We start from the raw sequence: 140,701 nt of genomic DNA on the forward strand, positions 1-140,701 counted from the left end.
GGGGTTAGGGTTTGGTACAGGGTTAGGGTTAAGTGTTAGGTTTAGGGTTGAAGATTAGGATTAGGGTTAGGCTTAAAGATTAGCGTGAGAGATAACACTAGGGTTAAGGTTAAGAGTTAGGGTTTAGGGTTAGGGTTAGGGTTAGGTTTAGTTTTAGGGTTAGAGTTATGTGCTATGGTCTGTGTTACAGGTTAGGGTTAGGTTTACTGGTCATGGTTAGGGTTACGTTTAGGGGGTAGCATTAGGGTTCGGTTTAGGGTTAAGGGATAGGATTAGAGTTAAGTGTTGGGATTAGGGTTAGGGTTTAGTGTTAGGGTTAGCATTAATGATTAGGGTTAGGGTTAGGGTTAAATGCTTGGGTGCGGGTAATGGTTAGGGTCAGGTTTTAGGTTCACGGATAGGGTTAGTGTTAAGGGTTACGGGTAGGTTTAGGGTTAAGGGTTAGTGTTAGCATTAGGGCTTAAGGTTAGGATTAGGCGGTAGGTTAGATTTAGGGTTAGATCTAGGCGTTAGGGTAAGGGCTAGCGTTAGGGTTAAGAGATAGGGTTAGGTTTAATGCTTAGGATTAGGGTTAGGGTTTGGGGTTAAAGTAAGTGTTAGGGGTTAGGTTTAAGGATCCAAGGTTAGGGTTATTTTTAGCTGTAGTGTTAGGGTTAGGGATAAGGGATCCCATTAGCATTAAGGGTCTTCCTTACTGTAGGGTTAAGGGTTAGGCTTAGAGTTAAAGGTTAAGGTTAGGGTCAGTGTTAAGATTTAGGGTGAGGGTTAACGGTTAGGGTAAGGGTTAAGTGTTAGGGTTAGGGATTAGTGATTAGGGTTTTTGGTTAGTGTTAGGGTTAGCGGTTAGGAGTTAGTGTTTTATGAAGGGGTATGGTTAGAATTAGGATTGGGCTTAGAGTTAGGGTGAGGTATAGGGGTTAGGTTTAGGGGTTAGTTTTAGGGTAAAAGGATAGGATTAGGGTTACGGGTTGGGCTTAGGTTTAGGGTTAAAGTTTCCTGCTGGAGTTAGTGATAGGGTTCAGGGTTAGCTTTAGGGGTTCTGGTTAGGGTTAGGTGTTAGGTTAGTGTCAGGGTTAGGTCTAGTCGTGAGGGTAAGGTTTAGGGTTAGCTTTAAGAGCTAGGGTTAGGTTTAATGGTTAGGATTAGGATTAGGGTTAAGGGTTAGGGTAAGGCTTAGGGGTTAGGGTGAAGGGTTAGGGTCAAGGGTTAGGGTTTTTGTGAGGCATAGCGTTGGGGTTAGAAGTAAGGGTTACTGTCAGTGTTAGGGTTGTAGGTAGGGTTCCGGTTAGGGTTAGCGGTTTAGAATTAGGGTTAGGGATTAGGTGTCACAGTGATGACTAGGAGATAGGGTTAGAATTATGGGATAGGGGTTGTTCTCAGGAAATGGGTTATGCATTAACGTTAGGATAAGAGGTTAAAGTTAGGCGCATGGTGAGGTTTACGTGTTAAGGGGAGAAATAGGAACAGGGTTGGGTGTTATGTTCAGGGTTAGGGTTATCTGTTAAAGGTATTGTTTATGCTTAGCGCATGGGCCCTGTCTGCATTAGGCGGGCGGGGGGAGTTTAGGGGGCTGGGATTGTACCCGGGAACCCACTCTATCATACTCTGGGTATGGGCCCGTGGGTTTCATGCAGGACACAGTGGTAGAGCCTCCTTTCACGCATGGCATGGGAGGATTGCAGGCTTTCTAAACTCTAAGAAAGCAAGAAGTCTGATAATTAGATTTAGGGGTAGGATTCTGGTTAGGGTTAAGGATGAAGTTTAGTGTTAGGGTGAGGGCTTAGGGTTAGGGATTAGGGTTAGGGTTAAAGGTTACTCTTAGGTTTAACGGTTACACTTTGGTTTAGGGTTGAGGTTTACGGTTAGGGTTAAGATGAGGGGTTAGTGTTTGGTACAGGGTTAGGATTAAGTGTTAGGTTTAGGGTTGAAGATTAGGATTAGGGTTAGGATTAAAGGTTAGCGAGAGAGTTAACGCTTAGTGTTAAGGTTAAGAGTTAGGGATTAGGGTTAGGGTTAGGGTTAGTTTTAGGGTTAGAGTTATGTGCTATGGTTTGTGTTAAAGGTTAGGGTTAGGTTTACTGGTCATGGTTAGGGTTACGTTTAGGAGTTAGCATTAGGGTTAGGGTTAGGGTTAGGGTTAAGGGATAGGATTAGGGTTAAGTGTTGGGCTTCGGGTTAGGGGTAACTCTTAAGGTTAGCATTAAGGATTAGGGTTAGGGTCAGGGATAAATGCTTCGGTGCGGGTAATGTTTAGGGTCAGGGTTTAGGTTCACGTATAGGGTTAGTGTTAAGGGTTACGGGTAGGTTTAGGGTTCAGGGTTAGTGTTAGCATTAGGGCTTAAGGTTAGGATTAGGCGGTAGGTTAGATTTAGGGTTAGATGTAGGCGTTAGGGTAAGGGCTAGCGTTAGGGTTAAGAGATAGGGTTAGGTTTAATGCTTAGGATTAGGGTTAGGGTTTGGGGTTAAAGTAAGTGTTAGGGGTTAGGTTTAAGGATCCAAGGTTAGGGTTATTTTTAGCTGTAGTGTTAGGGCTAGGGATAAGGGATCCCATTAGCATTAAGGGTCTTCCTTACTGTAGGGTTAAGGGTTAGGCTTATAGTTAAAGGTTAAGGTTAGGGTCAGTGTTAAGATTTAGGGTGAGGGTTAACGGTCAGGGTAAAGGTTAAGCGTTAGGGTTAGGGATTAGTGATTAGGGTTTTTGGTTAGTGTTATGGTTAGCGGTTAGGAGTTAGTGTTTTATGAAGGGGTATGGTTAGAATTAGGATTGGGGTTAGAGTTAGGGTGAGGTATAGGGGTTAGGTTTAGGGGTTAGTTTTAGGGTAAAAGGATAGGATTAGGGTTACGGGTTGGGCTTAGGTTTAGGGTTAAAGTTTACTGCTAGGGTTAGGGATAGGGTTCAGGGTTAGCTTTAGGGGTTCTTGTTAGGGTTAGGTGTTAGGTTAGTGTCAGGGTTAGGTCTAGTCGTGAGGGTAAGGTTTAGGGTTAGCTTTAAGAGCTAGGGTTAGGTTTAATGTTTAGGATTAGGATTAGGGTTAAGGGTTAGGGTAAGGCTTAGGGGTTAGGGTGAAGGGTTAGGGTCAAGGGTTAGGGTTTTTGTGACGCATAGCATTGGGGTTAGAAGTAAGGGTTACTGTCAGTGTTAGGGTTGTAGGTAGGGTTACGGTTAGGGTTAGCGGTTTAGAATTAGGGTTAGGGATTAGGTGTCACAGTGATGACTAGGAGATAGGGTTAGAATTATGGGATAGGGGTTGTTCTCAGGAAATGGGTTATGCATTAACGTTAGGATAAGAGGTTAAAGTTAGGCGCACGGTGAGGTTTACGTGTTAAGGGGAGAAATAGGAACAGGGTTGGGTGTTATGTTCAGGGTTAGGGTTATCTGTTAAAGGTATTGTTTATGCTTAGTGCACGGGCCCTGTCTGCATTAGGCGGGCGGGGGGAGTTTAGGGGGCTGGGATTGTACCCGGGAACCCACTCTATCATACTCTGGGTATGGGCCCGTGGGTTTCATGCAGGACACAGTGGTAGAGCCTCCTTTCACGCATGGCATGGGAGGATTGCAGGCTTTCTAAACTCTAAGAAAGCAAGAAGGCTGAGAATTAGATTTAGGGTTAGGATTCTGGTTAGGGTTAAGGATGAAGTTTAGTGTTAGGGTGAGGGCTTAGGGTTAGGGAATAGGGTTAGGGTTAAAGGTTACTCTTAGGTTTAACGGTTACACTTTGGTTTACGGTTGAGTTTTACGGTTAGGGTTAAGATGAGGGGTTAGGTTTTGGGACAGGGTTAGGGTTAAGTGTTAAGTTTAGGGTTGAAGATTAAGATTAGGGTTAGGATTAAAGGTTAGCGTGAGAGTTAACGCTTAGGGTTAAGGTTAAGAGGTAGGGTTTAGGGTTAGGGTTAGGGTTAGGGTTAGTTTTAGGGTTAGAGTTATGTGCTATGGTTTTTGTTAGAGGTTAGGGTTAGGTTTACTGGTCACGGTTAGGGTTACGTTTAGGGGGTAGCATTAGGGTTAGGGTTAGGGTTAAGGGATAGGATTAGGGTTAAGTGTTGGGCTTAGGGTTAGGGTTTAGTGTTAGGGTTAGCATTCAGGATTATGGTTAGGGTCAGGGTTAAATCCTTGGGTGCGGGTAATGGTTAGGGTCAGGGTTAAGGTTCACGGATAGGTTTAGTGTTAAGGGTTACGGGTAGGTTTAGGGTTCAGGGTTAGTTTTACCATTAGGTCTTAAGGTTAGGATTAGGCGGTAGGTTACATTTAGGGTTAGATCTAGGCGTTAGGGTAAGGGCTAGCATTAGGGTTAAGAGATAGGGTTAGGTTTAATGCTTAGGATTAGGGTTTGGGTTTGGGGTTAAAGTAAGTGTTAGGGGTTAGGTTTAAGGATCCAAGGTTAGGGTTATTTTTAGCTGTAGTGTTACGGTTAGGGATAAGGGATCCCATTAGCATTAAGGGTGTTCCTTACTGTAGGGTTAAGGGTTAGGCTTAGAGTTAAAGGTTAAGGTTAGGGTCAGTGTTAAGATTTAGGGTGAGGGTTAACGGTTAGGGTAAAGGTTAAGCGTTAGGGTTAGGGATTAGTGATTAGGGTTTTTGGTTAGTGTTAGGGTTAGCGGTTAGGAGTTAGTGTTTTATGAAGGGGTATGGTTAGAATTAGGATTGGGGTTAGAGTTAGGGTGAGGTATAGGGGTTAGGTTTAGGGGTTAGTTTTAGGGTAAAAGGATAGGATTAGGGTTACGGGTTGGGCTTAGGTTTAGGGTTAAAGTTTACTGCTAGGGTTAGGGATAGGGTTCAGGGTTAGCTTTAGGGGTTCTGGTTAGGGTTAGGTGTTAGGTTAGTGTCAGGGTTAGGTCTAGTCGTGAGGGTAAGGTTTAGGGTTAGCTTTAAGAGCTAGGGTTAGGTTTAATGGTTAGGATTAGGATTAGGGTTAAGGGTTAGGGTAAGGCTTAGGGGTTAGGGTGAAGGGTTAGGTTCAAGGGTTAGGGTTTTTGTTAGGCATAGCGTTGGGGTTAGAAGTAAGGGTTACTGTCAGTGTTAGGGTTGTAGGTAGGGTTACGGTTAGGGTTAGCGGTTTAGAATTAGGGTTAGGGATTAGGTGTCACAGTGATGACTAGGAGATAGGGTTAGAATTATGGGATAGGGGTTGTTCTCAGGAAATGGGTTATGCATTAACGTTAGGATAAGAGGTTAAAGTTAGGCGCACGGTGAGGTTTACGTGTTAAGGGGAGAAATAGGAACAGGGTTGGGTGTTATGTTCAGGGTTAGGGTTATCTGTTAAAGGTATTGTTTATGCTTAGCGCACGGGCCCTGTCTGCATTAGGCGGGCGGGGGGAGTTTAGGGGGCTGGGATTGTACCCGGGAACCCACTCTATCATACTCTGGGTATGGGCCCGTGGGTTTCATGCAGGACGCAGTGGTAGAACCTCCTTTCACGCATGGCATGGGAGGATTGCAGGCTTTCTAAACTCTAAGAAAGCAAGAAGTCTGAGAATTAGATTTAGGGTTAAGATTCTGGTTAGGGTTAAGGATGAAGTTTAGTGTTAGGGTGAGGGCTTAGGGTTAGGGAATAGGGTTAGGGTTAAAGGTTACTCTTAGGTTTAACGGCTACACTTTGGTTTAGGGTTGAGGTTTACGGTTAGGGTTAAGATGAGGGGTTAGGAGTGAGAATGGCCTTTATCAAAAAAACCCAAAACAACACATGTTGGCGTGGGTGTGGAGAGACAGGAACACTAATACACTGCTGGTGGGACTGCAAACTAGTGCAACCCCTGTGGAAAGCATTATGGAAGTATCTTAAACAGATTTCAGTAGACCTGCCATTTGACCCAGCAATCCCATTATTGGGCATATACCCAAAGGAAAAAAGGTCATTCTGTAACAAAGGCACGTGTACCCAAATGTTTATAGCAGCACAATTCACAATAGCAAAGATGTGGAAACAACCCAAATGCCCATCAATACATGATTGGATTAGTAAGCTGTGGTATATGTATACCATGGAATATTACTCAGCTATAAGGAATGATGAAGATACGACATCTCTATGGTTCTCCTGGAGAGAGTTGGAACCCATTATATTAAGTGAAGTAGCCCAAGATTGGAAAAACAAGCATCACATGTACTCACCAGAAAATTGGTTTCCCTGATCATCACCTAAATACAAATCTGGGAATGACACCAATTGGACATCAGACTGAGGTGGGGGGTGCGGGAGGGGATGGGGGTATGCCTACACAATGAGTGCATTGCGCACCGTTTGGGGAGTGGTAACACTTGAAGGTGCTGACTCGGGAAAGGGGGGGTGGGGAAAAAAAATATGAAACTATTGTTTTTAACTTGCACTGTTCACTTAATAATTTATCATGAATATTTCCCATATTATTTCATATTATTGTACAAGAAATAATGTATACATTATGAGGACATACTGTATCTAACAAGATATACTGTTAGACTCTTTGATTCTGTAAAATTAAATTGAAAAAAAAACACATTACTATCAAAAATGCAAATTAAAATGGATGGATTTTTACCTATCAAATTGGCAAAAAAAAAAAATAAAAAAAAAATAATAAAAAAAAAAAGATGAAGGGTTAGGGTTTGGTACAGGGTTAGGGTTAAGTGTTAGGTTTAGGGTTGAAGATTAGGATTAGGGTTAGGATTAAAGGTTAGCGTGAGAGTTAACGCTTAGGGTTAAGGTTAAGAGTTAGGGTTTAGGGTTAGGGTTAGGTTTAGGGCTAGTTTTAGGGTTAGAGTTATGTGCTATGGTTTGTGTTAGAGGTTAGGGTTAGGTTTACTGGTCACGGTTAGGGTTACGTTTAGGGGGTAGCATTAGGGTTAGGGTTAGGGTTAAGGGATAGGATTAGGGTTAAGTGTTGGGCTTAGGGTTAGGGTTTAGTGTTAGGTTGATCATTAAGGATTAGGGTTAGAATCAGGGTTAAATGCTGGGGTGCGGGTAATGGTTAGGGTCAGGGTTAAGGTTCACGGATAGGGTTAGTGTTAAGGGTTACGGGTAGGTTTAGGGTTCAGGGTTAGTGTTAGCATTAGGGCTTAAGGTTAGGATTAGGCGGTAGGTTAGATTTAGGGTTAGATCTAGGCGTTAGGGTAAGGGCTAGCGTTAGGGTTAAGAGATACGGTTAGGTTTAATGCTTAGGATTAGGGTTAGGGTTTGGGGTTAAAGTAAGTGTTAGGGGTTAGGTGTAAGGATCCAAGGTTAGGGTTATTTTTAGCTGTAGTGTTAGGGTTAGGGATAAGGGATCCCATTAGCATTAAGGGTCTTCCTTACTGTAGGGTTAAGGGTTAGGCTTAGAGTTAAAGGTTAAGGTTAGGTCAGGGTTAAGATTTAGGGTGCGGGTTAACGGTTAAGGTAAAGGTTAAGCGTTAGGGTTAGGGATTAGTGATTAGGGTTTTTGGTTAGTGTTAGGGTTAGCGGTTAGGAGTTAGTGTTTTATGAAGGGTATTGTTAGAATTAGGATTGGGGTTAGAGTTAGGGTGAGGTATAGGGTTTAGGTTTAGGGGTTAGTTTTAGGGTAAAAGGATAGGATTAGGGTTACGGGTTGGGCTTAGGTTTAGGGTTAAAGTTTACTGCTGGGGTTAGGGATAGGGTTCAGGGTTAGCTTTAGGGGTTCTGGCTAGGGTTAGGTGTTAGGTTAGTGTCAGGGTTAGGTCTAGTCGTGAGGGTAAGGTTTAGGGTTAGCTTTAAGAGCTAGGGTTAGGTTTAATGGTTAGGATTAGGATTAGGGTTAAGGGTTAGGGTAAGGCTTAGGGGTTAGGGTGAAGGGTTAGGGTGAAGGGTTAGGGTTTTTGTTAGGCATAGCGTTGGGGTTAGAAGTAAGGGTTACTGTCAGTGTTAGGGTTGTAGGTAGGGTTACGGTTAGGGTTAGCGGTTTAGAATTAGGGTTAGGGATTAGGTGTCACAGTGATGACTAGGAGATAGGGTTAGAATTATGGGATAGGGGTTGTTCTCAGGAAATGGGTTATGCATTAACGTTAGGATAAGAGGTTAAAGTTAGGCACACGGTGAGGTTTACGTGTTAAGGGGAGAAATAGAAACAGGGTTGGGTGTTATGTTCAGGGTTAGGGTTATCTGTTAAAGGTATTGTTTATGCTTAGCGCACGGGCCCTGTCTGCATTAGGCGGGCGGGGGGAGTTTAGGGGCCTGGGATTGTACCCGGGAACCCACTCTATCATACTCTGGGTATGGGCCCGTGGGTTTCATGCAGGACACAGTGTTAGAGCCTCCTTTCACGCATGGCATGGGAGGATTGCAGGCTTTCTAAACTCTAAGAAAGCAAAAGTCTGAGAATTAGATTTAGGGTTAGGATTATGGTTAGGGTTAAGGATGAAGTTTAGTGTTAGGGTGAGGGCTTAGGGTTAGGGAATAGGGTTAGGGTTAAAGGTTACTCTTAGGTTTAACGGTTACACTTTGGTTTAGGTTTGAGGTTTACGGTTAGGGTTAAGATGAGGGGTTAGGGTTTGGTACAGTGGTAGGGTTAAGTGTTAGGTTTAGGGTTGAAGATTAGGATTAGGGTTAGGATTAAAGGTTAGCGTGAGAGTTAACCCTTAGGGTTAAGGTTAAGAGTTAGGCTTTAGGGTTAGGGTTAGGGTTAGGATTAGTTTTAGGGTTAGAGTTATGTGCAATGGTTTGTGTTAGAGGTTAGGGTTAGGTTTACTGGTCACGGTTAGGGTTACGTTTAGGGGGTAGCATTAGGGTTAAGGTTAGGGTTAAGGGATAGGATTAGGGATAAGTGTTGGGCTTAGGGTTAGGGTTTAGTGTTAGGGTTAGCATTAAGGATTAGGGTTAGGGTCAGGGTTAAATGCTTGGGTGCGGGTAATGGTTAGGGTCAGGGTTAAGGTTCACGGATAGGGTTAGTGTTAAGGGTTACGGGTAGGTTTAGGGTTCAGGGTTAGTGTTAGCATTAGGGCTTAAGGTTAGGATTAGGCGGTAGGTTAGATTTAGGGTAAGATCTAGGCGTTAGGGTAAGGGCGAGCGTTAGGGTTAAGAGATAGGGTTAGGTTTAATGCTTAGGATTAGGGTTAGGGTTTGGGGTTAAAGTAAGTGTTAGGGGTTAGGTTTAAGGATCCAAGGTTAGGGTTATTTTTAGCTGTAGTGTTAGGGTTAGGGATAAGGGATCCCATTAGCATTAAGGGTCTTCCTTACTGTAGGGTTAAGGGTTAGGCTTAGAGTTAAAGGTTAAGGTTAGGGTCAGTGTTAAGATTTAGGGTGAGGGTTAACGGTCAGGGTAAAGGTTAAGCGTTAGGGTTAGGGATTAGTGATTAGGGTTTTTGGTTATTGTTAGGGTTAGCGGTTAGGAGTTAGTTTTTTATGAAGGGGTACGGTTAGATTTAGGATTGGGGTTAGAGTTAGGGTGAGGTATAGGGGTTAGGTTTAGGGGTTAGTTTTAGGGTAAAAGGATAGGATTAGTGTTACGGGTTGGGCTTAGGTTTAGGGTTAAAGTTTACTGCTAGGGTTAGGGATAGGGTTCAGGGTTAGCTTTAAGGTTTCTGGTTAGGGTTAGGTGTTAGGTTAGTGTCAGGGTTAGGTCTAGTCGTGAGGGTAAGGTTTAGGGTTAGCTTTAAGAGCTAGGGTTAGATTTAATGGTTAGGATTAGGATTAGGGTTAAGGGTTATGGTAAGGCTTAGGGGTTAGGGTGAAGGGTTAGGTTCAAGGGTTAGGGATTTTGTTAGGCATAGCGTTGGGGTTAGAAGTAAGGGTTACTGTCAGTGTTAGGGTTGTAGGTAGGGTTACGGTTAGGGTTAGCGTTTTAGAATTAGGGTTAGGGATTAGGTGTCACAGTGATGACTAGGAGATAGGGTTAGAATTATGGGATAGGGGTTGTTCTCAGGAAATGGGTTATGCATTAACGTTAGGATAAGAGGTTAAAGTTAGGCGCACGGTGAGGTTTACGTGTTAAGGGGAGAAATAGGAACAGGGTTGGGTGTTATGTTCAGGGTTAGGGTTATCTGTTAAAGGTATTGTTTATGCTTAGTGCACGGGCCCTGTCTGCATTAGGCGGGCGGGGGGAGTTTAGGGGGCTGGGATTGTACCCGGGAACCCACTCTATCATACTCTGGGTATGGGCCCGTGGGTTTCATGCAGGACACAGTGGTAGAGCCTCCTTTCACGCATGGCATGGGAGGATTGCAGGCTTTCTAAACTCTAAGAAAGCAAGAAGGCTGAGAATTAGATTTAGGGTTAGGATTCTGGTTAGGGTTAAGGATGAAGTTTAGTGTTAGGGTGAGGGCTTAGGGTTAGGGAATAGGGTTAGGGTTAAAGGTTACTCTTAGGTTTAACGGTTACACTTTGGTTTACGGTTGAGTTTTACGGTTAGGGTTAAGATGAGGGGTTAGGTTTTGGGACAGGGTTAGGGTTAAGTGTTAAGTTTAGGGTTGAAGATTAAGATTAGGGTTAGGATTAAAGGTTAGCGTGAGAGTTAACGCTTAGGGTTAAGGTTAAGAGGTAGGGTTTAGGGTTAGGGTTAGGGTTAGGGTTAGTTTTAGGGTTAGAGTTATGTGCTATGGTTTTTGTTAGAGGTTAGGGTTAGGTTTACTGGTCATGGTTAGGGTTACGTTTAGGGGGTAGCATTAGGGTTAGGGTTAGGGTTAAGGGATAGGATTAGGGTTAAGTGTTGGGCTTAGGGTTAGGGTTTAGTGTTAGGGTTAGCATTCAGGATTATGGTTAGGGTCAGGGTTAAATCCTTGGGTGCGGGTAATGGTTAGGGTCAGGGTTAAGGTTCACGGATAGGGTTAGTGTTAAGGGTTACGGGTAGGTTTAGGGTTCAGGGTTAGTTTTACCATTAGGTCTTAAGGTTAGGATTAGGCGGTAGGTTACATTTAGGGTTAGATCTAGGCGTTAGGGTAAGGGCTAGCATTAGGGTTAAGAGATAGGGTTAGGTTTAATGCTTAGGATTAGGGTTTGGGTTTGGGGTTAAAGTAAGTGTTAGGGGTTAGGTTAAAGGATCCAAGGTTAGGGTTATTTTTAGCTGTAGTGTTAGGGTTAGGGATAAGGGATCCCATTAGCATTAAGGGTGTTCCTTACTGTAGGGTTAAGGGTTAGGCTTAGAGTTAAAGGTTAAGGTTAGGGTCAGTGTTAAGATTTAGGGTGAGGGTTAACGGTTAGGGTAAAGGTTAAGCGTTAGGGTTAGGGATTAGTGATTAGGGTTTTTGGTTAGTGTTAGGGTTAGCGGTTAGGAGTTAGTGTTTTATGAAGGGGTATGGTTAGAATTAGGATTGGGGTTAGAGTTAGGGTGAGGTATAGGGGTTAGGTTTAGGGGTTAGTTTTAGGGTAAAAGGATAGGATTAGGGTTACAGGTTGGGCTTAGGTTTAGGGTTAAAGTTTACTGCTAGGGTTAGGGATAGGGTTCAGGGTTAGTTTTAGGGGTTCTGGTTAGGGTTAGGTGTTAGGTTAGTGTCAGGGTTAGGTCTAGTCATGAGGGTAAGGTTTAGGGTTAGTTTTAAGAGCTAGGGTTAGGTTTAATGGTTAGGATTAGGATTAGGGTTAAGGGTTAGGGTAAGGCTTAGGGGTTAGGGTGAAGGGTTAGGGTCAAGGGTTAGTGTTTTTGTTAGGCATAGCGTTGGGGTTAGAAGTAAGGGTTACTGTCAGTGTTAGGGTTGTAGGTAGGGTTACGGTTAGGGTTAGCGGTTTAGAATTAGGGTTAGGGATTAGGTGTCACAGTGATGACTAGGAGATAGGGTTACAATTATGGGATAGGGGTTGTTCTCAGGAAATGGGTTATGCATTAACGTTAGGATAAGAGGTTAAAGTTAGGCGCACGGTTAGGTTTACGTGTTAAGGGGAGAAATAGGAACAGGGTTGGGTGTTATGTTCAGGGTTAGGGTTATCTGTTAAAGGTATTGTTTATGCTTAGCGCACGGGCCCTGTCTGCATTAGGCGGGCGGGGGGAGTTTAGGGGGCTGGGATTGTACCCGGGAACCCACTCTATCATACTCTGGGTATGGGCCCGTGGGTTTCATGCAGGACGCAGTGGTAGAACCTCCTTTCACGCATGGCATGGGAGGATTGCAGGCTTTCTAAACTCTAAGAAAGCAAGAAGTCTGAGAATTAGATTTAGGGTTAAGATTCTGGTTAGGGTTAAGGATGAAGTTTAGTGTTAGGGTGAGGGCTTAGGGTTAGGGAATAGGGTTAGGGTTAAAGGTTACTCTTAGGTTTAACGGCTACACTTTGGTTTAGGGTTGAGGTTTACGGTTAGGGTTAAGATGAGGGGTTAGGAGTGAGAATGGCCTTTATCAAAAAAACCCAAAACAACACATGTTGGCGTGGGTGTGGAGAGACAGGAACACTAATACACTGCTGGTGGGACTGCAAACTAGTGCAACCCCTGTGGAAAGCATTATGGAAGTATCTTAAACAGATTTCAGTAGACCTGCCATTTGACCCAGCAATCCCATTATTGGGCATATACCCAAAGGAAAAAAGGTCATTCTGTAACAAAGGCACGTGTACCCAAATGTTTATAGCAGCACAATTCACAATAGCAAAGATGTGGAAACAACCCAAATGCCCATCAATACATGATTGGATTAGTAAGCTGTGGTATATGTATACCATGGAATATTACTCAGCTATAAGGAATGATGAAGATACGACATCTCTATGGTTCTCCTGGAGAGAGTTGGAACCCATTATATTAAGTGAAGTAGCCCAAGATTGGAAAAACAAGCATCACATGTACTCACCAGAAAATTGGTTTCCCTGATCATCACCTAAATACAAATCTGGGAATGACACCAATTGGACATCAGACTGAGGTGGGGGGTGCGGGAGGGGATGGGGGTATGCCTACACAATGAGTGCATTGCGCACCGTTTGGGGAGTGGTAACACTTGAAGGTGCTGACTCGGGAAAGGGGGGGTGGGGAAAAAAAATATGAAACTATTGTTTTTAACTTGCACTGTTCACTTAATAATTTATCATGAATATTTCCCATATTATTTCATATTATTGTACAAGAAATAATGTATACATTATGAGGACATACTGTATCTAACAAGATATACTGTTAGACTCTTTGATTCTGTAAAATTAAATTGAAAAAAAAACACATTACTATCAAAAATGCAAATTAAAATGGATGGATTTTTACCTATCAAATTGGCAAAAAAAAAAAAATAAAAAAAAATAATAAAAAAAAAAGATGAAGGGTTAGGGTTTGGTACAGGGTTAGGGTTAAGTGTTAGGTTTAGGGTTGAAGATTAGGATTAGGGTTAGGATTAAAGGTTAGCGTGAGAGTTAACGCTTAGGGTTAAGGTTAAGAGTTAGGGTTTAGGGTTAGGGTTAGGTTTAGGGCTAGTTTTAGGGTTAGAGTTATGTGCTATGGTTTGTGTTAGAGGTTAGGGTTAGGTTTACTGGTCACGGTTAGGGTTACGTTTAGGGGGTAGCATTAGGGTTAGGGTTAGGGTTAAGGGATAGGATTAGGGTTAAGTGTTGGGCTTAGGGTTAGGGTTTAGTGTTAGGTTTATCATTAAGGATTAGGGTTAGAATCAGGGTTAAATGCTGGGGTGCGGGTAATGGTTAGGGTCAGGGTTAAGGTTCACGGATAGGGTTAGTGTTAAGGGTTACGGGTAGGTTTAGGGTTCAGGGTTAGTGTTAGCATTAGGGCTTAAGGTTAGGATTAGGCGGTAGGTTAGATTTAGGGTTAGATCTAGGCGTTAGGGTAAGGGCTAGCGTTAGGGTTAAGAGATACGGTTAGGTTTAATGCTTAGGATTAGGGTTAGGGTTTGGGGTTAAAGTAAGTGTTAGGGGTTAGGTGTAAGGATCCAAGGTTAGGGTTATTTTTAGCTGTAGTGTTAGGGTTAGGGATAAGGGATCCCATTAGCATTAAGGGTCTTCCTTACTGTAGGGTTAAGGGTTAGGCTTAGAGTTAAAGGTTAAGGTTAGGTCAGGGTTAAGATTTAGGGTGCGGGTTAACGGTTAAGGTAAAGGTTAAGCGTTAGGGTTAGGGATTAGTGATTAGGGTTTTTGGTTAGTGTTAGGGTTAGCGGTTAGGAGTTAGTGTTTTATGAAGGGTATTGTTAGAATTAGGATTGGGGTTAGAGTTAGGGTGAGGTATAGGGTTTAGGTTTAGGGGTTAGTTTTAGGGTAAAAGGATAGGATTAGGGTTACGGGTTGGGCTTAGGTTTAGGGTTAAAGTTTACTGCTGGGGTTAGGGATAGGGTTCAGGGTTAGCTTTAGGGGTTCTGGTTAGGGTTAGGTGTTAGGTTAGTGTCAGGGTTAGGTCTAGTCGTGAGGGTAAGGTTTAGGGTTAGCTTTAAGAGCTAGGGTTAGGTTTAATGTTTAGGATTAGGATTAGGGTTAAGGGTTAGGGTAAGGCTTAGGGGTTAGGGTGAAGGGTTAGGGTCAAGGGTTAGGGTTTTTGTTAGGCATAGCGTTGGGGTTAGAAGTAAGGGTTACTGTCAGTGTTAGGGTTGTAGGTAGGGTTACGGTTAGGGTTAGCGGTTTAGAATTAGGGTTAGGGATTAGGTGTCACAGTGATGACTAGGAGATAGGGTTAGAATTATGGGATAGGGGTTGTTCTCAGGAAATGGGTTATGCATTAACGTTAGGATAAGAGGTTAAAGTTAGGCACACGGTGAGGTTTACGTGTTAAGGGGAGAAATAGAAACAGGGTTGGGTGTTATGTTCAGGGTTAGGGTTATCTGTTAAAGGTATTGTTTATGCTTAGCGCACGGGCCCTGTCTGCATTAGGCGGGCGGGGGGAGTTTAGGGGCCTGGGATTGTACCCGGGAACCCACTCTATCATACTCTGGGTATGGGCCCGTGGGTTTCATGCAGGACACAGTGTTAGAGCCTCCTTTCACGCATGGCATGGGAGGATTGCAGGCTTTCTAAACTCTAAGAAAGCAAAAGTCTGAGAATTAGATTTAGGGTTAGGATTATGGTTAGGGTTAAGGATGAAGTTTAGTGTTAGGGTGAGGGCTTAGGGTTAGGGAATAGGGTTAGGGTTAAAGGTTACTCTTAGGTTTAACGGTTACACTTTGGTTTAGGTTTGAGGTTTACGGTTAGGGTTAAGATGAGGGGTTAGGGTTTGGTACAGTGGTAGGGTTAAGTGTTAGGTTTAGGGTTGAAGATTAGGATTAGGGTTAGGATTAAAGGTTAGCGTGAGAGTTAACCCTTAGGGTTAAGGTTAAGAGTTAGGCTTTAGGGTTAGGGTTAGGGTTAGGATTAGTTTTAGGGTTAGAGTTATGTGCAATGGTTTGTGTTAGAGGTTAGGGTTAGGTTTACTGGTCACGGTTAGGGTTACGTTTAGGGGGTAGCATTAGGGTTAAGGTTAGGGTTAAGGGATAGGATTAGGGATAAGTGTTGGGCTTAGGGTTAGGGTTTAGTGTTAGGGTTAGCATTAAGGATTAGGGTTAGGGTCAGGGTTAAATGCTTGGGTGCGGGTAATGGTTAGGGTCAGGGTTAAGGTTCACGGATAGGGTTAGTGTTAAGGGTTACGGGTAGGTTTAGGGTTCAGGGTTAGTGTTAGCATTAGGGCTTAAGGTTAGGATTAGGCGGTAGGTTAGATTTAGGGTAAGATCTAGGCGTTAGGGTAAGGGCGAGCGTTAGGGTTAAGAGATAGGGTTAGGTTTAATGCTTAGGATTAGGGTTAGGGTTTGGGGTTAAAGTAAGTGTTAGGGGTTAGGTTTAAGGATCCAAGGTTAGGGTTATTTTTAGCTGTAGTGTTAGGGTTAGGGATAAGGGATCCCATTAGCATTAAGGGTCTTCCTTAATGTAGGGTTAAGGGTTAGGCTTAGAGTTAAAGGTTAAGGTTAGGGTCAGTGTTAAGATTTAGGGTGAGGGTTAACGGTCAGGGTAAAGGTTAAGCGTTAGGGTTAGGGATTAGTGATTAGGGTTTTTGGTTATTGTTAGGGTTAGCGGTTAGGAGTTAGTTTTTTATGAAGGGGTACGGTTAGATTTAGGATTGGGGTTAGAGTTAGGGTGAGGTATAGGGGTTAGGTTTAGGGGTTAGTTTTAGGGTAAAAGGATAGGATTAGGGTTACGGGTTGGGCTTAGGTTTAGGGTTAAAGTTTACTGCTAGGGTTAGGGATAGGGTTCAGGGTTAGCTTTAAGGTTTCTGGTTAGGGTTAGGTGTTAGGTTAGTGTCAGGGTTAGGTCTAGTCGTGAGGGTAAGGTTTAGGGTTAGCTTTAAGAGCTAGGGTTAGATTTAATGGTTAGGATTAGGATTAGGGTTAAGGGTTATGGTAAGGCTTAGGGGTTAGGGTGAAGGGTTAGGTTCAAGGGTTAGGGATTTTGTTAGGCATAGCGTTGGGGTTAGAAGTAAGGGTTACTGTCAGTGTTAGGGTTGTAGGTAGGGTTACGGTTAGGGTTAGCGGTTTAGAATTAGGGTTAGGGATTAGGTGTCACAGTGATGACTAGGAGATAGGGTTAGAATTATGGGATAGGGGTTGTTCTCAGGAAATGGGTTATGCATTAACGTTAGGATAAGAGGTTAAAGTTAGGCGCAAGGTGAGGTTTACGTGTTAAGGGGAGAAATAGGAACAGGGTTGGGTGTTATGTTCAGGGTTAGGGTTATCTGTTAAAGGTATTGTTTATGCTTAGTGCACGGGCCCTGTCTGCATTAGGCGGGCGGGGGGAGTTTAGGGGGCTGGGATTGTACCCGGGAACCCACTCTATCATACTCTGGGTATGGGCCCGTGTGTTTCATGCAGGACACAGTGGTAGAGCCTCCTTTCACGCATGGCATGGGAGGATTGCAGGCTTTCTAAACTCTAAGAAAGCAAGAAGGCTGAGAATTAGATTTAGGGTTAGGATTCTGTTTAGGGTTAAGGATGAAGTTTAGTGTTAGGGTGAGGGCTTAGGGTTAGGGAATAGGGTTAGGGTTAAAGGTTACTCTTAGGTTTAACGGTTACACTTTGGTTTACGGTTGAGTTTTACGGTTAGGGTTAAGATGAGGGGTTAGGTTTTGGGACAGGGTTAGGGTTAAGTGTTAAGTTTAGGGTTGAAGATTAAGATTAGGGTTAGGATTAAAGGTTAGCGTGAGAGTTAACGCTTAGGGTTAAGGTTAAGAGGTAGGGTTTAGGGTTAGGGTTAGGGTTAGGGTTAGTTTTAGGGTTAGAGTTATGTGCTATGGTTTTTGTTAGAGGTTAGGGTTAGGTTTACTGGTCATGGTTAGGGTTACGTTTAGGGGGTAGCATTAGGGTTAGGGTTAGGGTTAAGGGATAGGATTAGGGTTAAGTGTTGGGCTTAGGGTTAGGGTTTAGTGTTAGGGTTAGCATTCAGGATTATGGTTAGGGTCAGGGTTAAATCCTTGGGTGCGGGTAATGGTTAGGGTCAGGGTTAAGGTTCACGGATAGGGTTAGTGTTAAGGGTTACGGGTAGGTTTAGGGTTCAGGGTTAGTTTTACCATTAGGTCTTAAGGTTAGGATTAGGCGGTAGGTTACATTTAGGGTTAGATCTAGGCGTTAGGGTAAGGGCTAGCATTAGGGTTAAGAGATAGGGTTAGGTTTAATGCTTAGGATTAGGGTTTGGGTTTGGGGTTAAAGTAAGTGTTAGGGGTTAGGTTTAAGGATCCAAGGTTAGGGTTATTTTTAGCTGTAGTGTTACGGTTAGGGATAAGGGATCCCATTAGCATTAAGGGTGTTCCTTACTGTAGGGTTAAGGGTTAGGCTTAGAGTTAAAGGTTAAGGTTAGGGTCAGTGTTAAGATTTAGGGTGAGGGTTAACGGTTAGGGTAAAGGTTAAGCGTTAGGGTTAGGGATTAGTGATTAGGGTTTTTGGTTAGTGTTAGGGTTAGCGGTTAGGAGTTAGTGTTTTATGAAGGGGTATGGTTAGAATTAGGATTGGGGTTAGAGTTAGGGTGAGGTATAGGGGTTAGGTTTAGGGGTTAGTTTTAGGGTAAAAGGATAGGATTAGGGTTACAGGTTGGGCTTAGGTTTAGGGTTAAAGTTTACTGCTAGGGTTAGGGATAGGGTTCAGGGTTAGTTTTAGGGGTTCTGGTTAGGGTTAGGTGTTAGGTTAGTGTCAGGGTTAGGTCTAGTCATGAGGGTAAGGTTTAGGGTTAGTTTTAAGAGCTAGGGTTAGGTTTAATGGTTAGGATTAGGATTAGGGTTAAGGGTTAGGGTAAGGCTTAGGGGTTAGGGTGAAGGGTTAGGGTCAAGGGTTAGTGTTTTTGTTAGGCATAGCGTTGGGGTTAGAAGTAAGGGTTACTGTCAGTGTTAGGGTTGTAGGTAGGGTTACGGTTAGGGTTAGCGGTTTAGAATTAGGGTTAGGGATTAGGTGTCACAGTGATGACTAGGAGATAGGGTTACAATTATGGGATAGGGGTTGTTCTCAGGAAATGAGTTATGCATTAACGTTAGGATAAGAGGTTAAAGTTAGGCGCACGGTTAGGTTTACGTGTTAAGGGGAGAAATAGGAACAGGGTTGGGTGTTATGTTCAGGGTTAGGGTTATCTGTTAAAGGTATTGTTTATGCTTAGCGCACGGGCCCTGTCTGCATTAGGCGGGCGGGGGGAGTTTAGGGGGCTGGGATTGTACCCGGGAACCCACTCTATCATACTCTGGGTATGGGCCCGTGGGTTTCATGCAGGACGCAGTGGTAGAACCTCCTTTCACGCATGGCATGGGAGGATTGCAGGCTTTCTAAACTCTAAGAAAGCAAGAAGTCTGAGAATTAGATTTAGGGTTAAGATTCTGGTTAGGGTTAAGGATGAAGTTTAGTGTTAGGGTGAGGGCTTAGGGTTAGGGAATAGGGTTAGGGTTAAAGGTTACTCTTAGGTTTAACGGCTACACTTTGGTTTAGGGTTGAGGTTTACGGTTAGGGTTAAGATGAGGGGTTAGGAGTGAGAATGGCCTTTATCAAAAAAACCCAAAACAACACATGTTGGCGTGGGTGTGGAGAGACAGGAACACTAATACACTGCTGGTGGGACTGCAAACTAGTGCAACCCCTGTGGAAAGCATTATGGAAGTATCTTAAACAGATTTCAGTAGACCTGCCATTTGACCCAGCAATCCCATTATTGGGCATATACCCAAAGGAAAAAAGGTCATTCTGTAACAAAGGCACGTGTACCCAAATGTTTATAGCAGCACAATTCACAATAGCAAAGATGTGGAAACAACCCAAATGCCCATCAATACATGATTGGATTAGTAAGCTGTGGTATATGTATACCATGGAATATTACTCAGCTATAAGGAATGATGAAGATACGACATCTCTATGGTTCTCCTGGAGAGAGTTGGAACCCATTATATTAAGTGAAGTAGCCCAAGATTGGAAAAACAAGCATCACATGTACTCACCAGAAAATTGGTTTCCCTGATCATCACCTAAATACAAATCTGGGAATGACACCAATTGGACATCAGACTGAGGTGGGGGGTGCGGGAGGGGATGGGGGTATGCCTACACAATGAGTGCATTGCGCACCGTTTGGGGAGTGGTAACACTTGAAGGTGCTGACTCGGGAAAGGGGGGGTGGGGAAAAAAAATATGAAACTATTGTTTTTAACTTGCACTGTTCACTTAATAATTTATCATGAATATTTCCCATATTATTTCATATTATTGTACAAGAAATAATGTATACATTATGAGGACATACTGTATCTAACAAGATATACTGTTAGACTCTTTGATTCTGTAAAATTAAATTGAAAAAAAAACACATTACTATCAAAAATGCAAATTAAAATGGATGGATTTTTACCTATCAAATTGGCAAAAAAAAAAAAATAAAAAAAAAAATAATAAAAAAAAAAAGATGAAGGGTTAGGGTTTGGTACAGGGTTAGGGTTAAGTGTTAGGTTTAGGGTTGAAGATTAGGATTAGGGTTAGGATTAAAGGTTAGCGTGAGAGTTAACGCTTAGGGTTAAGGTTAAGAGTTAGGGTTTAGGGTTAGGGTTAGGTTTAGGGCTAGTTTTAGGGTTAGAGTTATGTGCTATGGTTTGTGTTAGAGGTTAGGGTTAGGTTTACTGGTCACGGTTAGGGTTACGTTTAGGGGGTAGCATTAGGGTTAGGGTTAGGGTTAAGGGATAGGATTAGGGTTAAGTGTTGGGCTTAGGGTTAGGGTTTAGTGTTAGGTTTATCATTAAGGATTAGGGTTAGAATCAGGGTTAAATGCTGGGGTGCGGGTAATGGTTAGGGTCAGGGTTAAGGTTCACGGATAGGGTTAGTGTTAAGGGTTACGGGTAGGTTTAGGGTTCAGGGTTAGTGTTAGCATTAGGGCTTAAGGTTAGGATTAGGCGGTAGGTTAGATTTAGGGTTAGATCTAGGCGTTAGGGTAAGGGCTAGCGTTAGGGTTAAGAGATACGGTTAGGTTTAATGCTTAGGATTAGGGTTAGGGTTTGGGGTTAAAGTAAGTGTTAGGGGTTAGGTGTAAGGATCCAAGGTTAGGGTTATTTTTAGCTGTAGTGTTAGGGTTAGGGATAAGGGATCCCATTAGCATTAAGGGTCTTCCTTACTGTAGGGTTAAGGGTTAGGCTTAGAGTTAAAGGTTAAGGTTAGGTCAGGGTTAAGATTTAGGGTGCGGGTTAACGGTTAAGGTAAAGGTTAAGCGTTAGGGTTAGGGATTAGTGATTAGGGTTTTTGGTTAGTGTTAGGGTTAGCGGTTAGGAGTTAGTGTTTTATGAAGGGTATTGTTAGAATTAGGATTGGGGTTAGAGTTAGGGTGAGGTATAGGGTTTAGGTTTAGGGGTTAGTTTTAGGGTAAAAGGATAGGATTAGGGTTACGGGTTGGGCTTAGGTTTAGGGTTAAAGTTTACTGCTGGGGTTAGGGATAGGGTTCAGGGTTAGCTTTAGGGGTTCTGGTTAGGGTTAGGTGTTAGGTTAGTGTCAGGGTTAGGTCTAGTCGTGAGGGTAAGGTTTAGGGTTAGCTTTAAGAGCTAGGGTTAGGTTTAATGTTTAGGATTAGGATTAGGGTTAAGGGTTAGGGTAAGGCTTAGGGGTTAGGGTGAAGGGTTAGGGTCAAGGGTTAGGGTTTTTGTTAGGCATAGCGTTGGGGTTAGAAGTAAGGGTTACTGTCAGTGTTAGGGTTGTAGGTAGGGTTACGGTTAGGGTTAGCGGTTTAGAATTAGGGTTAGGGATTAGGTGTCACAGTGATGACTAGGAGATAGGGTTAGAATTATGGGATAGGGGTTGTTCTCAGGAAATGGGTTATGCATTAACGTTAGGATAAGAGGTTAAAGTTAGGCACACGGTGAGGTTTACGTGTTAAGGGGAGAAATAGAAACAGGGTTGGGTGTTATGTTCAGGGTTAGGGTTATCTGTTAAAGGTATTGTTTATGCTTAGCGCACGGGCCCTGTCTGCATTAGGCGGGCGGGGGGAGTTTAGGGGCCTGGGATTGTACCCGGGAACCCACTCTATCATACTCTGGGTATGGGCCCGTGGGTTTCATGCAGGACACAGTGTTAGAGCCTCCTTTCACGCATGGCATGGGAGGATTGCAGGCTTTCTAAACTCTAAGAAAGCAAAAGTCTGAGAATTAGATTTAGGGTTAGGATTATGGTTAGGGTTAAGGATGAAGTTTAGTGTTAGGGTGAGGGCTTAGGGTTAGGGAATAGGGTTAGGGTTAAAGGTTACTCTTAGGTTTAACGGTTACACTTTGGTTTAGGTTTGAGGTTTACGGTTAGGGTTAAGATGAGGGGTTAGGGTTTGGTACAGTGGTAGGGTTAAGTGTTAGGTTTAGGGTTGAAGATTAGGATTAGGGTTAGGATTAAAGGTTAGCGTGAGAGTTAACCCTTAGGGTTAAGGTTAAGAGTTAGGCTTTAGGGTTAGGGTTAGGGTTAGGATTAGTTTTAGGGTTAGAGTTATGTGCAATGGTTTGTGTTAGAGGTTAGGGTTAGGTTTACTGGTCACGGTTAGGGTTACGTTTAGGGGGTAGCATTAGGGTTAAGGTTAGGGTTAAGGGATAGGATTAGGGATAAGTGTTGGGCTTAGGGTTAGGGTTTAGTGTTAGGGTTAGCATTAAGGATTAGGGTTAGGGTCAGGGTTAAATGCTTGGGTGCGGGTAATGGTTAGGGTCAGGGTTAAGGTTCACGGATAGGGTTAGTGTTAAGGGTTACGGGTAGGTTTAGGGTTCAGGGTTAGTGTTAGCATTAGGGCTTAAGGTTAGGATTAGGCGGTAGGTTAGATTTAGGGTAAGATCTAGGCGTTAGGGTAAGGGCGAGCGTTAGGGTTAAGAGATAGGGTTAGGTTTAATGCTTAGGATTAGGGTTAGGGTTTGGGGTTAAAGTAAGTGTTAGGGGTTAGGTTTAAGGATCCAAGGTTAGGGTTATTTTTAGCTGTAGTGTTAGGGTTAGGGATAAGGGATCCCATTAGCATTAAGGGTCTTCCTTACTGTAGGGTTAAGGGTTAGGCTTAGAGTTAAAGGTTAAGGTTAGGGTCAGTGTTAAGATTTAGGGTGAGGGTTAACGGTCAGGGTAAAGGTTAAGCGTTAGGGTTAGGGATTAGTGATTAGGGTTTTTGGTTATTGTTAGGGTTAGCGGTTAGGAGTTAGTTTTTTATGAAGGGGTACGGTTAGATTTAGGATTGGGGTTAGAGTTAGGGTGAGGTATAGGGGTTAGGTTTAGGGGTTAGTTTTAGGGTAAAAGGATAGGATTAGTGTTACGGGTTGGGCTTAGGTTTAGGGTTAAAGTTTACTGCTAGGGTTAGGGATAGGGTTCAGGGTTAGCTTTAAGGTTTCTGGTTAGGGTTAGGTGTTAGGTTAGTGTCAGGGTTAGGTCTAGTCGTGAGGGTAAGGTTTAGGGTTAGCTTTAAGAGCTAGGGTTAGATTTAATGGTTAGGATTAGGATTAGGGTTAAGGGTTATGGTAAGGCTTAGGGGTTAGGGTGAAGGGTTAGGTTCAAGGGTTAGGGATTTTGTTAGGCATAGCGTTGGGGTTAGAAGTAAGGGTTACTGTCAGTGTTAGGGTTGTAGGTAGGGTTACGGTTAGGGTTAGCGGTTTAGAATTAGGGTTAGGGATTAGGTGTCACAGTGATGACTAGGAGATAGGGTTAGAATTATGGGATAGGGGTTGTTCTCAGGAAATGGGTTATGCATTAACGTTAGGATAAGAGGTTAAAGTTAGGCGCACGGTGAGGTTTACGTGTTAAGGGGAGAAATAGGAACAGGGTTGGGTGTTATGTTCAGGGTTGGGGTTATCTGTTAAAGGTATTGTTTATGCTTAGCGCATGGGCCCTGTCTGCATTAGGCGGGCGGGGGGAGTTTAGGGGGCTGGCATTGTACCCGGGAACCCACTCTATCATACTCTGGGTATGGGCCCGTGGGTTTCATGCAGGACACAGTGGTAGAGCCTCCTTTCACGCATGTTATGGGAGGATTGCAGGCTTTCTAAACTCTAAGAAAGCAAGAAGTCTGAGAATTAGATTTAGGGTTAGGATTCTGGTTAGGGTTAAGGATGAAGTTTAGTGTTAGGGTGAAGGCTTAGGGTTAGGGAATAGGGTTAGGGTTAAAGGTTACTCTTAGGTTTAAGGGTTACACTTTGGTTTAGGGTTCAGGTTTACGGTTAGGGTTAAGATGAGGGGTTAGGGTTTGGTACAGGGTTAGGGTTAAGTGTTAGGTTTAGGGTTGAAGATTAGGATTAGGGTTAGGATTAAAGGTTAGCGTGAGAGTTAACGCTTAGGGTTAAGGTTAAGAGTTAGGGTTTAGGGTTAGTTTTAGGGTTAGAGTTATGTGCTATGGTTTGTGTTAGAGGTTAGGGTTAGGTTTACTGGTCACGGTTACGGTTACGTTTAGGGGGTAGCATTAGGGTTAGGGTTAGGGTTAGGGTTAAGGGATAGGATTAGGGTTAAGTGTTGGGCTTAGGGTTAGGGTTTAGTGTTAAGGTTACCATTAAGGATTAGGGTTAGGGTCAGGGTTAAATGCTTGGGTGCGGGTAATGTTTAGGGTCAGGGTTTAGGTTCACGGATAGGGTTAGTGTTAAGGGTTACGGGTAGGTTTAGGGTTCAGGGTTAGTGTTAGCATAAGGGCTTAAGGTTAGGATTAGGCGGTAGGTTAGATTTAGGGTTAGATCTAGGCGTTACGGTAAGGGCTAGCGTTAGGGTTAAGAGATAGGGTTAGGTTTAATGCTTAGGATTAAGGTTAGGGTTTGGGTTTAAAGTAAGGGTTAGGGGTTAGGCTTAAGGATCCAAGGTTAGGGTTATTTTTAGCTGTAGTGTTAGGGTTAGGGATAAGGGATCCCATTAGCATTAAGGGTCTTCCTTACTGTAGGCTTAAGGGTTAGGCTTAGAGTTAAAGGTTAAGGTTAGTGTCAGGGTTAAGATTTAGTGTGAGGGTTAACGGTTAGGGTAAAGGTTAAGCATTAGGTTTAGGGATTAGTGATTAGGGTTTTTGGTTAGGGTTAGGGTTAGGGTTAGTGTTAGGGTTAGCGGTTAGGAGTTAGTGTTTTATGAAGGGGTATGGTTAGAATTAGGATTGGGGTTAGAGTTAGGGTGAGGTATAGGGGTTATGTTTCGGGGTTAGTTTTAGGGTAAAAGGATAGGATTAGGGTTACGGGTTGGGCTTAGGTTTAGGGTTAAAGTTTACTGCTTGGGTTAGGGATAGGGTTCAGGGTTAGCTTTAGGGGTTCTGGTTAGGGTTAGGTGTTAGGTTAGTGTCAGGGTTAGGTCTAGTCGTGAGGGTAAGGTTTAGGGTTAGCTTTAAGAGCTAGGGTTAGGTTTAATGGTTAGGATTAGGATTAGGGTTAAGGGTTAGGGTAAGGCTTAGGGGTTAGGGTGAAGGGTTAGGGTGAAGGGTTAGGGTTTTTGTTAGGCATAGCGTTGGGGTTAGAAGTAAGGGTTACTGTCAGTGTAAGGGCTGTAGGTAGGGTTACGGTTAGGGTTAGCGGTTTAGAATTAGGGTTAGGGATTAGGTGTCACAGTGATGACTAGGAGATAGGGTTAGAATTATGGGATAGGGGTTGTTCTCAGGAAATGGGTTATGCATTAACGTTAGGATAAGAGGTTAAAGTTAGGCGCACGGTGAGGTTTACGTGTTTTTTTTTTTATTATTTTTTTATTATATATATATTTTTTTTCAATTTAGTTTTACAGAATCAAAGAGTCTAACAGTATATCTTGTTAGATACAGTATGTCCTCATAATGTATACATTATTTCTTTTACAATGATATGAAATAATATGGGAAATATTCATGATAAATTATTAAGTGAACAGTGCAAGTTAAAAACAATAGTTTCATATTTTTTTCCCCACTCCCCCTTTCCCGAGTCAGCACCTTCAAGTGTTACCACTCCCCAAACGGTGTGCAATGCACTCATTGTGTAGGCATACCCCCATCCCCTCCCCCACCCCCCACCTCAGTCTGATGTCCAATTGGTGTCATTCCCAGATTTGTATTTAGGTGATGATCAGGGAAACCAATTTTTTGGTGAGTACATGTGATGCTTGTTTTTCTATTCGTGGGATACTTCACTTAATATAATGGGTTCCAACTCTCTCCAGGAGAACCATAGAGATGTCGTATCTTCATCATTCCTTATAGCTGAGTAATATTCCATGGTATACATATACCACAGCTTACTAATCCAATCATGTATTGATGGGCATTTGGGTTGTTTCCACATCTTTGCTATTGTGAATTGTGCTGCTATAAACATTTGGGTACACGTGCCTTTGTTATAGAATGACCTTTTTTCCTTTGGGTATATGCCCAGTAATGGGATTGCTGGGTCAAATGGCCGGTCTACTTGAATCTGTTAAAGATACCTCCATAATGCTTTCCACAGGGGTTGGACTAGTTTGCAGTCCCACCAGCAGTGTGTTAGAGTTCCTGTCTCTCCACACCCACGCCAACATGTGTTGTTTTGGGTTTTTTTGATAAAGGCCATTCTCACTGGGGTTAAGTGATATCTCATTGTGGTTTTGATTTGCATTTCCCTGATGATTAGAGATGTTGAACACTTTTTCATATGTTTGTTAGCCATTTTTATATCTTCTTTTGAAAAATTTCTATTCATGTCCTTTGCCCACTTTTTGATAGGGTTGCTTGATTTTTTCTTGCTGATTTTCCTGAGTTCTAAATAGATTCTTGTTATCAGTCCTTTATCTGATGTGTAGTATGCAAAAATTTTTTCCCATTCTGTAGGTGATCTGTTTATTCTCTGGACTGTTTCTTTGGCTGTGCAGAAGCTTTTTAGTTTAATCATGTCCCATTCATTTATTTTTGTTGCTGCTGTGATTGCCTTGGGGGTCTTCTTCATAAATTCTTTGCCTAGGCCAATGTCTGTAAGAGTCTTTCCTACATTTTCTTCTAGAATTCTGATTGTATCACGCCTAAGGTTTAAGTCTGTTATCCACCGTGATTTGATTTTTGTGAGAGGTGAAAGCTGTGGGTCCTGTTTCATTCTTCTGCAAGTGGCTAACCAATTCTCCCAGCACCATTTGTTGAATAGGGATTCTTGTCCCCGGAGTATATTCTTTCCCGCTTTGTCAAAAATTAGGTGACTATATGAGGATGGTTCTATATTTGGATTTTCTGTTGTGTTCCACTGGTCTGTGTCCCTGCACTTGTGCCAATACCAGGCTGTTTTAAGAACCACGGCCTTATAATATAGTTTGAGGTCTGGCAAATTAATACCTCCCATTTTGTTTTTATTGCTTAAAATTGCTTTTGCTATACGGGGTCTTCTTTGATTCCATACAAATTGTATAATTATTTTCTCTATGTCTGTAAAGAATGTTGTTGGTAATTTAATAGGGATTGCATTGAATTTGTAGATCACTTTGGGTAATATAGACATTTTAACAATGTTGATTCTTCCGATCCACGAGCATGGTATATTTTTCCATCTATTTGCAAGTTCTGCTATTTCTTTTCTCAGTGTTTCATAGTTTTCCTTATAGAGGTCCTTTACCTCTTTAGTTAGATATATACCTAGATATTTTATTTTCTTTGTTGCTATTTTGAAGGGTATTGAGTCTTTAATTTGGTTTTCCGATTGACTGTTATTGGCATATATAAATGCCTCTGATTTGTGTATATTAATTTTGTAGCCTGAGACTTTGCTGTATTCGTTAATCAATTCCAGGAGTCTCTTGGTTGAATCCTGGGGGTTTTCCAGATATAACATCATATCATCAGCAAAAAGTGAGAGTTTGATCTCTTCCTTCCCTATTTGGACTCCCTTGATTTTGCTCTCGTGCCTGATAGCTCTCGCAAGGACTTCCAATACTATGTTGAAAAGTAATGGAGACAATGGGCAGCCCTGTCTGGTTCCAGTTCTAAGTGGGAGTGCTTTCAGTTTTTCCCCATTCAGTATGATGTTGGCTGTGGGTTTGTCATATATGGCTTGTATCATTTTTAGGTAGGTTCCATCAATGCCTATTTTGTTAAGCGTTTTTATCATAAAAGGGTGTTGAATTTTGTCAAATGCTTTTTCTGCATCTAATGAGAGTATCATATGATTTTTGTTTTTGCTTCTATTTATGTGGTGAATTACATTTATAGATTTACGTATGTTGAACCACCCCTGCATCTCGGGGATGAAGCCCACTTGGTCGTGGTGGATTACTTTTTTGATAAGTACTTGGATTCGATTTGCTAGTATTTTATTGAAAATTTTTGCATCTATATTCATGAGGGAAATTGGTCTGTAGTTCTCTATTTTTGTTGAGTCCTTTCCAGGCTTTGGTATTAATGTTATATTGGCTTGGTAGAACGTGTTGGGGAGAACTCCATCCTTCTCAATATTGGAGAATAGTTTATGTAGGATGGGCACCAGTTCTTCTTTGTATGTATGGTAAAATTCAGGTGTGAACCCATCTGGACCAGGGCTTTTCTTTTTGGGAAGGTTTTTTATTGCTGTTTCGATTTCAGTTCTTGATATTGGTCTGTTCAGGTACTCTGTTTCTTCCTGGTTGAGCCTGGGAAGACTATGTGTCTCTAAAAATTTGTCCATTTCCTCCACGTTCTCCAGTTTGTGTGCATAAAGATTTTTGTAGAATTCATAGATGATATCTTGTATCTCTGTAGCATCGGTTGTGATTTCTCCTTTCATGTTCCTAATGGAGGTTATTAGAGATTTTACTTTTGTGCTCTTGGTTAGTCTAGCCAGAGGTGTGTCTATTTTGTTTATCTTTTCAAAGAACCAACTTTTTGTTTTATTAATTTCCCTTATAGTTTCTTTGTTGTCTTTTTCATTTAGTTCTGATTTGATCTTAGTAATTTCTCGCCTTCTGCTGGGTTTGGAATCGTTCTGTTCTTCTTTCTCCAGCTCTTTGAGTCTATTCGTTAGGTTGTCTATTTGCATGTTTTCTGTCTTTTTGATATAGGCATTTATGGATATGAATTTTCCTCTCAGGACTGCTTTAGCTGCATGCCATAGATTTTGATAAGTTGTATCTCCATTGTCATTTAATTCAAAGAAATTTTTGATTTCCATCTTGATTTCTTCTTTTATAGAATAATTATTCAGGAGAAGGTTATTTAGCTTCCATGACTTTGAGTAAGAGTGAGGGTTTCTGTTTGTGATCATTGTTACTTTTATTCCGCTGTGATCTGAGAAGATGCATGGTATAATTTCTATTTTTTTGAATTTTTGAAGACATGATTTATGTCCTAGGACATGGTCAATCTTAGAGAATGTCCTGTGAGCTGATGAGAAGAATGTATATTCTGTGGACTTTGGGTAGAATGTCCTATAGATGTCAGCCATGCCCATTTGTTCTAGCATTCTATTTAGGTCCATTATGTCTTTGTTTATTTTCTGTTTAGAGGATCTGTCCTGTACTGTCAGTGGGGTGTTAAAGTCTCCAGCTATTACAGTATTATTATCTATCATCTGGTTCAGATCTAGTAGGGTTTGCTTTATGAATCTAGGTGCACCTAGGTTGGGTGCATATATATTGAGTATAGTCATGGCTTCTTGTTGAATTGTGCCCTTGACCAGTATGTAGTAGCCATTTTTGTCTTTTATTATTTTTGTTGGTTTGAAAGCTAAGTTATTGGAAATTAAGATTGCCACACCAGCTTTCTTTTCGTTACCGTTTGCTTGAAATACCGATTTCCATCCTTTTACTTTCAGTCTAAATGCATCTTTGCTCGTTAGGTGGGTTTCTTGGAGACAGCAGATACTTGGCTTGTGCTTTTTTATCCATTGGGACAGTCTATGTCTCTTGAGCGGGGAATTCAAGCCATTCACATTTATTGAGAAAACTGATAAGTGAGACGGTTTTTTGTTCAGCTTGTTGGGTAGAACTTCATTGCAATGTTTTCTCTCCTGAGCCATTGTGGTATCTGGAATTTGATCTTTAGCTCTTGAGTAGTTTTACATTCGTGGATCTTTCTTGTGCTGGTCCGTGTGTAACTCTCTTTTGAGTACTTCTTGCAGGGCTGGTCTTGTCTTGGTGAATTCCCTCAACCTTTGTTTATCTGAGAATGTCTTGATTTCTCCTTCGTATAGAAAACTTAGCTTAGCTGGGTACAAGATTCTAGGCTGGGCATTATTCTGTTTCAGAAGCGTGAAAATGGGGCCCCAAGCTCTTCTTGCTTGTAAGGTTTCAGCTGAGAAATCTGGCGTAATTCTGATGGGTTTTCCTTTGTAAGTTACCTGTTTCTTTCTCCTTACAGCTCGGAGAAGGGACTCTTTAGTGGATATTTTGGTCAGCCTGATGACTACGTGGCGTGGTGTTTTCCTATTTGCTATGAATCTCCCAGGGGTCCTTTGAGCTTCTTGAATCTGTATGTCTAGAGTATTGGCAAGGCCTGGAAAATTTTCCTCGATTATGTCTTCAAATAGCTTGTCCAACCCTTGCTTATTGTCTTCTTCACCCTCAGGGATGCCAATAAGTCTCAAGTTAGGTTTCTTCACATAATCCCACATTTCTTGAAGACTCAGATCATTTCTCTTACTTTTTTGATCTATCTCTGTGACTGACTTATTTAGTTGAAAGGAGTTATCTTCAATTTCTGAAATTCTTTCCTCTGTTTGATCTACCCTGCTTTTGAGACTTTCCACAGTGTTTTGTAGCTCTCTGAGTGAATTCTTCATTTCTAGGAGTTCGGTTTGGTTTTTCTTCAATATTTCAATTTCTTTAGTGAATTTTTCCTCCAAATCCTGAATTTTTTTTGCATTTTCCTTGTGTTGTCTGTCCATTGATTCTTGTATATTATTTAGCTTGTTTATGATCCATAATTGGAATTCTTCCTGTGACATGTTGGTGTTTTGAGTCTGGTTTGTGTCAAATGGTTGAGAGCCGGTATTTCTCTTTGGGGGTGAGCTTTCTGTTTGATTCTTTGTGCTTCCTGTGTTTTTTCGCTGGGCCCTTCCCATCTAGATTAATCGTTGGATCTTTACTTATAGATTTAGTCTGGTTAACAGCACTCTCTGTGCTCTATTCTTAGGCTGTGGAGTAGTCTAGGTATATTGCTTCCTTTGGCAAGAGGGGAAGACTGTTGTGAATTGTTTAGAAATTTTTCTATTTCAGTTGGGGGACTGCTTCTGATGGGTCCAATCCTAGAGGATTGGAGTGATCCAAGACTGCTTTGGTGAGTTAGGACACTGTGTTGTAGTCTTTCAGAGGGCAGGCAGGGTCCACACTAGTAGTGGGCCAAAATTCTCTTTGTTTGTTTGTTTCCCTTTGGTTCTTCCTCTATAGGGGTGGTTTCTGTCTCTATCTGCAGGAAAAATACTAGTTGTGGGGAGTGGATGGTGCCCTCGCTCGCTCAGCGCCCCATTTGCCGCAACTCCCACAGGCAAAAGTCTGCCTTGGCCCAATGTCCCCAGGGACCAGGCTCCACACTCTCGCTTCTGGAGAAGTAGTCAATGTTTAGACGTGGGTGGGGACCCTATATAAGGTCTGTGGACCTGGGGAGGGGGCCGTCCAGGGAGCCTCTTGGCACCCTATTGCTCCGCAGTGACTTGGCTGTGGGCCCCAAGATGGCTATTGCGCGCCCGTAGATCGCCGGCGTTGGGAGTGACTACTCAGGTTCCGGTATGTACCAGAGCCAGGGGCCTGGCCCGTTCCCAAGCTCAGCGTGGTTTCCCAGTTAGAAGGCAAAAAGAGAGAAGAAATAAGGAAAAAGAAAAAAGAAAAGAAAAGAAAAAAAAAAGAAGTGAAAAGAAAGAACAGAAGGAGAAGAAAAGGAAAGAGAAAAGAAAAGGAGAAGAGAAGAGGAAAAAAAGAAAAAAAAAATAAAAATAAAATAAAAAAATAAAAAATAAAAAATAAAAAAAAAAATAAAAAAAAAAACAAAGACAAAAACAAAAACTAAACTAACAAATAACACAAAGAGACCTAACCCAGAAACAGCGAAAACACAAACACAAAAGAACAAAAACAGAGCTACACAACACCACAACGCATCACTAAACGAAGGGATACACAATTCTGAAGTATACAGTTCAGCGGCTCAATGATCGTGTTTTTGCGCCTTAGCGCAGCTCCGCCCCTTCACGCCCGCTCCATTGGTTCCGGAGCGGCAACTCAGTGTTTATTTTACGTCTTAGCGCAGCTCCGCCCCTTCACGCCGGCTCCGTTGGTTCCGGAGCGGCAACTCAGTGTTTATTTTAAGTCTTAGCGCAGCTCCGCCCCTTCACACCGGCTCCGTTGGTTCCGGAGCGGCAACTCAGTGTTTATTTTAAGTCTTAGCGCAGCTCCGCCCCTTCACGCCGAGTGCCGCCGGCGGAGATGGCGCGGGCCCAGAGACCAGCGGGGGCCGCCGGGGAGAGAGAGCTGCTGGGCACCTTATGGCTCCCGAGCGGTTCCGACTTTGTTTTCAAGATGGCGCCCGCAGCGCTCCGGGGTCGGAGGGGGACCGGCTCCCCGGCAGGCAGAGACCAGGGACCGCCGCTGCCGGGGGGTTTGGCGGGCAAAGCCGCCGGGGGCCACCGGCTGAAGAACCACCGACAAAAGTAGCGCAGAGGTACAGCGCAATTCGCTGATCGGGGATTGATCGTGCCCCTCCCCCCGGCACAGGTCCGTCCCTTCTCGCTAAGGACTGTCTCAGCCGAGACTTCCCAGGTTCCAAGCTATTCTCCCGAAAAAGCCTCCTGTCTGCAATGCCCTACGTCTCGCTCGGAGATTCTGCTCTGGCTTGCGAGGGGGTCTCCAAGCAATTGAGGGTGGAGGTCAGTGAGGAGCGCAAGCCGCTTTTCCTAAAGACTGCCCCCGCCCCACCTGGGGGCGGGCGCAGCCGCCTGCGCTCCACTGGCTACTGTCTGTTCCGCGCCTTCCACAGAGTTCCGCGATCTTAATTTCTGTTCACCTCAGACCTCACTTGCTCTGTTTGTCCCACGCTGATTCTCCGTGGATTCACACCGCTGTTCCTGTGTGGGAGCGGTCCTCTAGCGTTGTGGCAGGTCCGGATCCACGGTTCGTCGCGGGAGCGCAGATCCAAGCAGTCACCGCCACTCCGCCATCTTCTGAATCCGGTGTACGTGTTAAGGGGAGAAATAGGAACAGGGTTGGGTGTTATCTTCAGGGTTAGGGTTATCTGTTAAAGTATGTTTATGCTTAGCGCACGGGCCCTGTCTGCATTAGGCGGGCGGGGGGAGTTTAGGGGGCTGGGATTGTACCCGGGAACCCACTCTATCATACTCTGGGTATGGGCCCGTGGGTTTCATGCAGGACACAGTGGTAGAGCCTCCTTTCACGCATGTTATGGGAGGAATGCAGGCTTTCTAAACTCTAAGAAAGCAAGAAGTCTGAGAATTAGATTTAGGGTTAGGATTCTGGTTAGGGTTCAGGATGAAGTTTAGTGTTAGCGTGAGGGCTTAGGGTTAGGGATTAGGGTTAGTGTTAAAGGTTACTCTTAGGTTTAACGGTTACACTTTGGTTTAGGGTTGAGGTTTACGGTTAGGGTTAAGATGAGGGGTTAGGATTTGGTACAGGCTTACGGTTAAGTGTTAGGTTCAGGGTTGAAGATTAGGATTAGGGTTAGGATTAAAGGTTAGCGTGAGAGTTAACGCTTAGGGTTAAGGTTAAGCGTTAGGGTTTAGGGTTAGGGTTAGGGTTAGTTTTAGGGTTAGAGTTTTGTGCTATGGTTTGTGTTAGAGGTTAGGGTTAGGTTTACTGGTCATGGTTAGGGTAACGTTTAGGGGTTAGCATTAGTTTTAGGGTTAGGGTTAAGGGATAGGATTAGGGTTAAGTGTTGGGCTTAGTTTTAGGGCTTAGTGTTAGGGTTATCATTAAGGATTAGGTTAAGGTTAGGGTCAGTGTTAAGATTTAGGGTGAGGGTTAACGGTTAGGATAAGGTTAAGCGTTAGGGTTAGGGATTAGTGATTAGGGTTTTTGGTTAGTGTTAGGGTTAGCGGTTAGGAGTTAGTGTTTTATGAAGGGGTATGGTTAGAATTAGGATTGGGGTTAGAGTTAGGGTGAGGTATAGGGGTTAGGTTTAGGGGTTAGTTTTAGGGTAAAAGGATAGGATTAGGGTTACGGGTTGGGCTTAGGTTTAGGGTTAAAGTTTACTGCTAGGGTTAGGGATAGGGTTCAGGGTTAGCTTTAGGGGTTCTGGTTAGGGTTAGGTGTTAGGTTAGTGTCAGGGTTAGGTCTAGTCGTGAGGGTAAGGTTTAGGGTTAGCTTTAAGAGCTAGGGTTAGGTTTAATGGTTAGGATTAGGATTAGGGTTAAGGGTTAGGGTAAGGCTTAGGGGTTAGGGTGAAGGGTTAGGGTCAAGGTTTAGAGTTTTTGTTAGGCATAGCGTTGGGGTTAGAAGTAAGGGCTACTGTCAGTGTTAGGGTTGTAGGTAGGGTTACGGTTAGGGTTAGCGGTTTAGAATTAGGGTTAGGGATTAGGTGTCACAGTGATGACTAGGAGATAGGGTTAGAATTATGGGATAGGGGTTTTTCTCAGGAAATGGGTTATGCATTAACGTTAGGATAAGAGGTTAAAGTTAGGCGCACGGCGAGGTTGACGTGTTAAGGGGAGAAATAGCAACAGGGTTGGGTGTTATGTTCAGGGTTAGGGTTATCTATTAAAGGTATTGTTTATGCTTAGCGCACGGGCCCTGTCTGCATTAGGCGGGCGGGGGGAGTTTAGGGGGCTGGGATTGTACCCGGGAACCCACTCTATCATACTCTGGGTATGGGCCCGTGGGTTTCATGCAGGACACAGTGGTAGAGCCTCCTTTCACGCATGGCATGGGAGGATTGCAGGCTTTCTAAACTCTAAGAAAGCAAGAAGTCTGAGAATTAGATTTAGGGTTAGGATTCTGGTTAGGGTTAAGGATGAAGTTTAGTGTTAGGGTGAGGGCTTAGGGTTAGGGAATAGGGTTAGGGTTAAAGGTTACTCTTAGGTTTAACGGTTACACTTTGGTTTAGGGTTGAGGTTTACGGTTAGGGTTAAGATGAAGGGTTAGGGTTTGGTACAGGGTTAGGGTTAAGTGTTAGGTTTAGGGTTGAAGATTAGGATTAGGGTTAGGATTAAAGGTTAGCGTGAGTGTTAACGCTTAGGGTTAAGGTGAAGAGTTAGGGTTTAGGGTTAGGGTTAGGGTTAGGGTTAAGGTATAGGATTAGGGTTAAGTGTTGGGCTTAGGGTTCGGGTTTAGTGTTAAGGTTAGCATCAGGGATTAGGGTTAGGGTCAGGGTTAAATGCTTGGGTGCGGGTAATGGTTAGGGTCAGGGTTTAGGTTCACGGATAGGGTTAGTGTTAAGGGTTACGGGTAGGTTTAGGGTTCAGGGTTAGTGTTAGCATTAGGGCTTAAGGTTAGGATTAGGCGGTAGGTTAGATTTAGGGTTAGATCTAGGCGTTAGGGTAAGGGCTAGCGTTAGTGTTAAGAGATAGGGTTAGGTTTAATGCTTAGGATTAGGGTTAGGGTTTGGGGTTAAAGTAAGTGTTAGGGGTTAGGTTTAAGGATCCTAGGTTAGGGTTATTTTTAGCTGTAGTGTTAGGGTTAGGGATAAGGGATCCCATTAGCATTAAGGGTCTTCCTTACTGTAGGGTTAAGGGTTAGGCTTAGAGTTAAAGGTTAAGGTTAGGGTCAGTGTTAAGATTTAGGGTGAGGGTTAACGGTCAGGGTAAAGGTTAAGCGTTAGGGTTAGGGATTAGTGATTAGGGTTTTTCGTTAGTGTTAGGGTTAGCGGTTAGGAGTTAGTGTTTTATGAAGGGGTAGGTTTAGAATTGGGATTGGGGTTAGAGTTAGGGTGAGGTATAGGGGTTAGGTTTAGGGGTTAGTTTTAGGGTAAAAGGATAGGAGTAGGGTTACGGGTTGGGCTTAGATTTAGGGTTCAAGTTTACTGCTGGGGTTAGGGATAGGGTTCAGGGTTAGCTTTAGGGGTTCTGGTTAGGCTTATGTGTTAGGTTAGTGTCAGGGTTAGGTCTAGTCGTGAGGGTAAGGTTTAGGTTTAGCTTTAAGATCTAGGGTTAGGTTTAATGGTTAGGATTAGGATTAGGGTTAAGGGTTAGGGTAAGGCTTAGGGGTTAGGGTGAAGGGTTAGGGTCAAGGGTTAGGGTTTTTGTTAGGCATAGCGTTGGGGTTAGAAATAAGGGTTACTGTCAGTGTTAGGGTTGTAGGTAGGGTTACGGTTAGGGTTAGCGGTTTAGAATTAGGGTTGGGGATTAGGTGTCACAGTGATGACTAGGAGATAGGGTTAGAATTATGGAATAGGGGTTGTTCTCAGGAAATGGGTTATGCATTAACGTTAGGATAAGAGGTTAAAGTTAGGCGCACGGTGAGGTTTACGTGTTAAGGGGAGAAATAGGAACAGGGTTGGGTGTTATGTTCAGGGTTAGGGTTATCTGTTAAAGGTATTGTTTATGCTTAGCGCACAGGCCCTGCCTGCATTAGGCGGGCGGGGGGAGTTTAGGGGGCTGGGATTGTACCCGGGAACCCACTCTATCATACTCTGGGTATGGGCCCGTGGGTTTCATGCAGGACACAGTGGTAGAGCCTCCTTTCACGCATGGCATGGGAGGATTGCAGGCTTTCTAAACTCTAAGAAAGCAAGAAGTCTGAGAATTAGATTTAGGGTTAGGATTATGGTTAGGGTTAAGGATGAAGTTTAGTGTTAGGGTCAGGGCTTAGGGTTAGGGATTAGGGTTAGGGTTAAAGGTTACTCTTAGGTTTAACGGTTACACTTTGGTTTAGGGTTGAGGTTTACGGTTAGGGTTAAGATGAGGGGTTAGGGTTTGGTACAGGGTTAGGGTTAAGTGTTAGGTTTAGGGTTGAAGAAAAGGATTAGGGTTAGGATTAAAGGTTAGCGTGAGAGTTAACGCTTAGTGTTAAGGTTAAGAGTTAGGGTTTAGGGTTAGGGTAAGGTTTAGGGTTAGTTTTAGGGTTAGAGTTATGTGCAATGGTTTGTGTTAGAGGTTAGGGTTAGGTTTACTGGTCACGGTTAGGGTTACGTTTAAGGGGGTAGCATTAGGGTTAGGGTTAGGGTTAAGGGATAGGATTAGGGTTAAGTGTTGGGCTTAGGGTTAGGGTTTAGTGTTAGGTTTATCATTAAGGATTAGGGTTAGAATCAGGGTTAAATGCTTGGGTGCGTGTAATGGTTAGGTTCAGGGTTAAGGTTCACGGATAGGGTTAGTGTTAAGGGTTACGGGTAGGTTTAGGGTTCAGGATTAGAGTTAGCATTGGGGCTTAAGGTTAAGATTAGGCTGTAGGTTAGATTTAGTGTTAGATCTAGCCATTAGGGTAAGGGCTAGCGTTAGGGTTAAGAGATAGGGTTAGGTTTAATGCTTAGGATTAGGGTTAGGGTTTGGGGTTAAAGTAAGTGTTAGGGGTTAGGTTTAAGGATCCAAGGTTAGTGTTATTTTTAGCTGTAGTGTTAGGGTTAGGGATAAGGGATCCCATTAGCATTAAGGGTCTTCCTTACTGTAGGCTTAAGGGTTAGGCTTAGAGTTAAAGGTTAAGGTTAGGGTCAGTGTTAAGATTTAGGGTGAGGGTTAACGGTCAGGCTAAAGGTTAAGCGTTAGGGTTAGGGATTAGTGATTAGGGTTTTTGGTTAGTGTTAGGGTTAGCGGTTAGGAGTTAGTGTTTTATGAAGGGGTATGGTTAGAATTAGGATTGGGGTTAGAGTTAGGGTGAGGTAGAGGGGTTAGGTTTAGGGGTTAGTTTTAGGGTAAAAGGATAGGATTAGGGTTACGGGTTGGGCTTAGGTTTAGGGTTAAAGTTTACTGCTAGGGTTAGGGATAGGGTTCAGGGTTAGCTTTAGGGGTTCTGGTTAGGGATAGGTGTTAGGGTAGTGTCAGGGTTAGGTCTAGTCGTGAGGGTAAGGTTTAGGGTTAGCTTTAAGAGCTAGGGTTAGGTTTAATGGTTAGGATTAGGATTAGGGTTAAGGGTTAGGGTAAGGCTTAGGGGTTAGGGTGAAGGGTTAGGGTCAAGGGTTAGGGTTTTTGTTAGGCATAGCGTTGGGGTTAGAAGTAAGGGTTACTGTCAGTGTTAGGGTTGTAGGTAGGGTTACGGTTAGGGTTAGCGGTTTAGAATTAGGGTTAGGGATTAGGTGTCACAGTGATGACTAGGAGATAGGGTTAGAATTATGGGATGGGGTTGTTCTCAGGAAATGGGTTATGCATTAACGTTAGGATAAGAGGTTAAAGTTAGGCGCACGGTGAGGTTTACGTGTTAAGGGGAGAAATAGGAACAGGGTTGGGTGTTATGTTCAGGGTTAGGGTTATCTGTTAAAGGTATTGTTTATGCTTAGCGCATGGGCCCTGTCTTCATTAGGCGGGCGGGGGGAGTTTAGGGGGCTGGCATTGTACCCGGGAACCCACTCTATCATACTCTGGGTATGGGCCCGTGGGTTTCATGCAGGACACAGTGGTAGAGCCTCCTTTCACGCATGTTATGGGAGGATTGCAGGCTTTCTAAACTCTAAGAAAGCAAGAAGTCTGAGAATTAGATTTAGGGTTAGGATTATGGTTAGGGTTAAGGATGAAGTTTAGTGTTAGGGTGAGGGCTTAGGGTTAGGGAATAGGGTTAGGGTTAAAGGTTACTCTTAGGTTTAACGGTTACACTTTGGTTTAGGGTTGAGGTTTACGGTTAGGGTTAAGATGAGGGGTTAGGGTTTGGTACAGGGTTAGGGTTAAGTGTTAGGTTTAGGGTTGAAGATTAGGATTAGGGTTAGGATTAAAGGTTAGCGTGAGAGTTAACGCTTAGGGTTAAGGTTAAGAGTTAGGGTTTAGGGTTTGGGTTAGGGTTAGTTTTAGGGTTAGAGTTATGTGCTATGGTTTGTGTTAGAGGTTAGGGTTAGGTTTACTGGTCATGGTTAGGGTTACGTTTAGGGGGTAGCATTAGGGTTTTTTTTTTTTTTTTTTTTTTTTTTTGTTGAGACAGAGTCTCACTTTGTTGCCCAGGCTAGAGTGAGTGCCGTGGCTTCAGCTTAGCTCACAGCAACCTCAGACTCCTCGGCTTAAGCGATCCTACTGCCTCAGCCTCCCGAGTAGCTGGGACTACAGGCATGCGCCACTATGCCCGGCTAATTTTTTCTATATAGAATTTTAGTTGTCCCTATAATGTCTTTCTATTTTTAGTAGAGACGGGGTCTCGCTCAGGCTGGTCTCGAACTCCTGACCTTGAGCAATCCACACGCCTAGGCCTCCCAGAGTGCTAGTATTACAGGCGTGAGCCACCGCACCCGGCCAACATTAGGGTTAGAGTTAGGGTTAAGGGATAGGATTAGAGATAAGTGTTGGGCTTAGGGTAAGGGTTTAGTGTTAGGGTTAGCATTAAGGATTAGGGTTAGGGTCAGGGTTAAATGCTTGGGTGCGGGTAATGGTTAGGGTCAGGGTTAAGGTTCACGGATAGGGTTAGTGTTAAGGGTTACGGGTAGGTTTAGGGTTCAGGGTTAGGGTTAGCGTTTGTTTTAGGGTTAGAGTTAAGTGCTATGGTTTGTGTTAGATGTTAGGGTTAGGTTTCCTGGTCACGGTTAGGGTTACGTTTGGAGGGGTAGCATTAGGGTTAGGGTTAGGGTTAAGGGATAGGATTAGGGATAAGTGTTGGGCTTAGGGTTAGGGTTTAGTGTTAGGGTTAGCATTAAGGATTAGGGTTAGGGTCAGGGTTAATTGCTTGGGTGCGGGTAATGGTTAGGGTCAGGGTTAAGGTTCACGGATAGGGTTAGTGTTAAGGGTTACGGGTAGGTTTAGGATTCCGGGTTAGTGTTAGCATTAGGGCTTAAGGTTAGGATTAGGCGGTAGGTTAGATTTAGGGTTAGATCTAGGCGTTAGGGTAAGGGCTAGCGTTAGGGTTAAGAGATAGGGTTAGGTTTAATGCTTAGGATTAGGGTTAGGGTTTGGGGTTAAAGTAAGTGTTAGGGGTCAGGTTTAAGGATCCAAGGTTAGGGTTATTTTTAGCTGTAGTGTTAGGGTTCGGGATAAGGGATCCCATTAGCATTAAGGGTCTTCCTTACTGTAGGGTTAAGGGTTAGGCTTAGAGTTAAAGGTTAAGGTTAGGGTCAGTGTTAAGATTTAGGGTGAGGGTTAACGGTTAGGGTAAAGTTTAAGCGTTAGGGTTAGGGATTAGTGATTAGGGTTTGTGGTTAGTGTTAGGGTTAGCGGTTAGGAGTTAGTGTTTTATGAAGGGGTATGGTTAGAATTAGGATTGGGGTTAGAGTTAGGGTGAGGTAGAGGGGTTAGGTTTAGGGGTTAGTTTTAGGGTAAAAGGATAGGATTAGGGTTAAGGGTTGGGCTTAGGTTTAGGGTTAAAGTTTACTGCTGTGGTTAGGGATAGGGTTCAGGGTTAGCTTTAGGGGTTCTGGTTAGGGTTAGGTGTTAGGTTAGTGTCAGGGTTAGGTCTAGTCGTGAGGGTAAGGTTTAGGGTTAGCTTTAAGAGCTAGGGTTAGGTTTAATGGTTAGGATTAGGATTAGGGTTAAGGGTTAGGGTAAGGCGTAGGGGTTAGGGTGAAGGGATAGGGTCAAGGGTTAGGGTTTTTGTTAGGCATAGCGTTGGGGTTAGAAGTAAGGGTTACTGTCAGTGTTACGGTTGTAGGTAGGGTTACGGTTAGCGTTAGCGGTTTAGAATTAGGGTTAGGGATTAGGTGTCACAGTGATGACTACGAGATAGGGTTAGAATTAAGGGATAGGGGTTGTTCTCAGGAAATGGGTTATGCATTAACGTTAGGATAAGAGGTTAAAGTTAGGCGCACGGTGAGGTTTACGTGTTAAGGGGAGAAATAGGATCAGGGTTGGGTGTTATGTTCAGGGTTAGGGTTATCTGTTAAAGGTATTGTTTATGCTTAGCGCACGGGCCCTGTCTGCATTAGGCGGGTGGGAGGAGTTTAGGGGGCTGGGATTGTACCCGGGAACCCACTCTATCATACTCTGGGTATGGGCCCGTGGGTTTCATGCAGGACACAGTGGTAGAGCCTCCTTTCACGCATGGCATGGGAGGATTGCAGGCTTTCTAAACTCTAAGAAAGCAAAAGTCTGAGAATTAGATTTAGGGTTAGGATTCTGGTTAGGGTTAAGGATGAAGTTTAGTGTTAGGGTGAGGGCTTAGGGTTAGGGAATAGGGTTAGGGTTAAAGTTTATTCTTAGGTTTAACTGTTACACTTTGGTTTAGGGTTTAGGTTTACGGTCAGGGTTAAGATGAGGAGTTAGGGTTTGGTACAGGGTTAGGGTTAAGTGTTAGGTTTAGGGTTGAAGATTAGGATTAGGGTTAGGATTAAAGGTTAGCGTGAGAGTTAATGCTTAGGGTTTAGGTTAAGAGTTAGGGTTTAGGGTTAGGGTTAGGGTTAGGGTTAGTTTTAGGGTTAGAGTTATGTGCTATGGTTTGTGTTAGAGGTTAGGGTTAGGTTTACTGGTCACGGATAGGGTTACGTTTAGGGGGTATCATTCGGGTTAGGGTTAGGGTTAAGGGATAGGATTAGGGATAAGTGTTGGGCTTAGGGTTAGGGTTTAGTGTTAGGGTTAGCATTAAGGATTAGGGTTAGGGTCAGGGTTAATTGCTTGGGTGCGGGTAATGGTTAGGGTCAGGGTTAAGGTTCACGGATAGGGTTAGTGTTAAGGGTTACGGGTAGGTTTAGGATTCAGGATTAGTGTTAACATTAGGGCTTAAGGTTAGGATTAGGCAGTAGGTTAGATTTAAGGTTAGATCTAGGCGTTAGGGTAAGGGCTAGTGTTAGGGTTAAGAGATAGGGTTAGGTTTAATGCTTAGGATTAGGGTTAGGGTTTGGGGTTAAAGTAAGTGTTAGGGGTCAGGTTTAAGGATCAAAGGTTAGGGTTATTTTTAGCTGTAGTGTTAGGGTTAGGGATAAGGGATCCCATTAGCATTAAGGGTCTTCCTTACTGTAGGGTTAAGGGTTAGGCTTAGAGTTAAAGGTTAAGGTTAGGGTCAGTGTTAAGATTTAGGGTGAGGGTTAACGGTCAGGGTAAAGGTTAAGCGTTAGGGTTAGGGATTAGTGATTAGGGTTTTTGGTTAGTGTTAGGGTTAGCGGTTAGGAGTTAGTGTTTTATGAAGGGGTATGGTTAGAATTGGGATTGGGGTTAGAGTTAGGGTGAGGTATAGGGGTTAGGTTTAGGGGTTAGTTTTAGGGTAAAAGGATAGGAGTAGGGTTACGGGTTGGGCTTAGGTTTAGGGTTAAAGTTTACTGCTGGAGTTAGGGATAGGGTTCAGGGTTAGCTTTAGGGGTTCTGGTTAGGGTTAGGTGTTAGGTTAGTGTCAGGGTTAGGTCTAGTCGTGAGGGTAAGGTTTAGGGTTAGCTTTAAGAGCTAGGGTTAGGTTTAATGGTTAGGATTAGGATTAGGGTTAAGGGTTAGGGTAAGGCTTAGGGGTTAGGGTGAAGGGTTAGGGTCAAGGGTTAGGGTTTTTGTTAGGCATAGCGTTGGGGTTAGAAGTAAGGGTTACTGTCAGTGTTAGGGTTGTAGGTCGGGTTACGGTTAGGGTTAGCGGTTTAGAATTAGGGTTAGGGATTAGGTGTCACAGTGATGACTAGGAGATAGGGTTAGAATTATGGGATAGGGGTTGTTCTCAGGAAATGGGTTATGCATTAACGTTAGGATAAGAGGTTAAAGTTCGGCGCACGGTGAGGTTTACGTGTTAAGGGGAGAAATAGCAACAGGGTTGGGTGTTATGTTCAGGGTTAGGGTTATCTGTTAAAGGTATTGTTTATGCTTAGCGCACGGGCCCTGTCTGCATTAGGCGGGCGGGGGGAGTTTAGGGGGCTGGGATTGTACCCGGGAACCCACTCTATCATACTCTGGGTATGGGCCCGTGGGTTTCATGCAGGACACAGTGGTAGAGCCTCCTTTCACGCATGGCATGGGAGGATTGCAGGCTTTCTAAACTCTAAGAAAGCAAGAAGTCTGAGAATTAGATTTAGGGTTAGGATTCTGGTTAGGGTTAAGGATGAAGTTTAGTGTTAGGGTGAGGGCTTAGGGTTAGGGATTAGAGTTAGGGTTAAAGGTTACTCTTAGGTTTAACGGTTACACTTTGGTTTAAGGTTGAGGTTTACGGTTAGGGTTAAGATGAGGGGTTAGTGTTTGGTACAGGGTTAGGGTTAAGTTTTAGGTTTAGGGTTGAAGATTAGGATTAGGGTTAGGATTAAAGGTTAGCGTGAGAGTTAACGCTTAGGGTTAAGGTTAAGGGTTAGGGTTTAGGGTTAGGATTAGGGTTAGTTTTAGGGTTAGAGTTATGTGCTATGGTTTGTGTTTGAGGTTAGGGTTAGGTTTACTGGTCACGGTTAGGGTTATGTTTAGGGGTTAGCATTAGGGTTATGGTTAGGGTTAGGGTTAAGGGATAGGATTAGGTTTAAGTGTTGGGCTTAGGGTTAGGGTTTAGTGTTAAGGTTAGCATTAAGGATTAGGGTTAGGGTCAGGGTTAAATGCTTGGGTGCGGGTAATGGTTAGGGTCAGGGTTTAGGTTCACGGATAGGGTTAGTGTTAAGGGTTACGGGTAGGTTTAGTGTTCAGGGTTAGTGTTAGCATTAGGGCTTAAGGTTAGGATTAGGCGGTAGGTTAGATTTAGGGTTAGATCTAGGCGTTAGGGTAAGGGCTAGCGTTAGGGTTAAGAGATAGGGTTAGGTTTAATGCTTAGGATTAGGGTTAGGGTTTGGGGTTAAAGTAAGTGTTAGGGGATAGGTTTAAGGATCCAAGGTTAGGGTTATTTTTAGCTGTAGTGTTAGGGTTAGGGATAAGGGATCCCATTAGCATTAAGGGTCTTCCTTACTGTAGGGTTAAGGATTAGGCTTAGAGTTAAAGGTTAAGGTTAGGGTCAGTGTTAAGATTTAGGGTGAGGGTTAACGGTCAGGGTAAAGGTTAAGCGTTAGGGTTAGGGATTAGTGATTAGGGTTTTTGGTTAGTGTTAGGGTTAGCGGTTAGGAGTTAGTGTTTTATGAAGGGGTATGGTTAGAATTAGGATTGGGGTTAGAGTTAGGGTGAGGTATAGGAGTTAGGTTTAGGGGTTAGTTTTAGGGTAAAAGGATAGGATTAGGGTTACGGGTTGGGCTTAGGTTTAGGGTTAAAGTTTACTGCTAGGGTTAGGGATAGGGTTCAGGGTTAGCTTTAGGGGTTCTGGTTAGGGTTAGGTGTTAGGTTAGTGTCAGGGTTAGGTCTAGTCGTGAGGGTAAGGTTTAGGGTTAGCTTTAAGAGCTAGGGTTAGGTTTAATGGTTAGGATTAGGATTAGGATTAAGGGTTAGGGTAAGGCTTAGGGGTTAGGGTGAAGGGTTAGGGTCAAGGGTTAGGGTTTTTGTTAGGCATAGCATTGGGGTTAGATGTAAGGGTTACTGTCAGTGTTAGGGTTGTAGGTAGGGTTACGGTTAGGGTTAGCGGTTTAGAATTAGGGTTAGGGATTAGGTGTCACAGGGATGACTAGGAGATAGGGTTAGAATTATGGGATAGGGGTTGTTCTCAGGAAATGGGTTATGCATTAACGTTAGGATAAGAGGATAAAGTTCGGCGCACGGTGAGGTTTACGTGTTAACGGGAGAAATAGCAACAGGGTTGGGTGTTATGTTCAGGGTTAGGGTTATCTGTTAAAGGTATTGTTTATGCTTAGCGCACGGGCCCTGTCTGCATTAGGCGGGCGGGGGGAGTTTAGGGGGCTGGGATTGTACCCGGGAACCCACTCTATCATACTCTGGGTATGGGCCCGTGGGTTTCATGCAGGACACAGTGGTAGAGCCTCCTTTCACGCATGGCATGGGAGGATTGCAGGCTTTCTAAACTCTAAGAAAGCAAGAAGTCTGAGAATTAGATTTAGGGTTAGGATTATGGTTAGGGTTAAGGATGAAGTTTAGTGTTAGGGTGAGGGCTTAGGGTTAGGGATTAGGGTTAGGGTTAAAGGTTACTCTTAGGTTTAACGGTTACACTTTGGTTTAGGGTTGAGGTTTACGGTTAGGGTTAAGATGAGGGGTTAAGTTTTGGTACAGGGTTAGGGTTGAGTGTTAGCTTTAGGGTTGAAGATTAGGATTAGGGTTAGGATTAAAGGTTAGCATGAGAGTTAACGCTTAGGGTTAAGGTTAAGAGTTAGGGTTTAGGGTTAGGGTTAGGGTTAGGGTTAGTTTTAGGGTTAGAGTTATGTGCTATGTTTTGTGTTAGAGGTTAGGGTTAGGTTTACTGGTCACGGTTAGGGTTACGTTTAGGGGGTAGTATTAGGGTTAGGGTTAGGGTTAAGGGATAGGATTAGGGATAAGTGTTGGGCTTAGGGTTAGGGTTTAGTGTTAGGGTTAGCATTAAGGATTAGGGTTAGTGTCAGGGTTAAATGCTTGGGTGCGTGTAACGGTTAGGGTCAGGGTTAAGGTTCACGGATAGGGTTAGTGTTAAGGGTTACGGGTAGGTTTAGGGTTCAGGGTTAGTGTTAGCATTAGGGCTTAAGATTAGGATTAGGCGGTAGGTTAGATTTAAGGTTAGATCTAGGTGTTAGGGTAAGGGCTAGCGTTAGGGTTAAGAGATAGTGTTACGTTTAATGCTTAGGATTAGGGTTAGGGTTTGGGGTTAAAGTAAGTGTTAGGGGTTAGGTTTAAGGATCCAAGGTTAGGGTTATTTTTAGCTGTAGTGTTAGGGTTAGGGATAAGGGATCCCATTAGCATTAAGGGTCTTCCTTACTGTAGGGTTAATGGTTAGGCTTAGAGTTAAAGGTTAAAGTTAGGGTCAGTGTTAAGATTTAGGGTGAGGGTTAACGGTTAGGGTAAAGGTTAAGCGTTAGGGTTAGGGATTAGTGATTAGGGATTTTGGTTAGTGTTAGGGTTAGCGGGTAGGAGTTAGTGTTTTATGAAGGGGTATCTTTAGAATTAGGATTGGGGTTAGAGTTAGGGTGAGGTATAGGGATTAGGTTTAGGGGTTAGTTTTAGGGTAAAAGGATAGGATTAGGGTTACGGGTTGGGCTTAGGTTTAGGGTTAAAGTTTACTGCTAGGGTTAGGGATAGGGTTCAGGGTTAGTTTTAGGGGTTCTGGTTAGGGTTAGGTGTTAGGTTAGTGTCAGGGTTAGGTCTAGTCGTGAGGGTAAGGTTTAGGGTTAGCTTTAAGAGCTAGGTTTAGGTTTAATGGTTAGGATTAGGATTAGGGTTAAGGGTTAGGGTAAGGCTTAGGGGTTAGGGTGATGGGTTAGGGTCAAGGATTAGGGTTTTTGTTAGGCATAGCTTTGGGGTTAGAAGTAAGGGTTACTGTCAGTGTTAGGGTTGTAGGTAGGGTTACGGTTAGGGTTAGCGGTTTAGAATTAGGGTTAGGGATTAGGTGTCACAGTGATGACTAGGAGATAGGGTTAGAATTGTGGGATAGGGGTTGTTCTCAGGAAAGGGGTAATGCATTAACGTTAGGATAAGAGGTTAAAGTTAGGCGCACGGTGAGGTTTACGTGTTAAGGGGAGAAATAGGAACAGGGTTGGGTGTTATGTTCAGGGTTAGGGTTATCTGCTAAAGGTATTGTTTATGCTTAGCGCACGGGCCCTGTCTGCATTAGGCGGGCGGGGGGAGTTTAGGGGGCTGGGATTGTACCCGGGAACCCACTCTATCATACTCTGGGTATGGGCCCGTGGGTTTCATGCAGGACACAGTGGTAGAGCCTCCTTTCACGCATGGCATGGGAGGATTGCAGGCTTTCTAAACTCTAAGAAAGCAAGAAGTCTGAGAATTAGATTTAGGGTTAGGATTCTGGTTAGGGTTAAGGATGAAATTTAGTGTTAGGGTGAGGGCTTAGGGTTAGGGATTAGGGTTAGGGTTAAAGGTTACTCTTAGGTTTAAGGGTTACACTTTGGATTAGGGTTGAGGTTTACGGTTAGGGTTAAGATGAGGGGTTAGGGTTTGGTACAGGGTTAGGGTTAAGTGTTAGGTTTAGGGTTGAAGATTAGGATTAGGGTTAGGATTAAAGGTTAGCGTGAGAGTTAATGCTTAGGGTTAAGGTTAAGAATTAGGGTTTAGGGTTAGGGTTAGGGTTAGTTTTAGGGTTAGAGTTAAGTTCTATGGTTTGTGTTAGAGGTTAGGTTTAGGTTTACTGGTGACGGTTAGGGTTACGTTTAGGGGGTAGCATTAGGGTTAGGGTTAGGGTTAAGGGATAGGGCTAGGGAAAAGTGTTGGGCTTAGGGTTAGGGTTTAGTGTTAGGGTTAGCATTAAGGATTAGGGTAGGGTCAGGGTTAAATGCTTGGGTGCGTGTAATGGTTAGGGTCAGGGTTAAGGTTCACGGATAGGGTTAGTGTTAAGGGTTACGGGTAGGTTTAGGGTTCAGGGTTAGTGTTAGCATTAGGGCTTAAGGTTACGATTAGGCGGTAGGTTAGATGTAGGGTTAGATCTAGGCGTTAGGGTAAGGGCTAGCGTTAGGGTTAAGAGATAGGGTTAGGTTTAATGCTTAGGATTAGGGTTAGGGTTTGGGGTTAAAGTAAGTGTTAGGGGTTAGGTTTAAGGATCCAAGGTTAGGGTTATTTTTAGCTGTAGTGTTAGGGTTAGGGATAAGGGATCCCATTAGCATTAAGGGTCTTCCTTACTGTAGGGTTAAGGGTTAGGCTTAGAGTTAAAGGTTAAGGTTAGGGTCAGTGTTAAGATTTAGGGTGAGGGTTAACGGTTAGGGTAAAGGTTAAGCGTTAGGGTTAGGGATTAGTGATTAGGGTTTTTGGTTAGTGTTAGGGTTAGCGGTTAGGAGTTAGTGTTTTATGAAGGGGTATGGTTAGAATTAGGATTGGTATTAATGTTATATTGGCTTGGTAGAACGTGTTGGGGAGAACTCCATCCTTCTCAATATTGGAGAATAGTTTATGTAGGATGGGCACCAGTTCTTCTTTGTATGTATGGTAAAATTCAGGTGTGAACCCATCTGGACCAGGGCTTTTCTTTTTGGGAAGGTTTTTTATTGCTGTTTCGATTTCAGTTCTTGATATTGGTCTGTTCAGGTACTCTATTTCTTCCTGGTTGAGCCTGGGAAGACTATGTGTCTCTAAAAATTTGTCCATTTCCTCCACGTTCTCCAGTTTGTGTGCATAAAGATTTTTGTAGAATTCATAGATGATATCTTGTATCTCTGTAGCATCGGTTGTGATTTCTCCTTTCATGTTCCTAATGGAGGTTATTAGAGATTTTACTTTTGTGCTCTTGGTTAGTCTAGCCAGAGGTGTGTCTATTTTGTTTATCTTTTCAAAGAACCAACTTTTTGTTTTATTAATTTCCCTTATAGTTTCTTTGTTGTCCTTTTCATTTAGTTCTGATTTGATCTTAGTAATTTCTCGCCTTCTGCTGGGTTTGGGATCGTTCTGTTCTTCTTTCTCCAGCTCTTTGAGTCTATTCGTTAGGTTGTCTATTTGCATGTTTTCTGTCTTTTTGATATAGGCATTTATGGATATGAATTTTCCTCTCAGGACTGCTTTAGCTGCATGCCATAGATTTTGATAAGTTGTATCTCCATTGTCATTTAATTCAAAGAAATTTTTGATTTCCATCTTGATTTCTTCTTTTATAGAATAATTATTCAGCAGAAGGTTATTTAGCTTCCATGACTTTGAGTAAGAGTGAGGGTTTCTGTTTGTGATCATTGTTACTTTTATTCCGCTGTGATCTGAGAAGATGCATGGTATAATTTCTATTTTTTTGAATTTTTGAAGACATGATTTATGTCCTAGGACATGGTCAATCTTAGAGAATGTCCCGTGAGCTGATGAGAAGAATGTATATTCTGTGGACTTTGGGTAGAATGTCCTATAGATGTCAGCCATGCCCATTTGTTCTAGCATTCTATTTAGGTCCATTATGTCTTTGTTTATTTTCTGTTTAGAGGATCTGTCCTGTACTGTCAGTGGGGTGTTAAAGTCTCCAGCTATTACAGTATTATTATCTATCATCTGGTTCAGATCTAGTAGGGTTTGCTTTATGAATCTAGGTGCACCTAGGTTGGGTGCATATATATTGAGTATAGTCATGGCTTCTTGTTGAATTGTGCCCTTGACCAGTATGTAGTAGCCATTTTTGTCTTTTATTATTTTTGTTGGTTTGAAAGCTAAGTTATTGGAAATTAAGATTGCCACACCAGCTTTCTTTTCGTTACCGTTTGCTTGAAATACCGATTTCCATCCTTTTACTTTCAGTCTAAATGCATCTTTGCTCGTTAGGTGGGTTTCTTGGAGACAGCAGATACTTGGCTTGTGCTTTTTTATCCATTGGGCCAGTCTATGTCTCTTGAGCGGGGAATTCAAGCCATTCACATTTATTGAGAAAACCGATAAGTGAGACGGTTTTTTGTTCAGCTTGTTGGGTAGAACTTCATTGCAATGTTTTCTAATCATCAGGGAAATGCAAATCAAAACCACAATGAGATATCACTTAACCCCAGTGAGAATGGCCTTTATCAAAAAAACCCAAAACAACACATGTTGGCGTGGGTGTGGAGAGACAGGAACACTAATACACTGCTGGTGGGACTGCAAACTAGTGCAACCCCTGTGGAAAGCATTATGGAGGTATCTTAAACAGATTCAAGTAGACCTGCCATTTGACCCAGCAATCCCATTACTGGGCATATACCCAAAGGAAAAAAGGTCATTCTGTTACAAAGGCACGTGTACCCAAATGTTTATAGCAGCACAATTCACAATAGCAAAGATGTGGAAACAACCCAAATGCCCATCAATACATGATTGGATTAGTAAACTGTGGTATATGTATACCATGGAATATTACTCAGCTATAAGGAATGATGAAGATACGACATCTCTATGGTTCTCCTGGAGAGAGTTGGAACCCATTATATTAAGTGAAGTATCCCACGAATGGAAAAACAAGCATCACATGTACTCACCAGAAAATTGGTTTCCCTGATCATCACCTAAATACAAATCTGGGAATGACACCAATTGGACATCAGACTGAGGTGGGGGTGGGGGAGGGGATGGGGGTATGCCTACACAATGAGTGCATTGCACACCTTTTGGGGAGTGGTAACACTTGAAGGTGCTGACTCGGGAAAGGGGGGGTGGGGAAAAAAATATGAAACTATTGTTTTTAACTTGCACTGTTCACTTAATAATTTATCATGAATATTTCCCATATTATTTCAAAAAAAAAAAAAAGAATTAGGATTGGGGTTAGAGTTAGGGTGAGGTATAGGGGTTAGGTTTAGGGGTTAGTTTTAGGGTAAAAGGATAGGATTAGGGTTACGGGTTGGGCTTAGGTTTAGGGTTAAAGTTTACTGCTAGGGTTAGGGATAGGGTTCAGGGTTAGCTTTAGGGGTTCTGGTTAGGGTTAGGTGTTAGGTTAGTGTCAGGGTTAGGTCTAGTCGTGAGGGTAAGGTTTAGGGTTAGCTTTAAGAGCTAGGGTTAGGTTTAATGGTTAGGATTAGGATTAGGGTTAAGGGTTAGGGTAAGGCTTAGGGGTTAGGGTGAAGGGTTAGGGTCAAGGGTTAGGGTTTTTGTTAGGCATAGCGTTGGGGTTAGAAGTAAGGGTTACTGTCAGTGTTAGGGTTGTAGGTAGGGTTACGGTTAGGGTTAGCGGTTTAGAATTAGGGTTAGGGATTAGGTGTCACAGTGATGACTAGGAGATAGGGTTAGAATTATGGGATAGGGGTTGTTCTCAGGAAATGGGTTATGCATTAACGTTAGGATAAGAGGTTAAAGTTAGGCGCACGGTGAGGTTTACGTGTTAAGGGGAGAAATAGGAACAGGGTTGGGTGTTATGTTCAGGGTTAGGGTTATCTGTTAAAGGTATTGTTTATGCTTAGCGCACGGGCCCTGCCTGCATTAGGCGGGCAGGGGGAGTTTAGGGGGCTGGGATTGTACCCGGGAACCCACTCTATCATACTCTGGGTATGGGCCCGTGGGTTTCATGCAGGACACAGTGGTAGAGCCTCCTTTCACGCATGGCACGGGAGGATTGCAGGCTTTCTAAACTCTAAGAAAGCAAGAAGTCTGAGAATTAGATTTAGGGTTAGGATTCTGGTTAGGGTTAAGGATGAAGTTTAGTGTTAGGGTGAGGGCTTAGGGTTAGGGATTAGGGTTAGGGTTAAAGGTTACTCTTAGGTTTAACGGTTACACTTTGGTTTAGGGTTGAGGTTTACGGTTAGGGTTAAGATGAGGGGTTAGGGTTTGGTACAGGGTTAGGGTTAAGTGTTAGGTTTAGGGTTGAAGATAAGGATTAGTGTTAGGATTAAAGGTTAGCGTGAGAGTTAACGCTTAGGGTTATGGTTAAGAGTTAGGGTTTAGGGTTAGGTTTAGGGTTAGGGTTAGTTTTAGGGTTAGAGTTATGTGCTATGGTTTGTGTTAGAGGTTAGGGTTAGGTTTACTGGTCACGGTTAGAGTAACGTTTAGGGGGTAGCATTAGGGTTAGGGTTAGTGTTAAGGGATAGGATTAGGGTTAAGTGCTGGGCTTAGGGTTAGGGTTTAGTGTTAGGTTTATCATTAAGGATTAGGGTTAGAAGCAGTGTTAAATGCTTGGGTGCCGGTAATGGTTAGGGTCAGGGTTAAGGTTCACAGATAGGGTTAGTGTCAAGTGTTACGGGTAGGTTTAGGGTTCAGGGTTAGTGTTAGCATTAGGGCTTAAGGTTAGGATTAGGCGGGAGTTTAGATTTAGGGTTAGATCTAGGCGTTAGGGTAAGGGCTAGCGTTAGGGTTAAGAGATAAGGTTAGGTTTAATGCTTAGGATTAGGGTTAGGGATAGGGTTAGGGATAAGGGATACCATGAGCATTAAGGGTCTTCCTTACTGTAGGGTTAAGGGTTAGGCTTAGAGTTAAAGGTTAAGGTTAGGGTCAGTGTTAAGATTTAGGGTGAGGGTTAACGGTTAGGGTAAAGGTTAAGCGTTAGGGTTAGGGATTAGTGATTAGGGTTTTTGGTTAGTGTTAGGGTTAGCAGTTAGGAGTTAGCGTTTTATGAAGGGGTATGGTTAGAATTAGGATTGGGGTTAGAGTTAGGGTGAGGTATAGGGGTTAGGTTTAGGGGTTAGTTTTAGGGTCAAAGGATAGGATTAGGGTTACGGGTTGGGCTTAGGTTTAGGGTTAAAGTTTACTGCTAGGGTTAGGGATAGGGTTCAGGGTTAGCTTTAGGGGTTCTGGTTAGGGTTAGGTGTTAGGTTAGTGTCAGGGTTAGGTCTAGTCGTGAGGGTAAGGTTTAGGGTTAGCTTTAAGAGCTAGGATTAGGTATAATGGTTAGGATTAGGATTAGGGTTAAGGGTTAGGGTAAGGCTTAGGGGTTAGGGTGAAGGGTTAGGGTCAAGGGTTAGGGTTTTTGTTAGGCATAGCGTTGGGGTTAGAAGTAAGGGTTACTGTCAGTGTTAGGGTTGTAGGTAGGGTTACGGTTAGGGTTAGCGGTTTAGAATTAGGGTTAGGGATTAGGTGTCACAGTGATGACTAGGAGATAGGGTTAGAATTATGGGATAGGGGTTGTTCTCAGGAAATGGGTTATGCATTAACGTTAGGATAAGAGGTTAAAGTTAGGCGCACGGTGAGGTTTACGTGTTAAGGGGAGAAATAGGAACAGGGTTGGGTGTTATGTTCAGGGTTAGGGTTATCTGTTAAAGGTATTGTTTATGCTTAGCGCACGGGCTCTGTCTGCATTAGGCGGGCGGGGGGAGTTTAGGGGGCTGGGATTGTACCCGGGAACCCACTCTATCATACTCTGGGTGTGGGCCCGTGGGTTTCATGCAGAACACAGTGGTAGAGCCTCCTTTCACGCATGGCATGGGAGGATTGCAGGCTCTCTAAACTCTAAGAAAGCAAGAAGTCTGAGAATTAGATTTAGGGTTAGGATTATGGTTAGGGTTAAGGATGAAGTTTAGTGTTAAGGTGAGGGCTTAGGGTTAGGGATTAGGGTTAGGGTTAAAGGTTACTCTTAGGTTTAACGGTTACACTTTGGTTTAGGGTTGAGGTTTACGGTTAGGGTTAAGATGAGGGGTTAGGGTTTGGTACAGGGTTAGGGTTAAGTGTTAGGTTTAGGGTGGAAGATTAGGATTAGGGTTAGGATTAAAGGTTAGCGTGAGAGTTAACGCTTAGGGTTAAGGTTAAGTGTTAGGGTTTAGGGTTAGGTTTAGGGTTAGGGTTAGTTTTAGGGTTAGAGTTATGTGCTATGGTTTGTGTTAGAGGTTAGGGTTAGGTTTACTGGTCACGGTTAGGGTTACGTTTAGGGGGTATCATTAGGGTTAGGGTTAGGGTGAAGGGATAGGATTAGGGTTAAGTGTTGGGCTTAGGGTTAGGGTTTAGTGTTAGGTTTATCATTAAGGATTAGGGTTAGAAGCAGGGTTAAATGCTTGGGTGCGGGTAATGGTTAGGGTCAGGGTTAAGGTTCACGGATAGGGTTAGTGTTAAGGGTTACGGGTAGGTTTAGGGTTCAGGTTAGTGTTAGCATTAGGGCTTAAGGTTAGGATTAGGCGGTAGGTTAGATGTAGGGTTAGATCTAGGCATTAGGGTAAGGGCTAGCGTTAGGGTTAAGAGATAGGGTTAGGTTTAATGCTTAGGATTAGGGTTAGGGTTTGGGGTTAAAGTAAGTGTTAGGGGTTAGGTTTAAGGATCCAAGGTTAGGGTTATTTTTAGCTGTAGTGTTAGGGTTAGGGATAAGGGATCCCATTAGCATTAAGGGTCTTCCTTACTGTAGGGTTAAGGGTTAGGCTTAGAGTTAAAGGTTAAGGTTAGGGTCAGTGTTAAGATTTAGGGTGAGGGTTAACGGTTAGGGTAAAGGATAAGCGTTAGGGTTAGGGATTAGTGATTAGGGTTTTTGGTTAGTGTTAGGGTTATCGGTTAGGAGTTAGTGTTTTATGAAGGGGTATGGTTAGAATTAGGATTGGGGTTAGAGTTAGGGTGAGGTATGGGGCTTAGGTTTAGGGGTTAGTTTTAGGGTAAAAGGATAGGATTAAGGTTACGGGTTGGGCTTAGGTTTAGGGTTAAAGTTTACTGCTAGGGTTAGGGATAGGGTTCAGGGTTAGCTTTAGGGGTTCTGGTTAGGGTTAGGTGTTAGGTTAGTGTCAGGGTTAGGTCTAGTCGTGAGGGTAAGGTTTAGGGTTAGCTTTAAGAGCTAGGGTTAGGTTTAATGGTTAGGATTAGGATTAGGGTTAAGGGTTAGGGTAAGGCTTAGGGGTTAGGGTGAAGGGTTAGGGTGAAGGGTTAGGGTTTTTGTTAGGCATAGCGTTGGGGTTAGAAGTAAGGGTTACTGTCAGTGTTAGGGTTGTAGGTAGGGTTACGGTTAGGGTTAGCGGTTTAGAATTAGGGTTAGGGATTAGGTGTCACAGTGATGACTAGGAGATAGGGTTAGAATTATGGGATAGGGGTTGTTCTCAGGAAATGGGTTATGCATTAACGTTAGGATAAGAGGTTAAAGTTAGGCGCACGGTGAGGTTTACGTGTTAAGGGGAGAAATAGGAACAGGGTTGGGTGTTATGTTCAGGGTTAGGGTTATCTGTTAAAGGTATTGTTTATGCTTAGAGCACGGGCCCTGTCTGCATTAGGCGGGCGGGGGGAGTTTAGGGGGCTGGGATTGTACCCGGGAACCCACTCTATCATACTCTGGGTATGGGCCCGTGGGTTTCATGCAGGACACAGTGGTAGAGCCTCCTTTCACGCATGGCATGGGAGGATTGCAGGCTTTCTAACTCTAAGAAAGCAAGAAGTCTGAGAATTAGATTTAGGGTTAAAATTATGGTTAGGGTTAAGGATGAAATTTAGTGTTAGGGTGAGGGCTTAGGGTTAGGGATTAGGGTTAGGGTTAAAGGTTACTCTTAGGTTTAACGGTTACACTTTGGTTTAGGGTTGAGGTTTACGGTTAGGGTTAAGATGAGGGGTTAGGGTTTTGTACAGGGTTAGGGTTAAGTGTTAGGTTTAGGGTTGAAGACTAGGATTAGTGTTAGGATTAAAGGTTAGCGTGAGAGTTAACGCTTAGGGTTAAGGTTAAGAGTTAGGGTTTAGGGTTAGTGTTAGCGTTAGTGTTAGTTTTAGGGTTAGAGTTGTGTGATATGGTTTGTGTTAGAGGTTAGGGTTAGGTTTACTGGTCACGGTTAGGGTTACGTTTAGGAGTTAGCATTAGGGTTAGGGTTAGGGTTAAGGGATAGGATTAGGGTTAAGTGTTGGGCTTAGGGTTAGGGTTTAGTGTTAAGGTTATCATTAAGGATTAGGGTTAGGGTTAAAGGTTACTCTTAGGTTTAACGTTTACACTTTGGTTTAGGGTTGAGGTTTACGGTTAGGGTTAAGATGAGGGGTTAGGGTTTGGTACAGGGTTAGGGTTAAGTGTTAGGTTTAGGGTGGAAGATTAGGATTAGGGTTAGGATTAAAGGTTAGCGTGAGAGTTAACGCTTAGGGTTAAGGTTAAGTGTTAGGGTTTATGGTTAGGGTTAGGGTTAGGGTTAGTTTTAGGGTTAGAGTTATGTGCTATGGTTTGTGTTAGAGGTTAGGGTTAGGTTTACTGGTCACGGTTAGGGTTACGTTTAGGGGGTATCATTAGGGTTAGGGTTAGGGTTAAGGGATAGGATTAGGGTTAAGTGTTGGGCTTAGGGTTAGGGTTTAGTGTTAGGTTTATCATTAAGGATTAGGGTTAGAAGCAGGGTTAAATGCTTGGGTGCGGGTAATGGTTAGGGTCAGGGTTAAGGTTCACGGATAGGGTTAGTGTTAAGGGTTACGGGTAGGTTTAGGGTTCAGGGTTAGTGTTAGCATTAGGGCTTAAGGTTAGGATTAGGCGGTAGGTTAGATGTACGGTTAGATCTAGGCATTAGGGTAAGGGCTAGCGTTAGGGTTAAGAGATAGGGTTAGGTTTAATGCTTAGGATTAGGGTTAGGGTTTGGGGTTAAAGTAAGTGTTAGGGGTTAGGTTTAAGGATCCAAGGTTAGGGTTATTTTTAGCTGTAGTGTTAGGGTTCGGGATAAGGGATCCCATTAGCATTAAGGGTCTTCCTTACTGTAGGGTTAAGGGTTAGTCTTAGAGTTAAAGGTTAAGGTTAGGGTCAGTGTTAAGATTTAGGGTGAGGGTTAACGGTTAGGGTAAATGATAAGCGTTAGGGTTAGGGATTAGTGATTAGGGTTTTTGGTTAGTGTTAGGGTTATCGGTTAGGATTTAGTGTTTTATGAAGGGGTATGGTTAGAATTAGGATTGGGGTTAGAGTTAGGGTGAGGTATAGGGCTTAGGTTTAGGGGTTAGTTTTAGGGTAAAAGGATAGGATTAAGGTTACGGGTTGGACTTAGGTTTAGGGTTAAAGTTTACTGCTAGGGTTAGGGATAGGGTTCAGGGTTAGCTTTAGGGGTTCTGGTTAGGGTTAGGTGTTAGGTTAGTGTCAGGGTTAGGTCTAGTCGTGAGGGTAAGGTTTAGGGTTAGCTTTAAGAGCTAGGGTTAGGTTTAATGGTTAGGATTAGGATTAGGGTTAAGGGTTAGGGTAAGGCTTAGGGGTTAGGGTGAAGGGTTAGGGTGAAGGGTTAGGGTTTTTGTTAGGCATAGCGTTGGGGTTAGAAGTAAGGGTTACTGTCAGTGTTAGGGTTGTAGGTAGGGTTACGGATAGGATTAGCGGTTTAGAATTAGGGTTAGGGATTAGGTGTCACAGTGATGACTAGGAGATAGGGTTAGAATTATGGGATAGGGGTTGTTCTCAGGAAATGGGTTATGCATTAACGTTAGGATAAGAGGTTAAAGTTAGGCGCACGGTGAGGTTTACGTGTTAAGGGGAGAAATAGGAACAGGGTTGGGTGTTATGTTCAGGGTTAGGGTTATCTGTTAAAGGTATTGTTTATGCTTAGCGCACGGGCCCTGTCTGCATTAGGCGGGCGGGGGGAGTTTAGGGGGCTGGGATTGTACCCAGGAACCCACTCTATCATACTCTGGGTATGGGCCCGTGGGTTTCATGCAGGACACAGTGGTAGAGCCTCCTTTCACGCATGGCATGGGAGGATTGCAGGCTTTCTAAACTCTAAGGAAGCAAGAAGTCTGAGAATTAGATTTAGGGTTAGGATTCTGGTTAGGGTTAAGGATGAAGTTTAGTGTTAGGGTGAGGGCTTAGGGTTAGGGATTAGGGTTAGGGTTAAAGGTTACTCTTAGGTTTAACGGTTACACTTTGGTTTAGGGTTGAGGTTTACGGTTAGGGTTAAGATGAGGGGTTAGGGTTTGGTACAGGGTTAGGGTTAAGTGTTAGGTTTAGGGTTGAAGACTAGGATTAGTGTTAGGATTAAAGGTTAGCGTGAGAGTTAACGCTTAGGGTTAAGGTTAAGAGTTAGGGTTTAGGGTTAGTGTTAGCGTTAGTGTTAGTTTTAGGGTTAGAGTTGTGTGATATGGTTTGTGTTAGAGGTTAGGGTTAGGTTTACTGGTCACGGTTAGGGTTACGTTTAGGGGTTAGCATTAGGGTTAGGGTTAGGGTTAAGGGATAGGATTAGGGTTAAGTGTTGGGCTTAGGGTTAGGGTTTAGTGTTAAGGTTATCATTAAGGATTAGGGTTAGGGTCAGGGTTAAATGCTTGGGTGCGGGTAATGGTTAGGGTCAGGGTTTAGGTTCACGGATAGGGTTAGTGTTAAGGGTTACGGGTAGGTTTAGGGTTCAGGGTTAGTGTTAGCATTAGGGCTTAAGGTTAGGATTAGGCGGTAGGTTAGATTTAGGGTTAGATCTAGGCGTTAGGGTAAGGGCTAGCGTTAGGGTTAAGAGATAGGGTTAGGTTTAATGCTTAGGATTAGGGTTAGGGTTTGGGGTTAAAGTAAGTGTTAGGGGTTAGGTTTAAGGATCCAAGGTTAGGGTTATTTTTAGCTGTAGTGTTAGGCTTAGGGATAAGGGATCCCATTAGCATTAAGGGTCTTCCTTACTGTAGGGTTAAGGTTTAGGCTTAGAGTTAAAGGTTAAGGTTAGGGTCAGGGTTAAGATTTAGGGTGAGGGTTAACGGTTAGGGTAAAGGTTAAGCGTTAGGGTTAGGGATTAGTGATTAGGGTTTTTGGTTAGTGTTAGGGTTAGCGGTTAGGAGTTAGTGTTTTATGAAGGGGTATGGTTAGAATTAGGATTGGTATTAATGTTATATTGGCTTGGTAGAACGTGTTGGGGAGAACTCCATCCTTCTCAATATTGGAGAATAGTTTATGTAGGATGGGCACCAGTTCTTCTTTGTATGTATGGTAAAATTCAGGTGTGAACCCATCTGGACCAGGGCTTTTCTTTTTGGGAAGGTTTTTTATTGCTGTTTCGATTTCAGTTCTTGATATTGGTCTGTTCAGGTACTCTATTTCTTCCTGGTTGAGCCTGGGAAGACTATGTGTCTCTAAAAATTTGTCCATTTCCTCCACGTTCTCCAGTTTGTGTGCATAAAGATTTTTGTAGAATTCATAGATGATATCTTGTATCTCTGTAGCATCGGTTGTGATTTCTCCTTTCATGTTCCTAATGGAGGTTATTAGAGATTTTACTTTTGTGCTCTTGGTTAGTCTAGCCAGAGGTGTGTCTATTTTGTTTATCTTTTCAAAGAACCAACTTTTTGTTTTATTAATTTCCCTTATAGTTTCTTTGTTGTCCTTTTCATTTAGTTCTGATTTGATCTTAGTAATTTCTCGCCTTCTGCTGGGTTTGGGATCGTTCTGTTCTTCTTTCTCCAGCTCTTTGAGTCTATTCGTTAGGTTGTCTATTTGCATGTTTTCTGTCTTTTTGATATAGGCATTTATGGATATGAATTTTCCTCTCAGGACTGCTTTAGCTGCATGCCATAGATTTTGATAAGTTGTATCTCCATTGTCATTTAATTCAAAGAAATTTTTGATTTCCATCTTGATTTCTTCTTTTATAGAATAATTATTCAGCAGAAGGTTATTTAGCTTCCATGACTTTGAGTAAGAGTGAGGGTTTCTGTTTGTGATCATTGTTACTTTTATTCCGCTGTGATCTGAGAAGATGCATGGTATAATTTCTATTTTTTTGAATTTTTGAAGACATGATTTATGTCCTAGGACATGGTCAATCTTAGAGAATGTCCCGTGAGCTGATGAGAAGAATGTATATTCTGTGGACTTTGGGTAGAATGTCCTATAGATGTCAGCCATGCCCATTTGTTCTAGCATTCTATTTAGGTCCATTATGTCTTTGTTTATTTTCTGTTTAGAGGATCTGTCCTGTACTGTCAGTGGGGTGTTAAAGTCTCCAGCTATTACAGTATTATTATCTATCATCTGGTTCAGATCTAGTAGGGTTTGCTTTATGAATCTAGGTGCACCTAGGTTGGGTGCATATATATTGAGTATAGTCATGGCTTCTTGTTGAATTGTGCCCTTGACCAGTATGTAGTAGCCATTTTTGTCTTTTATTATTTTTGTTGGTTTGAAAGCTAAGTTATTGGAAATTAAGATTGCCACACCAGCTTTCTTTTCGTTACCGTTTGCTTGAAATACCGATTTCCATCCTTTTACTTTCAGTCTAAATGCATCTTTGCTCGTTAGGTGGGTTTCTTGGAGACAGCAGATACTTGGCTTGTGCTTTTTTATCCATTGGGCCAGTCTATGTCTCTTGAGCGGGGAATTCAAGCCATTCACATTTATTGAGAAAACTGATAAGTGAGACGGTTTTTTGTTCAGCTTGTTGGGTAGAACTTCATTGCAATGTTTTCTAATCATCAGGGAAATGCAAATCAAAACCACAATGAGATATCACTTAACCCCAGTGAGAATGGCCTTTATCAAAAAAACCCAAAACAACACATGTTGGCGTGGGTGTGGAGAGACAGGAACACTAATACACTGCTGGTGGGACTGCAAACTAGTGCAACCCCTGTGGAAAGCATTATGGAGGTATCTTAAACAGATTCAAGTAGACCTGCCATTTGACCCAGCAATCCCATTGCTGGGCATATACCCAAAGGAAAAAAGGTCATTCTGTTACAAAGGCACGTGTACCCAAATGTTTATAGCAGCACAATTCACAATAGCAAAGATGTGGAAACAACCCAAATGCCCATCAATACATGATTGGATTAGTAAACTGTGGTATATGTATACCATGGAATATTACTCAGCTATAAGGAATGATGAAGATACGACATCTCTATGGTTCTCCTGGAGAGAGTTGGAACCCATTATATTAAGTGAAGTATCCCACGAATGGAAAAACAAGCATCACATGTACTCACCAGAAAATTGGTTTCCCTGATCATCACCTAAATACAAATCTGGGAATGACACCAATTGGACATCAGACTGAGGTGTGGGTGGGGGAGGGGATGGGGGTATGCCTACACAATGAGTGCATTGCACACCTTTTGGGGAGTGGTAACACTTGAAGGTGCTGACTCGGGAAAGGGGGGGTGGGGAAAAAAATATGAAACTATTGTTTTTAACTTGCACTGTTCACTTAATAATTTATCATGAATATTTCCCATATTATTTCAAAAAAAAAAAAAAAAGAATTAGGATTGGGGTTAGAGTTAGGGTGAGGTATAGGGGTTAGGTTTAGGGGTTAGTTTTAGGGTAAAAGGATAGGATTAGGGTTACGGGTTGGGCTTAGGTTTAGGGTTAAAGTTTACTGCTAGGGTTAGGGATAGGGTTCAGGGTTAGCTTTAGGGGTTCTGGTTAGGGTTAGGTGTTAGGTTAGTGTCAGGGTTAGGTCTAGTCGTGAGGGTAAGGTTTAGGGTTAGCTTTAAGAGCTAGGGTTAGGTTTAATGGTTAGGATTAGGATTAGGGTTAAGGGTTAGGGTAAGGCTTAGGGGTTAGGGTGAAGGGTTAGGGTCAAGGGTTAGGGTTCTTGTTAGGCATAGCGTTGGGGTTAGAAGTAAGGGTTACTGTCAGTGTTAGGGTTGTAGGTAGGGTTACGGTTAGGGTTAGCGGTTTAGAATTAGGGTTAGGGATTAGGTGTCACAGTGATGACTAGGAGATAGGGTTAGATTTATGGGATAGGGGTTGTTCTCAGGAAAAGGATTATGCATTAACGTTAGGGTAAGAGGTTAAAGTTAGGCGCACGGTGAGGTTTACGTGTTAAGGGGAGAAATAGGAACAGGGTTGGGTGTTATGTTCAGGGTTAGGGTTATCTGTTAAAGGTATTGTTTATGCTTAGCGCACGGGCTCTGTCTGCATTAGGCGGGCAGGGGGAGTTTAGGGGGCTGGGATTGTACCCGGGAACCCATTCTATCATACTCTGGGTATGGGCCCGTGGGTTTCATGCAGGACACAGTGGTAGAGCCTCCTTTCACGCATGGCACGGGAGGATTGCAGGCTTTCTAAACTCTAAGAAAACAAGAAGTCTGAGAATTAGATTTAGGGTTAGGATTCTGGTTAGGGTTAAGGATGAAGTTTAGTGTTAGGGTGAGGGCTTAGGGTTAGGGATTAGGGTTAGGGTTAAAGGTTACTCTTAGGTTAAACGGTTACACTTTGGTTTAGGGTTGAGGTTTACGGTTAGGGTTAAGATGAGGGGTTAGGGTTTGGTACAGGGTTAGGGTTAAGTGTTAGGTTTAGGGTTGAAGATTAGGATTAGGGTTAGGATTAAAGGTTAGCGTGAGAGTTAACGCTTAGGGTTAAGGTTAAGAGTTAGGGTTTAGGGTTAGGGTTAGGGTTAGGGTTAGTTTTAGGGTTAGAGTTATGTGCTATGTTTTGTGTTAGAGGTTAGGGTTAGGTTTACTGGTCACGGTTAGGGTTACGTTTAGGGGGTAGCATTAGGGTTAGGGTTAGGGTTAAGGGATAGGATTAGGGTTAAGTGTTGGGCTTAGGGTTAGGGTTTAGTGTTAGGTTTATCATTAAGGATTAGGGTTAGAATCAGGGTTAAATGCTTGAGTGCGGGTAATGGTTAGGGTCAGGGTTAAGGTTCACGGATAGGGTTAGTGTTAAGGGTTACGGGTAGGTTTAGGGTTCAGGGTTAGTGTTAGCGTTAGGGCTTAAGGTTAGGATTAGGCGGTAGGTTAGATTTAGGGTTAGATCTAGGCGTTAGGGTAAGGGCTAGCGTTAGGGTTAAGAGATAGGGTTACGTTTAATGCTTAGGATTAGGGTTAGGGTTTGGGGTTAAAGTAAGTGTTAGGGGTTAGGTTTAAGGATCCAAGGTTAGGGTTATTTTTAGCTGTAGTGTTAGGGTTAGGGAAAAGGGATCCCATTAGCATTAAGGGTCTTCCTTACTGTAGGGTTAAGGTTTAGGCTTAGAGTTAAAGGTTAAGGTTAGGGTCAGTGTTAAGATTTAGGGTGAGGGTTAACGGTTAGGGTAAAGGATAAGCGTTAGGGTTAGGGATTAGTGATTAGGGTTTTTGGTTAGTGTTAGGGTTAGCGGTTAGGAGTTAGTGTTTTATGAAGGGGTATGGTTAGAATTAGGATTGGGGTTAGAGTTAGGGTGAGGTATAGGGCTTAGGTTTAGGGGTTAGTTTTAGGGTAAAAGGATAGGATTAAGGTTACGGGTTGGGCTTAGGTTTAGGGTTAAAGTTTACTGCTAGGGTTAGGGATAGGGTTCAGGGTTAGCTTTAGGGGTTCTGGTTAGGGTTAGGTGTTAGGTTAGTGTCAGGGTTAGGTCGAGTCGTGAGGGTAAGGTTTAGGGTTAGCTTTAAGAGCTAGGGTTAGGTTTAATGGTTAGGATTAGGATTAGGGTTAAGGGTTAGGGTAAGGCTTAGGGGTTAGGGTGAAGGGTTAGGGTGAAGGGTTAGGGTTTTTGTTAGGCATAGCGTTGGGGTTAGAAGTAAGGGTTACTGTCAGTGTTAGGGTTGTAGGTAGGGTTACGGATAGGGTTAGCGGTTTAGAATTAGGGTTAGGGATTAGGTGTCACAGTGATGACTAGGAGATAGGGTTAGAATTATGGGATAGGGGTTGTTCTCAGGAAATGGGTTATGAATTAACGTTAGGATAAGAGGTTAAAGTTAGGCGCACGGTGAGGTTTACGTGTTAAGGGGAGAAATAGGAACAGGGTTGGGTGTTATGTTCAGGGTTAGGGTTATCTGTTAAAGGTATTGTTTATGCTTAGCGCACGGGCCCTGTCTGCATTAGGCGGGCGGGGGGAGTTTAGGGGGCTGGGATTGTACCCGGGAACCCACTCTATCATACTCTGGGTATGGGCCCGTGGGTTTCATGCAGGACACAGTGGTAGAGCCTCTTTTCACGCATGGCATGGGAGGATTGCAGGCTTTCTAAACTCTAAGGAAGCAAGAAGTCTGAGAATTAGATTTAGGGTTAGGATTATGGTTAGGGTTAAGGATGAAGTTTAGTGTTAGGGTGAGGGCTTAGGGTTAGGGATTAGGGTTAGGGTTAAAGGTTACTCTTAGGTTTAACGGTTACACTTTGGTTTAGGGTTGAGGTTTACGGTTAGGGTTAAGATGAGGGGTTAGGGTTTGGTACAGGGTTAGGGTTAAGTGTTAGGTTTAGGGTTGAAGACTAGGATTAGTGTTAGGATTAAAGGTTAGCGTGAGAGTTAACGCTTAGGGTTAAGGTTAAGGGTTAGGGTTTAGGGTTAGTGTTAGCGTTAGTGTTAGTTTTAGGGTTAGAGTTGTGTGATATGGTTTGTGTTAGAGGTTAGGGTTAGGTTTACTGGTCACGGTTAGGGTTACGTTTAGGGGTTAGCATTAGGGTTAGGGTTAGGGTTAAGGGATAGGATTAGGGTTCAGTGTTGGGCTTAGGGTTAGGGTTTAGTGTTAAGGTTATCATTAAGGATTAGGGTTAGGGTCAGGGTTAAATGCTTGGGTGCGGGTAATGGTTAGGGTCAGGGTTTAGGTTCACGGATAGGGTTAGTGTTAAGGGTTACGGGTAGGTTTAGGGTTCAGGGTTAGTGTTAGCATTAGGGCTTAAGGTTAGGATTAGGCGGTAGGTTAGATTTAGGGTTAGATCTAGGCGTTAGGGTAAGGGCTAGCGTTAGGGTTAAGAGATAGGGTTAGGTTTAATGCTTAGGATTAGGGTTAGGGTTTGGGGTTAAAGTAAGTGTTAGGGGTTAGGTTTAAGGATCCAAGGTTAGGGTTATTTTTAGCTGTAGTGTTAGGGTTAGGGATAAGGGATCCCTTTAGCACTAAGGGTCTTCCTTACTGTAGGGTTAAGGGTTAGGCTTAGAGTTAAAGGTTAAGGTTAGGGTCAGTGTTAAGATTTAGGGTGAGGGTTAATGGTTAGGGTTAAGGTTAAGCGTTAGGGTTAGGGGTTAGTGATTAGGGTTTTTGGTTAGTGTTAGGGTTAGCGGTTAGGAGTTAGTGTTTTATGAAGGGGTATGGTTAGAATTAGGATTGGTATTAATGTTATATTGGCTTGGTAGAACGTGTTGGGGAGAACTCCATCTTTCTCAATATTGGAGAATAGTTTATGTAGGATGGGCACCAGTTCTTCTTTGTATGTATGGTAAAATTCAGGTGTGAACCCATCTGGACCAGGGCTTTTCTTTTTGGGAAGGTTTTTTATTGCTGTTTCGATTTCAGTTCTTGATATTGGTCTGTTCAGGTACTCTATTTCTTCCTGGTTGAGCCTGGGAAGACTATGTGTCTCTAAAAATTTGTCCATTTCCTCCACGTTCTCCAGTTTGTGTGCATAAAGATTTTTGTAGAATTCATAGATATCTTGTATCTCTGTAGCATCGGTTGTGATTTCTCCTTTCATGTTCCTAATGGAGGTTATTAGAGATTTTACTTTTGTGCTCTTGGTTAGTCTAGCCAGAGGTGTGTCTATTTTGTTTATCTTTTCAAAGAACCAACTTTTTGTTTTATTAATTTCCCTTATAGTTTCTTTGTTGTCCTTTTCATTTAGTTCTGATTTGATCTTAGTAATTTCTCGCCTTCTGCTGGGTTTGGAATCGTTCTGTTCTTCTTTCTCCAGCTCTTTGAGTCTATTCGTTAGGTTGTCTATTTGCATGTTTTCTGTCTTTTTGATATAGGCATTTATGGATATGAATTTTCCTCTCAGGACTGCTTTAGCTGCATGCCATAGATTTTGATAAGTTGTATCTCCATTGTCATTTAATTCAAAGAAATTTTTGATTTCCATCTTGATTTCTTCTTTTATAGAATAATTATTCAGGAGAAGGTTATTTAGCTTCCATGACTTTGAGTAAGAGTGAGGGTTTCTGTTTGTGATCATTGTTACTTTTATTCCGCTGTGATCTGAGAAGATGCATGGTATAATTTCTATTTTTTTGAATTTTTGAAGACATGATTTATGTCCTAGGACATGGTCAATCTTAGAGAATGTCCCGTGAGCTGATGAGAAGAATGTATATTCTGTGGACTTTGGGTAGAATGTCCTATAGATGTCAGCCATGCCCATTTGTTCTAGCATTCTATTTAGGTCCATTATGTCTTTGTTTATTTTCTGTTTAGAGGATCTGTCCTGTACTGTCAGTGGGGTGTTAAAGTCTCCAGCTATTACAGTATTATTATCTATCATCTGGTTCAGATCTAGTAGGGTTTGCTTTATGAATCTAGGTGCACCTAGGTTGGGTGCATATATATTGAGTATAGTCATGGCTTCTTGTTGAATTGTGCCCTTGACCAGTATGTAGTAGCCATTTTTGTCTTTTATTATTTTTGTTGGTTTGAAAGCTAAGTTATTGGAAATTAAGATTGCCACACCAGCTTTCTTTTCGTTACCGTTTGCTTGAAATACCGATTTCCATCCTTTTACTTTCAGTCTAAATGCATCTTTGCTCGTTAGGTGGGTTTCTTGGAGACAGCAGATACTTGGCTTGTGCTTTTTTATCCATTGGGCCAGTCTATGTCTCTTGAGCGGGGAATTCAAGCCATTCACATTTATTGAGAAAACTGATAAGTGAGACGGTTTTTTGTTCAGCTTGTTGGGTAGAACTTCATTGCAATGTTTTCTAATCATCAGGGAAATGCAAATCAAAACCACAATGAGATATCACTTAACCCCAGTGAGAATGGCCTTTATCAAAAAAACCCAAAACAACACATGTTGGCGTGGGTGTGGAGAGACAGGAACACTAATACACTGCTGGTGGGACTGCAAACTAGTGCAACCCCTGTGGAAAGCATTATGGAGGTATCTTAAACAGATTCAAGTAGACCTGCCATTTGACCCAGCAATCCCATTACTGGGCATATACCCAAAGGAAAAAAGGTCATTCTGTTACAAAGGCACGTGTACCCAAATGTTTATAGCAGCACAATTCACAATAGCAAAGATGTGGAAACAACCCAAATGCCCATCAATACATGATTGGATTAGTAAACTGTGGTATATGTACACCATGGAATATTACTCAGCTATAAGGAATGATGAAGATACGACATCTCTATGGTTCTCCTGGAGAGAGTTGGAACCCATTATATTAAGTGAAGTATCCCACGAATGGAAAAACAAGCATCACATGTACTCACCAGAAAATTGGTTTCCCTGATCATCACCTAAATACAAATCTGGGAATGACACCAATTGGACATCAGACTGAGGTGGGGGTGGGGGAGGGGATGGGGGTATGCCTACACAATGAGTGCATTGCACACCTTTTGGGGAGTGGTAACACTTGAAGGTGCTGACTCGGGAAAGGGGGGGTGGGGAAAAAAATATGAAACTATTGTTTTTAACTTGCACTGTTCACTTAATAATTTATCATGAATATTTCCCATATTATTTCAAAAAAAAAAAGAATTAGGATTGGGGTTAGAGTTAGGGTGAGGTATAGGGGTTAGGTTTAGGGGTTAGTTTTAGGGTAAAAGGATAAGATTAGGGTTACGGGTTGGGCTTAGGTTTAGGGTTAAAGTTTACTGCTTGGGTTAGGGATAGGGTTCAGGGTTAGCTTTAGGGGTTCTGGTTAGGGTTAGGTGTTAGGTTAGTGTCAGGGTTAGGTCGAGTCGTGAGGGTAAGGTTTAGGGTTAGCTTTAAGAGCTAGGGTTAGGTTTAATGGTTAGGATTAGGATTAGGGTTAAGGGTTAGGGTAAGGCTTAGGGGTTAGGGTGAAGGGTTAGGGTGAAGGGTTAGGGTTTTTGTTAGGCATAGCGTTGGGGTTAGAAGTAAGGGTTACTGTCAGTGTTAGGGTTGTAGGTAGGGTTACGGTTAGGGTTAGCGGTTTAGAATTAGGGTTAGGGATTAGGTGTCACAGTGATGACTAGGAGATAGGGTTAGAATTATGGGATGGGGTTGTTCTCAGGAAATGGGTTATGCATTAACGTTAGGATAAGAGGTTAAAGTTAGGCGCACGGTGAGGTTTACGTGTTAAGGGGAGAAATAGGAACAGGGTTGGGTGTTATGTTCAGGGTTAGGGTAATCTGTTAAAGGTATTGTTTATGCTTAGCGCACGGGCCCTGCCTGCATTAGGCGGGCAGGGGGAGTTTAGGGGCCTGGGATTGTACCCGGGAACCCACTCTATCATACTCTGGGTATGGGCCCGTGGGTTTCATGCAGGACACAGTGGTAGAGCCTCCTTTCACGCATGGCACGGGAGGATTGCAGGCTTTCTAAACTCTAAGAAAGCAAGAAGTCTGAGAATTAGATTTAGGGTTAGGATTATGGTTAGGGTTAAGGATGAAGTTTAGTGTTAGGGTGAGGGCTTAGGGTTAGGGTTAAAGGTTACTCTTAGTTTTAACGGTTACACTTTTGTTTAGGGTTGAGGTTTACGGTTAGGGTTAAGATGAGGGGTTAGGGTTTGGTACAGGGTTAGGGTTAAGTGTTAGGTTTAGGGTTGAAGATAAGGATTAGTGTTAGGATTAAAGGTTAGCGTGAGAGTTAACGCTTAGGGTTATGGTTAAGAGTTAGGGTTTAGGGTTAGGTTTAGGGTTAGGGTTAGTTTTAGGGTTAGAGTTATGTGCTATGGTTTGTGTTAGAGGTTAGGGTTAGGTTTACTGGTCACGGTTAGAGTAACGTTTAGGGGGTAGCATTAGGGTTAGGGTTAGGGTTAAGGGATAGGATTAGGGTTAAGTGCTGGGCTTAGGGTTAGGGTTTAGTGTTAGGTTTATCATTAAGGATTAGGGTTAGAAGCAGTGTTAAATGCTTGGGTGCCGGTAATGGTTAGGGTCAGGGTTAAGGTTCACAGATAGGGTTAGTGTCAAGGGTTACGGGTAGGTTTAGGGTTCAGGGTTAGTGTTAGCATAAGGGCTTAAGGTTAGGATTAGGCGGTAGGTTAGATTTAGGGTTAGATCTAGGCGTTAGGGTAAGGGCTAGCGTTAGGGTTAAGAGATAGGGTTAGGTTTAATGCTTAGGATTAGGGTTAGGGTTTGGGGTTAAAGTAAGTGTTAGGGGTTAGGTTTAAGGATCCAAGGTTAGGGTTATTTTTAGCTGTAGTGTTAGGGTTAGGGATAAGGGATCCCAGTAGCATTAAGGGTCTTCCTTACTGTAGGGTTAAGGGTTAGGCTTAGAGTTAAAGGTTAAGGTTAGGGTCAGTGTTAAGATTTAGGGTGAGGGTTAACGGTTAGGGTAAAGGTTAAGCGTTAGGGTTAGGGATTAGTGATTAGGGTTTTTGGTTAGTGTTAGGGTTAGCGGTTAGGAGTTAGTGTTTTATGAAGGGGTATGGTTAGAATTAGGATTGGGCTTAGAGTTAGGGTGAGGTATAGGGGTTAGGTTTAGGGGTTAGTTTTAGGGTAAAAGGATAGGATTAGGGTTACGGGTTGGGCTTAGGTTTAGGGTTAAAGTTTACTGCTAGGGTTAGGGATAGGGTTCAGGGTTAGCTTTAGGGGTTCTGGTTAGGGTTAGGTGTTAGGTTAGTGTCAGGGTTAGGTCTAGTCGTGAGGGTAAGGTTTAGGGTTAGCTTTAAGAGCTAGGGTTAGGTTTAATGGTTAGGATTAGGATTAGGGTTAAGGGTTAGGGTAAGGCTTAGGGGTTAGGGTGAAGGGTTAGGGTCAAGGGTTAGGGTTCTTTTTAGGCATAGCGTTGGGGTTAGAAGTAAGGGTTACTGTCAGTGTTAGGGTTGTAGGTAGGGTTACGGTTAGGGTTAGCGGTTTAGAATTAGGGTTAGGGATTAGGTGTCACAGTGATGACTAGGAGATAGGGTTAGAATTATGGGATAGGGGTTGTTCTCAGGAAATGGGTTATGCATTAACGTTAGGATAAGAGGTTAAAGTTAGGCGCACGGTGAGGTTTACGTGTTAAGGGGAGAAATAGGAACAGGGTTGGGTGTTATGTTCAGGGTTAGGGTTATCTGTTAAAGGTATTGTTTATGCTAAGCGCACGGGCTCTGTCTCCATTAGGCGGGCGGGGGGAGTTTAGGGGGCTGGGATTGTACCCGGGAACCCACTCTATCATACTCTGGGTATGGGCCCGTGGGTTTCATGCAGGACACAGTGGTAGAGCCTCTTTTCACGCATGGCATGGGAGGATTGCAGGCTTTCTAAACTCTAAGGAAGCAAGAAGTCTGAGAATTAGATTTAGGGTTAGGATTATGGTTAGGGTTAAGGATGAAGTTTAGTGTTAGGGTGAGGGCTTAGGGTTAGGGATTAGGGTTAGGGTTAAAGGTTACTCTTAGGTTTAACGGTTACACTTTGGTTTAGGGTTGAGGTTTACGGTTAGGGTTAAGATGAGGGGTTAGGGTTTGGTACAGGGTTAGGGTTAAGTGTTAGGTTTAGGGTTGAAGACTAGGATTAGTGTTAGGATTAAAGGTTAGCGTGAGAGTTAACGCTTAGGGTTAAGGTTAAGGGTTAGGGTTTAGGGTTAGTGTTAGCGTTAGTGTTAGTTTTAGGGTTAGAGTTGTGTGATATGGTTTGTGTTAGAGGTTAGGGTTAGGTTTACTGGTCACGGTTAGGGTTACGTTTAGGGGTTAGCATTAGGGTTAGGGTTAGGGTTAAGGGATAGGATTAGGGTTCAGTGTTGGGCTTAGGGTTAGGGTTTAGTGTTAAGGTTATCATTAAGGATTAGGGTTAGGGTCAGGGTTAAATGCTTGGGTGCGGGTAATGGTTAGGGTCAGGGTTTAGGTTCACGGATAGGGTTAGTGTTAAGGGTTACGGGTAGGTTTAGGGTTCAGGGTTAGTGTTAGCATTAGGGCTTAAGGTTAGGATTAGGCGGTAGGTTAGATTTAGGGTTAGATCTAGGCGTTAGGGTAAGGGCTAGCGTTAGGGTTAAGAGATAGGGTTAGGTTTAATGCTTAGGATTAGGGTTAGGGTTTGGGGTTAAAGTAAGTGTTAGGGGTTAGGTTTAAGGATCCAAGGTTAGGGTTATTTTTAGCTGTAGTGTTAGGGTTAGGGATAAGGGATCCCTTTAGCATTAAGGGTCTTCCTTACTGTAGGGTTAAGGGTTAGGCTTAGAGTTAAAGGTTAAGGTTAGGGTCAGTGTTAAGATTTAGGGTGAGGGTTAATGGTTAGGGTTAAGGTTAAGCGTTAGGGTTAGGGATTAGTGATTAGGGTTTTTGGTTAGTGTTAGGGTTAGCGGTTAGGAGTTAGTGTTTTATGAAGGGGTATGGTTAGAATTATGATTGGTATTAATGTTATATTGGCTTGGTAGAACGTGTTGGGGAGAACTCCATCTTTCTCAATATTGGAGAATAGTTTATGTAGGATGGGCACCAGTTCTTCTTTGTATGTATGGTAAAATTCAGGTGTGAACCCATCTGGACCAGGGCTTTTCTTTTTGGGAAGGTTTTTTATTGCTGTTTCGATTTCAGTTCTTGATATTGGTCTGTTCAGGTACTCTATTTCTTCCTGGTTGAGCCTGGGAAGACTATGTGTCTCTAAAAATTTGTCCATTTCCTCCACGTTCTCCAGTTTGTGTGCATAAAGATTTTTGTAGAATTCATAGATGATATCTTGTATCTCTGTAGCATCGGTTGTGATTTCTCCTTTCATGTTCCTAATGGAGGTTATTAGAGATTTTACTTTTGTGCTCTTGGTTAGTCTAGCCAGAGGTGTGTCTATTTTGTTTATCTTTTCAAAGAACCAACTTTTTGTTTTATTAATTTCCCTTATAGTTTCTTTGTTGTCCTTTTCATTTAGTTCTGATTTGATCTTAGTAATTTCTCGCCTTCTGCTGGGTTTGGAATCGTTCTGTTCTTCTTTCTCCAGCTCTTTGAGTCTATTCGTTAGGTTGTCTATTTGCATGTTTTCTGTCTTTTTGATATAGGCATTTATGGATATGAATTTTCCTCTCAGGACTGCTTTAGCTGCATGCCATAGATTTTGATAAGTTGTATCTCCATTGTCATTTAATTCAAAGAAATTTTTGATTTCCATCTTGATTTCTTCTTTTATAGAATAATTATTCAGCAGAAGGTTATTTAGCTTCCATGACTTTGAGTAAGAGTGAGGGTTTCTGTTTGTGATCATTGTTACTTTTATTCCGCTGTGATCTGAGAAGATGCATGGTATAATTTCTATTTTTTTGAATTTTTGAAGACATGATTTATGTCCTAGGACATGGTCAATCTTAGAGAATGTCCCGTGAGCTGATGAGAAGAATGTATATTCTGTGGACTTTGGGTAGAATGTCCTATAGATGTCAGCCATGCCCATTTGTTCTAGCATTCTATTTAGGTCCATTATGTCTTTGTTTATTTTCTGTTTAGAGGATCTGTCCTGTACTGTCAGTGGGGTGTTAAAGTCTCCAGCTATTACAGTATTATTATCTATCATCTGGTTCAGATCTAGTAGGGTTTGCTTTATGAATCTAGGTGCACCTAGGTTGGGTGCATATATATTGAGTATAGTCATGGCTTCTTGTTGAATTGTGCCCTTGACCAGTATGTAGTAGCCATTTTTGTCTTTTATTATTTTTGTTGGTTTGAAAGCTAAGTTATTGGAAATTAAGATTGCCACACCAGCTTTCTTTTCGTTACCGTTTGCTTGAAATACCGATTTCCATCCTTTTACTTTCAGTCTAAATGCATCTTTGCTCGTTAGGTGGGTTTCTTGGAGACAGCAGATACTTGGCTTGTGCTTTTTTATCCATTGGGCCAGTCTATGTCTCTTGAGCGGGGAATTCAAGCCATTCACATTTATTGAGAAAACTGATAAGTGAGACGGTTTTTTGTTCAGCTTGTTGGGTAGAACTTCATTGCAATGTTTTCTAATCATCAGGGAAATGCAAATCAAAACCACAATGAGATATCACTTAACCCCAGTGAGAATGGCCTTTATCAAAAAAACCCAAAACAACACATGTTGGCGTGGGTGTGGAGAGACAGGAACACTAATACACTGCTGGTGGGACTGCAAACTAGTGCAACCCCTGTGGAAAGCATTATGGAGGTATCTTAAACAGATTCAAGTAGACCTGCCATTTGACCCAGCAATCCCATTACTGGGCATATACCCAAAGGAAAAAAGGTCATTCTGTTACAAAGGCACGTGTACCCAAATGTTTATAGCAGCACAATTCACAATAGCAAAGATGTGGAAACAACCCAAATGCCCATCAATACATGATTGGATTAGTAAACTGTGGTATATGTATACCATGGAATATTACTCAGCTATAAGGAATGATGAAGATACGACATCTCTATGGTTCTCCTGGAGAGAGTTGGAACCCATTATATTAAGTGAAGTATCCCACGAATGGAAAAACAAGCATCACATGTACTCACCAGAAAATTGGTTTCCCTGATCATCACCTAAATACAAATCTGGGAATGACACCAATTGGACATCAGACTGAGGTGGGGGTGGGGGAGGGGATGGGGGTATGCCTACACAATGAGTGCATTGCACACCTTTTGGGGAGTGGTAACACTTGAAGGTGCTGACTCGGGAAAGGGGGGGTGGGGAAAAAAATATGAAACTATTGTTTTTAACTTGCACTGTTCACTTAATAATTTATCATGAATATTTCCCATATTATTTCAAAAAAAAAAAAAAGAATTAGGATTGGGGTTAGAGTTAGGGTGAGGTATAGGGGTTAGGTTTAGGGGTTAGTTTTAGGGTAAAAGGATAAGATTAGGGTTACGGGTTGGGCTTAGGTTTAGGGTTAAAGTTTACTGCTTGGGTTAGGGATAGGGTTCAGGGTTAGCTTTAGGGGTTCTGGTTAGGGTTAGGTGTTAGGTTAGTGTCAGGGTTAGGTCGAGTCGTGAGGGTAAGGTTTAGGGTTAGCTTTAAGAGCTAGGGTTAGGTTTAATGGTTAGGATTAGGATTAGGGTTAAGGGTTAGGGTAAGGCTTAGGGGTTAGGGTGAAGGGTTAGGGTGAAGGGTTAGGGTTTTTGTTAGGCATAGCGTTGGGGTTAGAAGTAAGGGTTACTGTCAGTGTTAGGGTTGTAGGTAGGGTTACGGTTAGGGTTAGCGGTTTAGAATTAGGGTTAGGGATTAGGTGTCACAGTGATGACTAGGAGATAGGGTTAGAATTATGGGATGGGGTTGTTCTCAGGAAATGGGTTATGCATTAACGTTAGGATAAGAGGTTAAAGTTAGGCGCACGGTGAGGTTTACGTGTTAAGGGGAGAAATAGGAACAGGGTTGGGTGTTATGTTCAGGGTTAGGGTAATCTGTTAAAGGTATTGTTTATGCTTAGCGCACGGGCCCTGCCTGCATTAGGCGGGCAGGGGGAGTTTAGGGGCCTGGGATTGTACCCGGGAACCCACTCTATCATACTCTGGGTATGGGCCCGTGGGTTTCATGCAGGACACAGTGGTAGAGCCTCCTTTCACGCATGGCACGGGAGGATTGCAGGCTTTCTAAACTCTAAGAAAGCAAGAAGTCTGAGAATTAGATTTAGGGTTAGGATTATGGTTAGGGTTAAGGATGAAGTTTAGTGTTAGGGTGAGGGCTTAGGGTTAGGGTTAAAGGTTACTCTTAGTTTTAACGGTTACACTTTTGTTTAGGGTTGAGGTTTACGGTTAGGGTTAAGATGAGGGGTTAGGGTTTGGTACAGGGTTAGGGTTAAGTGTTAGGTTTAGGGTTGAAGATAAGGATTAGTGTTAGGATTAAAGGTTAGCGTGAGAGTTAACGCTTAGGGTTATGGTTAAGAGTTAGGGTTTAGGGTTAGGTTTAGGGTTAGGGTTAGTTTTAGGGTTAGAGTTATGTGCTATGGTTTGTGTTAGAGGTTAGGGTTAGGTTTACTGGTCACGGTTAGAGTAACGTTTAGGGGGTAGCATTAGGGTTAGGGTTAGGGTTAAGGGATAGGATTAGGGTTAAGTGTTGGGCTTAGGGTTAGGGTTTAGTGTTAGGTTTATCATTAAGGATTAGGGTTAGAAGCAGTGTTAAATGCTTGGGTGCCGGTAATGGTTAGGGTCAGGGTTAAGGTTCACAGATAGGGTTAGTGTCAAGGGTTACGGGTAGGTTTAGGGTTCAGGGTTAGTGTTAGCATAAGGGCTTAAGGTTAGGATTAGGCGGTAGGTTAGATTTAGGGTTAGATCTAGGCGTTAGGGTAAGGGCTAGCGTTAGGGTTAAGAGATAGGGTTAGGTTTAATGCTTAGGATTAGGGTTAGGGTTTGGGGTTAAAGTAAGTGTTAGGGGTTAGGTTTAAGGATCCAAGGTTAGGGTTATTTTTAGCTGTAGTGTTAGGGTTAGGGATAAGGGATCCCAGTAGCATTAAGGGTCTTCCTTACTGTAGGGTTAAGGGTTAGGCTTAGAGTTAAAGGTTAAGGTTAGGGTCAGTGTTAAGATTTAGGGTGAGGGTTAACGGTTAGGGTAAAGGTTAAGCGTTAGGGTTAGGGATTAGTGATTAGGGTTTTTGGTTAGTGTTAGGGTTAGCGGTTAGGAGTTAGTGTTTTATGAAGGGGTATGGTTAGAAATAGGATTGGGCTTAGAGTTAGGGTGAGGTATAGGGGTTAGGTTTAGGGGTTAGTTTTAGGGTAAAAGGATAGGATTAGGGTTACGGGTTGGGCTTAGGTTTAGGGTTAAAGTTTACTGCTAGGGTTAGGGATAGGGTTCAGGGTTAGCTTTAGGGGTTCTGGTTAGGGTTAGGTGTTAGGTTAGTGTCAGGGTTAGGTCTAGTCGTGAGGGTAAGGTTTAGGGTTAGCTTTAAGAGCTAGGGTTAGGTTTAATGGTTAGGATTAGGATTAGGGTTAAGGGTTAGGGTAAGGCTTAGGGGTTAGGGTGAAGGGTTAGGGTCAAGGGTTAGGGTTCTTGTTAGGCATAGCGTTGGGGTTAGAAGTAAGGGTTACTGTCAGTGTTAGGGTTGTAGGTAGGGTTACGGTTAGGGTTAGCGGTTTAGAATTAGGGTTAGGGATTAGGTGTCACAGTGATGACTAGGAGATAGGGTTAGAATTATGGGATAGGGGTTGTTCTCAGGAAATGGGTTATGCATTAACGTTAGGATAAGAGGTTAAAGTTAGGCGCACGGTGAGGTTTACGTGTTAAGGGGAGAAATAGGAACAGGGTTGGGTGTTATGTTCAGGGTTAGGGTTATCTGTTAAAGGTATTGTTTATGCTAAGCGCACGGGCTCTGTCTCCATTAGGCGGGCGGGGGGAGTTTAGGGGGCTGGGATTGTACCCGGGAACCCACTCTATCATACTCTGGGTATGGGCCCGTGTGTTTCATGCAGGACACAGTGGTAGAGCCTTCTTTCACGCATGGCATGGGAGTATTGCAGGCTCTCTAAACTCTAAGAAAGCAAGAAGTCTGAGAATTAGATTTAGTGTTAGGATTCTGGTTAGGGTTAAGGATGAAGTTTAGTGTTAGGGTGAGGGCTTAGGGTTAGGGATTAGGGTTAGGGTTAAAGGTTACTCTTAGGTTTAACGGTTACACTTTGGTTTAGGGCTGAGGTTTACGGTTAGGGTTAAGATGAGGGGTTAGGGTTTGGTACAGGGTTAGGGTTAAGTGTTAGGTTTAGGGTTGAAGATTAGGATTAGGGTTAGGATTAAAGGTTAGCGTGAGAGTTAACGCTTAGGGTTAAGGTTAAGAGTTAGGGTTTAGGGTTAGGGTTAGGGTTAGGGTTAGTTTTAGGGTTAGAGTTATGTGCTATGGTTTGTGTTAGAGGTTAGGGTTAGGTTTACTGGTCACGGTTAGGGTTACGTTTAGGGGGTAGCATTAGGGTTAGGGTTAGGGTTAAGGGATAGGATTAGGGTTAAGTGTTGGGCTTAGGGTTAGGGTTTAGTGTTAGGTTTATCATTAAGGATTAGGGTTAGAAGCAGGGTTAAATGCTTGGGTGCGGGTAATGGTTAGGGTCAGGGTTAAGGTTCACGGATAGGGTTAGTGTTAAGGGTTATGGGTAGGTTTAGGGTTCATGGTTAGTGTTAGCATTAGGGCTTAAGGTTAGGATTAGGCGGTAGGTTAGATTTAGGGTTAGATCTAGGCGTTAGGGTAAGGGCTAGCGTTAGGGTTAAGAGATAGGGTTAGGTTTAATGCTTAGGATTAGGGTTAGGGTTTGGGGTTAAAGTAAGTGTTAGGGTTTAGGTTTAAGGATCCAAGGTTAGGGATATTTTTAGCTGTAGTGTTAGGGTTAGGGATAAGGGATCCCATTAGCATTAAGGGTCTTCCTTACTGTAGGTTTAAGGGTTAGGCTTAGAGTTAAAGGTTAAGGTTAGGGTCAGTGTTAAGATTTAGGGTGAGGGTTAACGGTCAGGGTAAAGGTTAAGTGTTAGGGTTAGCGATTAGTGATTAGGGATTTTGGTTAGTGTTAGGGTTAGCGGTTAGGGGTTAGTGTTTTATGAAGGGGTAAGGTTAGAATTAGGATTGGGGTTAGAGTTAGGGTGAGGTATAGGGGTTAGGTTTAGGGGATAGTTTTAGGGTAAAAGGATAGGATTAGGGTTACGGGTTGGGCTTAGGTTTAGGGTTAAAGTTTACTGCTAGGGTTAGGGATAGGGTTCAGGGTTAGCTTTAGGGTTTCTGGTTAGGGTTAGGTGTTAGGTTAGTGTCAGGGTTAGGTCTAGTCGTGAGGGTAAGGTTTAGGGTTAGCTTTAAGAGCTAGGGTTAGGTTTAATGGTTAGGATTAGGATTAGGGTTAAGGGTTAGGGTAAGGCTTAGGGGTTAGGGTGAAGGGTTAGGGTCAAGGGTTAGGGTTTTTGTTAGGCATAGCGTTGGGGTTAGAAGTAAGGGTTACTGTCAGTGTTAGGGTTGTAGGTAGGGTTATGGTTAGGGTTAGCGGTTTAGAATTAGGGTTAGGGATTAGGTGTCACAGTGATGACTAGGAGATAGGGTTAGAATTATGGGATAGGGGTTGTTCTCAGGAAATGGGTTATGCATTAACGTTAGGATAAGAGGTTAAAGTTAGGCGCACGGTGAGGTTTACGTGTTAAGGGGAGAAATAGGAACAGGGTTGGGTGTTATGTTCAGGGTTAGGGTTATCTGTTAAAGGTATTGTTTATGCTTAGCGCACGGGCCCTGTCTGCATTAGGCGGGCGGGGGGAGTTTAGGGGGCTGGGATTGTACCCGGGAACCCACTCTATCATACTCTGGGTATGGGCCCGTGGGTTTCATGCAGGACACAGTGGTAGAGCCTCCTTTCACGCATGGCATGGGAGGATTGCAGGCTTTCTAAACTCTAAGAAAGCAAGAAGTCTGAGAATTAGATTTAGGGTTAGGATTCTGGTTAGGGTTAAGGATGAAGTTTACTGTTAGGGTGAGGGCTTAGGGTTAGGGATTAGGGATAGGGTTAAAGGTTACTCTTAGGTTTAACGGTTACACTTTGGTTTAGGGTTGAGGTTTACGGTTAGGGTTAAGATGAGGGGTTAGGGTTTGGTACAGGGTTAGGGTTAAGTGTTAGGTTTAGGGTTGAAGATTAGGATTAGGGTTAGGATTAAAGGTTAGCGTGAGAGTTAACGCTTAGGGTTAAGGTTAAGAGTTAGGGTTTAGGGTTAGGGTTAGGGTTAGTTTTAGGGTTAGAGTTATGTGCTATGGTTTGTGTTAGAGGTTAGGGTTAGGTTTACTGGTCACGGTTAGGGTTACGTTTAGGGGGTAGAATTAGGGTTAGGGTTAGGGTTAAGGGATAGGATTAGGGTTAAGTGTTGGGCTTAGGGTTAGGGTTTAGTATTAGGTTTATCATTAAGTATTAGGGTTAGAATCAGGGTTAAATGCTTGGGTGCGGGTAATGGTTAGGGTCAGGGTTAAGGTTCACAGATAGGGTTAGCGTTAAGGGTTACGGGTAGGTTTAGGGTTCAGGGTTAGTGTTAGCATTAGGGCTTAAGTTTAGGATTAGGCGGTAGTTAGATTTAGGGTTAGATCTAGGCGTTAGGGTAAGGGCTAGCGTTAGGGTTAAGAGATAGGGTTAGGTTTAATGCTTAGGATTAGGGTTAGGGTTTGGGGTTAAAGTAAGTGTTAGGGGTTAGGGTTAAAGATCCAAGGTTAGGGTTATTTTTAGCTGTAGTGTTAGGGTTAGGGATAAGGGATCCCATTAGCATTAAGGGTCTTCCTTACTGTAGGGTTAAGGGTTAGGCTTAGAGTTAAAGGTTAAGGTTAGGGTCAGTGTTAAGATTTAGGGTGAGGGTTAACGGTCAGGGTAAAGGTTAAGTGTTAGGGTTAGGGATTAGTGATTAGGGTTTTGGTTAGTGTTAGGGTTAGCGGTTAGGGGTTAGTGTTTTATGAAGGGGTAAGGTTAGAATTAGGATTGGGGTTAGAGTTAGGGTGAGGTATAGGGGTTAGGTTTAGGGGATAGTTTTAGGGTGAAAGGATAGGAGTAGGGTTACGGGTTGAGCTTAGGTTTAGGGTTAAAGTTTACTGCTAGGGTTAGGGATAGGGTTCAGGGTTAGCTTTAGGGGTTCTGGTTAGGGTTAGGTGTTAGTTTAGTGTCAGGGTTAGGTCTAGTCGTGAGGGTAAGGTTTAGGGTTAGCTTTAAGAGCTAGGGTTAGGTTTAATGGTTAGGATTAGGATTAGGGTTAAGGGTTAGGGTAAGGCTTAGGGGTTAGGGTGAAGGGTTAGGGTCAAGGGTTAGGGTTTTTGTTAGGCATAGCGTTGGGGTTAGAAGTAAGGGTTACTGTCAGTGTTAGGGTTGTAGGTAGGGTTACGGTTAGGGTTAGCGGTTTAGAATTAGGGTTAGGGATTAGGTGTCACAGTGATGACTAGGAGATAGGGTTAGAATTATGGGATAGGGGTTGTTCTCAGGAAATGGGTTATGCATTAACGTTAGGATAAGAGGTTAAAGTTAGGCGCACGGTGAGGTTTACGTGTTAAGGGGAGAAATAGGAACAGGGTTGGGTGTTATGTTCAGGGTTAGGGTTATCTGTTAAAGGTATTGTTTATGCTTAGCGCACGGGCCCTGTCTGCATTAGGCGGGCGGGGGGAGTTTAGGGGGCTGGGATTGTACCCGGGAACCCACTCTATCATACTCTGGGTATGGGCCCGTGGGTTTCATGCAGGACACAGTGGTAGAGCCTCCTTTCACGCATGGCATGGGAGGATTGCAGGCTCTCTAAACTCTAAGAAAGCAAGAAGTCTGAGAATTAGATTTAGTGTTAGGATTCTGGTTAGGGTTAAGGATGAAGTTTAGTGTTAGGGTGAGGGCTTAGGGTTAGGGATTAGGGTTAGGGTTAAAGGTTACTCTTAGGTTTAACGGTTACACTTTGGTTTAGGGTTGAGGTTTACGGTTAGGGTTAAGATGAGGGGTTAGGGTTTGGTACAGGGTTAGGGTTAAGTGTTAGGTTTAGGGTTGAAGATTAGGATTAGGGTTAGGATTAAAGGTTAGCGTGAGAGTTAACGCTTAGGGTTAAGGTTAAGAGTTAGGTTTTAGGGTTAGGGTTAGGGTTAGTTTTAGGGTTAGAGTTATGTGCTATGGTTTGTGTTACAGGTTAGGGTTAGGTTTACTGGTCATGGTTAGGGTTACGTTTAGGGGTTAGCATTAGGGTTAGGGTTAGGGTTAGGGTTAAGGGATAGGATTAGGGTTAAGTGTTGGGCTTAGGGTTAGGGTTTAGTGTTAGGGTTAACATGACGGACTAGGGTTAGGGTCAGGGTTAAATGCTTGGGTGCGGGTAATGGTTAGGGTCAGGGTTTAGGTTCACGGATAGGGTTAGTGTTAAGGGTTACGGGTAGGTTTAGGGTTCAGGGTTAGTGTTAGCATTAGGGCTTAAGGTTAGGATTAGGCGGTAGGTTAGATTTAGGGTTAGATCTAGGCGTTAGGGTAAGGGCTAGCGTTAGGGTTAAGAGATAGGGTTAGGTTTAATGCTTAGGATTAGGGTTAGGGTTTGGGGTTAAAGTAAGTGTTAGGGGTTAGGTTTAAGGATCCAAGGTTAGGGTTATTTTTAGCTGTAGTGTTAGGGTTAGGGATAAGGGATCCCATTAGCATTAAGGGTCTTCCTTACTGTAGGGTTAAGGGTTAGGCTTAGAGTTAAAGTTAAGGTTAGGGTCAGTGTTAAGATTTAGGGTGAGGGTTAACGGTTAGGGTAAAGGTTAAGCGTTAGGGTTAGGGATTAGTGATTAGGGTTTTTGGTTAGTGTTAGGGTTAGCGGTTAGGAGTTAGCGTTTTATGAAGGGGTATGGTTAGAATTAGGATTGGGGTTAGAGTTAGGGTGAGGTATAGGGGTTAGGTTTGGGGTTAGTTTTAGGGTAAAAGGATAGGATTAGGGTTACGGGTTGGGCTTAGGTTTAGGGTTAAAGTTTACTGCTAGGGTTAGGGATAGGTTTCAGGGTTAGCTTTAGGGGTTCTGGTTAGGGTTAGGTGTTACGTTAGTGTCAGGGTTAGGTCTAGTCGTGAGGGTAAGGTTTAGGGTTAGCTTTAAGAGCTAGGGTTAGGTTTAATGGTTAGGATTAGGATTAGGGTTAAGGGTTAGGGTAAGGCTTAGGGGTTAGGGTGAAGGGTTAGGGTCAAGGGTTAGGGTTTTTTTTAGGCATAGCGTTGGGGTTAGAAATAAGGGTTACTGTCAGTGTTAGGGTTGTAGGTAGGGTTACGGTTAGGGTTAGCGGTTTAGAATTAGGGTTAGGGATTAGGTGTCACAGTGATGACTAGGAGATAGGGTTAGAATTATGGGATAGGGGTTGTTCTCAGGAAATGGGTTATGCATTAACGTTAGGATAAGAGGTTAAAGTTAGGCGCACGGTGAGGTTTACGTGTTAAGGGGAGAAACAGGAACAGGGTTGGGTGTTATGTTCAGGGTTAGGGTTATCTGTTAAAGGTATTGTTTATGCTTAGCGCACGGTCTCTGTCTGCATTAGGCGGACAGGGGGAGTTTAGGGGGTTGGGATTGTACCCGGGAACCCACTCTATCATACTCTGGGTATGGGCCCGTGGGTTTCATGCAGGACACAGTGGTAGAGCCTCCTTTCACGCATGGCATGGGAGGATTGCAGGCTTTCTAAACTCTAAGAAAGCAAGAAGTCTGAGAATTAGATTTAGGGTTAGGATTCTCGTTAGGGTTAAGGATGAAGTTTAGTGTTAGGGTGAGGGCTAAGGGTTAGGGATTAGGGTTAGGGTTAAAGGTTACTCTTAGGTTTAACGGTTACACTTTGGTTTAGGGTTGAGGTTTACGGTTAGGGTTAAGATGAGGGGTTAGGGTTTGGTACAGGGTTAGGGTTAAGTGTTAGGTTTAAGGTTGAAGATTAGGATTAGGGTTAGGATTAAAGGTTAGCGTGAGAGTTAACGCTTAGTGTTAAGGTTAAGAGTTAGGGTTTAGGGTTAGGGTTGGGGTTAGGGTTAGTTTTAGGGTTAGAGTTATGTGCTATGGTTTGTGTTAGAGGTTAGGGTTAGGTTTACTGGTCACGGTTAAGGTTACGTTTAGGGGGTAGCATTAGGGTTAGGGTTAGGGTTAAGGGATAGGATTAGGGTTAAGTGTTGGGCTTAGGGTTAGGGTTTAGTGTTAGGTTTATCATTAAGGATTAGGGTTAGAATCAGGGTTAAATGCTTGGGTGCGGTAATGGTTAGGGTCAGGGTTTAGGTTCACGGATAGGGTTAGTGTTAAGGGTTACGGGTAGGTTTAGGGTTCATGGTTAGTGTTAGCATTAGGGCTTAAGGTTAGGATTAGGCGGTAGGTTAGATTTAGGGTTAGATCTAGGCGTTAGGGTAAGGTCTAGCGTTAGGGTTAAGAGATAGGGTTAGGTTTAATGCTTAGGATTAGGGTTAGGGTTTGGGGTTAAAGTAAGTGTTAGAGGTTAGGTTTAAGGATCCAAGGTTAGGGATATTTTAGCTGTAGTGTTAGGGTTAGGGATAAGGGATCCCATTAGCATTAAGGGTCTTCCTTACTGTAGGGTTAAGGGTTAGTCTTAGAGTTAAAGGTTAAGGTTAGGGTCAGTGTTAAGATTTAGGGTGAGGGTTAACGGTCAGGGTAAAGGTTAAGTGTTAGGGTTAGGGATTAGTGATTAGGGTTTTGGTTAGTGTTAGGGTTAGCGGTTAGGGGTTAGTGTTTTATGAAGGGGTAAGGTTAGAATTAGGATTGGGGTTAGAGTTAGGGTGAGGTATAGGGTTTAGGTTTAGGGGTTAGTTTTAGGGTCAAAGGATAGGATTAGGGTTACGGGTTGGGCTTAGGTTTAGGGTTAAAGTTTACTGCTAGGGTTAGGGATAGGGTTCAGGGTTAGCTTTAGGGGTTCTGGTTAGGGTTAGGTGTTAGGTTAGTGTCAGGGTTAGGTCTAGTCGTGAGGGTAAGGTTTAGGGTTAGCTTTAAGAGCTAGGGTTAGGTTTAATGGTTAGGATTAGGGTTAAGGGTTAGGGTAAGGCTTAGGGGTTAGGGTGAAGGGTTAGGGTCAAGGGTTAGGGTTTTTTTTAGGCATAGCGTTGGGGTTGGAAGTAAGGGTTACTGTCAGTGTTAGGGTTGTAGGTAGGGTTACGGTTAGGGTTAGCGGTTTAGAATTAGGGTTAGGGATTAGGTGTCACAGTGATGACTAGGAGATAGGGTTAGAATTATGGGATAGGGGTTGTTCTCAGGAAATGGGTTATGCATTAACGTTAGGATAAGAGGTTAAAGTTAGGCGCACGGTGAGGTTTACGTGTTAAGGGGAGAAATAGGAACAGGGTTGGGTGTTATGTTCAGGGTTAGGGTTATCTGTTAAAGGTATTGTTTATGCTTAGCGCACGGGCCCTGTCTGCATTAGGCGGGCGGGGTGAGTTTAGGGGGCTGGGATTGTACCCGGGAACCCACTCTATCATACTCCGGGTATGGGCCCGTGGGTTTCATGCAGGACACAGTGGTAGAGCCTCCTTTCACGCATGGCATGGGAGGATTGCAGGCTCTCTAAACTCTAAGAAAGCAAGAAGTCTGAGAATTAGATGTAGGGTTAGGATTATGGTTAGGGTTAAGGGTGAAGTTTAGTGTTAGGGTGAGGGCTTAGGGTTAGGGATTACGGTTAGGGTAGAGGTTACTGTTAGGTTTAACGGTTACACTTTGGTTAGGGTTAGGGTTAGGGTTAGGGTTAGGGCTTAGGGTTAGGGTTAAAGGTTACTCTTAATTTAACGGTTACACTTTTGTTTAGGGTTGAGGTTTACGGTTAGGGTTAAGATGAGGGGTTAGGGTTTGGTACAGGGTTAGGGTTAAGTGTTCGGTTTAGGGTTGAAGATTAGGATTCGGGTTAGGATTAAAGGTTAGCGTGAGAGTTAACGCTTAGGGTTAAGGTTAAGAGTTAGGGTTTAGGGTTAGGGTTAGGGTTAGTTTTAGGGTTAGAGTTATGTGCTATGGTTTGTGTTAGAGGTTAGGGTTAGGTTTACTGGTCACGGTTAGGGTTACGTTTAGGGGGTAGAATTAGGGTTAGGGTTAGGGTTAAGGGATAGGATTAGGGTTAAGTGTTGGGATTAGGGTTAGGGTTTAGTGTTAAGGTTAGCATTAATGATTAGGGTTAGGGTCAGGGTTAAATGCTTGGGTGCGGGTAATGGTTAGGGTCAGGGTTAAGGTTCACGGATAGGGTTAGTGTTAAGGGTTACGGGTAGGTTTAGGGTTCAGGGTTAGTGTTAGCATTAGGGCTTAAGGTTAGGATTAGGCGGTAGGTTAGATTTAGGGTTAGATCTAGGCGTTAGGGTAAGGGCTAGCGTTAGGGTTAAGAGATAGGGTTAGGTTTAATGCTTAGGATTAGGGTTAGGGTTTGGGGTTAAAGTAAGTGTTAGGGGTTAGGTTTAAGGATCCAAGGTGAGGGTTATTTTTAGCTGTAGTGTTAGGGTTAGGGATAAGGGATCCCATTAGCATTAAGGGTCTTCCTTACTGTAGGGTTAAGGGTTATGCTTAGAGTTAAAGGTTAAGGTTAGGGTCAGGGTTAAGATTTAGGGTGAGGGTTAACGGTTAGGGTAAAGGTTAAGCGTTAGGGTTAGGGATTAGTGATTAGGGTTTTTGGTTAGTGTTAGGGTTAGCGGTTAGGAGTTAGTGTTTTATGAAGGGGTATGGTTAGAATTAGGATTGGGGTTAGAGTAAGGGTGAGGTATAGGGGTAAGGTTTAGGGGTTAGTTTTAGGGTAAAAGGATAGGATTTGGGTTACGGGTTGGGCTTAGGTTTAGGGTGAAAGTTTACTGCTGGGGTTAGGGATAGGGTTCAGGGTTAGCTTTAGGGGTTCTGGTTAGGGTTAGGTGTTAGGTTAGTGTCAGGGTTAGGTCTAGTCGTGCGGGTAAGGTTTAGGGTTAGCTTTAAGAGCTAGCGTTAGGTTTAATGGTTAGGATTAGGATTAGGGTTAAGGGTTAGGGTAAGGCTTAGGGGTTAGGGTGAAGGGTTAGGGTCAAGGGTTAGGGTTTTTGTTAGGCATAGCGTTGGGTTTAGAAGTAAGAGTTACTGTCAGTGTTAGGGTTGTAGGTAGGGTTACGGTTAGGGTTAGCGGTGTAGAATTAGGGTTAGGGATTAGGTGTCACAGTGATGACTAGGAGATAGGGTTAGAATTATGGAATAGGGGTTGTTCTCAGGAAATGGGTTATGCATTAACGTTAGGATAAGAGGTTAAAGATAGGCGCACGGTGAGGTTTACGTGTTAAGGGGAGAAATAGGAACAGGGTTGGGTGTTATGTTCAGGGTTAGGGTTATCTGTTAAAGGTATTGTTTATGCTTAGTGCACTGGCCCTGTCTGCATTAGGCGGGCAGGGGGAGTTTAGGGGGCTGGGATTGTACCCGGGAACCCACTCTATCATACTCTGGGTATGGGCCCATGGGTTTCATGCAGGACACAGTGGTGGAGCCTCCTTTCACGCATGGCATGGGAGGATGGCAGGCTTTCCAAACTCTAAGAAAGCAAGAAGTCTGAGAATTAGATTTAGGGTTAGGATTATGGTTAGTGTTAAGGATGAAGTTTAGTGTTAGGGTGAGGGCTTAGGGTCAGGGATTAGGGTTAGGGTTAAAGGTTACTCTTAGGTTTAACGGTTACACTTTGGTTTAGGGTTGAGGTTTACGGTTAGGGTTAAGATGAGGGGTTAGGGTTTGGTATAGGGTTAGGGTTAAGTGTTAGCTTTAGGGTTGAAGATTAGGATTAGGGTTAGGATTAAAGGTTAGCGTGAGAGTTAATGCTTAGGGTTAAGGTTAAGATTTAGGGTTTAGGGTTAGGGTTAGGGTTAGTTTTAGGGTTAGAGTTATGTGGTATGATTTGTGTTACAGGTTAGGGTTAGGTTTACTGGTCATGGTTAGGGTTACGTTTAGGGGTTAGCATTAGGGATAGGATTAGGGTTAGGGTTAAGGGATAGGATTAGGGTTAAGTGTTGGGCTTAGGGTTAGGGTTTAGCGTTAGGGTTAACATTACGGATTAGGGTTAGGGTCAGGGTTTAATGCTTGGGTGCGGGTAATGGTTAGGGTCATTGTTTAGGTTCATGGATAGGGTTAGTGTTAAGGGTTACGGGTACGTTTAGGGTTCAGGGTTAGTGTTAGCATTAGGGCTTAAGGTTAGGATTAGGCGGGAGGTTAGATTTAGGGTTAGATCTAGGCGTTAGGGTAAGGGCTAGCGTTAGGGTTAAGAGATAGGGTTAGGTTTAATGCTTAGGATTAGGGTTAGGGTTTGGGGTTAAAGTAAGTGTTAGGGGTTAGGTTTAAGGATCCAAGGTTAGGGTTATTTTTAGCTGTAGTGTTAGGGTTAGGGATAAGGGATCCCATTAGCATTAAGGGTCTTCCTTACTGTAGGGTTAAGGGTTAGGCTTAGAGTTAAAGTTAAGGTTAGGGTCAGGGTTAAGATTTAGGGTGAGGGTTAACGGTTAGGGTAAACGTTAAGCGTTAGGGTTAGGGATTAGTGATTAGGGTTTTTGGTTAGTTTAGGGTTAGCGGTTAGGAGTTAGCGTTTTATGAAGGGGTATGGTTAGAATTAGGATTGGGGTTAGAGTTAGGGTGAGGTATAGGGGTTAGGTTTGGGGTTAGTTTTAGGGTAAAAGGATAGGATTAGGGTTACGGGTTGGGCTTAGGTTTAGGGTTAAAGTTTACTGCTAGGGTTAGGGATAGGGTTCAGGGTTAGCTTTAGGGGTTCTGGTTAGGGTTAGGTGTTAGGTTAGTGTCAGGGTTAGGTCTAGTCGTGAGGGTAAGGTTTAGGGTTAGCTTTAAGAGCTAGGGTTAGGTTTAATGGTTAGGATTAGGATTAGGGTTAAGGGTTAGGGTAAGGCTTAGGGGTTAGGGTGAAGGGTTAGGGTCAAGGGTTAGGGTTTTTTTTAGGCATAGCGTTGGGGTTGGAAGTAAGGGTTACTGTCAGTGTTAGGGTTGTAGGTAGGGTTACGGTTAGGGTTAGCGGTTTAGAATTAGCGTTAGGGATTAGGTGTCACAGTGATGACTAGGAGATAGGGTTAGAATTATGGGATAGGGGTTGTTCTCAGGAAATGGGTTATGCATTAACGTTAGGATAAGAGGTTAAAGTTAGGTGCACGGTGAGGTTTACGTGTTAAGGGGAGAAATAGGAACAGGGTTGGGTGTTATGTTCAGGGTTAGGGTTATCTGTTAAAGGTATTGTTTATGCTTAGCGCACGGGCCCTGCCTGCATTAGGCGGGCAGGGGGAGTTTAGGGGGCTGGGATTGTACCCGGGAACCCACTCTATCATACTCTGGGTATGGGCCCATGGGTTTCATGCAGGACACAGTGGTAGAGCCTCCTTTCACGCATGGCATGGGAGGATTGCAGGCTTTCTAAACTCTAAGAAAGCAAGAAGTCTGAGAATTAGATGTAGGGTTAGGATTCTGGTTAGGGTTAAGGATGAAGTTTAGTGTTAAGGTGAGGGCTTAGGGTTAGGGATTAGGGTTAGGGTTAAAGGTTACTCTTAGGTTTAACGGTTACACTTTGGTTTAGGGTTGAGGTTTACGGTTAGGGTTAAGATGAGGGGTTAGGGTTTGGTACAGGGTTAGGGTTAAGTGTTAGGTTTAGGGTTGAAGATTAGGATTCGGGTTAGGATTAAAGGTTAGCGTGAGAGTTAACGCTTAGGGTTAAGGTTAAGAGTTAGGGTTTAGGGTTAGGGTTAGGGTTAGGGTTAGTTTTAGGGTTAGAGTTATGTGCTATGGTTTGTGTTAGAGGTTAGGGTTAGGTTTACTGGTCATGGTTAGGGTTACGTTTAGGGGGTAGCATTAGGGTTAGGGTTAGGGTTAAGGGATAGGATTAGGGTTAAGTGTTGACCTTAGGGTTAGGGTTTAGTGTTAGGGTTATCATTAAGGATTAGGGTTAGGGTCAGGGTTAAATGCTTGGGTGCGGGTAATGGTTAGGGTCAGGGTTTAGGTTCATGGATAGGGTTAGTGTTAAGGGTTACGGGTAGGTTTAGGGTTCAGGGTTAGTGTTAGCATTAGGGCTTAAGGTTAGGATTAGGCGGGATGTTAGATTTAGGGTTAGATCTAGGCGTTAGGGTAAGGGCTAGCGTTAGGGTTAAGAGATAGGGTTAGGTTTAATGCTTAGGATTAGGGTTAGGGTTTGGGGTTAAAGTAAGTGTTAGGGGTTAGGTTTAAGGATCCAAGGTTAGGGTTATTTTTAGCTGTAGTGTTAGGGTTAGGGATAAGGGATCCCATTAGCATTAAGGGTCTTCCTTACTGTAGAGTTAAGGGTTAGGCTTAGAGTTAAAGGTTAAGGTTAGGGTCAGTGTTAAGATTTAGGGTGAGGGTTAACGGTTAGGGTAAAGGTTAAGCGTTAGGGTTAGGGATTAGTGATTAGGGTTTTTGGTTAGTGTTAGGGTTAGCGGTTAGGAGTTAGTGTTTTATGAAGGGGTATGGTTAGAATTAGGATTGGGGTTAGAGTTAGGGTGAGTTATAGGGGTTAGGTTTAGGGGTTAGTTTTAGGGTAAAAGGATAGGATTAGGGTTACGGGTTGGGCTTAGGTTAAGGGTTAAAGTTTACTGCTGGGGTTAGGGATAGGGTTCAGGGTTAGCTTTAGGGGTTCTGGTTAGCGTTAGGTGTTAGGTTTGTGTCAGGGTTATGTCTAGTCGTGAGGGTAAGGTTTAGGGTTAGCTTTAAGAGCTAGGGTTAGGTTTAATGGTTAGGATTAGGATTAGGGTTAAGGGTTAGGGTAAGGCTTAGGGGTTAGGGTGAAGGGTTAGGGTCAGGGATTAGGGTTCTTGTTAGGCATAGCGTTGGGGTTAGAAATAAGGGTTACTGTCAGTGTTAGGGTTGTAGGTAGGGTTACGGTTAGGGTTAGCGGTTTAGAATTAGGGTTAGGGATTAGGTGTCAGAGTGATGACTAGGAGATAGGGTTAGAATTATGGGATAGGGGTTGTTCTCAGGAAATGGGTTATGCATTAACGTTAGGATAAGAGGTTAAAGTTAGGCGCACGGTGAGTTTTACGTGTTAAGGGGAGAAATAGGAACAGGGTTCGGTGTTATGTTCAGGGTTAGGGTTATCTGTTAAAGGTATTGTTTATGCTTAGCGCACGGTCTCTGTCTGCATTAGGCGGACAGGGGGAGTTTAGGGGGTTGGGATTGTACCCGGGAACCCACTCTATCATACTCTGGGTATGGGCCCGTGGGTTTCATGCAGGACACAGTGGTAGAGCCTCCTTTCACGCATGGCATGGGAGGATTGCAGGCTTTCTAAACTCTAAGAAAGCAAGAAGTCTGAGAATTAGATTTAGGGTTAGGATTCTCGGTAGGGTTAAGGATGAAGTTTAGTGTTAGGGTGAGGGCTAAGGGTTAGGGATTAGGGTTAGGGTTAAAGGTTACTCTTAGGTTTAACGGTTACACTTTGGTTTAGGGTTGAGGTTTACGGTTAGGGTTAAGATGAGGGGTTAGGGTTTGGTACAGGGTTAGGGTTAAGGGTTAGGTTTAGGGTGGAAGATTAGGATTAGGGTTAGGATTAAAGGTTAGCGTGAGAGTTAACGCTTAGGGTTAAGGTTAAGAGTTAGGGTTTAGGGTTAGGGTTAGGGTTAGGGTTAGTTTTAGGGTTAGAGTTATGTGCCATGGTTTGTGTTAGAGGTTAGGGTTAGGTTTACTGGTCACGGTTAGGGTTACGTTTAGGGGGTAGCATTAGGGGTAGGGTTAGGGTTAAGGGATAGGATTAGGGTTAAGTGTTGGGCTTAGGGTTAGGGTTTAGTGTTAGGTTTATCATTAAGGATTAGGGTTAGAAGCAGTGTTAAATGCTTGGGTGCGGGTAATGGTTAGGGTCAGGGTTAAGGTTCACGGATAGGTTTAGTGTTAAGGGTTACGGGTAGGATTAGGTTTCAGGGTTAGTGTTAGCATTAGGGCTTAAGGTAAGGATTAGGCGGTAGGTTAGATTTAGGGTTAGATCTAGGCGTTAGGGTAAGGGCTAGCGTTAGTGTTAAGAGATAGGGTTAGGTTTAAGGCTTAGGATTAGGGTTAGGGTTTGGGGTTAAAGTAAGTGTTAGGGGTTAGGTTTAAGGATCCAAGGTTAGGGTTATTTTTAGCTGTAGTGTTAGGGTTAGGGATAAGGGATCCCATTATCATTAAGGGTCTTCCTTACTGTAGGGTTAAGGGTTAGGCTTAGAGTTAAAGGTTAAGGTTAGGGTCAGTGTTAAGATTTAGGGTGAGGGTTAACGGTTAGGGTAAAGGTTAAGCGTTAGGGTTAGGGATTAGTGATTAGGGTTTTTGGTTAGTGTTAGGGTTAGCGGTTAGGAGTTAATGTTTTATGAAGGGGTATGGTTAGAATTAGGATTGGGGTTAGAGTTAGGGTGAGGTATAGGGGTTAGGTTTAGGGGTTAGTTTTAGGGTAAAAGGATAGGATTAGGGTTACGGGTTGGGCTTAGGTTTAGGGTTAAAGTTTACTGCTAGGGTTAGGGATAGGGTTCAGGGTTAGCTTTAGGGGTTCTGGTTAGGGTTAGGTGTTAGGTTAGTGTCAGGGTTAGGTCTAGTCGTGAGGGTAAGGTTTAGGGTTAGCTTTAAGAGCTAGGGTTAGGTTTAATGGTTAGGATTAGGGTTAAGGGTTAGGGTAAGGCTTAGGGGTTAGGGTGAAGGGTTAGGGTCAGGGATTAGGGTTCTTGTTAGGCATAGCGTTGGGGTTAGAAATAAGGGTTACTGTCAGTGTTAGGGTTGTAGGTAGGGTTACGGTTAGGGTTAGCGGTTTAGAATTAGGGTTAGGGATTAGGTGTCAGAGTGATGACTAGGAGATAGGGTTAGAATTATGGGATAGGGGTTGTTCTCAGGAAATGGGTTATGCATTAACGTTAGGATAAGAGGTTAAAGTTAGGCGCACGGTGAGGTTTACGTGTTAAGGGGAGAAATAGGAACAGGGTTCGGTGTTATGTTCAGGGTTAGGGTTATCTGTTAAAGGTATTGTTTATGCTTAGCGCACGGTCTCTGTCTGCATTAGGCGGACAGGGGGAGTTTAGGGGGCTGGGATTGTACCCGGGAACCCACTCTATCATACTCTGGGTATGGGCCCGTGGGTTTCATGCAGGACACAGTGGTAGAGCCTCCTTTCACGCATGGCATGGGAGGATTGCAGGCTTTCTAAACTCTAAGAAAGCAAGAAGTCTGAGAATTAGATTTAGGGTTAGGATTCTCGTTAGGGTTAAGGATGAAGTTTAGTGTTAGGGTGAGGGCTTAGGGTTAGGGATTAGGGTTAGGGTTAAAGATTACTCTTAGGTTTAACGGTTACACTTTGGTTTAGGGTTGAGGTTTACGGTTAGGGTTAAGATGAGGGGTTAGGGTTTGGTACAGGGTTAGGGTTAAGGGTTAGGTTTAGGGTTGAAGATTAGGATTAGGGTTAGGATTAAAGGTTAGCGTGAGAGTTAACGCTTAGGGTTAATGTTAAGAGTTAGGGTTTAGGGTTAGGGTTAGGGTTAGATTTAGGATTAGAGTTATGTGCTATGGTTTGTGTTAGAGGTTAGGGTTAGGTTTACTGGTCAAGGTTAGGGTTACGTTTAGGGGGTGGCATTAGGGTTAGGGTTAGCCTTAAGGGATAGGATTAGGGATAAGTGTTGGGCTTTGGGTTAGGGTTTAGTGTTAGGGTTAGCATTAAAGATTAGGGTTAGGGTCAGGGTTAAATGCTTGGGTGCGGGTAATGGTTAGGTTCAGGGTTAAGGTTCACAGATAGGGTTAGTGTTAAGGGTTACGGGTAGGTTTAGGGTTCAGGGTTAGTGTTAGTATTATGGCTTAAGGTTAGGATTAGGCGGTAGGTTAGATTTAGTGTTAGATCTAGGCGTTAGGGTAAGGGCTAGCGTTAGGGTTAAGAGATAGGGTTAGGTTTAATGCTTAGGATTAGGGTTAGGGTTTGGGGTTAAAGTAAGTGTTAGGGGTTAGGTTTAAGGATCCAAGGTTAGGGATATTTTTAGCTGTAGTGTTATGGTTAGGGATAAGGGATCCCATTAGCATTAAGGGTCTTCCTTACTGTAGGGTTAAGGGTTAGGCTTAGAGTTAAAGGTTAAGGTTAAGGTCAGTGTTAAGATTTAGGGTGAGGGTTAACGGTTAGGGTTAAGGTTAAGCGTTAGGGTTAGGGATTAGTGATTAGGGTTTTTGGTTAGTGTTAGGGTTAGCGGTTAGGAGTTAGTGTTTTATGAAGGGGTATGGTTAGAATTAGGATTGGGGTTAGAGTTAGGGTGAGGTATAGGGGTTAGGTTTAGGGGTTAGTTTTAGGGTAAAAGGATAGGATTAGGGTTACGGGTTGGGCTTAGGTTTAGGGTTAAAGTTTCCTGCTGGATTTAGGGATAGGGTTCAGGGTTAGCTTTAGGGGTTCTGTTTAGGGTTAGGTGGTAGGTTAGTGTCAGGGTTAGGTCTAGTCGTGAGGGTAAGGTTTAGGGTTAGCTTTAAGAGCTAGGGTTAGGTTTAATGGTTAGGATTAGGATTAGGGTTAAGGGTTAGGGTAAGGCTTAGGGGTTAGGGTGAAGGGTTAGGGTCAAGGGTTAGTGTTTTTGTTAGGCATAGCGTTGGGGTTAGAAGTAAGGGTTACTGTCAGTGTTAGGGTTGTAGGTAGGGTTACGGTTAGGGTTAGCGGTTTAGAATTAGGGTTAGGGATTAGGTGTCACAGTGATGACTAGGAGATAGGGTTAGAATTATGGGATAGGGGTTGTTCTCAGGAAATGGGTTATGCATTAACGTTAGGATAAGAGGTTAAAGTTAGGCGCACGGTGAGGTTTACGTGTTAAGGGGAGAAATAGGAACAGGGTTGGGTGTTATGTTCAGGGTTAGGGTTATCTGTTAAAGGTATTGTTTATGCTTAGCGCACGGGCCCTGTCTGCATTAGGCGGGCGGGGGGAGTTTAGGGGGCTGGGATTGTACCCGGGAACCCACTCTATCATACTCTGGGTATGGGCCCGTGGGTTTCATGCAGGACACAGTGGTAGAGCCTCCTTTCACGCATGGCATGGGAGGATGGCAGGCTTTCTAAAGTCTAAGAAAGCAAGAAGTCTGAGAATTAGATTTAGGGTTAGGATTCTGATTAGGGTTAAGGATGAAGTTTAGTGTTAGGGTGAGGGCTTAGGGTTAGGGCTTAGGGTTAGGGTTAAAGGTTACTCTTAGGTTTAACGGTTACACTTTGGTTTAGGGTTGAGGTTTACGGTTAGGGTTAAGATGAGGGGTTAGGGTTTGGTACAGGGTTAGGGTTAAGTGTTAGGTTTAGGGTTAAAGATTAGGATTAGGTTTAGGATTAAAGGTTAGCGTGAGAGTTAACGCTTAGGGTTAAGGTTAGGAGTTAGGGTTTAGGGTTAGGGTTAGGGTTAGGGTTAGTTTTAGGGTTAGAGTTATGTGCTAGGGTTTGTGTTAGAGGTTAGGGTTAGGTTTACTGGTCACGGTTAGGGTTACGTTTAGGGGGTAGAATTAGGGTTAGGGTTAGGGTTAAGGGATAGGATTAGGGTTAAGTGTTGGGCTTAGGGTTAGGGTTTAGTGTTAAGGTTAGCATTAATGATTAGGGTTAGGGTCAGGGTTAAATGCTTGGGTGCGGGTAATGGTTAGGGTCAGGGTTAAGGTTCACGGATAGGGTTAGTGTTAAGGGTTACGGGTAGGTTTAGGGTTCAGGGTTAGTGTTAGCATTAGGGCTTAAGGTTAGGATTAGGCGGTAGGTTAGATTTAGGGTTAGATCTAGGCGTTAGGGTAAGGGCTAGCGTTAGTGTTAAGAGATAGGGTTAGGTTTAATGCTTAGGATTAGGGTTAGGGTTTGGGGTTAAAGTAAGTGTTAGGGGTTAGGTTTAAGGATCCAAGGTTAGGGTTATTTTTAGCTGTAGTGTTAGGGTTAGGGATAAGGGATCCCATTAGCATTAAGGGTCTTCCTTACTGCAGGGTTAAGGGTTAGGCTTAGAGTTAAAGGTTAAGGTTAGGGTCAGGGTTAAGATTTAGGGTGAGGGTTAACGGTTAGGGTTAAGGTTAAGCGTTAGGGTTAGGGATTAGTGATTAGGGTTTTTGGTTAGTGTTAGGGTTAGCGGTTAGGAGTTAGTGTTTTATGAAGGGGTATGGTTAGAATTAGGATTGGGGTTAGAGTTAGGGTGAGGTATAGGGGTTAGGTTTAGGGGTTAGTTTTAGGGTAAAAGGATAGGATTTGGGTTACGGGTTGGGCTTAGGTTTAGGGTGAAAGTTTACTGCTGGGGTTAGGGATAGGGTTCAGGGTTAGCTTTAGGGGTTCTGGTTAGGGTTAGGTGTTAGGTTAGTGTCAGGGTTAGGTCTAGTCGTGCGGGTAAGGTTTAGGGTTAGCTTTAAGAGCTAGCGTTAGGTTTAATGGTTAGGATTAGGATTAGGGTTAAGGGTTAGGGTAAGGCTTAGGGGTTAGGGTGAAGGGTTAGGGTCAAGGGTTAGGGATTTTGTTAGGCATAGCGTTGGGGTTAGAAGTAAGGGTTACTGTCAGTGTTAGGGTTGTAGGTAGGGTTACGGTTAGGGTTAGCGGTTTAGAATTAGGGTTAGGGATTAGGTGTCACAGTGATGACTAGGAGATAGGGTTAGAATTATGGGATAGGGGTTGTTCTCAGGAAATGGGTTATGCATTAACGTTAGGATAAGAGGTTAAAGTTAGGCGCACGGTGAGGTTTACGTGTTAAGGGGAGAAATAGGAACAGGGTTGGGTGTTATGTTCAGGGTTAGGGTTATCTGTTAAAGGTATTGTTTATGCTTAGCGCACGGGCCCTGTCTGCATTAGGAGGGCGGGGGGAGTTTAGGGGGCTGGGATTGTACCCGGGAACCCACTCTATCATACTCTGGGTATGGGCCCGTGGGTTTCATGCAGGACACAGTGGTAGAGCCTCCTTTCACGCATGGCATGGGAGGATGGCAGGCTTTCTAAACTCTAAGAAAGCAAGAAGTCTGAGAATTAGATTTAGGGTTAGGATTCTGATTAGGGTTAAGGATGAAGTTTAGTGTCAGGGTGAGGGCTTAGGGTTAGGGCTTAGGGTTAGGGTTAAAGGTTACTCTTAGGTTTAACGGTTACACTTTGGTTTAGGGTTGAGGTTTACGGTTAGGGTTAAGATGAGGGGTTAGGGTTTGGTACAGGGTTAGGGTTAAGTGTTAGGTTTAGGGTTAAAGATTAGGATTAGGTTTAGGATTAAAGGTTAGCGTGAGAGTTAACGCTTAGGGTTAAGGTTAGGAGTTAGGGTTTAGGGTTAGGGTTAGGGTTAGGGTTAGTTTTAGGGTTAGAGTTATGTGCTAGGGTTTGTGTTAGAGGTTAGGGTTAGGTTTACTGGTCACGGTTAGGGTTACGTTTAGGGGGTAGAATTAGGGTTAGGGTTAGGGTTAAGGGATAGGATTAGGGTTAAGTGTTGGGCTTAGGGTTAGGGTTTAGTGTTAAGGTTAGCATTAATGATTAGGGTTAGGGTCAGGGTTAAATGCTTGGGTGCGGGTAATGGTTAGGGTCAGGGTTAAGGTTCACGGATAGGGTTAGTGTTAAGGGTTACGGGTAGGTTTAGGGTTCAGGGTTAGTGTTAGCATTAGGGCTTAAGGTTAGGATTAGGCGGTAGGTTAGATTTAGGGTTAGATCTAGGCGTTAGGGTAAGGGCTAGCGTTAGTGTTAAGAGATAGGGTTAGGTTTAATGCTTAGGATTAGGGTTAGGGTTTGGGGTTAAAGTAAGTGTTAGGGGTTAGGTTTAAGGATCCAAGGTTAGGGTTATTTTTAGCTGTAGTGTTAGGGTTAGGGATAAGGGATCCCATTAGCATTAAGGGTCTTCCTTACTGCAGGGTTAAGGGTTAGGCTTAGAGTTAAAGGTTAAGGTTAGGGTCAGGGTTAAGATTTAGGGTGAGGGTTAACGGTTAGGGTTAAGGTTAAGCGTTAGGGTTAGGGATTAGTGATTAGGGTTTTTGGTTAGTGTTAGGGTTAGCGGTTAGGAGTTAGTGTTTTATGAAGGGGTATGGTTAGAATTAGGATTGGGGTTAGAGTTAGGGTGAGGTATAGGGGTTAGGTTTAGGGGTTAGTTTTAGGGTAAAAGGATAGGATTTGGGTTACGGGTTGGGCTTAGGTTTAGGGTGAAAGTTTACTGCTGGGGTTAGGGATAGGGTTCAGGGTTAGCTTTAGGGGTTCTGGTTAGGGTTAGGTGTTAGGTTAGTGTCAGGGTTAGGTCTAGTCGTGCGGGTAAGGTTTAGGGTTAGCTTTAAGAGCTAGCGTTAGGTTTAATGGTTAGGATTAGGATTAGGGTTAAGGGTTAGGGTAAGGCTTAGGGGTTAGGGTGAAGGGTTAGGGTCAAGGGTTAGGGATTTTGTTAGGCATAGCGTTGGGGTTAGAAGTAAGGGTTACTGTCAGTGTTAGGGTTGTAGGTAGGGTTACGGTTAGGGTTAGCGGTTTAGAATTAGGGTTAGGGATTAGGTGTCACAGTGATGACTAGGAGATAGGGTTAGAATTATGGGATAGGGGTTGTTCTCAGGAAATGGGTTATGCATTAACGTTAGGATAAGAGGTTAAAGTTAGGCGCACGGTGAGGTTTACGTGTTAAGGGGAGAAATAGGAACAGGGTTGGGTGTTATGTTCAGGGTTAGGGTTATCTGTTAAAGGTATTGTTTATGCTTAGCGCACGGGCCCTGTCTGCATTAGGAGGGCGGGGGGAGTTTAGGGGGCTGGGATTGTACCCGGGAACCCACTCTATCATACTCTGGGTATGGGCCCGTGGGTTTCATGCAGGACACAGTGGTAGAGCCTCCTTTCACGCATGGCATGGGAGGATGGCAGGCTTTCTAAACTCTAAGAAAGCAAGAAGTCTGAGAATTAGATTTAGGGTTAGGATTCTGATTAGGGTTAAGGATGAAGTTTAGTGTCAGGGTGAGGGCTTAGGGTTAGGGCTTAGGGTTAGGGTTAAAGGTTACTCTTAGGTTTAACGGTTACACTTTGGTTTAGGGTTGAGGTTTACGGTTAGGGTTAAGATGAGGGGTTAGGGTTTGGTACAGGGTTAGGGTTAAGTGTTAGGTTTAGGGTTAAAGATTAGGATTAGGGTTAGGATTAAAGGTTAGCGTGAGAGTTAACGCTTAGGGTTAAGGTTAGGAGTTAGGGTTTAGGGTTAGGGTTAGGGTTAGGGTTAGTTTTAGGGTTAGAGTTATGTGCTATGGTTTGTGTTAGAGGTTAGGGTTAGGTTTACTGGTCACGGTTAGGGTTACGTTTAGGGGGTAGAATTAGGGTTAGGGTTAGGGTTAAGGGATAGGATTAGGGTTAAGTGTTGGGCTTAGGGTTAGGGTTTAGTGTTAAGGTTAGCATTAATGATTAGGGTTAGGGTCAGGGTTAAATGCTTGGGTGCGGGTAATGGTTAGGGTCAGGGTTAAGGTTCACGGATAGGGTTAGTGTTAAGGGTTACGGGTAGGTTTAGGGTTCAGGGTTAGTGTTAGCATTAGGGCTTAAGGTTAGGATTAGGCGGTAGGTTAGATTTAGGGTTAGATCTAGGCGTTACGGTAAGGGCTAGCGTTAGTGTTAAGAGATAGGGTTAGGTTTAATGCTTAGGATTAGGGTTAGGGTTTGGGGTTAAAGTAAGTGTTAGGGGTTAGGTTTAAGGATCCAAGGTTAGGGTTATTTTTAGCTGTAGTGTTAGGGTTAGGGATAAGGGATCCCATTAGCATTAAGGGTCTTCCTTACTGTAGGGTTAAGGGTTAGGCTTAGAGTTAAAGGTTAAGGTTAGGGTCAGTGTTAAGATTTAGGGTGAGGGTTAAGGGTTAGGGTAAAGGTTAAGCGTTAGGGTTAGGGATTAGTGATTAGGGTTTTTGGTTAGTGTTAGGGTTAGCGGTTAGGAGTTAGTGTTTTATGAAGGGGTATGGTTAGAATTAGGATTGGGGTTAGAGTTAGGGTGAGGTATAGGGGTTAGGTTTAGGGGTTAGTTTTAGGGTAAAAGGATAGGATTTGGGTTACGGGTTGGGCTTAGGTTTAGGGTGAAAGTTTACTGCTGGGGTTAGGGATAGGGTTCAGGGTTAGCTTTAGGGGTTCTGGTTAGGGTTAGGTGTTAGGTTAGTGTCAGGGTTAGGTCTAGTCGTGCGGGTAAGGTTTAGGGTTAGCTTTAAGAGCTAGCGTTAGGTTTAATGGTTAGGATTAGGATTAGGGTTAAGGGTTAGGGTAAGGCTTAGGGGTTAGGGTGAAGGGTTAGGGTCAAGGGTTAGGGTTTTTGTTAGGCATAGCGTTCGGGGTAGAAGTAAGGGTTACTGTCAGTGTTAGGGTTGTAGGTAGGGTTCCGGTTAGGGTTAGCGGTGTAGAATTAGGGTTAGGGATTAGGTGTCACAGTGATGACTAGGAGATAGGGTTAGAATTATGGGATAGGGGTTGTTCTCAGGAAATGGGTTATGCATTAACGTTAGGATAAGAGGTTAAAGATAGGCGCACGGTGAGGTTTACGTGTTAAGGGGAGAAATAGGAACAGGGTTGGGTGTTATGTTCAGGGTTAGGGTTATCTGTTAAAGGTATTGTTTATGCTTAGTGCACTGGCCCTGTCTGCATTAGGCCGGCAGGGGGAGTTTAGGGGGCTGGGATTGTACCCGGGAACCCACTCTATCATACTCTGGGTATGGGCCCGTGGGTTTCATGCAGGACACAGTGGTAGAGCCTCCTTTCATGCATGGCATGGGAGGATGGCAGGCTTTCTAAACTCTAAGAAAGCAAGAAGTCTGAGAATTAGATTTAGGGTTAGGATTCTGGTTAGGGTTAAGGATGAAGTTTAGTGTTAGGGTGAGGGCTTAGGGTTAGGGATTAGGGTTAGGGTTAAAGGTTACTCTTAGGTTTAACGGTTACACTTTGGTTTAGGGTTGAGGTTTACAGTTAGGGTTAAGATGAGGGGTTAGGGTTTGGTACAGGGTTAGGGTTAAGTGTTAGGTTTAGGGTTGAAGATTAGGATTAGGGTTAGGATTAAAGGTTAGCGTGAGAGTTAACGCTTAGGGTTAAGGTTAAGATTTAGGGTTTAGGGTTAGGTTTAGGGTTAGTTTTAGGGTTAGAGTTATGTGGTATGGTTTGTGTTACAGGTTAGGGTTAGGTTTACTGGTCATGGTTAGGGTTACGTTTAGGGGTTAGCATTAGGGGTAGGGTTAGGGTTAGGGTTAAGGGATAGGATTAGGGTTAAGTGTTGGCCTTAGGGTTAGGGTTTAGTGTTAAGGTTATCATTAAGGATTAGGGTTAGGGTCAGGGTTAAATGCTTGGGTGCGGGTAATGGTTAGGGTCAGGGTTTAGGTTCACGGATAGGGTTAGTGTTAAGGGTTACGGGTAGGTTTAGGGTTCAGGGTTAGTGTTAGCATTAGGGCTTAAGGTTAGGATTAGGCGGGAGGTTAGATTTAGGGTTAGATCTAGGCGTTAGGGTAAGGGCTAGCGTTAGGGTTAAGAGATAGGGTTAGGTTTAATGCTTAGGATTAGGGTTAGGGTTTGGGGTTAAAGTAAGTGTTAGGGGTTAGGTTTAAGGATCCAAGGTTAGGGTTATTTTTAGCTGTAGTGTTACGGTTAGGGATAAGGGATCCCATTAGCATTAAGGGTCTTCCTTACTGTAGAGTTAAGGGTTAGGCTTAGAGTTAAAGGTTAAGGTTAGGGTCAGTGTTAAGATTTAGGGTGAGGGTTAACGGTTAGGGTAAAGGTTAAGCGTTAGGGTTAGGGATTAGTGATTAGGGTTTTTGGTTAGTGTTAGGGTTAGCGGTTAGGAGTTAGCGTTTTATGAAGGGGTATGGTTAGAATTAGGATTGGGGTTAGAGTTAGGGTGAGGTATAGGGGTTAGGTTTAGGGGTTAGTTTTAGGGTAAAAGGATAGGATTAGGGTTACGGGTTGGGCTTAGGTTAAGGGTTTTTTTTTTTTTTTTTTTTTTTTTGTTGAGACAGAGTCTCACTTTGTTGCCCAGGCTAGAGTGAGTGCCGTGGCGTCAGCTTAGCTCACAGCAACCTCAGACTCCTCGGCTTAAGCGATCCTACTGCCTCAGCCTCCAGAGTAGCTGGGACTACAGGCATGCGCCACTATGCCCGGCTAATTTTTTCTATATAGATTTTTAGTTGTCCATATAATGTCTTTCTATTTTTAGTAGAGACGGGGTCTCGCTCAGGCTGGTCTCGAACTCCTGACCTTGAGCAATCCACCCGCCTCGGCCTCCCAGAGTGCTAGGATTACAGGCGTGAGCCACCGCGCCCGGCCAGGTTAAGGGTTAAAGTTTACTGCTGGGGTTAGGGATAGGGTTCAGGGTTAGCTTTAGGGGTTCTGGTTAGCGTTAGGTGTTAGGTTTGTGTCAGGGTTAGGTCTAGTCGTGAGGGTAAGTTTTAGGGTTAGCTTTAAGAGCTAGGGTTAGGTTTAATGGTTAGGATTAGGATTAGGGTTAAGGGTTAGGGTAAGGCTTAGGGGTTAGGGTGAAGGGTTAGGGTCAAGGGTTAGGATTTTTGTTAGGCATAGCGTTGGGGTTAGAAGTAAGGGTTACTGTCAGTGTTGGGTTGTAGGTAGGGTTACGGTTAGGGTTAGCGGTTTAGAATTAGGGTTAGGGATTAGGTGTCACAGTGATGACTAGGAGATAGGGTTAGAATTATGGGATAGGGGTTGTTCTCAGGAAATGGGTTATGCATTAACGTTAGGATAAGAGGTTAAAGTTAGGCGCACGGTGAGGTTTACGTGTTAAGGGGAGAAATAGGAACAGGGTTGGGTGTTATGTTCAGGGTTAGGGTTATCTGTTAAAGGTATTGTTTATGCTTAGCGCACGGGCCCTGTCTGCATTAGGCGGGCGGGGGGAGTTTAGGGGTCTGGGATTGTACCCGGGAACCCACTCTATCATATTCTGGGTATGGGCCCGTGGGTTTCATGCAGGACACAGTGGTAGAGCCTCCTTTCACGCATGGCATGGGAGGATTGCAGGCTCTCTAAACTCTAAGAAAGCAAGAAGTCTGAGAATTAGATTTAGTGTTAGGATTCTGGTTAGGGTTAAGGATGAAGTTTAGTGTTAGGGTGAGGGCTTAGGGTTAGGGATTAGGGTTAGGGTTAAAGGTTACTCTTAGGTTTAACGGTTACACTTTGGTTTAGGGTTGAGGTTTACGGTTAGGGTTAAGATGAGGGGTTAGGGTTTGGTACAGGGTTAGGGTTAAGTGTTAGGTTTAGGGTTGAAGATTAGGATTAGGGTTAGGATTAAAGGTTAGCGTGAGAGTTAACGCTTAGGGTTAAGGTTAAGAGTTAGGGTTTAGGGTTAGGTTTAGGGTTAGTTTTAGGGTTAGAGTTATGTGCTATGGTTCGTGTTAGAGGTTAGGGTTAGGTTTACTGGTCATGGTTAGGGTTACGTTTAGGGGTTAGCATTAGGGTTAGGGTTAGTGTTAGGGTTAAGGGATAGGATTAGGGTTAAGTGTTGGGCTTAGGGTTAGGGTTTAGTGTTAGGGTTAGCATTACGGATTAGGGTTAGGGTCAGGGTTAAATGCTTGGGTGCGGGTAATGGTTAGGGTCAGGGTTTAGGTTCACGGATAGGGTTAGTGTTAAGGGTTACGGGTAGGTTTAGTGTTCAAGGTTAGTGTTAGCATTAGGGCTTAAGGTTAGGATTAGGCGGGAGGTTAGATTTAGGGTTAGATCTAGGCGTTAGGGTAAGGGCTAGCGTTAGGGTTAAGAGATAGGGTTAGGTTTAATGCTTAGGATTAGGGTTAGGGTTTGGGGTTAAAGTAAGTGTTAGGGGTTAGGTTTAAGGATCCAAGGTTAGGGTTATTTTTAGCTGTAGTGTTAGGGTTAGGGAAAAGGGATCCCATTAGCATTAAGGGTCTTCATTATTGTAGGGTTAAGGGTTAGGCTTAGAGTTAAAGGTCAAGGTTAGGGTCAGTGTTAAGATTTAGGGTGAGGGTTAACGGTTAGGGTAAAGGTTAAGCGTTAGGGTTAGGGATTAGTGATTAGGGTTTTTGGTTAGTGTTAGGGTTAGCGGTTAGGAGTTAGCGTTTTATGAAGGGGTATGGTTAGAATTAGGATTGGGGTTAGAGTTAGGGTGAGGTATAGGGGTTAGGTTTGGGGTTAGTTTTAGGGTAAAAGGATAGGATTAGGGTTACGGGTTGGGCTTAGGTTTAGGGTTAAAGTTTACTGCTAGGGTTAGGGATAGGGTTCAGGGTTAGCTTTAGGGGTTCTGGTTAGTGTTAGGTGTTAGGTTAGTGTCAGGGTTAGGTCTAGTCGTGAGGGTAAGGTTTAGGGTTAGCTTTAAGAGCTAGGGTTAGGTTAATGGTTAGGATTAGGATTAGGGTTAAGGGTTAGGGTAAGGCTTAGGGGTTAGGGTGAAGGGTTAGGGTCAAGGGTTGAGGTTTTTGTTAGGCATAGCATTGGGGTTAGAAGTAAGGGTTACTGTCAGTGTTAGGGTTGTAGGTAGGGTTACGGTTTGGGTTAGCGGTTTAGAATTAGGGTTAGGGATTTGGTGTCACAGTGATGACTAGGAGATAGGGTTAGAATTATGGGATAGGGCTTGTTCTCAGGAAATGGGTTATGCATTAACGTTAGGATAAGTGGTTAAAGTTAGGCGCACGGTGAGGTTTACGTGTTAAGGGGAGAAATAGGAACAGGGTTGGGTGTTATGTTCAGGGTTAGGGTTATCTGTTAAAGGTATTGTTTATGCTTAGCGCACGGGCCCTGTCTGCATTAGGCGGGGGGGGGAGTTTAGGGGGCTGGGATTGTACCCGGGAACCCACTCTATCATACTCTGGGTATGGGCCCATGGGTTTCATGCAGGACACAGTGGTAGAGCCTCCTTTCACGCATGGCATGGGAGGATTGCAGGCTTTCTAAACTCTAAGAAAGCAAGAAGTCTGAGAATTAGATTTAGGTTTAGGATTATGTTTAGGGTTAAGGATGAAGTTTAGTGTTAAGGTGAGGGCTTAGGGTTAGGGATTAGGGTTAGGGTTAAAGGTTACTCTTAGGTTTAACGGTTACACTTTGGTTTAGGGTTGAGGTTTACGGTTAGGGTTAAGATGAGGGGTTAGGGTTTGGTACAGGGTTAGGTTTAAGTGTTAGGTTTAGGGTGGAAGATTAGGATTAGGGTTAGGATTAAAGGTTAGCGTGAGAGTTAACGCTTAGGGTTAAGGTTAAGAGTTAGGGTTTAGGGTTAGGGTTTGGGTTAGGGTTAGTTTTAGGGTTAGAGTTATGTGCTATGGTTTGTGTTAGAGGTTAGGGTTAGGTTTACTGGTCACGGTTAGGGTTACGTTTAGGGGGTAGCATTAGGGTTAGGGTTAGGGTTAAGGGATAGGATTAGGGTTAAGTGTTGGGCTTAGGGTTAGGGTTTAGTGTTAGGTTTATCATTAAGGATTAGGGTTAGAAGCAGGGTTAAATGCTTGGGTGCGGGTAATGGTTAGGGTCAGGGTTAAGGTTCACGGATACGGTTAGTGTTAAGGGTTACGGGTACTATTAGGGTTCAGGGTTAGTTTTAGCATTAGGGCTTAAGGTAAGGATTAGGCGGTAGGTGTGATTTAGGGTTAGATGTAGGCGTTAGGGTAACGGCTAGCGTTAGGGTTAAGAGATAGGGTTAGGTTTAATGCTTAGGATTAGGGTTAGGGTTTGGGGTTAAAGTAAGTGTTAGGGGTTAGGTTTAAGGATCCAAGGTTAGGGTTATTTTTAGCTGTAGTGTTAGGGTTAGGGATAAGGGATCCCATTAGCATTAAGGGTCTTCCTTACTGTAGGGTTAAGGGTTAGGCTTAGAGTTAAAGGTTAAGGTTAGGGTCAGTGTTTAGATTTAGGGTGAGGGTTAACGGTTAGTGTAAAGGTTAAGCGTTAGGGTTAGGGATTAGTGATTAGGGTTTTTGGTTAGTGTTAGGGTTAGCGGTTAGGAGTTAGCGTTTTATGAAGGGGTATGGTTAGAATTAGGATTGGGGTTAGAGTTAGGGTGAGGTATAGGGGTTAGGTTTAGGGGTTAGTTTTAGGGTAAAAGGATAGGATTAGGGTTACGGGTTGGGCTTAGGTTTAGGGTTAAAGTTTACTGCTAGGGTTAGGGATAGGGTTCAGGGTTAGCTTTAGGGGTTCTGGTTAGGGTTAGGTGTTAGGTTTGTGTCAGGGTTAGGTCTAGTCATGAGGGTAAGGTTTAGGGTTAGCTTTAAGAGCTAGGGTTAGGTTTAATGGTTAGGATTAGGATTAGGGTTAAGGGTTAGGGTAAGGCTTAGGGGTTAGGGTGAAGGGTTAGGGTCAAGGGTTAGGGTTTTTTTTAGGCATAGCGTTGGGGTTGGAAGTAAGGGTTACTGTCAGGTTTAAGGTTGTAGGTAGGGTTACGGTTAGGGTTAGCGGTTTAGAATTAGGGTTAGGGATTAGGTGTCACAGTGATGACTAGGAGATAGGGTTAGAATTATGGGATAGGGGTTGTTCTCAGGAAATGGGTTATGCATTAACGTTAGGATAAGAGGTTAAAGTTAGGCACACGGTGAGGTTTACGTGTTAAGGGGAGAAATAGGAACAGGGTTGGGTGTTATGTTCAGGGTTAGGGTTATCTGTTAAAGGTATTGTTTATGCTTAGCGCACAGGCCCCGTCTGCATTAGGCGGGCGGGGGGAGTTTAGGGGGCTGGGATTGTACCCGGGAACCCACTCTATCATACTCTGGGTATGGGCCCGTGGGTTTCATGGAGGACACAGTGGTAGAGCCTCCTTTCACGCATGGCATGGGAGGATTGCAGGCTTTCTAAACTCTAAGAAAGCAAGAAGTCTGAGAATTAGCTTTAGGGTTAGGATTCTGGTTAGGGTTAAGGATGAAGTTTAGTGTTAGGGTGAGGGCTTAGGGTTAGGGATTATTGTTAGGGTTAAAGGTTACTCTTAGGTTTAACGGTTACACTTTGGTTTCGGGTTGAGGTTTACGGTTAGGGTAAGATGAGGGGTTAGGGTTTGGTACAGGGTTAGGGTTAAGTGTTAGGTTTAGGGTTGAAGATTAGGATTAGGGTTAGGATTAAAGGTTAGCATGAGAGTTAACGCTTAGGGTTAAGATTAAGGGTTAGGGTTTAGGGTTTAGGGTTAGGGTTAGGGTTAGTTTTAGGGTTAGAGTTACGTGCTATGGTTTGTGTTAGAGGTTAGGGTTAGTTTTACTGGTCACGGTTAGGGTTACGTTTAGGGGGTAGCATTAGGGTTAGGGTTAGGGTTAAGGGATAGGATTAGGGATAAGTGTTGGGCTTAGGGTTAGGGTTTAGTGTTAGGGTTAGCATTAAGGATTAGGGTTAGAGTCAGGGTTAAATGCTTGGGTGCGGGTAATGGTTAGGGTCAGGGTTAAGGTTCACGGATAGGGTTAGTGTTAAGGGTTATGGGTAGGTTTAGGGTTCAGGGTTAGTGTTAGCATTAGTGCTTAAGGTTAGGATTAGGCGGTAGGTTAGACTTTGTGTTAGATCTAGGCATTAGGGTAAGGGCTAGCGTTAGGGTTAAGAGATAGGGTTAGGTTTAATGCTTAGGATTAGGGTTAGGGTTTGGGGTTAAAGTAAGTGTTAGGGGTTAGGTTTAAGGATCCAAGGTGAGGGTTATTTTTAGCTGTAGTGTTAGGGTTAGGGATAAGGGATCCCATTAGCATTAAGGGTCTTCCTTACTGTAGGGTTAAGGGTTAGGCTTAGAGTTAAAGGTCAAGGTTAGGGTCAGTGTTAAGATTTAGGGTGAGGGTTAACGGTTAGGGTAAAGGTTTAGCGTTAGGGTTAGGGATTAGTGATTAGGGTTTTTGGTTAGTGTTAGGGTTAGCGGTTAGGAGTTAGTGTTTTATGAAGGGGTATGGTTAGAATTAGGATTGGGGTTAGAGTTAGGGTGAGGTATAGGGGTTAGGTTTAGGGGTTAATTTTAGGGTAAAAGGATAGGATTAGGGTTACGGGTTCGGCTTAGGTTTAGGGTTAAAGTTTACTGCTAGGGTTAGGGATAGGGTTCAGGGTCAGCTTTAGGAGTTCTGGTTAGGGTTAGGTGTTAGGTTAGTGTCAGGGTTAGGTCTAGTCGTGAGGGTAAGGTTTAGGGTTAGCTTTAAGAGCTAGGGTTAGGTTTAATGGTTAGGATTAGGGTTAAGGGTTAGGGTAAGGCTTAGGGGTTAGGGTGAAGGGTTAGGGTCAAGGGTTAGGGTTCTTGTTAGGCATAGCGTTGGGGTTAGAAGTAAGGGTTACTGTCAGTGTTAGGGTTGTAGGTAGGGTTACGGTTAGGGTTAGCGGTTTAGAATTAGGGTTAGGGAATAGGTGTCACAGTGATGACTAGGAGATAGGCTTAGAATTATGGGATAGGGGTTGTTCTCAGGAAATGGGTTATGCATTAACGTTAGGATAAGAGGTTAAAGTTAGGCGCACGGTGAGGTTTACGTGTTAAGGGGAGAAATAGGAACAGGGTTGGGTGTTATGTTCAGGGTTAGGGTTATCTGTTAAAGGTATTGTTTATGCTTAGCGCACGGTCTCTGTCTGCATTAGGCGGACATTTGGAGTTTAGGGGGTTGGGATTGTACCCGGGAACCCACTCTATCATACTCTGGGTATGGGCCCGTGGGTTTCATGCAGGACACAGTGGTAGAGCCTCCTTTCACGCATGGCATGGGAGGATTGCAGGCTTTCTAAACTCTAAGAAAGCAAGAAGTCTGAGAATTAGATTTAGGGTTAGGATTCTCGTTAGGGTTAAGGATGAAGTTTAGTGTTAGGGTGAGGGCTAAGGGTTAGGGATTAGGGTTAGGGTTATAGGTTACTCTTAGTTTTAACGGATACACTTTGGTTTAGGGTTGAGGTTTACGGTTAGGGTTAAGATGAGGGGTTAGGGTTTGGTACAGGGTTAGGGTTAAGGGTTAGGTTTAGGGTGGAAGATTAGGATTAGGGTTAGGATTAAAGGTTAGCGTGAGAGTTAACACTTAGGGTTAAGGTTAAGAGTTAGGGTTTAGGGTTAGGGTTAGGGTTAGGGTTAGTTTTAGGGTTAGAGTTATGTGCTATGGTTTGTGTTAGAGATTAGGGTTAGGTTTACTGGTCACGGTTAGGGTTACGTTTAGGGGGTAGCATTAGGGTTAGGGTTAGTGTTAAGGGATAGGATTAGGGTTAAGTGTTGGGCTTAGGGTTAGGGTTTAGTGTTAGGTTTATCATTAAGGATTAGGGTTAGAAGCAGAGATAAATGCTTGGCTGCGGGTAATGGTTAGGGTCAGGGTTAAGGTTCACGGATAGGGTTAGTGTTAAGGGTTACGGGTAGGATTAGGGTTCAGGGTTAGTGTTAGCATTAGGGCTTAAGGTAAGGATTAGGCGGTAGGTTAGATTTAGGGTTAGATCTAGGCGTTAGGGTAAGGGCTAGCGTTAGGGTTAAGAGATAGGGTTAGGTTTAATGCTTAGGATTAGGGTTAGGGTTTGGGGTTAAAGTAAGTGTTAGGGGTTAGGTTTAAGGATCCAAGGTGAGGGTTATTTTTAGCTGTAGTGTTAGGGTTAGGGATAAGGGATCCCATTAGCATTAAGGGTCTTCCTTACTGTAGGGTTAAGGGTTAGGCTTAGAGTTAAAGGTTAAGGTTAGGGTCAGTGTTAAGATTTAGGGTGAGGGTTAACGGTTAGGGTAAAGGTTAAGCGTTAGGGTTAGGGATTAGTGATTAGGGTTTTTGGTTAGTGTTAGGGTTAGCGGTTAGGAGTTAGTGTTTTATGAAGGGGTATGGTTAGAATTAGGATTGGGGTTAGAGTTAGGGTGAGGTATAGGGGTTAGGTTTAGGGGTTAGTTTTAGGGTAAAAGGATAGGATTAGGGTTACGGGTTGGGCTTAGGTTTAGGGTTAAAGTTTACTGCTAGGGTTAGGGATAGGGTTCAGGGTTAGCTTTAGGGGTTCTGGTTAGGGTTAGGTGTTAGGTTTGTGTCAGGGTTAGGTCTAGTCATGAGGGTAAGGTTTAGGGTTAGCTTTAAGAGCTAGGGTTAGGTTTAATGGTTAGGATTAGGATTAGGGTTAAGGGTTAGGGTAAGGCTTAGGGGTTAGGGTGAAGGGTTAGGGTCAAGGGTTAGGGTTTTTTTTAGGCATAGCGTTGGGGTTGGAAGTAAGGGTTACTGTCAGGGTAAGGGTTGTAGGTAGGGTTACGGTTAGGGTTAGCGGTTTAGAATTAGGGTTAGGGATTAGGTGTCACAGTGATGACTAGGAGATAGGGTTAGATTTATGGGATAGGGGTTGTTCTCAGGAAATGGGTTATGCATTAACGTTAGGATAAGAGGTTAAAGTTAGGCACACGGTGAGGTTTACGTGTTAAGGGGAGAAATAGGAACAGGGTTGGGTGTTATGTTCAGGGTTAGGGTTATCTGTTAAAGGTATTGTTTATGCTTAGCGCACAGGCCCCGTCTGCATTAGGCGGGCGGGGGGAGTTTAGGGGGCTGGGATTGTACCCGGGAACCCACTCTATCATACTCTGGGTATGGGCCCGTGGGTTTCATGGAGGACACAGTGGTAGAGCCTCCTTTCACGCATGGCATGGGAGGATTGCAGGCTTTCTAAACTCTAAGTAAGCAAGGAGTCTGAGAATTAGCTTTAGGGTTAGGATTCTGGTTAGGGTTAAGGATGAAGTTTAGTGTTAGGGTGAGGGCTTAGGGTTAGGGATTATTGTTAGGGTTAAAGGTTACTCTTAGGTTTAACGGTTACACTTTGGTTTCGGGTTGAGGTTTACGGTTAGGGTAAGATGAGGGGTTAGGGTTTGGTACAGGGTTAGGGTTAAGTGTTAGGTTTAGGGTTGAAGATTAGGATTAGGGTTAGGATTAAAGGTTAGCATGAGAGTTAACGCTTAGGGTTAAGATTAAGGGTTAGGGTTTAGGGTTTAGGGTTAGGGTTAGGGTTAGTTTTAGGGTTAGAGTTACGTGCTATGGTTTGTGTTAGAGGTTAGGGTTAGTTTTACTGGTCACGGTTAGGGTTACGTTTAGGGGGTAGCATTAGGGTTAGGGTTAGGGTTAAGGGATAGGATTAGGGATAAGTGTTGGGCTTAGGGTTAGGGTTTAGTGTTAGGGTTAGCATTAAGGATTAGGGTTAGAGTCAGGGTTAAATGCTTGGGTGCGGGTAATGGTTAGGGTCAGGGTTAAGGTTCACGGATAGGGTTAGTGTTAAGGGTTATGGGTAGGTTTAGGGTTCAGGGTTAGTGTTAGCATTAGTGCTTAAGGTTAGGATTAGGCGGTAGGTTAGACTTTGTGTTAGATCTAGGCATTAGGGTAAGGGCTAGCGTTAGGGTTAAGAGATAGGGTTAGGTTTAATGCTTAGGATTAGGGTTAGGGTTTGGGGTTAAAGTAAGTGTTAGGGGTTAGGTTTAAGGATCCAAGGTTAGGGTTATTTTTAGCTGTAGTGTTAGGGTTAGGGATAAGGGATCCCATTAGCATTAAGGGTCTTCCTTACTGTAGGGTTAAGGGTTAGGCTTAGAGTTAAAGGTCAAGGTTAGGGTCAGTGTTAAGATTTAGGGTGAGGGTTAACGGTTAGGGTAAAGGTTTAGCGTTAGGGTTAGGGATTAGTGATTAGGGTTTTTGGTTAGTGTTAGGGTTAGCGGTTAGGAGTTAGTGTTTTATGAAGGGGTATGGTTAGAATTAGGATTGGGGTTAGAGTTAGGGTGAGGTATAGGGGTTAGGTTTAGGGGTTAGTTTTAGGGTAAAAGGATAGGATTAGGGTTACGGGTTGGGCTTAGGTTTAGGGTTAAAGTTTACTGCTAGGGTTAGGGATAGGGTTCAGGGTCAGCTTTAGGAGTTCTGGTTAGGGTTAGGTGTTAGGTTAGTGTCAGGGTTAGGTCTAGTCGTGAGGGTAAGGTTTAGGGTTAGCTTTAAGAGCTAGGGTTAGGTTTAATGGTTAGGATTAGGGTTAAGGGTTAGGGTAAGGCTTAGGGGTTAGGGTGAAGGGTTAGGGTCAAGGGTTAGGGTTCTTGTTAGGCATAGCGTTGGGGTTAGAAGTAAGGGTTACTGTCAGTGTTAGGGTTGTAGGTAGGGTTACGGTTAGGGTTAGCGGTTTAGAATTAGGGTTAGGGAATAGGTGTCACAGTGATGACTAGGAGATAGGGTTAGAATTATGGGATAGGGGTTGTTCTCAGGAAATGGGTTATGCATTAACGTTAGGATAAGAGGTTAAAGTTAGGCGCACGGTGAGGTTTACGTGTTAAGGGGAGAAATAGGAACAGGGTTGGGTGTTATGTTCAGGGTTAGGGTTATCTGTTAAAGGTATTGTTTATGCTTAGCGCACGGTCTCTGTCTGCATTAGGCGGACATTTGGAGTTTAGGGGGTTGGGATTGTACCCGGGAACCCACTCTATCATACTCTGGGTATGGGCCCGTGGGTTTCATGCAGGACACAGTGGTAGAGCCTCCTTTCACGCATGGCATGGGAGGATTGCAGGCTTTCTAAACTCTAAGAAAGCAAGAAGTCTGAGAATTAGATTTAGGGTTAGGATTCTCGTTAGGGTTAAGGATGAAGTTTAGTGTTAGGGTGAGGGCTAAGGGTTAGGGATTAGGGTTAGGGTTAAAGGTTACTCTTAGTTTTAACGGATACACTTTGGTTTAGGGTTGAGGTTTACGGTTAGGGTTAAGATGAGGGGTTAGGGTTTGGTACAGGGTTAGGGTTAAGGGTTAGGTTTAGGGTGGAAGATTAGGATTAGGGTTAGGATTAAAGGTTAGCGTGAGAGTTAACACTTAGGGTTAAGGTTAAGAGTTAGGGTTTAGGGTTAGGGTTAGGGTTAGGGTTAGTTTTAGGGTTAGAGTTATGTGCTATGGTTTGTGTTAGAGATTAGGGTTAGGTTTACTGGTCACGGTTAGGGTTACGTTTAGGGGGTAGCATTAGGGTTAGGGTTAGTGTTAAGGGATAGGATTAGGGTTAAGTGTTGGGCTTAGGGTTAGGGTTTAGTGTTAGGTTTATCATTAAGGATTAGGGTTAGAAGCAGAGATAAATGCTTGGCTGCGGGTAATGGTTAGGGTCAGGGTTAAGGTTCACGGATAGGGTTAGTGTTAAGGGTTACGGGTAGGATTAGGGTTCAGGGTTAGTGTTAGCATTAGGGCTTAAGGTAAGGATTAGGCGGTAGGTTAGATTTAGGGTTAGATCTAGGCGTTAGGGTAAGGGCTAGCGTTAGGGTTAAGAGATAGGGTTAGGTTTAATGCTTAGGATTAGGGTTAGGGTTTGGGGTTAAAGTAAGTGTTAGGGGTTAGGTTTAAGGATCCAAGGTGAGGGTTATTTTTAGCTGTAGTGTTAGGGTTAGGGATAAGGGATCCCATTAGCATTAAGGGTCTTCCTTACTGTAGGGTTAAGGGTTAGGCTTAGAGTTAAAGGTTAAGGTTAGGGTCAGTGTTAAGATTTAGGGTGAGGGTTAAGGGTTAGGGTAAAGGTTAAGCGTTAGGGTTAGGGATTAGTGATTAGGGTTTTTGGTTAGTGTTAGGGTTAGCGGTTAGGAGTTAGTGTTTTATGAAGGGGTATGGTTAGAATTAGGATTGGGGTTAGAGTTAGGGTGAGGTATAGGGGTTAGGTTTAGGGGTTAGTTTTAGGGTAAAAGGATAGGATTAGGGTTACGGGTTCGGCTTAGGTTTAGGGTTAAAGTTTACTGCTAGGGTTAGGGATAGGGTTCAGGGTTAGCTTTAGGGGTTCTGGTTAGGGTTAGGTGTTAGGTTAGTGTCAGGGTTAGGTCTAGTCGTGAGGGTAAGGTTTAGGGTTAGCTTTAAGAGCTAGGGTTAGGTTTAATGGTTAGGATTAGGGTTAAGGGTTAGGGTAAGGCTTAGGGGTTAGGGTGAAGGGTTAGGGTCAAGGGTTAGGGTTCTTGTTAGGCATAGCGTTGGGGTTAGAAATAAGGGTTACTGTCAGTGTTAGGGTTGTAGGTAGGGTTACGGTTAGGGTTAGCGGTTTAGAATTAGGGTTAGGGATTAGGTGTCACAGTGATGACTAGGAGATAGGGTTAGAATTATGGGATAGGGGTTGTTCTCAGGGAATGGGTTATGCATTAACGTTAGGATAAGAGGTTAAAGTTAGGCGCACGGTGAGGTTTACGTGTTAAGGGGAGAAATAGGAACAGGGTTGGGTGTTATGTTCAGGGTTAGGGTTATCTGTTAAAGGTATTGTTTATGCTTAGCGCACGGTCTCTGTCTGCATTAGGCGGGCGGGGGGAGTTTAGGGGGCTGGGATTGTACCCGGGAACCCACTCTATCATACTCTGGGTATGGGCCCGTGGGTTTCATGGAGGACACAGTGGTAGAGCCTCCTTTCACGCATGGCATGGGAGGATTGCAGGCTTTCTAAACTCTAAGTAAGCAAGGAGTCTGAGAATTAGCTTTAGGGTTAGGATTCTGGTTAGGGTTAAGGATGAAGTTTAGTGTTAGGGTGAGGGCTTAGGGTTAGGGATTATTGTTAGGGTTAAAGGTTACTCTTAGGTTTAACGGTTACACTTTGGTTTCGGGTTGAGGTTTACGGTTAGGGTAAGATGAGGGGTTAGGGTTTGGTACAGGGTTAGGGTTAAGTGTTAGGTTTAGGGTTGAAGATTAGGATTAGGGTTAGGATTAAAGGTTAGCATGAGAGTTAACGCTTAGGGTTAAGATTAAGGGTTAGGGTTTAGGGTTTAGGGTTAGGGTTAGGGTTAGTTTTAGGGTTAGAGTTACGTGCTATGGTTTGTGTTAGAGGTTAGGGTTAGTTTTACTGGTCACGGTTAGGGTTACGTTTAGGGGGTAGCATTAGGGTTAGGGTTAGGGTTAAGGGATAGGATTAGGGATAAGTGTTGGGCTTAGGGTTAGGGTTTAGTGTTAGGGTTAGCATTAAGGATTAGGGTTAGAGTCAGGGTTAAATGCTTGGGTGCGGGTAATGGTTAGGGTCAGGGTTAAGGTTCACGGATAGGGTTAGTGTTAAGGGTTATGGGTAGGTTTAGGGTTCAGGGTTAGTGTTAGCATTAGTGCTTAAGGTTAGGATTAGGCGGTAGGTTAGACTTTGTGTTAGATCTAGGCATTAGGGTAAGGGCTAGCGTTAGGGTTAAGAGATAGGGTTAGGTTTAATGCTTAGGATTAGGGTTAGGGTTTGGGGTTAAAGTAAGTGTTAGGGGTTAGGTTTAAGGATCCAAGGTTAGGGTTATTTTTAGCTGTAGTGTTAGGGTTAGGGATAAGGGATCCCATTAGCATTAAGGGTCTTCCTTACTGTAGGGTTAAGGGTTAGGCTTAGAGTTAAAGGTCAAGGTTAGGGTCAGTGTTAAGATTTAGGGTGAGGGTTAACGGTTAGGGTAAAGGTTTAGCGTTAGGGTTAGGGATTAGTGATTAGGGTTTTTGGTTAGTGTTAGGGTTAGCGGTTAGGAGTTAGTGTTTTATGAAGGGGTATGGTTAGAATTAGGATTGGGGTTAGAGTTAGGGTGAGGTATAGGGGTTAGGTTTAGGGGTTAGTTTTAGGGTAAAAGGATAGGATTAGGGTTACGGGTTGGGCTTAGGTTTAGGGTTAAAGTTTACTGCTAGGGTTAGGGATAGGGTTCAGGGTCAGCTTTAGGAGTTCTGGTTAGGGTTAGGTGTTAGGTTAGTGTCAGGGTTAGGTCTAGTCGTGAGGGTAAGGTTTAGGGTTAGCTTTAAGAGCTAGGGTTAGGTTTAATGGTTAGGATTAGGGTTAAGGGTTAGGGTAAGGCTTAGGGGTTAGGGTGAAGGGTTAGGGTCAAGGGTTAGGGTTCTTGTTAGGCATAGCGTTGGGGTTAGAAGTAAGGGTTACTGTCAGTGTTAGGGTTGTAGGTAGGGTTACGGTTAGGGTTAGCGGTTTAGAATTAGGGTTAGGGAATAGGTGTCACAGTGATGACTAGGAGATAGGGTTAGAATTATGGGATAGGGGTTGTTCTCAGGAAATGGGTTATGCATTAACGTTAGGATAAGAGGTTAAAGTTAGGCGCACGGTGAGGTTTACGTGTTAAGGGGAGAAATAGGAACAGGGTTGGGTGTTATGTTCAGGGTTAGGGTTATCTGTTAAAGGTATTGTTTATGCTTAGCGCACGGTCTCTGTCTGCATTAGGCGGACATTTGGAGTTTAGGGGGTTGGGATTGTACCCGGGAACCCACTCTATCATACTCTGGGTATGGGCCCGTGGGTTTCATGCAGGACACAGTGGTAGAGCCTCCTTTCACGCATGGCATGGGAGGATTGCAGGCTTTCTAAACTCTAAGAAAGCAAGAAGTCTGAGAATTAGATTTAGGGTTAGGATTCTCGTTAGGGTTAAGGATGAAGTTTAGTGTTAGGGTGAGGGCTAAGGGTTAGGGATTAGGGTTAGGGTTAAAGGTTACTCTTAGTTTTAACGGATACACTTTGGTTTAGGGTTGAGGTTTACGGTTAGGGTTAAGATGAGGGGTTAGGGTTTGGTACAGGGTTAGGGTTAAGGGTTAGGTTTAGGGTGGAAGATTAGGATTAGGGTTAGGATTAAAGGTTAGCGTGAGAGTTAACACTTAGGGTTAAGGTTAAGAGTTAGGGTTTAGGGTTAGGGTTAGGCTTAGGGTTAGTTTTAGGGTTAGAGTTATGTGCTATGGTTTGTGTTAGAGATTAGGGTTAGGTTTACTGGTCACGGTTAGGGTTACGTTTAGGGGGTAGCATTAGGGTTAGGGTTAGTGTTAAGGGATAGGATTAGGGTTAAGTGTTGGGCTTAGGGTTAGGGTTTAGTGTTAGGTTTATCATTAAGGATTAGGGTTAGAAGCAGAGATAAATGCTTGGCTGCGGGTAATGGTTAGGGTCAGGGTTAAGGTTCACGGATAGGGTTAGTGTTAAGGGTTACGGGTAGGATTAGGGTTCAGGGTTAGTGTTAGCATTAGGGCTTAAGGTAAGGATTAGGCGGTAGGTTAGATTTAGGGTTAGATCTAGGCGTTAGGGTAAGGGCTAGCGTTAGGGTTAAGAGATAGGGTTAGGTTTAATGCTTAGGATTAGGGTTAGGGTTTGGGGTTAAAGTAAGTGTTAGGGGTTAGGTTTAAGGATCCAAGGTGAGGGTTATTTTTAGCTGTAGTGTTAGGGTTAGGGATAAGGGATCCCATTAGCATTAAGGGTCTTCCTTACTGTAGGGTTAAGGGTTAGGCTTAGAGTTAAAGGTTAAGGTTAGGGTCAGTGTTAAGATTTAGGGTGAGGGTTAAGGGTTAGGGTAAAGGTTAAGCGTTAGGGTTAGGGATTAGTGATTAGGGTTTTTGGTTAGTGTTAGGGTTAGCGGTTAGGAGTTAGTGTTTTATGAAGGGGTATGGTTAGAATTAGGATTGGGGTTAGAGTTAGGGTGAGGTATAGGGGTTAGGTTTAGGGGTTAGTTTTAGGGTAAAAGGATAGGATTAGGGTTACGGGTTCGGCTTAGGTTTAGGGTTAAAGTTTACTGCTAGGGTTAGGGATAGGGTTCAGGGTTAGCTTTAGGGGTTCTGGTTAGGGTTAGGTGTTAGGTTAGTGTCAGGGTTAGGTCTAGTCGTGAGGGTAAGGTTTAGGGTTAGCTTTAAGAGCTAGGGTTAGGTTTAATGGTTAGGATTAGGGTTAAGGGTTAGGGTAAGGCTTAGGGGTTAGGGTGAAGGGTTAGGGTCAAGGGTTAGGGTTCTTGTTAGGCATAGCGTTGGGGTTAGAAATAAGGGTTACTGTCAGTGTTAGGGTTGTAGGTAGGGTTACGGTTAGGGTTAGCGGTTTAGAATTAGGGTTAGGGATTAGGTGTCACAGTGATGACTAGGAGATAGGGTTAGAATTATGGGATAGGGGTTGTTCTCAGGGAATGGGTTATGCATTAACGTTAGGATAAGAGGTTAAAGTTAGGCGCACGGTGAGGTTTACGTGTTAAGGGGAGAAATAGGAACAGGGTTGGGTGTTATGTTCAGGGTTAGGGTTATCTGTTAAAGGTATTGTTTATGCTTAGCGCACGGTCTCTGTCTGCATTAGGCGGACAGGGGGAGTTTAGGGGGCTGGGATTGTACCCGGGAACCCACTCTATCATACTCTGGGTATGGGCCCGTGGGTTTCATGCAGGACACAGTGGTAGAGCCTCCTTTCACGCATGGCATGGGAGGATTGCAGGCTTTCTAAACTCTAAGAAAGCAAGAAGTCTGAGAATTAGATTTAGGGTTAGGATTATAGTTAGGGTTAAGGATGAAGTTTAGTGTTAGGGTGAGGGCTTAGGGTTAGGGATTAGGGTTAGGGTTAAAGATTACTCTTAGGTTTAACGGTTACACTTTGGTTTAGGGTTGAGGTTTACGGTTAGGGTTAATATGAGGGGTTAGGGTTTGGTACAGGTTTAGGGTTAAGTGTTAGGTTTAGGGTTGAAGATTAGGATTAGGGTTAGGATTAAAGGTTAGCGTGAGAGTTAACGCTTAGGGTTAAGGTTAAGAGTTAGGGTTTAGGGTTAGGGTTAGGGTTAGGGTTAGTTTTAGGGTTAGAGTTATGTGCTATGGTTTGTGTTAGAGGTTAGGGTTAGGTTTACTGGTCACGGTTAGGGTTACGTTTAGGGGGTGGCATTAGGGTTAGGGTTAGGCTTAAGGCATAGGATTAGGGATAAGTGTTGGGCTTAGGGTTAGGGTTTAGTGTTAGGGTTAGCATTAAGGATTAGGGTTAGGGTCAGGGTTAAATGCTTGGGTGCGGGTAATGGTTAGGGTCAGGGTTAAGGTTCACAGATAGGGTTAGTGTTAAGTGTTACGGGTAGGTTTAGGGTTCAGGGTTAGTGTTAGTATTAGGGCTTAAGGTTAGGGTTAGGGTTAGGGTTAGGGTTAGTTTTAGGTTTAGAGTTATGTGCTATGGTTTGTGTTAGAGGTTAGGGTTAGGAACTGGTCACGGTGAGGGTTACATTTAGGGGTTAGCATTAGGGTTAGGGTTAAGGGATAGGATTAGGGTTAAGTGTTGGGCTTCGGCTTAGGGTTTAGTGTTAGGGTTATCATTAAGGATTAGGGGTAGGGTCAGGGTTAAATGCTTGGGTGCGGGTAATGATTAGGGTGAGGGTTAATGTTCATGGATAGGGTTAGTGTTAAGGGTTACGGGTAGGTTTAGGGTTCAGGGTTAGAGTTAGCATTAGGGCTTAAGGTTAGGATTAGGCGGTAGGTTATATTTAGGGTTAGATCTAGGCGTTAGGGTAAGGGCTAGCGTTAGGGTTAAGAGATAGGGTTAGGTTTAATGCTTAGGATTAGGGTTAGGGTTTGGGGTTAAAGTAAGTGTTAGGGGTTAGGTTTAAGGATCAAAGGTTAGGGTTATTTTTAGCTGTAGTGTTAGGGTTAGGGATAATGGATCCCATTAGCATTAAGGGTCTTCCTTACTGTAGGGTTAAGGGTTAGGCTTAGAGTTAAAGGTGAAGGTTAGGGTCAGTGTTAAGATTTAGGGTGAGGGTTAACGGTTAGGGTAAAGGTTAAGCGTTAGGGTTAGGGATTAGTGATTAGGGTTTTTGGTTAGAGTTAGGGTTAGCGGTTAGGAGTTTTTGTTTTATGAGGGGGTATGTTTAGAATTAGGATTGGGGTTGGAGTTAGGGTGAGGTATGGGGGTTAGGTTTAGGGGTTAGTTTTAGGGTAAAAGGATAGGATTAGGGTTACGGGTTGGGCTTAGGTTTAGGGTTAAAGTTTACTGCTAGGGTTAGGGATAGGGTTCAGGGTTAGCTTTAGGGGTTCTGGTTAGGGTTAGGTGTTAGGTTAGTGTCAGGGTTAGGTCTAGTCGCGAGGGTAAGGTTTAGGGTTAGCTTTAAGAGCTAGGGTTAGGTTTAATGGTTAGGATTAGGATTAGGGTTAGGGTTAGGGTAAGGTTTAGGGGTTAGGGTGAAGGGTTAGGGTCAAGGGTTAGGGTTTTTGTTAGGCATAGCGTTGGGGTTAGAAGTAAAGGTTACTGTCAGTATTAGGGTTGTAGGTAGGGTTACGGTTAGGGTTAGCGGTTTAGAATTAGGGTTAGGGATTAGGTGTCACAGTGATGACTAGGAGATAGGGTTAGAATTATGGGATAGGGGTTGTTCTCAGGAAATGGCTTATGCATTATCGTTAGGATAAGAAATTAATGTTAGGCGCACGGTGAGGTTTACGTGTTAAGGGGAGAAATAGGAACAGGGTTGGGTGTTATGTTCAGGGTTAGGGTTATCTGTTAAAGGTATTGTTTATGCTTAGCGCACGGGCCCTGTCTGCATTAGGCGGGCGGGGGGAGTTTAGGGAGCTGGGATTGTACCCGGGAACCCACTCTATCATACTTTGGGTATGGGCCCGTGGGTTTCATGCAGGACACAGTGGTAGAGCTTCCTTTCACACATATCATGGGAGGATTGCAGGCTTTCTAAACTCTAAGAAGGCAGGAAGTCTGAGAATTAGATTTAGGGTTAGGATTATGGTTAGGGTTAAGGATGAAGTTTAGTGTTAGGGTGAGGGCTTAGGGTTAGGGATTAGGGTTAGGGTTAAAGGTTACTCTTAGGTTTAACGGTTACACTTTGGTTTAGGGTTGAGGTTTACGGTTACGGTTAAGATGAGGGGTTAGGGTTAGGTACAGGGTTAGGGTTAAGTGTTAGGTTTAGGGTTGAAGATTAGGATTAGGGTTAGGATTAAAGGTTAGCGTGAGAGTTAACCCTTAGGGTTAAGGTTAAGAGTTAGGGTTTAGGGTTAGGGTTAGGGTTAGGGTTAGTTTTAGGGTTAGAGTTATGTGCTATGGTTTGTGTTAGAGGTTAGGGTTAGGTTTACTGGTCACCGTTAGGATTACGTTTAGGGGTTAGCATTAGGGTTAGGGTTAAGGGATAGGATTAGGGTTAAGTGTTGGGCTTAGGGTTAGGGTTTAGTGTTAGGGTTATCATTAAGGATTAGGGTTAGGGTCAGGGTTAAATGCTTGGGTGCGGGTAATGGTTAGGGTCAGGGTTAAGGTTCACGGATAGGGTTAGTGTTAAGGGTTACGGGTAGGTTTAGGGTTCAGGGTTAGAGTTAGCATTAGGGCTTAAGGTTAGGATTAGGTGGTAGGTGAGATTTAGGGTTAGATCTAGGCGTTAGGGTAAGGGCTAGCGTTAGGGTTAAGAGATAGGGTTAGGTTTAATGCTTAGGATTAGGGTTAGGGTTTGGGGTTAAAGTAAGTGTTAGGGGTTAGGTTTAAGGACCAAAGGTTAGGGTTATTTTTAGCTGTAGTGTTAGGGTTAGGGATAAGGGATCCCATTAGCATTAAGGGTTAGGGTTAGGGTTAGGGGTTAGGGTTAGGGTTGGGGTTGGGGTTGGGGTTGGGGGTAGGGGTAGGGTTAGGGTTAGGGTTAGGGGTTAGGGTTAGGGTTAGGGGTTAGGGTTAGGGGTTAGGGTTTGGGTTAGGGTTAGGGTTAGGGGTTTGGGTTAGGGTTGGGTTAGGGTTAGGGTTAGGGTTTGGGTTTGGGTTAGGGTTAAGGGTTAAGGGTTAGGGGTTAGGGTTAGGGTTAGGGTTTAGGGTTAGGGTTAGGGTTAGGGGTTAGGGTTAGGGGTTAGGGGTTAGGGTTAGGGGTTAGGGTTAGGGTTAGGGGTAGGGTTAGGGTTAGGGGTTAGGGTTAGGGTTAGGGGTTAGGGTTAGGGTTGGGGTAGGGTTGGGTTAGGGTTAGGGTTAGGGGTTAGGGTTAGGGTTAGGTGTTAGGGTTAGGGTTAGGGGTTAGGAGTTGGGGTTAGGGTTAGGGTAGGGTTAGTGTTAGGGTTGGGTTAGGGTTAGGGTTAGGGTAGGGTTAGGGTTAGGGTTAGGGGTTAGGGGTTAGGGTTAGGTGTTAGGGGTTAGGGTTAGGGTTAGGGCTAGGGCTAGGGGTAGGGTTAGGGTTAGGGGTTAGGGTTAGGGGTTTGGGTTAGGGTTAGGGTTTGTTTTAGGATTAGAGTTATGTGCTATGATTTGTGTTAGAGGTTAGGGTTAGGTTTACTGGTGACAGTTAGGGTTACGTTTAGGGGTTAGCATTAGTGTTAGGGTTAGGGTTAAGGGATAGAATTCGGGTTAAGTGTTGGGTTACGGTTAGGGTTTAGTGTTAGGGTTATTAAGGATTAGGGGTAGGGTCAGGGTTAAATGCTTGGGTGCGGGTAATGGTTAGAGTCAGGGTTAAGGTTCACGGATAGGGTTCCTGTTAAGGGTTACGGGTAGGTTTAGGGTTGAGGGTTAGAGTTAGCATTAGGGCTTAAGGTTAGGATTAGGCGGTAGGTTAGATTTAGGGTTAGATCTAGGCGTTAGGGTAAGGGCTAGCTTTAGGGTTAAGAGATAGGGTTAGGTTTAATGCTTAGGATTAGGGTTAGGGTTTGGGGTTAAAGTAAGTGTTAGGGGTTAGGTTTAAGGATCGAAGGTTAGGGTTATTTTTAGCTGTAGTGTTAGGGTTAGGGATAAGGGATCCCATTAACATTAAGGGTCTTCCTAGGCCGGGCGTGGTTGCTCACGCCTGTAATCCTAGCACTCTGGGAGGCTGAGGTGGGCGGATCGTTTTAGCTCAGGAGTTCGAGACCAGCCTGAGCAAGAGCGAGACCCCATCTCTACTAAAAATAGAAAGAAATTATATGGACAGCTAAAAATATATATAGAAAAAAAAATTTAGCCGGGCATGGTGGTGCTTGCCTGTAGTCCCAGCTACTCGGAAGGCTGAGACAGGAGGATCGCTTGAGCCCAGGAGTTTGAGGTTGCTGTGAGCTACGCTGACGCCACGGCACTCACTTTCGCTTGTGCAACAGAGTGAGACTCTCTCTCAAAAAAAAAAGAAAAAAAAAAAAAGGGTCTTCCTTACTGTAGGGTTAAGGGTTAGGCTTAGAGTTAAAGGTTAAGGTTAGGGTCAGTGTTAAGATTTAGGGTGAGGGTTAACGGTTAGGGTAAAGGTTAAGCGTTAGGGTTACGGATTAGTGATTAGGGTTTTTGGTTAGTGTTAGGGTTAGCGGTTAGGAGTTAGTGTTTTATGAAGGGGTATGGTTAGAATTAGGATTGGGGTTAGAGTTAGGGTGAGGTATAGGGGTTAGGTTTAGGGGTTAGTTTTAGAGTAAAAGGATAGGATTAGGGTTACGGGTTGGGCTTAGGTTTAGGGTTAAAGTTTACTGCTAGGGTTAGGGATAGGGTTCAGGGTTAGCTTTAGGGGTTCTGGTTAGGGTTAGGTGTTAGGTTAGTGTCAGGGTTAGGTCTAGTCGTGAGGGTAAGGTTTAGGGTTAGCTTTAAGAGCTAGGGTTAGGTTTAATGGTTAGGATTAGGATTAGGGTTAAGGGTTAGGGTAAGGCTTAGGGGTTAGGGTGAAGGGTTAGGGTCAAGGGTTAGGGTTTTTGTTAGGCATAGCGTTGGGGTTAGAAGTAAGGGTTACTGTCAGTGTTAGGGTTGTAGGTAGGGTTACGGTTAGGGTTAGCGGTTTAGAATTAGGGTTAGGGATTAGGTGTCACAGTGATGACTAGGAGATAGGGTTAGAATTATGGGATAGGGGTTGTTCTCAGGAAATGGCTTATGCATTAACGTTAGGATAAGAGGTTAAAGTTAGGTGAACGGTGAGGTTTACGTGTTAAGGGGAGAAATAGGAACAGGGTTGGGTGTTATGTTCAGGGTTAGGGTTATCTGTTAAAGGTATTGTTTATGGTTAGCGCACGGGCCCTGTCTGCATTAGGCGGGCGGGGGGAGTTTAGGGGGCTGGGATTGTACCCGGGAACCCACTCTATCATACTCTGGGTATGGGCCCGTGGGTTTCATGCAGGACACAGTGGTAGAGCCTCCTTTCACGCATGGCTTGGGAGGATTACAGGCTTTCTAAACTCTAAGAAAGCAAGAAGTCTGAGAATTAGATTTAGGGTTAGGATTATGGTTAGGGTGAAGGATGAAGTTTAGTGTTAGGGTGAGGGCTTAGGGTTAGGGATTAGGGTTAGGGTTAAAGGTTACTATTAGGTTTAACAGTTACACTTTGGTTTCGGATTGAGGTTTACGGTTAGGGTTAAGATGAGGGGTTAGGGTTTGGTACAGGGTTAGGGTTAAGTGTTAGGTTTAGGGTTGAAGCTAAGGATTAGGGTTAGGATTAAAGGTTACCGTGAGAGTTAACGCTTAGAGTTAAGGTTAAGAGTTAGGGTTTAGGGTTACGGTTAGGGTTAGGGTTAGTTTTAGGGTTAGAGTTATGTGCTATGCTTTGTGTTAGAGGTTAGGGTTAGGTTTACTGGTCACGGTTAGGGTTACGTTTAGGGGTTAGCATTAGGGTTAGGGTTAGGGTTAGGGTTAAGGGATAGGATTAGGGTTAAGTGTTGGGCTTAGGGTTAGGGTTTAGTGTTAGGGTTATCATTAAGGATTAGGGGTAGGGTTAAATGCTTGGGTGCGGGTAATGATTAGGGTCAGGGTTAATGTTCATGGATAGGGTTAGTGTTAAGGGTTACGGGTAGGTTTAGGGTTCAGGGTTAGAGTTAGCATTAGGGCTTAAGGTTAGGATTAGGTGGTAGGTTAGATTTAGGGTTAGATCTAGGCGTTAGGGTAAGGGCTAGCATTAGGGTTAAGAGATAGGGTTAGGTTTAATGCTTAGGATTAGGGTTAGGGTTTGGGGTTAAAGTAAGTGTTAGGGGTTAGGTTTAAGGATCGAAGGTTAGGGTTATTTTTAGCTGTAGTTTTAGGGTTAGGGATAAGGGATCCCATTAGCATTAAGGGTCTTCCTTACTGTAGGCTTAAGGGTTAGGCTTAGAGTTAAAGGTTAAGGTTAGGGTCAGGGTTAAGATTTAGGGTGAGGGTTAACGGTTAGGGTAAAGGATAAGCGTTAGGGTTAGGGATTAGTGATTAGGGTTTTTGGTTAGTGTTAGGGTTAGCGGTTAGGAGTTAGTGTTTTATGAAGGGGGATGGTTAGAATTAGGATTGGGGTTAGAGTTAGGGTGAGGTATAGGGGTTAGGTTTAGGGGTTAGTTTTAGGGTAAAAGGATAGGATTAGGGTTACGGGTTGGGCTTAGGTTTAGGGTTAAAGTTTACTGCTGGGGTTAGGGATAGGGTTCAGGGTTATCTTTAGGGGTTCTCGTTAGGGTTAAACGCTGAACACCTGCAAATAATTTTCAACGTAGTGGTTAATTGAAAAGCTCTGCGGCATACTTCTTGGAACAAGCCAGTTACCTGTTCCCACGCAAAGAGGGGTATATAGAACCATGGTGGATTTCCAGCTGATGAAGTAAAGGATTATTAAAGGAACGGGATGACCATGGGGATCATCGTCAATTCTCTGAAACAGAATCCGCCCTTTTCACCTGCCAAAGACATGCCCACTTCTCTTCTCTGGGGATAATAAAAACTAACCAGCGAACTGACAAAGGGCCTGACCCCCCCATCCACATCGACCACACAAAAAAAAAACTGTACCCTCCAGCTACTAATTATAATGCTAACTTGCAAAATTTCCCTGCATTTTAAAACAATGGAAAAATGGTGGTGGGATGATACTTAGAAGAATGGCTTCTTGTCTGTCTCCACTAACAAAAATAGGCAACACCAAGTCAGCTACTCCTCAGCATAGTTATGTCCGTCGCAGCCTTCTTGGGTTTCAGGAGGCACATACAAACGTTAGCAAAATTATGGTGAAACGCTGAAAACCTGCAAATAATTTTCAACGTACTGACTAATTTGAAAACTCTCCAGCATACTTCTTGGAACAAGCCAGGTACCTGTGCTCACGCATAGAGGAGTATATAGAAACATGGTGGAATCCCAGCTGATCAAGCAAAGGATTCTTAAAGGAATAAGATGACCATGCGGATCCTGTTTAATTCTCTGAAACAGAATCCGCACTTTTCACCTGCCAAACACATGCCCACTTCTCCTCTCTGGGGATAATAAAAACAAACCAGTGAATTGACAGATGGCCTGACCAACCCATCCACACTGACCCCACAAAAACAAAAAAAAGTACCCTCCAGCTACTAATTATAATGATAACTTTCAAAATTTCCCTTCATTTTTAAACAATGGAAAAATGATGGTGGGATGATACTTAGAAGAATGGCTTCCAGTCAGTCTCCACTAACAAAAATAGGCATCACCAATTCAGCTACTCCTCAGCATACTTATGTCCGTGGCAGCCATATTGGGTTTCAGGAGACACATACAAACGTTATAAGAATTATGGTGAAACGCTGAAAACCTGCAAATAATTTTCAACGTACTGCTTAATTGAAAAGCTCTGCGGCATACTTCTTGGAACAAGCCAGTTACCTGTGCCCACACATAGAGGAGTATATAGAACCATGGTGGATTCCCAGCTGATGAAGCAAAAGTTTCCTAAAGGAACGGGATGGGCATGCGGATCCTGTTTCATTCTCTGAAACAGAATCCGAAATTTTCACCTGCCAAACACATGTCCACTTCTCCTCTCTGGGGATAATAAAAACTAACCAGCGAACTGACAGAGGGCCTGACCCCCCCATCCACATCGACCACACACAAAAAAAAACCGTACCCTCCAGCTACTAATTATAATGCTAACTTGCAAAATTTCCCTGCATTTTAAAACAATGGAAAAATGGTGGTGGGATGATACTTAGAAGAATGGCTTCTTGTCGGTCTCCACTAACAAAAATAGGCAACACCAAGTCAGCTACTCCTCAGCATAGTTATGTCCGTCACAGCCTTCATGGGTTTCAGGAGGCACAAACAAACGTTATCACAATTATGGTGAAACGCTGAACACCTGCAAATAATTTTCAACGTAGTGGTTAATTGAAAAGCTCTGCGGCATACTTCTTGGAACAAGCCAGTTACCTGTTCCCACGCAAAGAGGAGTATATAGAACTATGGTGGATTTCGAGCTGATGAAGTAAAGGATTATTAAAGAAACGGGATGACCATGGGGATCATCGTTAATTCTCTGAAACAGAATCCGCCCTTTTCACCTGCCAAACACATGCCCACTTCTCCTCTCAGGGGATAATAAAAACTAACCAGCGAACTGACAGAGGGCCTGACCCCCCCATCCACATCGACCACACACACAAAAAAAAAAAAAACCGTACCCTCCAGCTACTAATTATAATGCTAACTTGCAAAATTTCCCTGCCTTTTAAAACAATGGAAAAATGGTGGTGGGATGATACTTAGAAGAATGCCTTCTTGTCTGTCTCCACTAAGAAAAATAGGCAACACCAAGTCAGCTACTCCGCAGCATAGTTATGTCCGTCGCAGCCTTCTTGGGTTTCAGGAGGCACAAACAAAGGTTCTCACAATTATGCTGAAACGCTGAACACCTGCAAATAATTTTCAACGTAGTGGTTAATTGAAAAGCTCTGCGGCATACTTCTTGGAACAAGCCAGGTACCTGTGCCCATGCATAGAGGAGTATATAGAAACATGGTGGAATCCCAGGTCATGAAGCAAAGGATTCTTAAAGGAATGAGATGACCATGCGGATCCTGTTTAATTCTCTGAAACAGAATCCGCACTTTTCACCTGCCAAACACATGCCCACTTCTCCTCTCTGGGGATAATAAAAAGAAACCAGTGAATTGACAGATGGCCTGACCAACCCATCCACACTGACCCCACAAAAAAAAAAAAGTACCCTCCAGCTACTAATTATAATGATAACTTGCAAAATTTCCCTGTATTTTTAAACAATAGAAAAACGATGGTGGGATGATACTTAGAAGAATGGCTTCTTGTCAGTCTCCACTAACAAAAATAGGCAACACGAAGTCAGCTACGCCTCAGCATACTTATGTCCGTGGCAGCCATATTGGGTTTCAGGAGACACATACAAACGTTATAAGAATTATGGTGAAACGCTGAAAACCTGCAAATAATTTTCAACGTACTGCTTAATTGAAAAGCTCTGCGGCTTACTTCTAGGAACAAGCCAGTTACCTGTGCCCACACATAGAGGAGTATATAGAACCATGGTGGATTCCCAGCTGATGAAGCAAAAGTTTCCTAAAGGAACGGGATGAGCATGCGGATCCTGTTTCATTCTCTGAAACAGAATCCGAACTTTTCACCTGCCAAACACATGCCACTTCTCCTCTCTGGGGATAATAAAAACAAACCAGCGATCTGACAGAGGGCCTGAACACCCATCCACATCGACCACACACACAAAAAAAAAAACCGTACCCTCCAGCTACTAATTATAATGCTAACTTGCAAAATTTCCCTGCATTTTAAAACAATGGAAAAATGGTGGTGGGATGATACTTAGAAGAATGGCTTCTTGTCTGTCTCCACTAACAAAAATAGGCAACACCAAGTCAGCTACTCCTCAGCATAGTTATGTGCGTCGCAGCCTTCTTGGGTTTCAGGAGGCACAAACAAACGTTATCACAATTATGGTGAAACGCTGAACACCTGCAAATAATTTTCAACGTACTGGTTAATTGAAAAGCTCTGCGGCATACTTCTTGGAACAAGCCAGTTACCTGTTCCCACGCAAAGAGGAGTATATAGAACCATGGTGGAATTCGAGCTGATGAAGTAAAGGATTATTAAAGGAACGGGATGACCATGGGGATCATCGTTAATTCTCTGAAACAGAATCCGCCCTTTTCACCTGCCAAACACATGCCCACTTCTCCTCTCTGGGGATAATAAAAACTAACCAGCGAACTGACAGAGGGCCTGACCCCCCCATCCACATCGACCACACACACAAAAAAAAACCGTACCCTCCAGCTACTAATTATAATGCTAACTTGCAAAATTTCCCTGCATTTTAAAACAATGGAAAAATGGTGGTGGGATGATACTTAGAAGAATGGCTTCTTGTCTGTCTCCACTAACAAAAATAGGCAACACCAAGTCAGCTACTCCTCAGCATAGTTATGTCCGTCGCAGCCTTCTTGGGTTTCAGGAGGCACATACAAACCTTATCAAAATTATGGTGAAACGCTGAAAACCTGCAAATAATTTTCAGCGTACTGGTTAATTTGAAAACTCTCCAGCATACTTCTTGGAACAAGCCAGGTACCTGTGCCCACGCATGGAGGAGTATATAGAAACATGGTGGAATCCCAGCTGATGAAGCAAAGGATTCTTAAAGGAATGAGATGACCATGCGGACCCTGTTTAATTCTCTGAAACAGAATCCGCACTTTTCACCTGCCAAACACATGCCCACTACTCTTCTCTGGGGATAATAAAAACAAACCAGCGATCTGACAGAGGGCCTGAACACCCATCCTGACCGACCCCACAAAAAAAAAAAAAGTACCCTCAGCTACTAATTATAATGCCAATTTGCAAAATTTACCTGCATTTTTAAACAATGGAGAAATGATGGTGGGATGATACTTAGAAGAATGGCTTCTTGTCAGGCTCCACTAAAAAAATAGGCAACACGAATTCAGCTACGCCTCAGCATACTTATATCCGTGGCAGCCATATTGGGTTTCAGGAGACACATACAAACGTTATAAGAATTAGGTGAAACGCTGAAAACCTGCAAATGATTTTCAACGTACTGCTTAATTGAAAAGCGCTGCGGCATACTTCTTGGAACAAGCTAGTTACGTGTGCCCACACATAGAGGAGTATATAGAACCATGGTGGATTCCCACCTGATGAAGCAAATTTTTCTAAAGGAACGGGAGGAGCATGCAGATCCTGTTTAATTCTCTGAAACAGAATCCGCACTTTTCACCTGCCAAACACATGCCCACTACTCTTCTCTGGGGATAATAAAAACAAACCAGCGATCTGACAGAGGGTCTGAACACCCATCCTGACCAAACCCACAAAAAAAAAAAGGACCCTCCAGCTACTAATTATAATGCCAATTGGCAAAATTTCCCTGCATTTTTAAACAATGGAGAAATGATGGTGGGATGATACTTAGAAGAATGGCTTCTTGTCAGTCTCCACTGACAAAAATAGGCAACACCAAGTCCGCTACGCCTCAGCATAGTTATGTCCGTAGCAGCCATATTTGGTTTCAGTAGGCACATACACACGTTATCACAATTATGGTGAAACGCTGAAAACCTGCAAAGGATTTTCAACATACTGGTTAATTGAAAAGCTCTGAGGCATACTTCTTGGAAGAAGCCAGTTTTCTGTGCCCACGCATAGAGAAGTATATAGAACAATGGTGGATTCCGAGCTCATGAAGCAAAGGATTCTTAAAGGAACAGGATTACCATGGGGATCCTGTTTAATTCTCTGAAACAGATCCGCAGTTTTCACCTGCAATACTAATACCCACTTCTCCTCTCTGGGGATAATAAAAACAAACCAGCGAACTGACAGAGGGCCTTACCAACCCATCCACACTGACCCCACAAAAAAAAAAAATAGTACCCTCCAGCTACTAATTATAATGCTAACTTGCAAAATTTCCCTACATTTTTAAACAATGGGAAAATGATGGTGGGATGATACTTAGAAGAATGGCTTCTTGTCAGTCTCCACTAACACAAATAGGCAACACGAAGTCAGCTACGCCTCAGCATACCTATGTCCTTGGCAGCCATATTGGGTTTCAGGAGACACATACAACTTTATAAGAATTATGGTGAAACGCTGAAAACCTGCAAATAATTTTCAACGTAGTGGTTAATTGAAAAGCTCTGCGGCATACTTCTTGGAACAAGCCAGTTACCTGTGCCCACACATAGAGGAGTATATAGAACCATGGTGGATTCCCAGCTGATGAAGCAAAAGTTTCCTAAAGGAACGGGATGAGCATGCGGATCCTGTTTCATTCTCTGAAACAGAATCCGAACTTTTCACCTTCCAAACACATGCCTACTTCTCCTCTCTGGGGATAATAAAAACAAACCAGCCAACTGACAGAGGGCCTGACCAACACACCCACACCGATCCCACAGGAAAAAAAAAAAAAAAAAACACCGAAGCCTCCAGCTACTAATTAGAATGCTAACTTGCAAAATTTTCCTGCATTTTTAAACAATGGAAAAATGATGGTGAGATGATACTTAGAAGAATGGATTCTTGTCAGTCTCCACTAACAAAAATAGGCAAAACCAAGTCAGCTACGCCTCAGCATAGTTATGTCCGTCGCAGCCTTCTTGGGTTTCAGGAGGCACAATCACACGTTATCACAATTATGGTGAAACGCTGAACACCTGCAAATAGTTTTCAACGTAGTGGTTAACTGAAAAGCTCTGCGGCATACTTCTTGGAACAAGCCAGTTACCTGTTCCCACGCAAAGAGGAGTATATAGAACCATGGTGGATTTCCAGCTGATGAAGTAAAGGATTATTAAAGGAACGGGATGACCATGGGGATCATCGTTAATTCTCTGAAACAGAATCCGCCCTTTTCACCTGCCAAACACATGCCCACTTCTCCTCTCTGGGGATAAGAAAAACTAACCAGCGAACTGACAGAGGGCCTGACCAACACATCCACCCCGACCCCACAGGAAAAAAAAAAAAAAAAACACCATAGCCTCCAGCTACTAATTATAATGCTAACTTGGAAAATTTTCCTGCATTTTTAAACAATGGAAAAATGATGGTGAGATGATACTTAGAAGAATGGCTTCTTGTCTGTCTCCACTAACAAAAATAGGCAACACCAAGTCAGCTACTCCTCAGCATAGTTATGTCTGTCGCAGCCTTCTTGGGTTTCAGGAGGCACAAACAAACGTTATCACAATTATGGTGAAACGCTGAACACCTGCAAATATTTTCAACGTACTGGTTAATTGAAAAGCCCTGTGGCATACTTCTTGGAACAAGCCAGTTACCTGTCCCACGCAAAGAGGAGTATATAGAACCATGGTGGATTTCCAGCTGAGGAAGCAAAGTATTATTAAAGGAACGGGATGACCATGGGGATCATCGTTAATTCTCTGAAACAGAATCTGCCCTTTTCACCTGCCAAACACATGCCCACTTCTCCTCTCTGGGGATAATAAAAACTAACCAGCGAACTGACAGCGGGCCTGACCTCCCATCCACATCGACCACACACACAAAAAAAATCCGTACCCTCCAGCTACTAATTATAATGCTAACTTGCAAAATTTCCCTGCATTTTAAAACAATGGTTAAATGGTGGTGGGATGATACTTAGAAGAATGGCTTCTTGTCTGTCTCCACTAACAAAAATAGGCAACACCAAGTCAGCTACTCCTCAGCATAGTTATGTCCGTCGCAGCCTTCTTGGGTTTCAGGAGCCATACACAAACGTTATCAAAATTATGGTGAAACGCTGAAAACCTGCAAATAATTTTCAACGTACTGGTTAATTTGAAAACTCTCCGGCATACTTCTTGGAACAAGCCAGGTACCTGTGCCGACGCATAGAGGCGTATATAGAAACATGGTGGAATCTCAGCTAATGAAGCAAAGGATTCTTAAAGGAATGAGATGACCATGCGGATCCTGTTTAATTCTCTGAAACAGAATCCGCACTTTTCACCTGCCAAACACATGCCCACTACTCTTCTCTGGGGATAATAAAAACAAACCAGCGATCTGACAGAGGGCCTGAACACCCATCCTGACCGACCCCACAAAAAAAAAAAGTACCCTCCAGCTACTAATTATAATGCCAATTTGCAAAATTTACCTGCATTTTTAAACAATGGCGAAATGATGGTGGGATGATACTTAGAAGAATGGCTTCTTGTTAGTCTCCACTGACAAAAATAGGCAACACCAAGTCAGCTACGCCTCGGCATATTTATGTCCGTAGCAGCCATATTTGGTTTCAGTAGGCACATACACATGTTATCACAATTATGGTGAAACGCTGAATACCTGCAAAGGATTTTCAACATACTGGTTAATTGAAAAGCTCTGAGGCATATTTCTTGGAACAAGCCAGTTTCCTGTGCCCACGCATAGAGAAGTATATAGAACCATGGTGGATACCCAGCTCATGAAGCAAAGGATTCTTAAAGGAACGGGATTACCATGCGGATCCTGTTTAATTCTCTGAAACAGATCCGCAGTTTTCACCTGCCATACTAATACCCACTTCTCCTCTCTGGGGATAATAAAAACAAACCAGCGAACTGACAGAGGGCCTGACCAACACATCCACACCGACCCCACAGGAAAAAAAAAAAAAACACCGTAGCCTCCAGCTACTAATTATAATGCTAACTTGCAAAATTTTCCTGCATTTTTAAACAATGGAAAAATGAAGGTGAGATGATACTTAGAAGAATGGATTCTTGTCAGTCTCCACTAACAAAAATAGGGAAAACCTAGTCAGCTACGCCTCAGCATAGTTATGTTCGTGGCAGCCATCTTGGGTTTCAGGAGGCACAAACAAACGTTATCACAATTATGGTGAAACGCTGAACACCTGCAAATAATTTTCAGCGTAGTGGTTAATTGAAAAGCTCTGCGGCATACTTCTTGGAACAAGCCAGTTACCTGTTCCCACGCAAAGAGGAGTATATAGAACCATGGTGGATTTCCAGCTGATGAAGTAAAGGATTATTAAAGGAACGGGATGACCATGGGTATCATCGTTAATTCTCTGAAACAGAATCCGTCCTTTTCAGCTGCCAAACACATGCCCACTTCTCCTCTCTGGGGATAATAAAAACTAACCAACGAACTGACAGAGGGCCTGACCCCCCCATCCACATCGACCACACAGAAAAAAAAAAAACCGTACCGTCCAGCTACTAATTATAATGCTAACTTGCAAAATTTCCCTGTATTTTAAAACAATGGAAAAATGGTGGTGGGATGATACTTAGAAGAATGGCTTCTTGTCAGTCTCCACGAACAAAAACAGGCAACACCAAGTCAGCTACTCCTCAGCATAGTTATGTCCGTCGCAGCCTTCTTGGGTTTCAGGAGGCACAAACAAACGTTATCACAATTATGGTGAAACGCTGAACACCTGCAAATAATTTTCAACGTAGTGGTTAATTGAAAAGCTCTGCGGCATACTTCTTGGAACAAGCCAGTTACCTGATCCCACGCAAAGAGGAGTATATAGAACCATGGTGGATTTCCAGCTGATGAAGTAAAGGATTATTAAAGGAAAGGGATGACCATGGGGATCATCCTTAATTCTCTGAAACAGAAACCGCCCTTTTCACCTGCCAAACACATGCCCACTTCTCCTCTCTGGGGATAATAAAAACTAACCAGCGAACTGACAGAGGGCCTGACCCCCCCATCCACATCGACCGCACAAAAAAAAAAAACCGTACCCTCCAGCTACTAATTATAATGCGAACTTGCAAATTTCCCTGCATTTTAAAACAATGGAAAAATGATGGTGGGATGATACTTAGAAGAATGGTTTCTTGTCAGTCTCCACTAACAAAAATAGGCAACACCAAGTCAGCTACTCCTCAGCATAGTTATGTCCGTCGCAGCCTTCTTGGGTTTCAGGAGTCACATACAAACTTTATCAAAATTATGGTGAAACGATGAAAACATGCAAATAATTTTCAACGTACTGGTTAATTTGAAAACTCTCAAGCATACTTCTTGGAACGAGCCAGGTACCTGTGCCCACGCATAGAGGAGTATATAGAAACATGGTGGATTCCCAGCTGATGAAGCAAAGGATTCTTAAAGGAATGAGATGACCATGCGGATCCTCTTTAATTCTCTGAAACAGAATCCGCACTTTTCACCTGCCAAACACATGCCCACTGCTCTTCTCTGGGGATAATAAAAACAAACCAGCGATCTGACAGAGGGCCTGAACACCCATCCTAACCGACCCCACAAAAAAAAAAAGTACCCTCCAGCTACTAATTATAATGCCAATTTGCAAAATTTCCCTGCATTTTTAAACAATGGAGAAATGATGGTGGGATGATACTTAGAAGAATGGATTCTTGTCAGTCTCCACTGACAAAAATAGGCAACACCAAGTCAGCTACGCCTCAGCATAGTTATGTCCGTAGCAGCCATATTTGGTTTCAGTAGGCACATACACACGTTATCTCAATTATGGTGAAACGCTGAAAACCTGCAAATGATTTTCAACATACTGGTTAATTGAAAAGCTCTGAGGCATACTTCTTGGAACAAGCCAGTTTCCTGTACCCACGCATAGAGAAGTATATAGAACCATGGTGGGTTCCCAGCTCATGAAGCAAAGGAGTCTTAAAGGAACGGGATTACCATGCGGATCCTGTTTAATTCTCTGAAACAGATCCGCAGTTTTCACCTGCCATACTAATACACACTTCTCCTCTCTGGGGATAATAAAAACAAACCAGAGAACTGACAGAGGGCCTGACCAACACATCCACACCGACCCCACAGGAAAAAAAAAAAAAAACACCGTAGCCTCCAGCTACTAATTATAATGGTAACTTGCAAAATTTCCCTGCATTTTTAAACAATGGAAAAATAATGGTGAGATGACACTTAGAAGAATGGATTCTTGTCTGTCTCCACTAACAAAAATAGGCAACACCAAGTCAGCTACTCCTCAGCATAGTTATGTCCGTCGCAGCCTTCTTAGGTTTCAGGAGTCACATACAAACTTTATCAAAATTATGGTGAAACGCTGAAAACCTGCAAATAATTTTCAACGTACAGGTTAATTTGAAAATTCTCCAGCATACTTCTTGGAACAAGCCAGGTACCTGTGCCCATGCATAGAGGAGTATATAGAAACATGGTGGAATCCCACCTGATGAAGCAAAGGATTCTTAAAGGAATGAGATGACCATGCGGAAACTGTTTAATTCTCTGAAACAGAATCCGCACTTTTCACCTGCCAAACACATGCCCACTACTCTTCTCTGGGGATAATAAAAACAAACCAACGATCTGACAGAGGGCCTGAACACCCATCCTGACCGACCCCACAAAAAAAAAAGTACCCTCTAGCAAGTAATTAAAATGCCCAATTGCAAAATTTCCCTGCCTTTTTAAACAATGGAGAAATGATGGTGGGATGATACTTAGAAGAATGGCTCCTTGTCAGTCTCCACTGACAAAAATAGGCAACACCAAGTCAGCTACGCGTCGGAATAGTTATGTCCGTAGCAGCCATATTTGGTTTCAGCAGGCACATACACACGTTATCATACTTATGGTGAAACGCTGAACCTGCAAAGGATTTTCAACATACTGGTTAATTGAAAAGCTCTGAGGCATACTTCTTGGAACAAGCTAGTTTCCTGTGTCCACGCATAGAGAAGTATATAGAACCATGGTGGATTCAAAGCTCATGAAGCAAAGGAGTCTTAAAAGAACGGGATTACCATGCGGATCCTGTTTAATTCTCTGAAAGAGATCCGCAGTTTTCACCTGCCATACTAATACCCACTTCTCCTCTCTGGGGATAATAAAAACAAACCAGAGAACTGACAGAGGGCCTGACCAACACATCCACACCGACCCCACGGGAAAAAAAAAAAAAAAAACACCGTAGCCTCCAGCTACTAATTATAATGCTAACTTGCAAAATTTTCCTGCATTTTTAAACAATGGAAAAATGATGGTGAGATGATACTTACAAGAATGGATTCTTGTCAGTCTCCACTAACAAAAATAGGCAAAACCAAGTCAGCTACGCCTCAGCATAGTTATGTCCGTCGCAGGCTTCTTGGGTTTCAGGAGGCACAAACAAACGTTATCACAATTATGGTGAAACACTGAACACCTGCAAATAATTTTCAACGTAGTGGTTAATTGAAAAGCTCTGCAGCATACTTTTTGGAACAAGCCAGTTACCTGTTCCCACGCAAAGAGGAGTATATAGAACCATGGTGGATTTCCAACTGATGAAGTAAGGTATTATTAAAGGAACGGGATGACCATGTGGATCATCGTTAATTCTGTGAAACAGAATCCGCCCTTTTCACCTGCCAAACACATGCGCACTTCTCCTCTCTGGGGATAATAAAAACTAACCAGCGAACTGACAGAGGGCCTGACCCCCACCATCCACATCGACCACACAAAAAAAAAAAACCGTACCCTCCAGCTAATAATTATAATGCTAACTTGCAAAATTTCCCTGCATTTTAAAACAATGGAAAAATGGTGGTGGGATGATACTTAGAAGAATGGCTTCTTGTCAGTCTCCACTAACAAAAATAGGCAACACCAAGTCAGCTACTCCTCAGCATAGGTATGTCCATCGCAGCCTTCTTGGGTTTCAGGAGGCACAAACAAACGTTATCACAATTATGGTGAAACGCTGAACACCTGCAAATAATTTTCAACGTAGTGGTTAATTGAAAAGCTCTGCGGCACACTTCTTGGAACAAGCCAGTTACCTGTTCCCACGCAAAGAGGAGTATGTAGAACCATGGTGGATTTCCAGCTGATGAAGTAAAGGATTATGAAAGGAACAGGATGACCATGGGGATCATCGTTAATTCTCTGAAAGAGAATCCGCCCTTTTCACCTGCCAAACACATGGCCATTTCTCCTCTCTGGGGATAATAAAAACTAACCAGCGAACTGACAGAGGGCCTGACCCCCCCATCCACATCGACCACACACACAAAAAAATACCGAACATTCCAGCTACTAATTATAATGCTAACTTGCAAAATTTCCCTGCATTTTAAAACAATGGAAAAATGGTGCTGGGATGATACTTAGAAGAATGGCTTCTTGTCAGTCTCCACTAACAAAAATAGGCAACACCAAGTCAGCTACGCCTCAGCATAGTTATGTCCGTCGCAGCCGTCTTGGGTTTCAGGAGGCACAAACACACGTTATCACAATTATGGTGAAACGCTGAACACCTGCAAATAATTTTCAACGTAGTGGTTAATTGAAAAGCTCTGCGGCATACTTCTTGGAACAAGGCAGTTACCTGTTCCCACGCAAAGAGGAGTATAGAGAACCATGGTGGATTTCCAGCTGATGAATAAAGGATTATTAAAGGAACGGGATGACCATGGGGATCATCGTTAATTCTCTGAAACAGAATCCGCCCTTTTCACCTGCCAAACACATGCCCACTTCTCCTCTCTGGGGATAATAAAAACTAACCAGCGAACTGACAGAGGGCCTGACCCCCACCATCCACATCGACGACACACAAAAAAAAAACCGTACCCTCCAGCTACTAACTATAATGCTAACTTGCAAAATTTCCCTGCATTTTAAAACAATGGAAAAATGGTGGTGGGATGATACTTGGAAGAATGGCTTCTTGTCAGTCTCCACTAACAAAAATAGGCAACACCAAGTCAGCTACTCCTCAGCATAGTTATGTCCGTCGCAGCATTCTAGGGTTTCAGGAGGCACAAACAAAGGTTCTCACAATTATGGTAAAACGCTGAACACCTGCAAATAATTTTCAACGTACTGGTTAATTGAAAAGCTCTGCGGCATACTTCTTGGAACAAGCCAGTTACCTGTTCCAAAGCAAAGAGGAGTATACAGAACCATGGTGGATTTCCAGCTGATGAAGTAAAGGATTATTAAAGGAACGGGATGACCATGGGGATCATCGTTAATTCTCTGAAACAGAGTCCGCCCTTTTCACCTGCCAAACACATGCCCACTTCTCCTCTCTGGGGATAATAAAAACTAACCAGCGAACTGACAGAGGGCCTGACGCCCCCATCCACATCGACCACACACACAAAAAAAAAAAACCGTACCCTCCAGCTACTAATTATAATGCTAACTTGCAAAATTTCCCTGCATTTTAAAACAGTGGAAAAATGGTGGTGGGATGATACTTAGAAGAATGGCTGCTTGTCAGTCTCCACTAACAAAAATAGGCAACACCAAGTCAGCTACTCCTCAGCATAGCTATGTCCATCGCAGCCTTCTTGGGTTTCAGGAGGCACAAACAGACGTTATCACAATTATGGTGAAACGCTGAAGACCTGCAAATAATTTTCAACGTAGTGGTTAATTGAAAAGCTCTGAGGCATACTTCTTGGAACAAGGAAGTTACCTGTTCCCACGCAAAGAGGAGTATATAGAACCATGGTGGATTTCCAGCTGATGAAGTAAAGGATTATTAAAGGAACGGGATGACCATGGGGATCATCGTTAATTCTCTGAAGCAGACTCCGCCCTTTTCACCTGCCAAACACATGCCCACTTCTCCTCTCTGGGGATAATAAAAACTAACCAGCGAACTGACAGAGGGTCTGACCCCCCCCCATCCACATCGACCACACACAAAAAAAAAACCCGTACCCTCCAGCTACTAATTATAATGCTAACTTGCAAAATTTCCCTGCATTTTAAAACAATGGAAAATTGGTGGTGGGATAATACTTAGAAGAATGGCTTCTTGTCAGTCTCCACTAACAAAAATAGGCAACACCAAGTCAGCTACTCCTCAGCATAGTTATGTCCGTCGCAGCCTTCTTGGGTTTCAGGAGGGACATACAAACGTTATCAAAATTATGGTGAAACGCTGAAAACCTGCAAATAATTTTCAACGCACTGGTTAATTTGAAAACTCTCCAGCATAATTCTTGGAACAAGCCAGGTACCTGTGCCCACGCATAGAGGAGTATATAGAAACCTGGTGGAATCCCAGCTGATGAAGCAAAGGATTCTTGAAGGAATCAGATGACCATGCGGATCCTGTTTAATTCTCTGAAACAGAATCCGCACTTTTCACCTGCCAAACACATGCCCACTACTCTTCTCTGGGGATAATAAAAACAAACCAGCGATCTGACAGAGGGCCTGAACACCCATCCTGACCGAACCCACAAAACAAAAAAGTACCCTCCAGCTACTAATTATAATGCCAATTTGCAAAATTTCCCTGCATTTTTAAACAATGGAGAAATGATGGTGGGATGATACTTAGAAGAATGGCTTCTTGTCAGTCTCCACTGACAAAAATAGGCAACACCAAGTCAGCTACGCCTCAGCATAGTTATTTCCGTAGCAGCCATATTTGGTTTCAGTAGGCACATACACACGTTATCACACTTATGGTGAAACGCTGAAAACCTGCAAAGGATTGTCAACATACTGGTTAATTGAAAAGCTCTGAGGCATACTTCTTGGAACTAGCCAGTTTCCTGTGCCCACGCGTAGACAAGTATATAGAACCATGGTGGATAACCAGCTCATGAAGCAAATTATTCTTAAAGGAACGGGATTACCATGCGGATCCTGTTTAATTCTCTGAAACAGATCCGAAGTTTTCACCTGCCATACTAATACCCACTTCTCCTCTCTGGTGATAATAAAAACCAACCGGGGAACTGACAGAGGGCCTGACCAACACATCCACACCGACCCGACAGGAAAAAAAAAAAAAAAAAAAAAAACACCGTAGCCTCCAGCTACTAATTATAATGCTAACTTGCAAAATTTCCCTGCATTTTAAAACAATGGAAAAATGGTGGTGGGATGATACTTAGAAGAATGGCTTCTTCTCAGTCTCCACTAACAAAAATAGGCAACACCAAGTCAGCTACTCCTCAGCATAGTTATGTCCGTCGCAGCCTTCTTGGGTTTCAGGAGGCACAAACACACGTTATCACAATTATGGTGAAACGCTGAACACCTGCAAATAATTGTCAACGTAGTGGTTAATTGAAAAGCTCTGCGGCATACTTCTTGGAACAAGCCAGTTACCCGTTCCCACGCAATGAGGAGTATATAGAACCATGGTGGATTTCCAGCTGATGAAGTAAAGGATTATTAAAGGAACGGGATGACCATGGGGATCATCGTTAATTCTCTGAAACAGAATCTGCCCTTTTCACCTGCCAAACACATGCCCACTTCTCCTCTCTGGGGATAATAAAAACTAACCAGCGAACTGACAGAGGGCCTGACCCCCCGATCCACATCGACCACACACAAAAAAAAAAAACCGTACCCTCCAGCTACTAATTATAATGCTAACTTGCAAAAGTTCCCTGCATTTTAAAACAATGGAAAAATGGTGGTGGGTTGATACTTAGAAGAATGGCTTCTTGTCAGTCTCCACTAACAAAAATAGGCAACACCAAGTCAGCTACTCCTCAGCATAGTTATGTCCGTCGCAGCCTTCTTGGGTTTCAGGAGGCACAAACAAAGGTTCTCACAATTATGGTGAAACGCTGAACACCTGCAAATAATTTTCAACGTAGTGGTTAATTGAAAAGCTCTGCAGCATACTTCTTGGAACAAGGCAGTTACCTGTTCCCACGCAAAGAGGAGTATAGAGAACCATGGTGGATTTCCAGCTGATGAAGTAAAGGATTATTAAAGGAACGGCATGACCATGGGGATCATCGTTAATTCTCTGAAACAGAATCCGCCCTTTTCACCTGCCAAACACATGCCCACTTCTCCTCTCTGGGGATAATAAAAACTAACCAGCGAACTAACAGAGGGCCTGACCCCCCCATCCACATCGACCACACAGAAAAAAAAAAACCGTACCCTCCAGCTACTAATTATAATGCTAACTTGCAAAATTTCCCTGCATTTTAAAACAATGGAAAAATGGTGGTGGGATGATACTTAGAAGAATGGCTTCTTGTCAGTCTCCACTAACAAAAATAGGCAACACCAAGTCAGCTACTCCTCAGCATAGTTATGTCCGTCGCAGCCTTCTTGGGTTTCAGGAGGCAAAATCACACGTTATCACAATTATGGTGAAACGCTGAACACCTGCAAATAATTTTCAATGTACTGGTTAATTGAAAAGCTCTGCGGCATACTTCTTGGAACAAGCCAGTTACCTGTTCCCACGCAAACAGGAGTATATAGAACCATGGTGGATTTCCAGCTGATGAAGTAAAGGATTATTAAAGGAACGGGATGACCATGGGGATCATCGTTAATTCTCTGAAACAGAATCCGCCCTTTTCACCTGCCAAACACATGCCCACTTCTCCTCCTTGGGGATAATAAAAACTAACCAGCGAACTGACAGAGGGCCTGACCGCCCCCCCATCCACATCGACCACACACAAAAAAAAAAAAACCGTACCCTCCAGCTACTAATTATAATGCTAACTTGCAAAATTTCCCTGCCTTTTAAAACAATGGAAAAATGGTGGTGGGATCATACTTAGAAGAATGGCTTCTTGTCTGTCTCCACTAACAAAAATAGGCAACACCAAGTCAGCTACTCCTCAGCATAGTTATGTCCGTCGCTGCCTTCTTGGGTTTCAGGAGGGACATACAAACGTTATCAAAAATATGGTGAAATGCTGAAAACCTGAAAATAATTTTCAACGTACTGGTTAATTTGAAAACTCTCCAGCATAATTCTTGGAACAAGCCAGGTACCTGTGCCCACGCATAGAGGAGTATATAGAAACATGGTGGAATCCTAGCTGATGAAGCAAAGGATTCTTAAAGGAATGAGATGACCATGCGGATCCTGTTTAATTCTCTGAAACAGAATCCGCACTTTTCACCTGCCAAACACATGCCCACTACTCTTCTCTGGGGAGAATAAAAAGAAATCTGGGAATGACACCAATTGGACATCAGACTGAGGTGGAGGGTGGGGGAGGGGATGGGGGTATGCCTACACAATGAGTGCATTGTGCACCGTTTGGGGAGTGGTAACACTTGAAGGTGCTGACTCGGGAAAGGGGGGGTGGGGAAAAAAATATGAAACTATTGTTTTTAACTTGCACTGTTCACTTAATAATTTATCATGAATATTTCCCATATTATTTCATATCATTGTACAAGAAATAATGTATACATTATGAGGACATACTGTATCTAACAAGATATACTGTTAGACTCTTTGATTCTGTAAAACTAAATTGAAAAAATATATATATATAATAAAAAAATAATAAAAAAAAAAAAGAAATAACAACTTGAAAAAATCAAGAATTATCCACTATCCCAGCTATACTTTTTAAAAGGTTTTGTTTTTCAGTTTATTTTTGAAATTATAGTAGGGTAAAATGAAAAAAAAAAAAAAAAAAAAAAAAAAAAACAAACCAGCGATCTGACAGAGGGCTTGAACACCCATCCTGACCGACCCCACAAAAAAAATAGTACCCTCCAGCTACTAATTATAATGCCAATTTCCAAAATTTCCCTGCATTTTTAAACAACGGAGAAATGATGGTGGGATGATACTTAGAAGAATGGCTTCTTGTCAGTCTCCACTGACATAAATAGGCAACACCAAGTCAGCTACGTCTCAGCATAGTTATGTCCGTAGCAGCCATATTTGGTTTCAGTAGGCACATACACACGTTATTACAATTATGGTGAAACGCTGAAAACCTGCAAAGGATTGTCAACATACTGGTTAATTGAAAATCTCTGCGGCATACTTCTTGGAACAAGCCAGTTACCTGTTCCCACGCAAAGAGGAGTATATAGAACCATGGTGGATTCCCAGCTCATGAAGCAAAGGATTCTTAAAGGAACGGGATTACCATGCGGATCCTGTTTAATTCTCTGAAACACATCCGCAGTTTTCACCTGCCATACTAATACCCATTTCTCCTCTCTGGGGATAATAAAAACCAACCGGAGAACTGACAGAGGGCCTGACCAACACATCCACACCGACCCCACAGGAAAAAAAAAAAAAAAACACCGTAGCCTCCAGCTACTAATTATAATGCTAACTTGCAAAATTTTCCTGCATTTTTAAACAATGGAGAAATGATGGTGAGATGATACTTACAAGAATGGATTCTTGTCAGACTCCACTAACAAAAATAGGCAAAACCAAGTCAGCTACGCCTCAGCATAGTTATGTCCGTCGCAGCCTTCTTGGGTTTCAGGAGGCACAAACAAACGTTATCACAATTATGGTGAAACGCTGAACACCTGCAAATAATTTTCAACGTACTGGTTAATTGAAAAGCTCTGCGGCATACTTTTTGGAACAAGCCAGTTACCTGTTCCCACGCAAAGAGGAGTATGTAGAACCATGGTGGATTTCCAGCTGATGAAGTAAAGGATTATTAAAGGAACGGGATGACCCTGGGGATCACCGTTAATTCTCTGAAACAGAATCCGCCCTTTTCACCTGCCAAACACATGTCCACTTCTCCTCTCTGGGGATAATAAAAACTAACCAGCGAACTGACAGAGGGCCTGACCCCCCCCCCATCCACATCGACCACACACAAAAAAAAAAAACCGTACCCTCCAGCTACTAATTTTAATGCTAACTTGCAAAATTTCCCTGCATTTTAAAACAATGGAAAAATGGTGGTGGGATGATACTTAGAAGAATGGCTTCTTGTCAGTCTCCACTAACAAAAATAGGCAACACCAAGTCAGCTACTCCTCAGCATAGTTATGTCCGTCGCAGCCTTCTAGGGTTTCAGGAGGCACAAACAAAGGTTCTCACAATTATGGTGAAACGCTGGACACCTGCAAATAATTTTCAACGTAGTGGTTAATTGAAAAGCTGTGCGGCATACTTCTTGGAACAATCCAGTTACCTGTTCCCACGCAAAGAGGAGTATATAGAACCATGGTGGATTTCCAGCTGATGAAGTAAAGGATTATTAAAGGAAAGGGATGACTATGGGGATCATCGTTAATTCTCTGAAACAGAATCCGCCCTTTTCACCTGCCAAACACATGCCCACTTCTCCTCTCTGGGGATAATAAAAACTAACGAGCGAACTGACAGAGGGCCTTACCGCCCCCATCCACATCGACCACACACACAAAAAAAAAACCGTACCCTCCAGCTACTAATTATAATGCTAACTTGCAAAATTTCCCTGCATTTTTAAACAATGGAGAAATGATGGTGGGATGATACTTAGAAGAATG

Source organism: Eulemur rufifrons, chromosome 30, assembly GCF_041146395.1.
Source record: "Eulemur rufifrons isolate Redbay chromosome 30, OSU_ERuf_1, whole genome shotgun sequence".
Lineage (NCBI taxonomy): Eukaryota > Metazoa > Chordata > Mammalia > Primates > Lemuridae > Eulemur > Eulemur rufifrons.